At 38.5% G+C, this 143,764-nt stretch overlaps 13 protein-coding genes and 1 long non-coding RNA gene across 18 annotated transcripts; 6 read left to right on the top strand and 8 right to left on the bottom strand.

The window, feature by feature from the left end:
- Positions 1-5,564: 5,564 nt before the first annotated feature.
- LOC131324162 (pentatricopeptide repeat-containing protein At1g12620-like) lies at positions 5,565-11,074 on the top strand. Of its 2 annotated transcripts, none has more exons than XM_058356010.1 (3): positions 5,565-7,662; positions 7,839-8,350; positions 8,436-11,074. In XM_058356010.1, exon 1 carries the CDS (start codon positions 5,649-5,651, stop codon positions 7,257-7,259), a length of 1,611 nt encoding a protein of 536 aa, XP_058211993.1. In that variant the 5' UTR covers positions 5,565-5,648; the 3' UTR covers positions 7,260-7,662; positions 7,839-8,350; positions 8,436-11,074. The 2 variants fall into 2 exon arrangements, with proteins under 2 accessions (XP_058211993.1, XP_058211992.1); XM_058356009.1 differs by having other exon boundaries at positions 7,833-8,350.
- On the top strand, positions 9,832-15,437 carry LOC131323978 (pentatricopeptide repeat-containing protein At1g62910-like). Its single transcript, XM_058355811.1, has 5 exons — positions 9,832-9,938; positions 10,431-10,510; positions 10,567-10,655; positions 14,459-15,355; positions 15,420-15,437. Exons 1-5 carry the CDS (start codon positions 9,832-9,834, stop codon positions 15,435-15,437), a joined length of 1,191 nt encoding a protein of 396 aa, XP_058211794.1.
- LOC131324160 (disease resistance protein RPV1-like) lies at positions 14,135-20,030 on the top strand. Its single transcript, XM_058356008.1, has 5 exons — positions 14,135-15,983; positions 16,303-17,404; positions 17,508-17,942; positions 18,027-18,929; positions 18,995-20,030. Exons 1-5 carry the CDS (start codon positions 15,448-15,450, stop codon positions 19,673-19,675), a joined length of 3,657 nt encoding a protein of 1,218 aa, XP_058211991.1. The 5' UTR covers positions 14,135-15,447; the 3' UTR covers positions 19,676-20,030.
- A 326-nt stretch (positions 20,031-20,356) lies between these two features.
- LOC131323977 (pentatricopeptide repeat-containing protein At1g62720-like) lies at positions 20,357-21,829 on the top strand. The gene has a single exon (XM_058355810.1). It carries the CDS (start codon positions 20,357-20,359, stop codon positions 21,185-21,187), a length of 831 nt encoding a protein of 276 aa, XP_058211793.1. The 3' UTR covers positions 21,188-21,829.
- Positions 21,830-29,413: 7,584 nt separating this feature from the next.
- Positions 29,414-31,962, top strand: LOC131324163 (pentatricopeptide repeat-containing protein At1g12300, mitochondrial-like). The gene is made up of 2 exons (XM_058356011.1): positions 29,414-31,385; positions 31,523-31,962. The coding sequence occupies exon 1, from the start codon at positions 29,492-29,494 to the stop codon at positions 31,100-31,102; it is 1,611 nt and encodes a 536-aa protein (XP_058211994.1). The 5' UTR covers positions 29,414-29,491; the 3' UTR covers positions 31,103-31,385; positions 31,523-31,962.
- Positions 31,963-57,500: 25,538 nt separating this feature from the next.
- Positions 57,501-68,610, top strand: LOC131323976 (pentatricopeptide repeat-containing protein At4g31850, chloroplastic-like). The gene is made up of 6 exons (XM_058355809.1): positions 57,501-59,646; positions 59,916-60,007; positions 60,113-60,211; positions 64,998-65,081; positions 65,504-65,647; positions 66,643-68,610. Exons 1-6 carry the CDS (start codon positions 57,570-57,572, stop codon positions 68,587-68,589), a joined length of 4,443 nt encoding a protein of 1,480 aa, XP_058211792.1. The 5' UTR covers positions 57,501-57,569; the 3' UTR covers positions 68,590-68,610.
- Positions 68,611-71,319: 2,709 nt separating this feature from the next.
- Positions 71,320-76,927, bottom strand: LOC131323975 (pentatricopeptide repeat-containing protein At1g63330-like). The gene is made up of 3 exons (XM_058355808.1): positions 76,670-76,927; positions 74,327-74,452; positions 71,320-73,164 (listed from the first exon to the last, which is right to left on the bottom strand). Exons 1-3 carry the CDS (start codon positions 76,925-76,927, stop codon positions 71,320-71,322), a joined length of 2,229 nt encoding a protein of 742 aa, XP_058211791.1.
- A 2,024-nt stretch (positions 76,928-78,951) lies between these two features.
- On the bottom strand, positions 78,952-83,494 carry LOC131324159 (uncharacterized). Its single transcript, XR_009199245.1, has 3 exons — positions 82,725-83,494; positions 82,014-82,185; positions 78,952-79,177 (listed from the first exon to the last, which is right to left on the bottom strand). It is a non-coding gene; the product is annotated as an uncharacterized LOC131324159 (long non-coding RNA).
- Positions 83,495-85,775: 2,281 nt separating this feature from the next.
- LOC131323974 (pentatricopeptide repeat-containing protein At1g62930, chloroplastic-like) lies at positions 85,776-87,158 on the bottom strand. The gene has a single exon (XM_058355806.1). It carries the CDS (start codon positions 87,156-87,158, stop codon positions 85,776-85,778), a length of 1,383 nt encoding a protein of 460 aa, XP_058211789.1.
- A 6,527-nt stretch (positions 87,159-93,685) lies between these two features.
- On the bottom strand, positions 93,686-98,030 carry LOC131324157 (pentatricopeptide repeat-containing protein At1g62590-like). The gene is made up of 2 exons (XM_058356006.1): positions 94,660-98,030; positions 93,686-94,121 (listed from the first exon to the last, which is right to left on the bottom strand). The coding sequence occupies exon 1, from the start codon at positions 97,721-97,723 to the stop codon at positions 96,323-96,325; it is 1,401 nt and encodes a 466-aa protein (XP_058211989.1). The 5' UTR covers positions 97,724-98,030; the 3' UTR covers positions 93,686-94,121; positions 94,660-96,322.
- On the bottom strand, positions 97,761-98,441 carry LOC131324158 (uncharacterized). The gene is made up of 2 exons (XM_058356007.1): positions 98,041-98,441; positions 97,761-97,789 (listed from the first exon to the last, which is right to left on the bottom strand). The coding sequence occupies exons 1-2, from the start codon at positions 98,339-98,341 to the stop codon at positions 97,776-97,778; spliced, it is 315 nt and encodes a 104-aa protein (XP_058211990.1). The 5' UTR covers positions 98,342-98,441; the 3' UTR covers positions 97,761-97,775.
- A 1,972-nt stretch (positions 98,442-100,413) lies between these two features.
- On the bottom strand, positions 100,414-106,114 carry LOC131324156 (pentatricopeptide repeat-containing protein At1g62590-like). Its single transcript, XM_058356005.1, has 2 exons — positions 101,641-106,114; positions 100,414-101,065 (listed from the first exon to the last, which is right to left on the bottom strand). Exon 1 carries the CDS (start codon positions 106,010-106,012, stop codon positions 104,483-104,485), a length of 1,530 nt encoding a protein of 509 aa, XP_058211988.1. The 5' UTR covers positions 106,013-106,114; the 3' UTR covers positions 100,414-101,065; positions 101,641-104,482.
- A 3,268-nt stretch (positions 106,115-109,382) lies between these two features.
- Positions 109,383-114,166, bottom strand: LOC131324155 (pentatricopeptide repeat-containing protein At1g62914, mitochondrial-like). 2 transcript variants are annotated; one of them, XM_058356004.1, is made up of 3 exons: positions 113,859-114,166; positions 112,499-113,723; positions 109,383-110,136 (listed from the first exon to the last, which is right to left on the bottom strand). In XM_058356004.1, exons 1-2 carry the CDS (start codon positions 114,091-114,093, stop codon positions 112,510-112,512), a joined length of 1,449 nt encoding a protein of 482 aa, XP_058211987.1. In that variant the 5' UTR covers positions 114,094-114,166; the 3' UTR covers positions 109,383-110,136; positions 112,499-112,509. The 2 variants fall into 2 exon arrangements, with proteins under 2 accessions (XP_058211987.1, XP_058211986.1); XM_058356003.1 differs by having other exon boundaries at positions 112,499-114,166.
- Positions 114,167-120,395: 6,229 nt separating this feature from the next.
- On the bottom strand, positions 120,396-128,616 carry LOC131324154 (pentatricopeptide repeat-containing protein At1g63330-like). Of its 3 annotated transcripts, none has more exons than XR_009199243.1 (3): positions 127,968-128,616; positions 126,383-127,928; positions 120,396-121,290 (listed from the first exon to the last, which is right to left on the bottom strand). XR_009199243.1 is itself a non-coding variant. In XM_058356001.1 (2 exons), the coding sequence occupies exons 1-2, from the start codon at positions 128,550-128,552 to the stop codon at positions 126,525-126,527; spliced, it is 1,989 nt and encodes a 662-aa protein (XP_058211984.1). In that variant the 5' UTR covers positions 128,553-128,616; the 3' UTR covers positions 125,982-126,524. The 3 variants fall into 3 exon arrangements, 1 of the variants encoding a protein (XP_058211984.1); XR_009199244.1 differs by having other exon boundaries at positions 120,396-121,113; XM_058356001.1 differs by lacking the exon at positions 120,396-121,290 and having other exon boundaries at positions 125,982-127,928.
- Between the last annotated feature and the right edge of the window lie 15,148 nt (positions 128,617-143,764).

Below are 143,764 nucleotides of genomic sequence, written 5' to 3'. Positions count from 1 at the left end.
GCAAGATCAGCCCATTTTCTCCTCTCAAGAGCTTTCTGAAGTCTCTGAAGGGCTACCACATCCAGATTCAGCCCTGGGCGATGAACGAATCATTAATGTCGGTCAAGAACGATCCAGGCTTGTCGTCAGCCCCATAGGCAGGTCTGAGTTGCATGTAGCAGCCATTCTAGAACAAGATGGACGACATGAAGATGAGGAAAACGACGACACTCCAGGGCTTGATCATGATTCATTTGTGATTGGAGATCCCCCTCCTCCCCCGGTTAACAAAGGCCTTTTTGGCATTGTTCGACCTGCCAAAAGGCATTACAAGCGTAGGCCAACTATAGGCCTAAAAGTTGTGGAATCGTGCCCACATTGGATTTGTGGGGCACATCAAAAGCGAGTGTTATTCACTTGGCTTACGCAAAAATGTCGTGGTTGTAAAAAGGGCTAAGTGGAGGAAAGCCCTTCAAAGGGCGAACATGCATCTTTAAGATGTTCAGCCAAGGCCTACCAGTCATTGAGTAGGCCTTATTTTTAAGTTCATAACAGGCCTTTTTTGCAGGAGATGAGGCCCTTTAAGCTCTTTCTTTAGGCCTGAGCCACCTTTTTAGGCCTTTCAACGTATTTCTAGGCCTTGTTGCAAACCTTTCATAGGTTTGGAGCTGCTCTGCAACCGGGACTGAAAAGAGGCCTCGTATCGGTGTATGAAGGCCTTTTCCACAAAGATGAAGGCCCTTTGAGCTCTTTAAGTAGGCCTGAATCTTCATTATAAACACTCTAAGTGGAAGTTTAGGCCTTCCAAACATAGTTTCAGGCCTGAAAACATACCCTCTATTGGCGTAAACATGGCTAATAAGAGGCAATGAGCCTTGAGATTCAACTCTAGTATAGGCATGATCATCATCCAATTGTTCTAAACAACCCTAGAGGATGTAGATTGAGGCCTTTTATCTTTAAGAGAGGCCTTTCACAGGCCTGACCAACAAAAATATGGTTGGCAGACTCATTCCAAGGCCTGAATTTAGAGAATATTGTCAGAGAGGCCTGAAAGCATGTCTGGAAAATGTCTAATGCCTACTAAGTCCATAGGAAAGGCAATCAAAAGAATACATGCTAAAATAGGAATTGAGGCCTGTTTGAATGCCAAAAATGGTTTTACTTTTTATACATGCCTTGATCCTAAACGTAAAGAATCAAGGCATGGGGGGGCAATGTTTACACCCATTTTTGGCCAAAATTCAGAAAATCAATTTGTGGTTAGAAGAAGGCCTTGAATGAAGGTCTCAGGCGCTAAAAAGCCTCATGATCGGTCATCCACGAAATCGGGCCGATTTGAACACCACTGATCGAGTTGAGTTTTCAAAGGCCTGGGTCAATTTATGCCTAAGATTTCGTTATCTCAAGCCCAAGCCCAAGATTGGCCAAAGACTTGGGTTGACCCACTAGATCTGAGTATTTTATCTAGGCCTAGGCCAGTTCTTAGAGATAATAAGGCCTTCTAAGTGGGCCTAAATCAGTTAAAGCCCAAGTTTTCTTTCCAGACTTGGGCTCGCATGGCTTACAAAGAGAAGAGGCCTATGATGCTCTTCAAGTTCAGGCCCAAGTAATAGATGGGCCTATTTCTTAAAGAAAACGTCACCTATGGCCTTGAGTTCACAGGGAAAAGGTCTCAAGCTGCTCACAAGCAGCTCAAAGGCCTAGAATGTTCTTGCTGGGCAGATCTAGGTAAGCTACTTACAAGCAGCTTAAGGTTTGAGTATTTACTATCCTTTAGCATGAAGCAAGGCTTGGGACACGTGGCAACCATGCATGGAGACATTCCAAGCAGCTCACAAGCAGCTTAGTCCTGGACAAGCAGCTCAAAGGCCTCTATCTAACATCACATAAGCTGCTCACAAGCAGCTCAACCAGGCCTGCGTTTTTGGCCTTGGTGGGCCCAAATATCCCTTTTTTATAAACATCCATGCTCACAAGTAGCTTAAAGGCCTCAAGCTACTCACAAGCAGCTCAAAGGCCTAGAATGTTCTTGTTTGGTAGATCTAGGTAAGTTGCTTACCAGCAGCTCAAGGTCTGAACTGGTGGGACCCCATTCTTCAGCATGATGCAAGGCCAGGGACAGGTGGCATACATGCAGCCCTTGGAGCTGTTGGTGAATGACTCATGCAGACCTAAGCAAGCTGCACACAAGCAGCTCACTCAGGTCTGGTTAATCTTTTGTTTCTCGATTCTTCTTTCATAAGGAATCAAGATTAGAGTATTTAAGGGCCCACAAGAGATAGATGACCAATAAAATGGTAGGAAGGCCTGGAGAAGTATTGGTCTTCAGCAGTGGTGGGCCCAGAGGATGTCCAATCAAGTAGTCGCTTGAGTGTTGAAGCAGCTCAAAGTCCTGGATGCTAAAATTCCTTTTGCTCTTATACAAAGTTTTATGCAGAAAATTAGGATTTTTCAGGCTTTGGCCATTTTCTTAGAGTGAAGAGCACGTTTTGGTCAAAGAACAACCCGTCATTGGAGCATTTCGAAGCTGCTCAAGCCTAAGCCTCTGCTAGAAGGCCACATGGCAGCCATGCATGAAGGCTTGTGGAAGCAGCTCAAGGCCTGGAAGCATTGCTTATAAATACCAGAATTGAAGGCCTTGGCAATGGTCCCCGACCATCAAGCCCCCAGTTTATGCAAATTTATGTTTTAATTATCTTCTATCTTTCGGTCCCCCACCATCAAGCCCCCTGCTTATGCACCTACATTTTCATTTCTTTCATGCATTACTTCAATTATCTTTACTTTCCCGCAAAGCATTTTATCTTTCAGCCCAATCTAGCCCAGCCTAGATTTTATTTCCTCTCATTTCATTGTACCTAAACTTCGTTAAACCGTTAATGAAGTTTATTTACCTTATCGTTCAGTCCTGTTTTCTTTTTCTTTCCATTTTTCACACGGTTAGGAAATTCTAACTTCTTATCCCGACAAGGCAAACCACGAACCACATAAGGCCTCACCCCTTAGGTCGTACGCAATCGCTCAATACGAAGTCAGATCTGAGGCATTCAGGCCTTAGCTCGAATTTGGACTGCAATCCAGTCTTGGTATGAGGCATCCAGGCCTTGATACAAATTTGGACTGCAATTCAGTCCCGGCATGCCTGCATCAGGCCTAGAACTGCACTACTCGCTGTTCCTAGGCCAATTTTTACATTTTCGGAAGAAACAACATGTAGGGCTGATAAACGAACCAAGCTATTTGAATTTGAGCTCATGTTCGTTCGTTAAAAGCTGCTTCAAGATCAATTTGTTAAAAAAACAGGCTAAGCTTGAATAAATTTTTTTTTTTTAGCTCGTTAAACTTTCAAACTAAGCCCGAACAATCTGTTACACGGCTTGTTTGGCATATGATGCAGTATGAAAAATTCGAGCTACTCATAATCGACTCGTGTAAAACTTGTACGAGATCCGCTTGTCTCGTAATCATGCTAAGCTTGAATATGTTTTCGAGCTTGCATGTTAAATTTGCAAACCAAAACCAAGCTAGAACAATCAACTGCTCAGTTTTTCTGTAGTGCTAGCTACTTATTTGGATGCCTTCAATTACCCTTTTATGCATCAGGTTTATTGATTAAACGGCGGGGTTTTTTTTATTCAGTTGCTGAGGTATTGAGCTAGTCGGTAGAAGAGAGAGGAGAGACGCAAGGGACCATTTGAACAATTTGATCTTTGACAAGTTTACATGGTATTATTGGTGCACATAGCAATGAGTAAATAGAAGGAAAATATACATACATATACATAGGCTATTTCAGGTAAGGACCCCCCGCAACTTAAAGCAAAAATGCGAACATGGCTGCTGGCCATTGGATCGTATTTTGAATGGTCCAAATTCGCAGATGGTTTATGACCGATCATAAATGAGGATGATCATTTATGACCAGTCATAAACTATTTGCAAATCCGGATCATTCAAAACGCGATCCAACGGCCAACAGCCAGGTCTGTATTTTAAGATAATATGCGGGGTTCTTAGGGGAAACACTCTAATACATATACATATATTGGTAGGTTAAAGACATAAATAACAATGGTTAATAACTTAAATAGAAAGAAAATATACATACATATTGGTAGGTTAAAAATATATAGCCTTCAATTGGTAGTTCAAAGATGAGGGGTTGAGTTTTTCATTTGTGAATTGGACAGAAGTAAGGGATTGGATGGATGGAGTAATGGTTTGGTAGTTGGAGGGAAAAATGTGTTCAATTGATAATTAAAGGATGAAGTAAATAAAAATTGAATAGTTTAAGGGGTAAGTAGATGTTTAACCCATTACTTCATGCTTTGGTTACTGGTTACACCGTTACGTTTTCTTATCCCTTTTTGTTTCAAATATAAGTTGTTGATTAATTAGTTTAAGGCCTTATATTTGAGAAACTTTTGCTGTTCAAAATAGTTTGTTTACAATTCTTGTACAAAATCAACTTAATCTGATATACGTTATAAAACATTCAACTTTGTTTTAAAATTCAAGTCTAGATTCTCTAGCAAATGTGGATGTTTCGTAAACGTCTTTACTGATATCGAATTAAGTTAATTTTTTACATAGGCCGTAAACAAACTATTTTGAACAAAATGAGTGGCTCGGACTAATTTTGTAGGACCTAAGATAGGTCCAAACTATGTATGTACATAAATGTATATATACTCATAGACTTATTGTTTCCGAAATTATCTGTTCGTTGAGAAATTTTTCGGAGCCAACTGGTATATTCCACGTGGTACCCGCTCAGCACATCCAAATAGTCTAATATACTTTTGGATGGTTTGGATTGAAACTCTCTCTCAACACTTTCTCTCTTTTTTTTTTCTCCAAATCCGAACCGTCCAAAAACGCAATGGAAGGCTTAGATGCACCTAATAGGTACCACGTGGTACCCACCCGGCATTGAAATTTTTTACAAATTTCGTGATATTGCAATTACATTTTGTCCTTCTCCCTGAGATGATATTTTCCCAAATTTATTGATTGGGCATCCAATTCCTCCAAATAGTTTGTTTACAATCTCCGTAAAAAAATTAATTCAATCCGTTGTAAATGTATTTACTGATATTAAATTAAGTTACCATGTCAAATATTATATTAAGTTGATTTTTTACACATACTGTAATTAAATTCGTCGGACAGAATGAACGGTTCCAATCAATTTTGTAAAAGCTGAGATGGATCCAAAGTATGTGTGTACTCAGAGACAATAGTTTCCGAAATTATCCGCTCGTGATATTGCAATTACATTTTTGTCCTTTTCCCTGAGAGGATAATTTCCCAAAGGGCTGTGCTACGTGCACGGCAAGCTGTGCACAGCGGCTTTTTTCTCCCTCCTCGGGTCTCGCAAAGATGATCGGAGCCGCTCATTTTGTTCAAAATATGTCGTTTAAGGTCTCTGTAAAAAATGAGTTTCGCTCGATATCGTTAGAGGAGTTAACAAAACACCCAAAATCACTTCAGAATTTAGACGGCTCCGATCATCTTTGCGTGACCCGAGGCGAGAGAAAAAAGTCGCTGTGCACAGCTTGCTGTGCACTCCGAAACAACCGTTGGGCACCCAACTCCTCCAAATCCTGATCCTCTGAATTCACTCGCGGAGAGAGAGAGAGGGAGAGAGAGGGGACGGCGGAGATATGGCTCAGATTAGTGCTTCTTCTCTAATCAGTCCCATGGATTATTCTTCTTCTAATTACCGAAAATGTAATCTTCTCTTTCCACCCCACTATTCATCTTTTGCCCTTCGTTCTCATTCTAACACTATAAACCCTAGAAGTTCTACTCCTTCTGCGACCATCATCAGCCCCCAGCCCAGTTTTGGAAGAGAAAGGTTGTCAAAAAAAAAACCCAGGTCGGGGAATCTGCGCATTCCGGAAGATTTTCCAACCATTTTCAAAATCAATAATGCGTTATCGAAGATTACGAAATCGGGTAAGTACAGCACGGCTCTTTCTCATTTTAACGAGTTGCAGTTAAAGGACATTGAGCTAAATTTTTATACCTTCAACATTGCAATTAACTGCTACTGTTGCGCGAATCGAGTTGGCTTTGGGTTCTCTCTTTTAGGCAGCATCTTCAAACGCGGTTACACGCCTAACGTAGTTACCTTCACCACTCTGTTAAATGGACTTATTGCACAAGATAAAGCTGGTGAGGCTCTCTCTCTTTTCAACAAGTTGCAGTTACAAGACATTGAGATAAATTTGTATACCTTCAACATTGCAATTAACTGTTATTGTCGAGTGAATCGAGTCGGCTTTGGGTTCTCGCTTTTAGGCTGTATCTTGAAACGTGGCTATACGCCTGATGTAGCTACCTTCAACACCCTGTTGAATGGACTTATTATACTGGATAAAAATGTTGAGGCCGTGGAGTTTTTTGAGAAAATTGTCAAAAAAGGCATATTCAAACCCAATGTGTCGAGTTATGGATCGTTTATAAACAGGCTTTGCAAAATGGGAAACACGGGAGCGGCTATTAGTTTTCTGAGGATAGCGGAAGAGGGAGGTTTAAACCCTGACACGGTGGCATACAGCGTCATCATTAACTGTCTTTGTGAGGATGGGATGGTGGATCACGCTGTCAACTTCTTAGTAGAAATGGATAGCAAAGGTATTCCGGCAAATGTTGTCACCTATACATCCTTGATTGATGGCCTATGCAAACATGGTAAGTGGAAGGAGGCTACAGGAATGCTAATACAAATGGTGGATAGAAGTATTTCACCAAATGTCTGGACAGTAACTGTTTTGGTCGATGCACTTAGCAAGCAAGGGATGACAAAGGAAGCGGAGGTGCTACTTGAAGACATGATAGAAAGGGGTGTTTATCCTGTTGTAGTCACATACTCTACTCTTATGGATGGATATAGTTTGCAAGGCCAGATGGACGAAGCAATGAGATTGTTAAGTGCTATGGTGGGTAGGGACATTCATCCTAACACTCATTGCTATAACATTTTGATTAAGGGATATTGCAAGAACATGCAGTTAGATAAGGCCATGCATCTCTTCCGAGAAATGCCTTTATGGGGTTTGAAACGTGACATTGTTACTTTCGATTCTCTATTGCTGGGTCTCGTTCACATAGGTAGATATACTGCTGCTCAAGAAATTCTTAATGAGATGCAAGCTGCTCGCCGAATTCCTTATCCTGAAACTTTTGGTCTCCTGTTGGGCGGCCTTTGCCAAAGTGGGCATATTGATGAAGCAATGTTCTTAATTGACATGATGAAAAAAGGGGTTTAGGGCTCGATATTGTTGAGTACAATGTCCTTGTTGATGAGTATCGCAAGAATAAAACACTTGATAATGCAAGGGCTCTTTACACTATACTGCCTTCCAAAGGGTCATCCTGATGATAGAACCTCATTGATATGATTCAATGTCTTTTGAGGAAGGCCTCCTTGGTGAAGTTGCCTGCGGAATGATTCGGGGATTTATTAGACGTATGAAGTCCTTTGAGGCCATTTTACTCCCTGAGGAAATGATTGAGGCCTTTGATCCTTTGAAGTTCCAAATGCCGAATGCCCAAGTGTAGCCTGTTCAGCCCAATTGGTGTTGTAAGTCTGATTTGAGTGTCGGCACATGTCCGGAGAGTGTTGGTGTCCGCTAAGTGTCTGGTGATATAGAAAAAAGAAGAAGAAGCCAAGTGTCCTCGTGATTCAGCGTATACTCCATGTATGGAAGACCCCTTTTAGAGATGAATAAGTGATGACAACTTTTTTGACACTTAGTTTGTTCCTTTGTCAACCATGCATACCGTAGTTGCAGTTCTTGTATTTTTTTTAAATGTTCAAATAGCATTTGCTTAACTAGAAGATGCAGATTTAGTCAACGACTAAAAGGAATTCCGCACATATAATGGAAGTGATGCAGGAGCAAGAGAACCCATCGGCATTGGAACTTGACCGGAACAGAAAGTTCATGGTAACTTATACTAAGAAACAAAGAGAATGGAGGATGAGGAGGTTCTATTTGGCGCAGTTGACTCAGGTCAGAAGTAGAGCCTGGGTCAAAAACAGCGAGCTCAAGATCAGGAACATACTTTGGCCTAGAAATATGTAATCCTTCCACCGAGGAAACAATACTGCTATCTTAGGGACTCTGGAAGGTATGAAACTTTAGTCGAAAAGAGATCCAAAACTTCTATCCTGAAGCGGCAGGCTACAATGTTACTAAGTTTTGCCCTGGATATGATAGTTTTTGTTGGGAATTTCCTTTTTTAGAGCTCTTAAGGAACTAAGTAAGAGAAGTGGAGCTAGGTTATGAAATAATACCATCCAAGATGGAGCATAGCAGTTGATATGAAAGACATTTTTGCGGTATTTGTTTAAAGAGTATGTAACAATTATCAGTTACTTTTATTGTTTAACTTTTGATGTTTGATGCATTTTCTCAGCCTCTTTGTTTGATTTGAAACAGGCTTCTCATGAGATGAAGGCACGAACGTTGGGCCATGCCATGTAAATGCAAAAGATCTGTTCTTTTTGAGGTTCGACCAAGGTTCTGTAATAGTCTGGTGTGCTGGCAGTATAGCATCAGTGGTTTATCATAGCTCTAGGATGAATACCCTTGGTTTGCTCGTACTTGGTATACTTTGATGCTTCCTTTTTCAGTGATTGTAAGACCTTGCTGCTGTGGCAAGGAACCATGCCAGGTCACTTTTTTGAGCCAAAATGGCCTTGGTTATTCTCCTTAGTTTTTCCCCCTTGCAACTAGTTTGGCTTTTCTTTAGACTCTAGGAGAACAATATTGGGGTTCTGCTGTTGTTTAGAGAGAGGCTCAATTGATCATATTATGCTTAGTTGGATGTTCAACCCACTCATTGGTCTATCCCTTCTTATCTCCAGTATATTTTTGAGGAACTATCTCCAGTATATCGGATTATTTGGTACTTAAGGTCGGCTTATCCAGCTCTGTTGCGATAGTTCGTTTCTTTGCCCTCTGTAGGACCATTGTTGGCATCTGATTCCTTCTAGACTCGAGTTCAATTGACACGCAGATGTAAATCTTAATGGCATTTCGGGGGAAGTCCTTCTCATCCTGGCAGTCTAACTAGAACTCTGTCTCCCAGCAGAGGTGTGGCCGGTAAATAACCTCAAAGAGTACGAATCTCTTTCTGTATTCCATCCTGTTCCTAGTCGCTCGGACCTCGAATGCTGACTGCTCACTGCTCTCTGGGGGCGGGAAGGAAGAGGGAACGGGTAAGAACAGCAGAGGGAGTCCTTATTCTTTCCAGTCTCTTCTGAGTTCTCTCTCTTTTTCTTTCCTTCCTCTTCTTGCCTCAGCAATGGAATTGTACGGCCTTGACTTTGATCCCAATACTTGCTTCTCATTTCTAACGGGTGATGGCCTGGAAGGTTCGACATTTTTTCAATATTCTAGCTGTCCATCGAATATCAGAGGATGAAGACTTCAATTTCAAATCCAACGATTTTTCTGATCTTTAATCACTCCATAGATAGTGCCCTAAAGATCGTCAGCTGCCTTCCAAGAAGTCAGATCTTTTTCTCTATAAAGTCAGACTGGAAGGAGGCTACTAGATCTAAGGGAAAGCGGGCAACTCTTGGCTTAATGACAGATCCAACCGAGAGAGACCTTAGTAAAGGGTCAACTTATCGTCTAGCTTCCCGGCCGGCAATTAAAAGAAGGGGGTAGCGATTCATTGATGTGGGGCTTAGCCTTTGGTTCGAAGAGAACCCAATGTGTAGCCGGGGCACCGTTGTCCCCTTGTACGGGGGTAGTGGGGATGTATTCGATAGCGCATGTTGGCCTATACTCTATAACCTTCATTTCCAGATAAGTTGATCATTGGTAAATGAGCATCCTTGTCCAGTGCACAAGTGAATGGGGGATGACTGATCATGTGCATGTTTATATCTTTTGCTACTTTGTTACTTCCTTTTGTTCTTTCCAATCTTCTTGGTATCTTGTACTTGTTTAAGGAAAAAAGATTATCATATTTAGCAATGTTGAGGTTTATGTATCAATATCAACTATTTTCGCTTCCATGTGACCGTGTTATTGAGTAAAAAAATACCTTTGTCTCCTTATCTTTTTCTTGTCTAAAGCATCATTAGTACCACGTATAGGTAAGCTACTTACAGACTTACACTAATGGGAAAGGGTGGCAGGGATTGAAAAGCCCGCGATGAACTATGTGAACCACGTGACTGTTTTGACACATGATATTTATGAGTTGTTTTGTACATTGTGGGGTTGTCATTTTGTTCTGTTCAAGGGGCTGTAATGGCGCACAAACCAAACCAGGGGGCGGCTTGGGGTAATTATCTTTTTCTTGTTTAAAGTATCATCAGTACCACGTATAGATGATGGGAAAGGGTGGCAGGGATTGAAACACCTGCGTTGAACTATGTGAACCATGTGACTGTTTTGATACATGACATTCATGAACAGTTACGTGGTATCCTACTTTGAAGAGTTAGCTATGCATTTGCTTCCCGTTTCCGGTTTCGAAAGTCTGGATTTTGATTACAGTTAGTGCCACATTCTCCACTGGGAGATTGACACTCAAATGTCATAAAAAATGCAGGTTTAATCCAAACTCTTCAACTTGTTGCCTCTGTAAATAGCGATGTGGCTGCCAAGGGCCAATTATATGTCTCTTATGTTAATATGCAGGTAAGAGATGTGTGGAAATGAAGTTTCAGAGAGCATGTTGATGAAAGCTTTCAATCAGCTCTCGATGGCAAACGAACTTTTCTTGGTTTCTAAACCAAAAGGAGAGCAAGGTTCGCGTAGAAGTACGAGAGTTGAATGTTGCAAGTGATGTCTTATATGTAGGCACAGCATTAAAAGTGGAGATTCTTTTCCTCTGATTTCTACAAGCTGGTTTTCTCTTAATATAGTTGGAAAAAGTTTCTCTTTCTTAAGTTTACTTATATGAAATTAGTGATGCTAGGAATTCGAGGTCGAAGGTTTTGTATATTTCCAGCCAAGAATTAATGGCATTGTGGAGTTCTCAAATAACAATTGTGTTCTGTAGCAACAATTGAGTTGAGCAATGAGATTGGTCGTCGAGTGATGAGATTGGTCGTCGAGTCAAGTGTTATTAGCCTGGATAAGCCATAGGTTTAAAGTTTTGTTTAGTTTTAAGCTGTATTTGAAGTTGTGGAGGGAACTTTTGCTTCAATAGATTTTGTTTTGTTTTGTTTTTTTTCAATCATCTATTTGACTGTTGGCAAGAGCAAAGAAACTATATGTGTTTCCCCACCTACGAGACTCACCTTTGGCTTTCGTCTCAGTATGTGTATTATTCTACGTTGCACATTCATTTATTTATTTCTTCCCCGTAAACCAATTTTTTAACAAGAAAAATTCGAAGTTGAACTATTGAAGCATGGAAAAAAAGATGTAAACATTTGGTTTATCCCTTTGCCTAAGATTTAAGGAAAAAGGCAGGGAGGATGGAAGAAATAGGAAAGGACAATTTCAGAAGAAAAATGAAAGAAAGACGAAAGTTGAACAGGGAAATCCAAGTGTAGCTTCTTCTTCTTTTTTACATTCTATACGGGTCGCCCAATATCTATTCTTTGTTTTGTCCTAATTTAGTACTTTTTTGGTGTGGCAGGTCCATTCAGAAGAGTTTGCTCTGTGTCTATGCCTGATCACTCTATCATTGGCCACTCCAACCCCCCTTCACGAGTGTAATTGACGGGTTCGACTCCGGCGTCCTGGCTCCAGGCCATTTTTTTGTTCTGTTTTGTTTGTTTGTTTGTTGTTTGTTGTTTTTATTTATTGTTTCTGTATTCTCGGACCGGTAGTGCCCGCCTTATATTTGAGAAACTTTTGCTGTTCAAAATAGTTTGTTTACGGTTCCTATAAAAAATCAATTTAATCCGATATATGTTTACAAAACATTCAACTTTGTTTTAAAATTCAGGTCTGGATTCTCTAACAAATGTGAATGTTTCGTAAACGCCTTTACTGATATCGAATTGAGTTGATTTTTTACATAGGCCGTAAACAAACTATTTTGAACAAAGTGGCTCGGACTAATTTTTGTAAGACCTGAGATAGGTCCAAAGTATGTATGTACGTGGCGTATGTACTCATAGACTTATTGTTTCCGAAATTATCTATTCGTTGAGAAATTTTTTGGAGCCAGGTGGTATATCCCACGTGTTATCCGCTCGGCACATTCACGCCATCTAATATACTTTTGGATGGTTCAGATTGAAACCCTCTCTCAACACATTCTCTCTCTTTTTTCACTCCGAATTCGAGCCATCAAAAAACGTAATGGACGGCTCAAATGTACTGAGCAGACACCACTTGGTACCCACTCGGCACTGAAATTTTTTCCAAATTTCGTGATATTGCAATTACATTTTGTCTTTCTCCCAGAGATGATATTTTCCCAAATTTATTGATTGGACACCCAACTCCTCCAAATAGTTTGTTTACAATCTCTGTAAAAAAATTAACTCAATCTATTGTAAACATATTTACTGATATTCAATTAAGTTGATTTTTTGCATGGACCATAATTAAACTCGTTGAACAAAATGAGCGGCTCGGATCAACTTTGTAGGAGCTGAGATGGGTCCAAAGTATGTATGCACGGGGGGTATATGTGTGTACTCATAGACTTGTTTCCTAAATTATCCGTTCGAGATATTCCAATTCAGAAAGTCTACACACATACAATTTGTGCACATATTGTGCACAGATTTCATTGTGGGGTCCACCATGGGTTCCACATAAATCATCCAAGCCGTTTATTAAATGTAAAATATTTTTTCAAGATTTCCGTAAAAAAATAATCTCAATCCGATATCTATAAATGATCGATCCAATCATATAATTTTTTATTATCCTGAAATCTGAATGACAAGTTAGATGGTTGGATGAAGTACCTATAGGTATTGGATTGAGCTTATTTTTTACGGGGATCCTTAAAAAAATGCTTTTCATTTAATGAACGGCTCGGATGATTTGTGTGGGACCCGTGGTGGGCCCCATAACGAACTTTGTGCACAATCTGTACACAAATTGCTGTGTTTGTAGCAGGACACATTTTTGTCCTTTTCCCTGAGAGGATAATTTCCCAAACAACCGTTGGGCACCCAACTCCTCCAAATAGGACCGTTACTCGAAATCGGAAAATCGATCGAAACCAGAAAAATCGAATTGGACCGAATTTTTTAAACCGGTTGAATAATTTCAATCCGGTTCCGGTTTATAAAATTTTATAAACCGAAAATATAATTTCAATCCTATTTATGTGTTTTAAAAACCGATTGAAACTGGACTGGTTATATATATGTATAATATATATATATATATATATATATATATATATATATATATAGTTCTCTTTTCCTAAGGACCACCTCATTTTAATAAAATAATGACCTCCCTTTTCCGATCAAATTTTGATGATCCAAGCCGCTCAATGTGTTCAGAACGTGATTTTAAGGGTACCCACGAGAAATCAGCAAAAAAAAAAAAATCGGAAAGGGCTTCATCCAAGCAGTTTTTGTTATGTTTTTATCAAACGGTTCAAATAAAAACTGCTCAAATCAAGCCCTTTCCGGTCATTTTTTTGCCAATTTCTCGCGAATACCCATAAAATCACGCTCTAAACACATTGAGGGGCTCGGATCATCGAAATTCGATCGGAAAATGGGAGAAACAGGGAGGTCCTTATTTTAATATTTGAAAGTAATTGTTTGTATATATATATATATATATATATATATATATATATATATATATATATATATATATATATATATATATATATATAAACATAGGGGAGGGATTGAATTATGGGTTTTTAGTTGATATTTTATAGTGTATATTGGTCTAATAAATATATTTATTATATAAAAACTATTTTTATGGGCTTAATTATATTTTTATGGATTTTTTTTAATGTATTGGGCTCAAAATTGATCCTTTTTTGTTGGGCCCAAAAAAAAGATTGAATTATAAATTTTTGGTTGATATTTTATGAGTTGAATTGTGAATTTTTTAATGTGTTGGGCTAAAAATATGATCCATAAATGAAAATCGAATAAACCGGACCGAAACCGGTTGAGCCGGTCGAAACCGGACCGATATCACCCCTACCTCCAAATCCTGATCCCCTGAATTCACTCGCTCAGAGAGAGAGAGAGAGAGAGAGAGAGGACGGAGAAGATATGGCTCAGATTAGTGCTGCTTCTCTAATCAGTCCATGGATTATTCTTCTTCTAATTACCGAAAATATAATCTTCTCTTTCCGGCCCACTATTCATCTTTTGCCCTTCGTTCTCATTCCAACACTATAAACCCTAGAAGTTCTACTCCTTCTGCGACCATCATCAGCCCCCAATCCAGTTTTGGAAGAGAAAGGTTGTCCAAAAAAAACCCAGGTCGGGGAATCTGCGCATTCCGCAAGATGTTCCAACCATTTTCAAAATCAATCGTTTTCGAAGATTACGAAATCGGGTAAGTACAGCACGGCTCTTTCTCATTTCAACGAGTTGCAGTTAAAGGACATTGAGCTAGATTTGTATACCTTCAACATTGCAATTAACTGCTACTGTTGCGCGAATCGAGTTGGCTTTGGGTTCTCTCTTTTAGGCAGCATCTTCAAACGCTGTTACACGCCTAATGTAGTTACCTTCACCACTCTGTTAAATAGGCTTGTTGCACAAGATAAAGCTGGTGAGGCTCTCTCCCTTTTCAACAAGTTGCAGTTACAAGACATTGAGATAAATTTGTATTCCTTCAACATTGCAATTAACTGCTACTGTTGCACGAATCGAGTTGGCTTTGGGTTCTCTCTTTTAGGCAGCATCTTCAAACGCGGTTATACGCCTTGTGTAGTTACCTTCACCTCTCTGTTAAATGGACTTATTGTACATGATAAAACTGTTGAGGCCGTGGAGTTTTTTGAAATAATTGTCAAAAAAGGCGAATTCAAACCCGATGCGTCGAGGTATGGATCGTTTATAAACAGGCTATGCAAAATGGGAAACAAGGGAGCGGCTATTAGTTTTCTGAGGATAGCGGAAGATGGAGGTTTAAAACCTAACACAACGACATATAGCATGATCATTGACCGTCTTTGCAAGGATGGTATGGTGGATGACGGTGTCTACTTCTTAGTAGAAATGAAAAGCAAAGGTATTCGTGCAAATGTTGTCACTTATAACTCTTTGATTGATGGCCTATGCAAACATGGAAAGTGGAAGGAGGCTACAGGAATGCTAAGAGAAATGGTGGATAGTGGCATTTCTCCGGATGTTTGTACATCAACTGTGTTGGTCAGTGCACTTTGCAAGCAAGGGATGATAAAGAAAGCGGAGGAGCTACTTGAAGACATGATAGCAAGAGGAGTTGATCCTGATATAGTCACATATTCTACTCTCATGAACGGATATTGTTTGCAAGGCTTGGTGGATGTCTTGAGCTTTCTTCAATGATGACTACTGTGAAGTCCCAAGAAGCCGCCTCCTCTTCCACACCTCACTGCCATTACCATGTGTTCTTGAGCTTTAGAAGCAAAGACACTCGCAAGACTTTCACCGATCACCTCTACACGGCTTTGGTGCGTGCTGGATTTCGCACCTTCAGGGACGATGACGAGATAAGAAGAGGAGAAAATATGATGGCCGAGTTGCAAAAAGCGATTCAGGAGTCTAAGATTTCGATAGTTGTCTTGTCAAAGACGTATGCATCTTCGAGCTGGTGCCTTGACGAGCTTGTGATGATCCTCAGACGCAGGAAGACCTCAGTTGGAACCGTGGTTTTACCTGTCTTCTATGACGTGGATCCATCCCACGTGAGGAAGCAAATGGGAACTTTCAAAGAAGCGTTTAACATGCATGAAGACAGAATTGAAGCGGAAACTGGTGAAAGTAAAACAGAATGGAAGAGCAAGGTGGAAGAATGGAGGGGGGCACTCAGAGAAGTGGCAGATTTAGCAGGGATGAATTTACAAAGTCAAGCTGATGGGTAAATTCCTTCCCAAGTACTAGTTTGTCAACCTTTTTTCATTTGTGATGTCCCAAATGTTTGTCCATTCTTAAAAGTCAAAAGATCAAAATTCTGTAGAATTGCCCTTTCTCTTATGTAACGAAGTAACATTAAAAAAAATAAAAAATATCAGGGGTAAACTTATAGAATTTCTCAAAATGGACAAGTAAATTGGGATGGAGGGGGCAAACTTTCTACTTAATTGCTTTTCCTTTGAAATGCATAATTTGTTGATTGGTACTATTCAGTCCTGTAATATACTCATTGTTTTGGTTTTCATCTTGATTGCAATTTACAGACACGAGGCAAGGTTTATCGAGAAAATTATACAAGTGGTTGGAGAAAAATTACGTCGCAGTGTCTTGTACGTTGCCCCCCACCCAATTGGAATACATACTCGAGCCAAAAGCATTCAGCTTTGGTTAGAAGATGGGTCCACTGATGTTGGCATAGTTGCAATTTGCGGGACAGGCGGAATAGGCAAGACAACCATTGCCAAATTTCTATACAACCAGAACTTCTCAAAATTTGAAGGTAGTAGCTTTCTTGCAAATGTAAGGGAAATTGCGAAACAACAGGATGGTTTCCTTCGTCTACAGAAGCAGCTTCTTTCAGATGTTTTGCAAGGCAGAAAGGAAAAGATATACAATAGGGATGAAGGAATTGTTAGGATTAAAGACACCTTATGTTGCAAGAGAGTTCTTGTGGTTCTTGATGATGTCGATCGACAAGAACAAGTAGAAGCAGTACTTGGAATGCGAGATTGGCTTTTTCCAGGGAGCAAAATCATCATAACCACTAGGCACGAGCGGTTGCTATGGGCTCACGAAGTTTGCAAGGTACATCGGGTGGAAGAACTGGATTTTAACGAATCCTTGGAGCTCTTTAGTTGGCATGCCTTTGGAAAAAGCTATCCCGTGAGTGACTATGTAGAGGTCTCAGAAAGGGTGGTACAATACTGCGGAGGGATTCCATTAGCTATTAAAGTTTTGGGTTCTTCTCTGTCTGGGAAAAGTTTAAACATATGGAAAAGTCAATTAGAAAAATTGAAAGCAATTCCTGACAGAGAAATCCTTGAAAAACTCAGAATAAGCTATGACTCTTTACAAGATGACCACAACCAAAAATTATTTCTTCATCTTGCTTGTTTCTTCGTTGGGATGGATAAAGATCAGATTGTTACAATCCTTGACGTATGCGAGTTTTACACCGTGGTTGGAATTCAAAATCTCATTGATAGATGTCTATGTACAATTGATGAACGTAACACACTGGTGATCCATCAATTGCTTCAAGATATGGGAAGAGAAATTGTCCGCCAAGAATCACCCGATGAGCCAGGAGAACGTAGCATCCTCTGGAGTCATATGGATTCCTTCAATGTTTTGAGAGAAAATACTGTAAGAATCAACTTTTCTCTTTTGAATTTGCACAGGGATGCCATATATCTACTAATCTATGTTCTCACTCCGTCCTTTGTCCCTCTTTTTCATTCTTTGTCAGGGCACGAGCAAAATCGAAGGCCTTGTTCTCGATATGCATTTGGTGAACAGAGATAATTCTTCCAGGACAATCTCGAATGCCAATAGAAAGCGTCGCTTCGAAGAATTCCTCGAGCCATTATTGTCAAACTTGGGCAATGCAGTCAAAAGATGTCGTTCTAGCATCTTCCCCTCTCACATGGCAGCCACTGCTCCAGAAAATTCAAATCAAGTGGCTTTGGACGCTAATGCATTTGCAAGGATGCGCAAACTGAAACTTTTACAGCTCAATCATGTACGTATTAGTGGACCCTATAGAAATCTTCCCAAAGGATTAAGATGGCTGTATTGGCGTGGATTTCCTCTTAAATCGATACCTGGTGATTTTCCTATGGAGGACCTAGTTGCTCTTGACATGCACTATAGCAATTTGAAAAATGTATGGGATGGAACCAAGGTATGTCACTCATGTTTTCTATTCTTTCCAATCACTTTGTATAGTTATTTGAAGGCCTAATACCCAATTCTTCTTCTTTTCCAGATTCTCAAGTCATTAAAAATCCTCAATCTAAGTGATTCTCATAACCTCACCAAAACTCCCGACTTCTCAGCACTCCCCAATCTCGAGAGGCTGATGCTTAAAAATTGTTCAAGTTTGTATGAGGTTGATGAATCCATTGGATGCCTAGAGAGACTTGCTTTGTTAGATTTGGAAGGCTGCGAAAATCTGAGGAAGCTTCCGAGAGGCCTCGGTATGCTGAAATTTTTGGAAACTCTTGTAATCTCTAGATGCTCAAATCTTGAGGAATTGCCAACAGAGATCGGGAATATGGGGTCGCTAACAGTGCTCCATGCAGACGGGATTGACATAAATCGAGTACATTCTACCACTGGGGAAGCGAAAGCACCGCAATCTCTCATCCGGCATGGGCTGTTGAAGCCAAGAAAGAGCCTACAAGTTTGTTTACCACGGTCCTTGGTAAAATTGCGTCTTGCAAATTGTAATCTTTCCGACGATGCTTTCCCCAAAGATCTTAGCAACCTAATCTCGTTGAAGTTGTTAGATCTGAGCCAAAATCCGATTTGTAACCTCCCCGAAGGCATCAGAGGTCTTACCGGGCTCGAGATCCTTCACTTATCATCGTGCACAAGTCTCCGGACACTCATATTGATCCACAAGTTGCGAGAACTGTGGATCGGACGTAATCCGCTGTTGGAGAACATAACTGTTCCATCGGCTTCTCACCGTCCGACCACCACTTATTTCTCAAGCAGTCTGGACAATCTAGTTGGTTTCAAGGGCCCATTCAAGTTAGAACCCATAGGAGATGTCGACACGGAGATTCTTACCAATTTGGGCTTGTCGAACTTGGGATCCATGGAAAACACAAATGCAAAGCTGATTACAACCAATATCAACAAACCAGAGATGCTTCCCATCCAGGTGCTCTCTCTCTCTCTCTCTCTCAATACATGCATAATGCCTAAATTTTGCTCTCTGTGGAACAGGGATGTCCCGAAGATCATATATTCACCACTTTCCTTCCGGGAAGCAAGGTTCCGCTCTGGTACAATTTCAGGTGTCAAGGATCCTCGATAAGTTTTACCGCGCCTTCACATCGCAATTCCAGACTACAAGCCCTGAGTGTGTGTGCTGCTTATAGAATCTCCTACGACAAAAAGTATTCTCGGATTCAAAAGTACCCGCATACTACAGTCAGCAGCACGAACAAGGGCGTGATGTGGAGCTACTGCCCGCGTGTCTTTGGAATTCCAGAAGCCGGCGATGACATGATGTGGTTGAGTTACTGGAAGTTTGAGCAGCTGGAAGGCGGCGATGAGCTTACGGTTTCGGTGGATGGAGGTGAGTTCATGCAGGCAATGGAGGTCGGAGTCTACCTCGTGTACAAGGACGTCGAGCATGAAGAGAAGAGCACCCGATCGGTCCGTGGCGAAGAGATATATCAGCGTACCACCGTGTACGGTAACGTCGTTCCGGGAATCGTGTCTGCGCATTCGGTGGGCACAAAGCTCTACCAAGTCGGCCACCATTGGGATGGTTTCAAGTGCGAGTATTGTCCTCGCGGTGTGGCCCCTTTTCCTTGGACCCTCTCCGCTGCTTATGATGATGAGATCAAGGAGCCATTTTGTTTTGCTGATATGTGCAAGGTCAAATCTCTTGGCTGTTGATTTGGTTTGTGTTGTGTTGAAAAGTGAGCTTGATTAGGATCGAGCCAGATAAGTTTCACAGGGCAAGTGGATGATCGGGAGAAGAAGAACGTGGAACACTGTTCCTTTATCAAGCTTGAAGAATATGGAGCTTCCGTAATATATTTTGGAATTTGCAAAATAAATGAGACTATCTCATCTTTGTTTTTGTTATTGTTTTGCCTATATATATGGGTTATAATTTGTATTGCAAAAGTGTGGGAGTTGAGTAAGATAAATTAAGAAGAGAGACGTGAGTGAGCTTCGTAATTGTTTGAGTGCTTTATCCATAAAAATGTGCTTACTATTGTGCGTGAGAAGTCTACTCCTTCCATCAGTTTGGTGCTACAGTTTTTATTCTTTGACGATCTATGTTTACTAGTACTTGATCTAATTAGTACCTTTTGTTTTCATTTGATATTTCTCGTAGTACCTGTAGCATATGAGATAATTATAGTTTATCTATACGATATATGCAAAATATAATCAATTGAAAAGTTGCACGGATTTCCAAAAGGGACTAAAGAATGAAGATAAAGGGAGTACTAAATTTTGTGTTGGTAAATGTTCGACATCAAAAGTGGTGATCATGTCGCGTGCGTGACACTGTAATTTTGTTATAAAGGTGCACAGTACTGTAAGAGTTCGTGGTTTTGTTATGAAATGTTACACAAGATCATTGGGAAACATCGAAGGAGCCTCACAGCATCGTCGACCGTTATGAAATGTTACACAAGATCATTGGGAAACATCGAAGGAGCCTCACAGCATCGTCGACCATTCCGTCCTTGCAAAGACTGTCCCCATCGAAGGAGCCTCACAGCATCGTCGACCATTCCGTCCTTGCAAAGACTGTCAATGATCGTGGAATACACTACAGTGCCAGGTTTACAACTTCCCTCTTCTATTATCCTGAGCAATCTAATAGCCGTGATAGTGTTGGCTGTTTTGCAAATCCCATTGATAATCGTTCCATACATAGCCACGTCCAGCTCAATGTCTCTAGCAATGAGATTGTTAAATGCCATGTGGGACAGGGGCATTCATCCTGACGGTTACTGCTATAACCCTTTGATTAAGGGATATTGCAAGAACATGAAATTAGACGAGGCCATGCATCTCTTCCGCGAAATGCCTTTACGGGGTTTGAAACGTGACATTGTTACTTTCAATATTATAGTGCGGGGTCTGGTTCAGATAGGTAGATATATTGCTGCTCAAGAAATTCTTAATGAGATGCAAGCTGCTCGCCAAATTCCTGATCCTAAAACTTGTGGTCTCCTGTTGGACGGCCTTTGCCAAAGTGGGCATATTGATGAAGCAATGTTCTTATTTCACATGATGGAAAAAAGGTGTTTAAGGCTCGATATTGTTAAGTACAATGTCCTTGTTGCTGCGTATTGCAAGAATAAAACACTTGATGATGCAAGGGATCTTTTCACCGTACTGCCTTCAAAAGGTTCATGTCCTGATGATAGGACCTCATTGACATGATTCAATGTCATTTGAGGGAGGCCTCCTTGATAAAGTTGCCTGCGGAATGATGTTTCTTACACGTTAGCACTCAGTGATTTCTTAGGTGTATTAAGTCCTTTGAGGCCTTTTTACTCCCTGAGGAAATGATTGAGGCCTTTGAAGTCCCAAACGCCGGATGCCCAAGTGTAGCCCGTTCAGCCCAATTGGTGTTCTAAGTCTGATTTGAGTGCTGGACACATGTCTGGAAAGTGATGATGTCACTTAAGTGTTTGGTGATATAAAAAGAAGAAGAAGCCAAGTGTCCTCGCGATTCTGTATTTCTATGTATACTCCATGTATGGAAGACCCCTTTTTGAGATATAAAAAAAAAGAAGAAGTCACCAAGTGTCCTCACGATTTTGTGTATACTCCATGCATGGAAGACCCCCTTTTGAAATGAATAAGTGGTGATAGCTTTTTTGACACTTAATTTGTTCCTCTGTCAACCATGCATACCGTGGTTGCAGTTGTTTGTTTGTTTTTTTAATGTTCAAATAGTACTTCCTTAACTAGAAGGTCATCGACTAAAAGGAATTGCACGCATATAATGGAGCGATGCTGGAGCAAGAGAACCCATTGGCATTGGAACTTGACCGGAACAAAAAGTTCGTGGTAACTTATCAATACACTTGTAATAAAAGAACCGAGGATGGTAACCCAAAGTATGCATTGAAATTACATTAGTGCCCTTTGAAGTTTTTTCTTCCCTTTGGTCCTTGCATGTGTTGGCCTTGGGGTAGTTTTGTTATTTTGCGTTATACCTGCAAACGCTAGAGAGCAGGAGAGACAATGGTCAGTCCTCCGGCTTTCACTCTCTAAATTTGTACTCCGTTTCTGGATTTCAATGAAATTTTGTACTTTGAAGTTCTTCTTTAGCGATAGATAGAGAATTGCTTTTACAGCAATTTTCGCCGTTTTCCCTGGATGTGTACCCTGATTTCAGCCAGTGTTTTGTGTTGCTTGGTCGACAAGCTGGAAGTACAAATCTATTGTTGTAGCGGTGGTTGCCATCCTTCATAGGAGAAGCCCCATTACTTATTGCTTCAATTCTGTGTTCGTTAGGGCTCCAAGCAAGAAATCGCGTGCTTTGCTCTGATTTGGGGTTTCGATTTTGCAGAGGTAAATCTACATGTGGATGCTTTTGGATGTTCATAGGAGATGAAGATGAAGTTGTCCAATTTCGTAAGCCACTCCTCTCCTCTACACTCCTCTCCTATATGTTTTACTTTTAGGACTTGGGTTTTGTAAGATCTTGCCCGTTGCAGTGTGTGATCTGGTAGGTGACCAATACAAAAACAAATTGTTGTTGCTCTGTGACCACTTCATAGCAGATTAAGCCCCCCTCTATTGTTTCTAATTTGTTTAGCTCTTTTAGGTCTTAAGCATAGTTTCTATGTAACCCGAAGCGAGGGATTCATATATGAGGTAAGGAAAATTATGGGTTAGGTTTTTCGTTTCGGATTGTACTCATGTGGTAGAGTAAAAGAAAGTTATTTACTTGTAGATTGGAATTTCGAGATTGTTTTTTCGATAAATCAGGTGTCTAAGCCAGCTTATGCGCACCTCGACTACTTCTGGGAATTTGAATTGTTTTCTTATTTCAAATGAAATTTGCCTCTAAAAAAATTAGTGTTTGATTCCAGCGTGGTTCGTTTGGTAAGACGTCATCATTGAGCGGATTCAATACTGTTGCCAAATTATAGTTGTAAAACTCTTTTTTTTTTTCACCTGCAATTTCAATTTAATATCTCATGAACATATGCCTTAATAAGGAACTGTGTACATCCTCTTTCGATTGATTAATGATTGCTCAACATGTTATGAAGCATAAGTGGACTTGCTTGTGGAAACTTCGGTATATGTTATCAAGCCTTGTTTCTCTCTTGGTTGTATTATACTGAATAAGATTGTCTTGTCAAATATTGCCTTGTAAGGACAAAAGACACATATAATTCCATGGGTTGATGTATTGTCTATAGACTCATGGTTGTCACTCTTCGCAGGCATATCTACTTGCAAATCCTAATAGTACAAGATCATGTCTCTTTAGCATTTTTCTAACAGCTTCTTTATTGTGTCTACTTTTCTTAATAGGAAGGGCATTCTTAGCCCAAGATGACAAAGGGGTATCGATACTTCCTTGAATCCCTTCACTTGGCATGTTTTGGTAATTGCTGATATGAGTTTGTATAATCATGCTTAAAAAGTTCCCTTCTAACTTTGTAATTTTTATTCACGCGCCATTTTCTGTTACTTTGGTACTTTATTAGATTCCGCTAGAAATATATTTACACTTATTTTGGTTCATGCTTTTTCACCTTCATTTGCTGCACCATATTGGGTTTCATGTCTTCTATATTCATCAAATAACTTGAGTCCTATTACACAGAAATTATTCAGGTGGGTGTTGTGGGAAAAGAATGTGCAAGAGATGCAATACAACAACAAAAAAAGTGCAAGAGATGCAATACAACAAATGAAAGGTATGTTTTCATTAAAGGCTTTTTCTCGGATTGCTTTTTCTATCTGCTTGTGTTTCTTATTGTTCTCTGGCTTGAGTTTTGAAGTTTATTCGAGTTAGTTGCCCATACCTTCCAACTTGTATTGGCCCACGTTAATTGAAATTCCCTCTCCTGCTAACAACTACCGTTCTAGGACTTCGGTGTAAAATAGTGAGGAGATATTGTTGCCTTCGATCTGATAGCTAATTGCATCGTAATCTCACCACATGATGGATTTGTTTATATAATTGAGCTGTCCTCAAGTAATTTCAATTAAGATTGATTCTGGTTCTGATCTGTTTAGAGTCAGTGCAGGCATCCTGGAATTGAGTCATTACCTAAAGATAGTCTCTAACGCTTCTAACTTGCAAATGCGACCATTATGGGGCTTGCCAAAAGGTAATGTTTTTTGGAATCACTTTTAAAGAATTTAGTAACTGCTCACTAGATCATTTTTATTTTTGCACAATTGTTTTTACCATTTGTGCGCCCTTTTTTGTCCTTATTCATTTGAATTTACTCCATTATCCTTTCATTGATCACTTTTTTAAACATGAAGGGCTAATGTAGTAAATTTACATGACTGAGAACAAAAAGGAGTGCGGATGATAGAAAGGGGAGTGCAAAAATCACTTCCCTAGAGTTAATAAATGCATCCATATATTTTGTGAACCCCAACACAAACCATGTCACATTGTGGGTGCTAGATCATAGCTTAATGCTGTCAAGACTTGGTGCTAATTCATAGCTTAATTAATGCTGTCATGACTTGGAGTTTTCTGCTGCTGTGCGGTTGGTGTGCATCAATCTGTTGCTGCTGTTGATGTTGTCAAGACTTGGTTTTGATTATTTCTATGTGGTTTGGATTGGGATGCTGTCTGCTTTGCTGTCTACTTTGAAAGTTAACTTTGGAAAGGTAATTCATACCCTTACTTTAGTACAGTGACTTGTCTTCTACGAGGGGCATTGATGCTGATGATGGTGAGAGGCTGCTGAATTTTTGTTTGATGCTGTTGATGCTGGGAGGTTGCTGCTTATAGCTGTGATTGCTTTGAATGAATCAATCTTATTTGACATGGAATATCTGAAACTGATTGGTTATGCTGACCTTATGGTTGTAATCTATTTTTGTTCTTCTCAACTTCTTGTTGGAAGTTTCTTCTTCTCTATCCTTCACTCTTCTTTTTGCAGTGTGGTGGCTCCATGGCATGTCATGTGAACTCCATTCTTGCTATTCTCTTTCTCCACTTCTTCTTTCTCCATTGATGTACCCATTATCGGGTTTATTAATAATAACACGGTTTCAAAAAAATTTTTGAACAAAACATAGACTTTCACAGCAGCAGTAGATATGTCCATTTTCGTCTTGTTTTTTTACTACTTATCATCACTACGAGAACAGTCAACATATGTATATTAACTTCTTGACTACCAATACACCAATGAGCACGTGGAACGTGTGAAGCACGAGACATTACACTAGTGCTAAGAAACAAAGGATATAGAGGATGAGGAGGTTCTATTTGGCGCAGTTGACTCAGGTCAGAAGTCAAGCCTGGGGTCAAAAACAGCGAGCTTCAGATCAAGAACAGACTTTGGCCTAGAAATGTGTAATCCTTCCACCGAGGAACGATACTGCTATCTTAGGGACTCCGGAAGGTATGAAGCTTTAGTAGGGAAAGCGATCCAAAACTTCTATCCTGGGGGGCAGGCTACAACATTACTAAGTTTTACCCGACTGGATATGATAGTTTTTGTTGGGGAATTTCCTTTTTTAGAGCTCTTAAGGAACCAAGTAAGAGAAGTGGAGCTAGGTTATAAAATAATGCCGTCAAAGATGGAGCAAAGCAGTTGACATGAAAGACATTTTTGCGGTATTTGTTTAAAGAGTATGTAACAATTAACAGTTACTTTTGTTGTGTTCCAGAGGATGCGATTCCTCCAAATGGAGTACCCCTATATAGCAATTGGGGTCATACATTCATACATTCCAACAATCCAAGACTACTTGCGTAGCTTGAACTTGTACCTCCAACTACATACTAAGTATGGGGACAAATCGATATCTACAGGTAAATCGTACTTACCTGTTAATGTTGGATATGGAAAATTTGGGAAGATCAAAAGGAAGTCAAAACAACTGGTGTGTTTCGATCATGAATTTGTCAGTCTTCATGGACGAGAAGGAAGGCCGCAAAAAATTTTCTTTGGCGTCCTTGCCACGCTTCGAAGACTAGTAACTCCATCCTTACATCCATGGCCTGAACACAGTCTATGTGCTCAATGTAGACATTAGAGAGGCTCAAACCACTGGAGATCTTGAGAATTGACAATTTTTTATTGTGTAGATATAGTGTCGGAGTTTTCAAACATTGACGAATGTGCTGTATGCATAGACAGTGCCCATAATCAAACACAAACGCGTCTTCTTCCTATGTTTCAAACTTGGCTCATGTAGTGAAAAGCTTCTAGCACAACTTATGTGCTTTAGGTGCTATGCCACTCCTGGTCATTTTTTTTTTCTATCCCATTTTGGTTTGTTGCTTTTAAGTAGAGTTAGAATGAAATAAAATGCTTCAACCTTATAATTTGTCGAAACAGATTTGTTCACCCCATATGATTATTCATATATGTGGGTTATGTTATAGGTATATTTGTAAGCTTTTTCTTTTTTTTGATTGTCATATTTGTAAGCTTATTTATCCTGTGACTGCAAGCAATATCGGAGATATAGAGGAGTAAAAGGCAGCTGAATCTTGAAAGTAACTTAGTAGCTCAGTAATATGGACACCATTGATTACTTGGTCGATATATGTCTTAGTATGTATCTTTTGATGCTTGATGCATTTTCTAAGCCTCTTTGTTTGATTTGAAACAGGCTTCTCATGAAATGAGGGCATAAGCGAACGTTGGACCATGCCATGTAAATGCAAAAGATCCATTCTTTTAGAGGTTCAACCAAGGTTCTGTAATATTCTGTGGTGTGCTGGCTGTATAGCATGAATATCCTTGGTTTGCTCGTACTTGGTATACTTTGATGCCTCCTTTTTCAGTGATTATAAGGCCTTGCTGCTGTGGCTAGCGAACATACCAGGTCACTTTTTCGAACCAAAATGGCCTTGGTTATTCTCCTTAGTTTCCCCTCCTCCCCCCCCCCCCCCCCCCCCCCGTTGCAACTAGTATTGCTTTTCTTTAGACTCTAGAAGAACGGTATTGGGGTTCTGCTATTTTTTAGAGAGAGGCTCAATTGATTGTATGCTATTGATCATATTATGCTTAGTTGGATGTTATTATGCTTAGTTGGATGTTCAACCCACTCATTGGTCTATCCCTTCTTATCTCCAGTATATTTTTTAGGAACTTTCTCCAGTATATCGGATTATTTGGTGCTTAGCATGTTGGCCTATACTCTATAACCTTAATTTCGAGATAAGTTGATCCTTGGTGGTAAATGAGCATCCTTGTCCAGTTATCAGTGCGCAAGTGAATGGGGGATGACTGATCATGTGCATGTTCATATCGTTTGCTACTTTGTTATTCCTTTTGTTCTTTCCAACATTCTTGGTATCTTGTACTGGTTTGGGGAAAAAAGATTATCATATTTAGCGATGTTGAGGTTTATGTATCAATATCAACTATGTTTCCTTCCATGTGACCGTGTTACTAAGTAAAAAAATACCCTTGTCTCCATATCATTTTCTTGTTTAAAGCTTCATCAGTACCATGTATAGATAAGGTAAGTACAGTGATGGGAAAGGGTGGCAGGGATTGCAACGCCCGTGATGAACTTTGTGAACCGTGTGACTGTTTTGATACATGACATTCATGAGTTGTTTTGTACAAAATTGCGGGGTTGTCATTTTGTTCTGTACAATGGGTCGTAATGGCGCACAAACCAAACCAAGGGGTCGCTTGGGGTAATTGGGTTGGTGCCTCTTGTAGGAAGTGTTTTCCTATTTTCTGGTGTATTTTTGTTTCCTGTTCTATTGTACTGAATGAAAACCATCGTTTTTTGGAATTAAAAAAAAAATCTATTCAAGGAATATAGCAATATATTGATACTCTGGCAAGAAAATCTTCTCAGAACACTTAAGCTGAAGAATTCCATGTGCAAAGGAGGGGCACTTTTAATACTCTTTCCATTTCATAATGTTTGTTCGGTCTGCAAAACGAGAACTCAAAAATAATTCATTTCTTTCAAGAAAAAATTCAAACTTTTTTCATAACTTAAAAGAACTTATTGATAACTAGTCAATTATTGAATTTTTTTTTTGAACTTTTCTTGCAAAAAATGTGTATTATTTTTACGTCACCGTTTTGCTGACCGGACAAACATTATGGGGCAGAGAGAGTATTAAAATTCTAAGATTGTGAAACTCCATATGCCAATGATAATAAATTACGGAATAAACATGTACTAATACTTGAGTGGGAACTCGTCATGTACACTACTAGGGTAAACCTGGTCATGGTTGTTTGCAACGGAACTTCCAACTGTTGTGACACCAGATTGACGAGTTGTTGGGCTTGGTTGTCTCGTGAACTCTCACGATTGATATAGTGTCTTGAGTTTGTATTATGTATTTCGTATATTCGATGTAAAATGATCTCTTCTATTGATTGACAAAAAAACACACACACACCAGATTGACGAGTGTTAAAACTTCTGGTTAGAAATAAATGGAAAAGGTATTCGTCCGGATGTCTTCACTTATACTTCTTTGATTCATGGGCTCTACAATCGTGGAAAGCGGAAGGGTTGAAACCCCCTCCCCACACACACACTCACTAAATTCTTATATTTATATATCTGTAAAATGCGTTATTTAATAAAAATTCATAAAAAGCGAACAAATATATAACATGAACTTGAGCTCTTTTGGATTGTGAGAAAATGAAAGAAAAGAAAGGAGTAGTCTTTCTCACCGAAACTCACCAACCGTGAGAAATGGTGAGTTTTTATTCTAAATAGACCAATAAAAAAAACTCACAAGTCATCCTTCTTTCCCATCATTTCTTACAATTTCTCACATGTTTTGTCCATTTCATCAAGGCAGCGCCTTTTTTTCTTTCCTTTTCTCATCATTTCTCCCCATCCAAACTTCGAAGGGGCCAGACGGCCGATAGAATTTGAGTAAAAACTCCTTAAAACCAACTCCACTCTCGACTCATTCTTATTACCAAATTGAGTTTTCCTTCGATTTTCTGTTGAGACTCAAAATTTTACTAATGCTTTGTTTGGAATTTGGGGATGGAAGTGGGAAATGATAAAAAATAATTAAGAAAAAATGAGAGGAAAAGTAAAGGAAAAATTGAGTCTCTGTTTGAAATTTTCTCCTCTCTTTCCTTAACAACCTAATACTCCCTCCGTTCCTATTTTATAGTCCAGTATTTCATTTTAGATTGTCCCTTAATAAGTGTCCATTTTGTAAAGTTAGTGGGTAAAAGTTGGTGAATTTTTCATTTTGCCCCTAAAAGTAGATTCTATTTTAAAAAGTTAGTGAGTAAAAGTGTAATGATGATGGGTAAGTAGGAAAAATTGAGGAAAAAATTGATGTGAAAGGTATAATGATGATGTCTTTTTAATAAGTTGGAGTTACGAAGCAGAACACTTAAAAATGGAAGGAGGGAGTACTACTTTTTAACAAAGGAAGAGAAAATTTTTAAAATTTTCCGTCCTTTTCCCTTCCATCCCCAATTCCAAACAAACAAAGCCAAGTTTGTGTCGTTCTTGTCAGCCAAATCCTCATCCTGGATTCCCCCTAGAGAGAGAGAGAGAGAGATGGCTCAGATTAGTGCTTCTTCTCTAATCAGTCCGATGGATTCTTCTTCTAATTACCGAAAATGTAATCTTCTCTCTCCACCCCACCATTCATCTTTTGCCCTTCTTCAGTTTCATTCCCTTCCTACTGCAACTGCAAATCTATTTCCTTCTCATTCTCACACTAGAAACCCTAGTTTTCCTCTTTCTGCAACCATCATCAGTCCACCAAAACACCAACCCAAGTCGAGAAAACAGCTTTACGTGGGGCGGCTGGGGCCCATTGATAATCTCCGAGCAGCTGAATTGTTCCTCGATCGGATGCCCCAAATGCGACATCTGCCACCCATTGATGAAATAAATAAAGCGTTAACCACTATTACGAAAGCGAGTAAGTACAGCACGGCTCTTTATCATTTTAACAAGTTGCAGTTATTAGGCATTCAGCTAGATTTGTATACCTTCAACATTGCAATTAACTGTTACTGTCGCATGAATCAAGTTGGCTTTGGGTTCTCGCTTCTAGGCGGTATCGTCAAACGCCGCTATACGCCTAATGTAGTTACCTTCACCTCTCTGTTAAATGGACTTTGTATAGTGTATAAAACTGTTGAGGCCGTGGAGTTATTCGAGAAATTAATCAGAAAAGGAGAAATCGAACCCAATATGACTATGTGTGGGACGATTTTAAATGGCCTTTGCAAAAAGGGAAAAACGGGAGCGGCTATCAGGTTTCTTGGGATGTTGGAAAAGAGAGGTTTAAAACCTGACACCATGGAATATAACATGATCGTTGACCGTCTTTGCAAGGATGGCTTGGTCAATGACGCTTTCAACTTCTTAGTAGTAATGAATAGCAAAGGTATCCGTGCAAATGTTGTTACTTATACATCTCTGATTGATGGCCTATGCAAACATGACAAGAGGAAGGAAGCTATAGGAGTGCTACGAGAAATGTTGGATAGTGCTATTTCACCAAATGTTTTTACATTTAATGTTTTGGTCTCTGCTCTTTGCAAGCAAAGGATGACAAAGGAAGCGGAGGAGTTACTTGAAGTCATGGAAAAAAGAGGTGTGGATCCTGATGTTTTCACATACACTAGTCTCATGGAGGGATATTGTTTGCAAGGCCGGATGGACGAAGCAAAGAGATTGTTAAATGCCATGGCGGTTAGGGGCCTTCATCTTAACATTTATAGTTATGGCGTTTTGATTAGTGGATACTGCAAGAACATGAAATTAGACGAGGCCATGCATATCTTTCGAGAAATGCGTCGACGTGGTTGGAAACCAAACATTGTTATTTTCTCTACTATATCGCTGGGTATGGTTCGGACTGGTACATATAAAGCTGCTCGAGAAATTCTTAATGAAATGCAAGCTGCTGGCCTAATTCCTGGTATTAGAACTTGTGGTCTCTTGTTGGACGGCCTTTGCCAATCCGGGCAAATTGATGAAGCGTTGTTCTTATTTGACATGATGGAAAAAAAGGGTTTAGGTCTCGATATTGGTAAGTATAATATCCTTGCTGATGCATATTGCAAGAATAAAAAACTTGATAATGCAAGGGATCTTCTCACTACGCTTCCTTCGAAAGGGTCATGTCCTGATGATAGGACTTCATTGGTATGAGTCGGGGTCTTTTGAGGAATGCCTTCTTGAAGAAGTTGTCCTGCGGAATGATGTCTCTTATAAGTCATCATTCAGTGATTTCTTAGCCGTTTGAAGTCCTTTGAGGCATTTTTACTCCTTGAAGAAATGATTGGAAGCCAAATGTATCTACTGGTTCCTTGACTGTGGATTTAATTAACTAAAGGATTGGACCGCGCTCTCAAAGAAGTGATAAAGAAGTTTGCGTTGTGCCAAAGAATAGACAGTTAGCAAGACTTTGAATTAAGAAGATTACGCCATGAAGGTACACTTTCATTTAACTTAGCAGAAAAGATTGACAATGTTATGGGTGAGTTTAATATAAATTTTTCTTAGTGGTCTCTTACAGGGGTGTGTGTGTGTAAACGTAATAGTATAAGATAGGACTTTTTGATGGTACAGAACTACAGATTGCTTTTCACACATCCATCAAGGGTTTTGATTGAGATTCATTTCAACCAAGGATGAAGATTACACAACTCAAGTTTTATCACCCAACAGGACAATGTAAAATCCCCATGGTTGCTTTTCATACAACGACTCCCTCTACGTTACCACCCATCATTGGCGTTCGATTTAAGATTTGACTGAAAAATTGAGGTAGTTTCGAATGTATTTTCTTCTGTTCTCATTAGCGCTCTCTTTACCTATTTCCAAATTAAAGTTCAAATTATTGATTGGGTTGTTTCCTATTGGTTCAAGATTTCGAGTTGCATTATTAGTTTGTGCTTTTTAACGTTGTTGTGAGGGTTGTCGTGGTTATGTTTCAGATCCGGGCCTATGTCCCAATTGAAGGATTATTGATTTGGTAGTAATTAATCTAAGTGCAAACGCAAGTAAAATTTTAGAAAACCTGCAGTTTTGCAATTTACAGTACTATTGACATGTAGAGACAACACAAAGGCTGTGCAATCTGAGTGTGGGAAAAATTGTACTTGATTATTGGGAATTTGATATGAAAATGGGAAATTTGATGGTCATAGTCGAGCAGGACCTCAACAATGATCACAAAGACAGTTGTGTGTGCCACTGAAGACATCACCGAGTCAGTGTTAGTCTACTTATTGGTATTTATATGCCCGTTTATCCATCGATGTCAGATTCATTGCTCTGTTTAGGTATACGGTAAGTAATTTTGGTCTATCAACCTTTTTATTTTGAAGGTTTTGTGGTAGGTTTCTCTTTTTTGTTTATTAACTTTTCTGCATTTTACTCTTCTTTATTATGTTCATGTTTTCAAAATTCCAGGCTGACTTTAATGCCATGTTTATGGTCTCTTGTGACAATAATTTAAGTATACCATTATTGTTGGCACTATGAAGCACGGATACTCTATTTTGGCCTACGTATTACGTATCGTATCCGTATCAGATACCGTTACTCTCGGATACGCTCCGGATACGTATCCGATACGCTTTTTTAAAGTATCATGCTTTTAGAATTATTTTTTGGTATCCCAATGTGTTTCAGATACGCGCGGATACGTGTTGGATACACTCGGATATATTTTGGATACGCGCGAGGGTAAATAGGTTATTACTTAAAATATATTGGTTAAAATTGCAATTAGGACTATATTTTTCTTTTTCCCCCACCAATCGACACCAGAAACACACCGACGATATCCTCTCTCTCGACAACCTTGTGAGTCTCTCGTCTGTCTCTCTCTCTCTTCTCTCTCGTCTCTCATCTCTCTCTCGTTGTGTATCTCTCTCTCTCTCTCTCTCTCTCTCTCTCTCTCTCTCTCTCTCTATATATATATATATATATATATATATATATAACTATATGTAAATATCTCTCTCGGCATGTGAAATGGTGAACTTGTGTAATGGAAAACTTTAATCATTAATAGAATTTTAGGAATTAAAAATTAGTATATATATAATATGTTTTTTATTTACTTTTTATATTCAACGTATCCCCAACGTATCGTATTCTTCTTTTTGAAAAAATCACATATCCGCATATTCGTATCGTATCCGTATCCGTATCTGTGCTTTTCAACTTGGCAGCAATGGTAATATAGTTTAAGCATATTGCTGTCTTTTGGACATTGGCACTCTCACAATGGTCTTGGGCCTCCTCTCGCCATAACGCAAACCAAAGTCATTTAGGATTCTTTCTTCCATTATTTTGATTAATATGATCTTCTAGGATTTTTCTTCTATAACTTTGATCTATGTCTAACTTGAAGGGGTTGACCCTGTGGTCAATGCCTAAGACTTAGCGGTTCGCTCCCTCCTAAGTTCTCAGACACTCAATGGCATGGATCCGTACACGTGACACAACAAGTCTAAATTAAGTGGGACACACACATGGAGGAAGAACAGGACAAAAATTACAAAAATGTAAATTTTTAGGAATATGCATTCAAGGCAAGGGACTTAGAGGTTTGCTCCCTCCTAAAGTTTTAGGTTTGGAACCTCCCAGGTTCTATCAACTCCTTTGGGACCGGTCCATCTGGGGAATTTGCTCGGCGTTAATTGGGCCCCACACAACTTAACGGTGAGATTGGTCCCATAAGATTAGTCGAGGTGTGCATAAGCTGGCCCAGACACATGAGTTATTAGAAATACAAAAATGGGGCTCAATTTATTCTTTCAGATCAATGCCAATTTTGGATGCAATGGATATCCTATAGGTTTATATGGTTGTTCCTTGAAGACATTTGATTGGAGACATTAGGTGGGGTATGAGGTTCGTGTTTGGTTTTGTTGAATGCTTAAAAAAATTAGGTAGCAAGCATTTTAGAACATTTGCCATTTGTTGATGATATATGTGAAGGGTTTTGCTATATGCGGTCCAATAGTTGTTCGGAGAGAAAAAACCATTTGACAGCTGTTTTAATGGAAATAGTCCACGTGTAAAGTCAAGTGTTATCAGCTATTGATCTTATTATGCTTAGTTGGATGTTCAACCCACTCATTCGTCTATCCCTTCTTATCTCCAGTATATTTTTGAGGAACTTTCTCCAGTATATCGGATTATTTGGTACTTAGCATGTTGGCCTATACTCTATAACCTTAATTTCGAGATAAGTTGATCCTTGGTGGTAAATGAGCATGCTTGTCCAGTTATCAGTGCGCAAGTGAATGGGGGATGACTGATCATGTGCATGTTTACATCTTTTGCTACTTTGTTACTTCCTTTTGTTCTTTCCAATCTTCTTGGTTCTTGTACTGGTTTAGGGAAAAAGGATTATCATATTTATCAATGTTGAGGTTTATGTATCTCTTCAAAAAAAGGTTTATGTATCAATATCAACTATTTTCGCTTCCAGGTGAGTGTGTTACTGAGTAAAAAAATACCCTTGTCTCTTTATCTTTTTCTTGTTTAAAGCATCATCAGTAGCTACGTACACTAATGGGAAAGGGTGGCAGGGGTTGAAAAGCCTGCGATGAACTATGTGAACCACATGACTGTTTTGACACATGATATTCATGAGTTGTTTTGTACATTGCGGGGTTGTCATTTTGTTCTGTTCAAGGGGCCGTAATGGGTCACAAACGAAATCAGGAGGCGGATAGGGGTAATTATCTTTTTTCTTGTTTAAAGCATCATCAGTACCACGTATAGATACAAGCTAAGTATAGTGATGGGAAGGGTGGCAGGGATTGAAATGCCCGCGATGAACTATGTGAACCGTGTGACTGTTTTGATACATGACATTTGTGAGTTGTTTTGTACATTGCTGGGTTGTCATTTGGTTCTGTACAAGGGATCGTAATGGCGCACAAACCAAACCAGGGGATTGCTTGGGGTAATCGGGTTGATGCCTCTCATAGGAAGTGTTTTCCTATTTTCTGGTGTATCTTTGTTTCCTGCTCTATTGTCATGCATGAAAACCATCGTTTTTTGGAATAAAAAAAAAATCTATTCAAGGAATATAGCAATATATTGATACTCTGGCAAGAAAATCTTCTCATTACAAAGCCGAAGAATTCCATGTGCAAAGGACGTGCACTTTTACTGGCTGTCATTAAAATTCCAAGATTGTGAAACTCCATATGCCAATGATATTGAATTGTGGAATAAACTTGTATATTTGGCTTTAAAAGTCAAATAGTAACTTATTGTCTTTATTCAAAAAAAAATCGCATTTGTTAGTTTTGCATCAAAATTTTGTGATTTATTGATTTGTCTCGGCAAGAGAAATCAGAAAAGTATAAAATTTTGATCGAAATTCATAATTTTTTGAAAAAGACAAAAAAGTAAGAAAAAGTTATCTTTTTGACCTCTTTGTTTTTATTCAAAAAATTATGAGTTTCGATTTTATTTTTTTACTTTTTCGATTTCTCTTGACGAGACAAATTAATAAGTCACAAAAGTTTAAACAAAATAAACAAATGCAAAAGAATTGAATAAAAAAAAAGTCACCTGACTTTTTTATCCAAGCTCATAATACTCGAGTGGGAAGGTTGAATTGGTCATGTACACTACTAGTTGGGTAAACCTAGTCATGGTTGTGGTTGTTTGCCATGGGAACCCTCCAACTAAACTTTTACAATGCTCCCCAGTGGTATGGAGCATGATGCTCCTATAAAATATGAACCCTTAGATTAAAAATTAGATAAATTATCAAAACCATTCACAAAAAGAATAGTTGATTTTTGCCTAAAAATGAGATGGTTTTAAAAACTTTTTACCAAAAAAATGTGATATTACTTACCACATAAACGAGATGGTTTTTTAAAACATAGTAAGTTACATGGCTACATTTCCTTAAGAAAAACTTACTATATTTGTTAACAACACTTACCAATGACTGACAATACATACCATAGAATAAGGAAAGGATACTCTAGCCTTCGATCATTGACTTCCTTTTTTGTCAGGAAACAAAATCGTTACAATCACCCTGTCACCATGTGATTTGGATGTGGCATTTGAGGCTTTGTTGAAGCTTTAAGGCCTTGTTTGATTTGCGGATTAATTGTTTGGTATAAGAATAATTGTACCTAATTCTAAGCAATTTCACATTTGGTTCCCGAAATGACTGTTGAAACTATCAATCCCAGTATTAATTAAAGTAGGCTTTGTTGAAGCTTTAAGACCTCGTTTGATTCGTGGATTAATTATGTGGTATAGGACTAACTCTACCTAATCCCAAGTAATCCCACATTTAGTTCCCGAAATGACTGTCGGGATTATTAATTCCAGTATTAATTGAAGTATTTTGAAAATTATATTGCGTAAAAACTTATATCGAAAAAAAAGTTTTCCAAAAATAATTTTTAATAAAAAAAACTATTTTCATAATCTTTTTTTGGAAAATATTTTTCAAAACTTTTTTTTTCCAATACAAAAAATTCAAGTAGTTTTTTTTTCAATATATATGTTTCCAAATCCTTTTTTTTATAAACAAACCGAATTCAAACACTATTTTAAATACTTAAAAAACACTTACACAAACCCACTCACTTTCATATTAGGGCCCACATATACTACACTTTCAGTGTGTGTGAAACCTACCAAAATATGTGAGTATGTGTGTAAAGTGTTTTTGTGTGTCCCGTGTATTTATTGTTGTTAATAATTGTTGGGACAATTGGTTAAGAATGACGTGAGAGAGACGAAGGACTCAAGTAGGGACAACTCAATTAAAATAATTCGATTACGGGTACCAACAATGTGCACATATTAGTATTGGGGTCAAATCTTGATTCCCATAAAAATAATCCAAATCGTTCATTAATTTTAAAATAACTTTTCGAATGGGGCATTCAAAAAATCAACTTAATTGAATATTTGCAAGCGCTTGATCTAATGTTTCTCATTTTTCATTCAGAATTCAGAATCTTACCTTCTAAACAAAAATGAGAACACTAAATCAAGCACTTACATCCGATTGAGCTGATTTTGACATCGATCGAATAAAATTGTTTGAAAATTAATGAACAACTTAAATCATCAACATGAAATTCGGTTCCCCCAGAATTCGATAATGCAATTAAAGAGACAAAATTATCTGTTCACGACACTGCAATTACATTCTGTTTGTGAACCTTTCCTCTGTTATGATATTATTATCCCAACTTCGTATTGATAGGGCATCTACCTGAATCTGTGAATTCACTTCCAGAGAGAGAGAGAGAGAGAGAGAGACGAAGAAGAGATGGCTCAGATTGGGGTTTTTTCTGTAACCAGTCCCATGGAATCCGCTAATTACCGAAAATGTAATCTTCTCTCTCCTCCCCACCTTTCATATTTTGCCCTTCATTCTCATTCCAGTTTTGGAAGAAAAAGGTTGTCTAAACAAAAACCCAGGTCGGGGAATCTGCGCTTGGTGCAAGATGATGTTCCAACCATTAACAGAATCAGTAAGGCGTTGGCGAATATTACGGAGTCGGGTAGCACGGCACGACTCTTTATCAAACTTCTACCAAAACTTCTGTGACACTCCCAAGTGGTATGGGAGCATCATACTTCCAATGAATTACAGTCCTTAGATTGAATACAGATAAATCACAACCCTTGGATTGAAACCAAAAAACTAAAACTAGGGTGGTTTTGTTGAAAAAGAGGTGGTTTTGACCAAAAAAAAACGGAGGATTACTTACCACAGAACAAACAACTTATACCATTTACAAATGCAACTCTTACCATTGTATAAGGTAACACTTACCATACAAACAGGCAACACTTACTATAACCGGTTGGTCAGGTAACAAGTTGCCATTAAGTAAAACAAAAGAAAAAAAGAAAAAGAGTACCTGATTTTTTGGCGGAAAAATTTGCAGATTTTAGAGATTTATATATTAGAAGAATTATTAAAAAATAGTGTTCATTTATAAATCTAGTTTAAAATTTTAATTGGTTATGAAAACATAAAAATTTGAAAAATATTTTCCACAATTTTCAAATGACATTATAAATGTATTTAATTGATTAATTTTTCAATAATAATTTATTATAGATATATTTAAGTAACTTAGTTTTAAATATTATAAAAAAAAACAAGATATTTATTTAAGTAACTTAGTTTTAAATATTATAAAAAAAACAAGATATTTATTAATATTTTGATAGCTTACAAATTTAGTTAATTAATATATATATATATATATATATATATATATATATATATATATTATAAAATGACGCTATAAGTTGATTGTTACAACAACAACATTGTAAGATAAATATATTTTTGTTTAATAGCGATTGAATAATTTTGTAGAATTCTCTAGTATTTAATGAAATTAGGCTATTCAAATTCATTAATAGAGTTTATAGTGATCAATATGATATATTTTACAAATCTAACAACTAATAGTGTTGATACTAATATATTTGGCAGCGATCAATCAATGAGAATTGATTCATTTATAATAGATTGATCTGGTTATATGTTCAGCCAATTGATCAAACAATTTGAATCGATTAGGATCATATTTGGCAAATGTGATAGTTAACAATAATGTTGAATGACAGTGATTAGTGAAAATTAATATAATTGGCTAAAATAGGTTGACTAATTTGTTTAATTGCTTAATCATGGACTTATCTATTTCAATCCTTCAAGTTATACAATTAGCAAATTTCAAAAATGTTTATTTGATGGTTAACATTGATCATTTAACAAATGGAGGAGTATGAGGTTAACATTGATCACTTTGCTAATGTAAGAATAACTACTAGTGAACCAGTTAATTGAAATATCTCATTTATTTAATCCTTTTTTAAAAGTAATTTTATTAATATGACTGCTTTTTTTTAATTTATCATAAAAGTAATACAATATATCTAAATAAAATTTAATGTGGTAGGTAATAAGACATTAATGGTGATATAAAATAATGGTGATATACATTAATATATTCCTACTCGTCATTAATGTCATACTTACTATAGAATAAAGTTTATTTACCAAAGAATATGGCTAGAGATACCACAAAAACTAAATTTTTACGACGAACTAATATTCGTTGATAAACTTACCATGTGATTGACAATACTTACCATGAAATAAGGAAACAACGACTATATACTTACCATGAAATAAGGGACCAGTTTTACCGCACAAACTTATTAACGTTTTGTCGAAAATGACCCCTTGTTCTATTACAAATATGGCGTGGATGAGCAAAATCGGCTAAATAATCTGTTTTGGAGAGATATAACATGTAGGACAGATTATATGTGCTTTGGAGACGTGCTAATATTTGATTCGACTTATCGGACGAATGCGTATCGGAAGCTATTGGTGATACTAGCTGGAGTTAATAGTCACTTTCAAACAGCAATTTTTGGTTGTGCATTGTTGACTGCTGAGACTGTTGAGACTTATACATGTGTGTTGGAAAGATTTCTTGATTCCATGGACCACAAGAAGCCTGTGTCGGTAATGACCGATGGGGATAAGGCTATGCGGAGAGCAATAAAAACTGTGTTACCTAATGTTAATCATCGTTTATGCAAATGACATCTTAAAAAAAATGCTGTCAGTAATGTCCATGTTCTCGGATTCTTAGCTGACTTTGAGAAATGCATGTCAATGTCAATTGAAGAAGAGTTTGAAGTTGCATGGAAGAATCTTTTGGATGACTATAGCCTTCACCAAAATCAATGGACGGTAGATGTTTATAAAAAGAAGACCTTATGGGCAGAGGCATACCTGGAAAGTATTTTTTTTGCGGGTGCAAAAAGCACACAACGTGTTGAGGGAATGAATGCATACATGAATCGATTCTTATAACTACGTCTCAAGCTTTTTGAATTTGTACAAGCATTTGATTGGGCTCTTGCAAAATTTCGTCATAACGAGGCTAAGGTACAAGTTGAAAGTGTGAATAGTACTCCGGTTCTTTCTACATGCATGAAACGAATTGAAAATGATCATGCGGCTAATGCATATACTCGGGACATATTTAACAAGTTTCTCAAAGAAATTAAGAAAGAGCAATCATTGTTTAAGGTGGATAAAGTTGAGCTTGAAGATTTTCGGGTTTACTACTTATCTCGATACCAACAGTTGGACGCCATGTGGAGTGTCAACTATCAGCCGAATGATGGCATCATGAAATGCTCTTGCTTGAAATTTGAGTCAATTGGGTTTCCAAGTCAGCATATGATCTCAGTCATGAAAATGGAGCATATGAGAGAAATTTCCTCTTGTTTGATCTTACAAAGGTGGACAAAAACGGCGAAATCCTTCCCCCTACATGGCAGCACACCAATGCCAGAATGGGTCACGCAAACGACAAGGTTTGGGGCATTGTCAAACGCATGTGTCGAAATGTGTTATTATGCTTCACACATAACGAAGGGATACAATGAGACTAAAGAAGAAATCACCAAGTTAACATCCAGAATGAGGGAGCTCTATGTGTTACATGTTGAGGAAAAGCAAAGAAACATGAGACAAAACGACAATGTTGAGGGGACATCTATGCATTTTGGTGTTGGCGACCCAGTCATTATCAAAGGTAAAAGGACCCATAATTTGGTCAAAGACTTCATCCCGAAAACAAGAAAATGTGGCAATTGTAGAGAACCTGGTTACATAAGAACCAAATGCCCCAAATTAGTGCATGGAGATAATGTGGGAAACATGAATGAGGATGAAGACACATATGAATCAGATGTGAGCGTTATTCACCAACAATCATTTACTAGGCGAGACTCATTGATATATCACCCATCGTTTATGCACACTGATTACACAACCAATAGTTGTGAATCCAATGTCAACCCTAATTTGGTAAGCCTCTTACTATCTAGTTAGTTGATAGGCTATTATTTATTTGTCCATTCACTAATTTTCAAACTTGAACTTTGTAAACTGCTAACTGGTCAAGAAATTCCGAAAGTGTGCAAGCCCAGTGATGAGCCCATTCAGTAGTCGTTGAAATTTACCAAACGGCCGTCAAATTCAATTATTTATTAACCGGACTACAACTAAAGATTTGCATAGTATAGCGAGGAAGTCGGAGTCGATCCACAGGGAACTCGAATATAGCTTGTTCGGATTGTAGGTGTAAGGGTTTGTGGCGTTTAGACGGCCAACTTTTGGTTTTCCTTTGAAAGGTGGAGAAACACTCTTATGGAAAAGACTAGAAATGAGTTTTAACTAAGAATTAAAGGCGGCAAGGCAATGGAGTTACTAACGCCCATAACTTAAGTCATCTAACAATTCTCAACAAAAACACGGTTGAAACGCACGGCATAGGCTATCAACCGGAAGATTTAGCTATGAAAATAGTTAGACTTGATATAGAGTTTAAACAACAAGCTTAACACAAGGCGTGACATCGCTCCCAGAACCATGTGAGCGAGCACATGATCACCGGAGATTAACAACGCCAAGACTTGCATTCAAACTAAATATCAAGGTCAAGAACTAGAAGCATGGTTTGGAAAGCGAGCAAGTTTTTTGGTTCTTTTGACAAACACGAGGTGAGACATAGCTCACGGAACCATATGAGCAAGCATATGATCACCGGAGGTTAACATCGACAAGTTTTGTTACATAAAAGGTGAACCACGCACATTTACAAACCAAACCTCAAGTCTTAAGTTGAGAAGAGCAAAATTAACCTAAATCACAAGGTGTTATTCCCCCATGGCCAAGCCTTATCAACTACTCACACATAGCTAAAAGACTAGAAAGCATGCTAAAATTGGAAAACATGTTTAACCGATAGAAACGAAAATAAACTTGGTATTAAGGAGAATCTAGTCCGTAGCTACAACATTAATAAACGAGAAAACATCAAACTAGGAATTAAACTTACAAGTATTGAAGCTTGAAACTAAGAACAACAATGGCAAAAAGACTAGAAAGAAAACTAACCTAGAGCATAAAGTAGATTTTTAACTAAAGTGAGAGAGAAGGGTATTTATACAACTCAACTTCTCTCCCAACAAATATCCTATAAACATATCAAAAGTAGCAACTATTCCATAAATGGAAGGTCCAAAAAGCAGCAAATATCTGGCCGAAAGCTCGTGGTATTGATACTGATTAAGCAAAGTATCGATATCACGCTGCTAAGTTGAAAAGGGTATTTCCCTGTAGTGATCCCGTATCGATACAGGTTAAGGCCATATCGATACAACAAAACCTGCCTTCCCACGAAGCTAACGCGTATCGATACAGAATAAAGTTGTATCGATACGGGGAGGTGATCTCCAGTCTTCAGGCCAGCCTTCAAAACTTGGCACCCGACGGCTTCCAGCAGTTTCCACAGCTTCACAACACCTTATTTTCATTCTCTAAACTTAAGTAAAGACTACATTTTAAACCTTTCTTTTACCTTTTCTTTACTTTAATTTATTTAATGAAAATAAGAAAGTACCCCCCCCCCCAATTTGAAAACAATGGCATTACCAGAATTTCAAGATTCTAATTAAATCAAAATGTCAACCCCCCACTTTTAGTGTAAAATGAAAAACTGCACATTTTTCTCAAGAGAAAATGGATCAAAACATGACCTTGCTCTTCAAATAAAATCTTGTAACTTTGTAGTTACTCTTAGAAAAATTCAAGAATCAATTATCGCCATTTTTAATCTCCAAAATCGATACTTTTCCAGAAAGTCATTTTTCCATACTTAGATAGATTTTAAGGGGCCGACAGGGTCTTCGGGTACTTGAAAGCACTTGGGCCATCCATGGTGTTGAAATGCGCCTTATTTGCACGTTTTACCTGAAAACACTAAAAACACACCTTACGTGCAGTATCAAATAAAAGCTAGATAAATGCAAGTTAAAAACAACATAAAATTGGACTAGTCGCACCAAATATCTATAATATTGGGTGCTCATCACCCAGTTCCATGGCAGCAACGTTGGAGGATGGGAAGATGATTTCGGACAAGGATTGTGAAGGATAAATGTAACATTTATTTTGTATTAAGGCATTGAGTAGGGACAAGAACTTTATTGTAATCTTTTAATTCAATAAAATTAAGGCAATGATCTGGACAAGAACTTATTTGTAGTCATGGTAAGGCAGTGAGTACGATTATTGAAATGGTAACAATGCCCAGATTTTAGCAAGCATACCCTATTTATATGGTAAGTATTACTTTGGCAATGAGAAGTATGCCCAGATTTCTGTAAGTTATTGAGATGGTAAGAATCTCCAGATTTTAGTAAAGACACCCTGTATAAATTGTAAGTAATGCTATAGAAATGAGAAGTACGTCCAGATTTTTGTAAGTATGATTATTGAAATAGTAAGAATTTCCGAATTTTAGTGAGCACACCCTGTATAAATAGTAAGTAATGCTATGAAAATGAGAAGTAAGCCCAAATTTTAGTAAGCACACCCTGTATAAATGGTAAGTAATGCTATGAAAATGAGAAGTACGTCCAGATTTTTGTAAGTACGGTTATTGAAATGGTAAGAATTTTCAAATTTTAGTAAGTACACCCTGTATAAATGGTAAGTGATGCTATGGAAATGAGAAGTGCGCCCAAATTTTTGTAAGTACGATTATTGAGAGCATAACAATCTGTTCATGGCACACCAAACAATCTGGTACAAAAGTGACATGGGTAGCAGACATAACCGAATACATAACTTAAACCAAAGCTTATACATAGCTTGTACCAAAACTTAAACCATTTGGTGGACTAAATTCAAAACACCTGAACACCATTGTTGTACATCAGATTGCTGCTGTGGTTACCATCTTGGCTACCATCAAATAGAAACAATCCTAAATGCAGCAGCTATAGGAGCATAGCAGCCAACATCAGTTCAATAGCAAACAGCACTCATAACAGAACAGAAGGCAGCCGTAGGAGCATAGTAGCTAGCAGCACAACACCTAGACAACAGCAACAGTTCAATAGCAAAACAGTCATCCAACAGATTACCCAAAGGATTAGCAAAAGAAATAGCAGCAGAAACAGAAAACTGTCTAGAATAGTCCCATAACAGAATAGATCACCATAACAACTGGCCATTTGATAAGACAATAACAGCAAACAAGGAGCATAACAGTCAGCTGCTACCATTAGAGCGAGCTGTTACCATTACAATATCAACAGAACAATAGAATGATCTAAACTGAAAGCACCAACTGCTGCCATGAGATAACAGTCAGCTGCAGCAACAGCAAGGTAATATCACAGCCATAACTAACAGCAGGAAACTGAGAAGCAGTAAAATAAAAGAAGTCAAAGAAGGCAGTATTTGCCATATCAAGTTTACAACAAAAGCCACAAAGGCACATCACATTCATCAAGTTTACAACATGATTGAATTTTGCCATATCATCAAGTTTACAAAAAGGCAGCATTTGCCATATCATTGTTAGTCTCCATAACTGAATTTTAACTACATTGTCATAAAAAAGAACTACACTTGGTATCAAATTATCCTTCTAGTGTTGCGGTATTTTTCTTAAGCCTTTCGGATGACTTCATTCCTGATTACATTCTCGCCACAAAGGATCAAGTCCAAAATCAAGTTGTTCCTACCCTCTACAGAACTGAATCTCAACTACATTTAACAAAATAACCAAAGATTAGAAATAATTGTAACTGTATGATGAATAAAAGACTAATTTTATACCTTAGCTGCTTCTTCCTTCATTAAATTGCTCCAAATCAAAGTACTTGGCAGTGTGCACACCACAATCATCGCTACCTGGTTCTTGAACTGGAAGCCATTTCAGTCTTTTAATTGGTAGCTTATGGGCTTTCATGACACATCCATTATTCCCCAAGTGTTGAATTACATCATCCAAATATTCAAGCACATGCAGGACCTTCTCGTTCTGTACTTTGGGTTTGCTCAGAGAAGGTAATGAATCAAGTACATATACATTTGCATGTTTGAAGTTTACAACACTCATAAACCAATGAATGTTATCATTGATTGGGATGTACACCCGTTCCATGGATTCGAGTATCCCTGTGTATCGACTAGATCCACCATAATACTTTACCCAAGTGCAGAAATTAATACCACCATTGAGAGCATAACTCTACAAACAAACATAAAGGAGCACTTACACATTGCTTTAGCTACATACTATCGTTCAAACTTCTAATGCAGTACGAATACATATCCTTAAATAAGTGGGCAAGTACCATGATGGCCATAGTTAGTTCATGAAAAGCAAGATTGAATACATATGTACAATGCTTTCAATATTACCCTATGGTCCCCATCCCAATGGAGGGGCAATTAACGAAACCATGATGGCAAATTTACCATGATCATAAAAGCAAATTGATAGCAGAGACGATAACTTGCAGATCTTTAAAAGGAACCCTTCTAACAGGAAGGAAATTATGTAGCATCTTGCGTCCGCTCCATTATCGATAATCAATCAATCAACTTCAAAAGAGTTCCACAACATGATAACAGCCTATCAAAATAGAAACCACACACTTTGTTTTGTTTCCTAACACCGCAGATCTAGTTCTTTTTATTTCGACTTAATTGGAATTCAATTGCTTCAACTTCAAAGAGTAACATACATATTTTACTGTAGTAGACAGATTTTATGCATGGATGACGAAAGAAAGGGTGATTTTACAATAGCAGACAGATTATGACAGGATACAGTCGAATACACTACAAAGAGTAACATGAGTCGATGAACAATGCCCATTCTTTCTCCATGCTGGCTCCAAAAATTAGAGGCACAACAAACAAATCATTAGTGCCGCACATGGCTAACATTGAGCTCAAAGCACAATAGCTTTCATTCAAAATGAGCATCAAATTGTCCACACTACTGAAATATTTTCCAAAAGAAATAAATGCAAGTACATAACTTGACCATTGACTTCCAACATCTATAGCCAATTCTGTTTTGCAGAAACAGAACACATATATGTACATACTTGACAATATCAGTAAAGTGTGATTTCAAAACAGCATTTTGTTCTATCATTGGCCATGTCGATCATTAAACATACTCCCTCCATCCCATAATATTTGTCCGGTCCGCACAACGGAGGCGTAAAAATAATACAATTTTTGTAAGAAAAGTTAGAAAAAAATTCAACAATTTACTAGATCTTGACGACTTCTTTTAACTTATGAAAAAAATTTGAATTTTTTCTCGAAAGAAATACATTATTTTATAGTCCTTGTTTTGCGGATCGGACAAATATTATGGGACAGAGGGAGTATCAATTATCGAGAAATTAACTTGAAACTACCCAATATCTTCAACATTTTGTCCCATGGCCTTTGGTAGAGGAAATTTCCCAATCTAAATGATCTATGGTCTGCTCCATTAGTCATTGGTCTTCATAAAAGTTCCACAGCACGCAAAAAACCTAAAAAAAAAACCTCATTCTCTAAAAAACGGCCATTTTCTTTGACGTGTGTAAAAATGGGCTTTGATTAGTATGTCACATAGAGAGAAAAAAACATTTTTGTAATTCAAAATTGGCGTAACTATGCATTGACCATTTTTGTTATTCATGAATGATTTAATTAAAAATTTAGTCGATAATATCTACAACGTTTGGTCTTATTTTAAGGGCCGGCACACAGCTTTAAAATCCTAGGCGATATTTCAATGTGAGGTGGTTTAGTCCATAATATATACAACTGATGGGGCCATCGATTCTCAAACTTGTGCATTGACTAATTAACTATGATAAGATGCACAATCAAGATGACCTACAATCATATATTCTTATGATGATGATAGTGATTGGTGCATATTAGAATTTGGGCATTGCAGAAAGGAAAACACTCCTGTCAGCCAAATTAAAACACCAAAACATGTGATCAAACTTGGGGGACCCTCATGTCTGCCATTATCCCCACATTGTTCTCTTTACATTATTCAATCACTATCTAAAGAGCAAACCAAAAAACACTCCTGAGGTATAATGATTAAATAAAGCAAAATCCACAACCCCAGGTCAAACAAACTAAACAATTGAAATTTTCAATTACAGACTATAATGAAACGTGTCGAAACTTGAGCCAATCATGTACAGATCTAGTTTTTCAACTAAAATAATACAAATCAGTTCGTAGAAGAACCCACAAATCCACGTTAAAACAAAACAAGCCAACAAACCCACGTCAAAGCTTAGCAACAAAAAAAAAATATTGTCAAAAGAAGAAGGAGGCAGAGGTGTGGTTTTCTGTTCCATACTCCCGGATGTTCCAGAGAACCCACAAAACCCTATGTACAGGGGTGTTTGTGTATTGTAGTGGTAGCTGTGTGTTTGAGAGAGTGAGAGAGAGAAATACCTCGCACAATGGAGAGGGCTTTTCATTGTGACCGACTGTTGAGGACGAAAGAGGGTTCGTCGTTGTTTGTTTGTTTAGGGGCTATGGAGGTATAGAGGTGGAAGAGTGGTGAGGGTTTTCGTCGACTGTGCAGAGGGGAGAGAGATAGACGCATTTAGAGCTGTGGAGGTGGAGGCGTCCGGCTATGGAGGCATCGGAGAGGCAGATGATGATTAACGAGAGAAAGAGACGAGGAGAGAGCGGCGACAGTGAATTAGGGCTCAAAATTTTTACCTGTAATGCAACTTTTTTTTTTTTTTTACTCGGACATGATGCAACCGGAATAGGAGGTAGTGAGAGAAAGAGAGGAGAGAGATGAATTACATTCGGGGGATTTGATGAATGGCCAGGATTAAAAGAATCACATCCTACGGTTCAGGTTTGATGAAAGTATCATGCTCCCAAAACCAGCGGTTTTTAATGGGAGCATCATAGCCGGACGCCATTTCAATGAGTTGCAATTAAAAGACATTGAGCTAGATTTGTACACATTCAACATCCCAATTAACTGCTACTGTTGCGTGAATCAAGTTGGCTTTGGGTTCTCTCTTTTAGGCAGCATCTTCAAACGCGGTTATACACCTAATGAAGTTATCTTCGACAATCTGTTAAATGGACTTATTGTACATGATAAAACTATTGAGGCTGTGGAGTTTTTTTGAAAAAATAGTCAAAAAAGGCGAAATCAAACCCGATGTGTGGAGGTATGGATCGTTTATATACAGGCTTTGCAAAATGGGAAAGAAGGGAGCGGCTATTAGTTTTCTGAGGATAGTAGAAGATGGAGGTTTAAAACCTAACACAATGATATATAGCATGATCATTGACCGTCTTTGCAAGGATGGGATGGTGGATGATGGTGTCAACTTCTTAGTAGAAATGAATAGCGAAGGCATTCGTGCAAATGTTGTCACTTATAACTCTTTGATTGATGGCCTATGCAAACATGTAAAGTGGAAGGAGGCTACAGGAATGCTAAGAGAAATGGAGGATAGTGGCATTTCACCAGATGTTGTACGTTTAATGTTTTGGTCAGTGCACTTAGCAAGCAAGGGATGACCAAGGAAGTGGAGGAGCTACTTGAAGGCATGATAGCAAAGAGGTGTTGATCCTGATGTAGTCACATACAATATTCTCATGGCGGGATATGGTTTGCAAGGCTGGATGCACGAAGCAATGAGATTGTTAAGTGCCATGGTGGATAGGGGCATTCATCCTATTACTCATTTCTATAACATTTTGATTAAGGGATATTGCAAGAACATGAAATTAGACGAGGCCGTGCATCTCTTCCAAGAAATTCCTTTACGGGGTTTGAAACGTGACATTGTTACTCTCACTACTATATTGCAGGGTTTGGTTCAGATAGGTAGATATACTGCTGCTCAAGAAATTCTTAATGAGATGCAAGCTGCTCGTCGAATTCCTGATCCTAAAACTTGTGGTCTCCTGTTGGACGGCCTTTGCCAAAGTGGGCATATTGATGAAGCAATGTTCTTATTTCACATGATGGAAAAAGGGGTTTAGGGCTTGACATTTTTAAGTACAATGCCCTTGTTGATCCGTATTGCAAGAATAAAACACTTGATAATGCAAGGGGTCTTTTCACTATACTGCCTTCCAAAGGGTCCTGTCCTGATGATAGGACCTCATTGATATAATTCAATGTCTTTTGAGTTTTGAGGAAGCAAAACCACTCATACCCAGTAACGAAAGAGAAGCCATTGAAAAGCTAATGAGCATCATGAATATTTTTGGCATTGGGATGCTAACAAGCAGGATATAAAGAAGTGGAAACTAAACCACCCAGCTCTCAGTCCCGGCTACTCCCACCCCGTCACAGCCTCCTTGATGAAGTTGCCTGCGGAATGATGTCTCTTACACGTTAGCACTCAGGGATTTCTTAGACGTGTGAAGTCCTTTGAGGCCTTTTTACTCCCTGAGGAAATGATTGGAAGGTGGGGTTCTGCCAAAATGTATCTACTGTTTCCTTGACTGTGGATTTAATCAACTAAAGGACTAGATGGCCCTCAATAAGTGATGATGAAGTTTGTGCCAATGCTTAATTCCATACAGTGGACAAAGGTCTTGAGTCTTGACCCATCACTGATGGACATAATTTGATGGCAAAAGTAATTCTCTGCGTAAGATTTTGTGTTTTCAGGCTAGTCTATTGCTCTTCAACGGCGCACTAGGGATATATTGGCTTCTGCTGTTATGATGATTTAGATTTTGGAAGTTTAGGTATCACGTTGCTCCATTTGAAAGGCCTAAGCTAAGAAGCACGAACACGGACACGGATACATCATTTTATAAAAGAACTAGGACTCGGACATGTTGGCAACACATCTAATATGATGTACACTAATGTTGTAGTATGTATTGAATGAATTCATTCAAAAGTTGGAAAATATTATCTCTATTTAATTAAGATTAATACTACGAGGATACAAATTAACAATCCGTACATAGCTTTACATGAACTATACATCTACGGAACTTTGCACTTGGGCAGAGGTAGAAAAATTACATTGTAACCTCCTAATGTGTCCTTAGCATGCCCAAAGAGTATCCTCAACGTGTCCTAGAGAATCCACAATGTGTCCGAGTAAAAGAAATAGAATAAAAACATTAGACACATAGACAGGTGTTTCTAGAGTGTCGTGTCGTGTCCATGATTGACACGCGCCGGACAGAGATACGTGAAGCGGGTACATGAGTTCGTGCTTCTCAGTGAAATGCAGATAGCAGTAGCTGACTTGATCAACAATAGGAAGCACTAGGCATAACACTCGGAAAACATGTCATTTGCTTAGCTGTGAATCGACAAGCTGGATGTGACATGCCTCCTTTTTTTGGTTGATAGATAGATACACATTGTTGGCCCATTTCTTATGTTTGCATTACTGTTAGCTTAAGCTTTTAAGATAACAAGAAATTTTACATGTATATCTGATGTGTTTATTCTTGTGTTGCGAGTGTCGGAGCACCAAAATGTTATTCTTTTGATGCGCGGATCATTTTGCCAACTTGCAACAAAATGTTATACACGTGAAACACAAAATTGCCTAAAGTCATATGCAGTAATAATGTAGACAACAAACTTAAGATTAAAATTTCACAGAAACTCTTAACAAGATCTTTTGTAATCCTTCAAAACATGTTGGGTAGGGTATGGAAACGTGGGCGGATTTCTAATTTCTTCGTTTTTTGAAGGTCTGTTGTGGAGTTGAAAAATCTCTTATATATTGCAGGGAGAATGATGGAGCATAAGAAGGCACTTCTTTTCCCAAAATGAAAAGAAGAAGAGAAAAATATCATGTCTGAATAGATCTCCATGATAAAATTCATTAGCTGCTGCATCAAAATTACCTGCATTTGGAGTTTGGCTACTAATTTAATTTCTATTGAAAGCAAGGTTTTATATATTCACATTTCTCTTCCTGGGATGGATATGTAATGTGAAAAACTGACAGCACTACAAACAAACCTGCATCATGTATTTCATTAAACTGAGTACAGTTCTACAGTGGAACACATGCATAATGAAGTGATAATAGAAGAAGGAGAAAAGGGAGAAACCTGAAGTCTACTAGGGGCCCTTGTAACCGTGGGGAGAAGAGGCAGGAAGGGAGGTGAGAACCCTAGAACTACTAGGGGTATTGAACCCACAAGGAGGATAGGACAAGGGCGGTTAGAGTGAGGGCAGCAGTACATGGCGGTATCCTCCAAGCAACTTTGGGTTTCACCTTTTTTTTCGTCAAAACAATTAGAGTCAAACTTATCTCTATTCGAAACCCTAAGTGACAAAATTACGAGAAATGATCCTATTACCAACCATATTAATAAAGCAGCGACCGCTTATTTTTCAGACCATATTGCACCAGTGGAGCACTTAATAGTGGATACTCCAAGAGATCTTTCTAATGTTTTTCCTCCGAGGGTGACGTCCTGAGGTTATGTTTGCAGGTAAGTGACATGCAAAATTGAGGTTTCTGGGAGCATGTTGGTGAAAGCTTTGTGTCGGCTCTCACTTACAAGCAAACTTTGCTCGGTTTCTAAACCAAAAGGCGAGCATGGTTGGCGTGGAAGTATTCTTTTCAATTGAAGAGAAAGCAGGCCAAGTCAAAATGCTGAGATTGAAGGCTCATATGTCGGAATAGCCTGAGAAGTTTATTTAATACTTACATGTTCTTATACAAATATGGTGCTTGTATAGACGTTTGGAATCTGAGGTAGAAGGTTTTCATATACTCCTGCCCAAGCATGTATCATGTATGGGATTGTGGTTGTGGAGTTCTCAAACAGCAATCATCTTCTGTAACTACGATTGAATCAAACGATGAGTCGAGTCGAAGTGATTTTGGCCCAAACCGTACATTTAAAATTGAACTTACTTTTAAGCTGTATTTAGAGTTGCGGAGGGAGCTTTTGTTGGAATAATGGCAAGAGCAATGAAACTATATCATTTTCCATGTTATTGTGTAATGTCTTTGGCAAGAAATTTTGAAGGTGAACTATTGAAGCACGGGAAAATGATGTATACAAATCTAATTTATCTTTCTGCCTTTGGGTGGGAGGTTCCTCTACCAGTTCGAGTGGGAGGCGCGGAGCTACGAGCCAAGCCGGAAGCGACTCAGTTTTATTCTCAATGGAATTGGATATGGATGCAGAATCTATATATCCCAGTCTCTTATCATTGGGATTTTTTAACAATTAGATGTTCAGGAAAACTTAAGCGTATTTTGACTAATTTAGAGCTTTGAAGTTAATATCCGGATAAATTTTCTAGTGGCCAAATTGATATCCAAGTTGCAACTATACAACTTTTTACCTTGGGAACTGATTTTCGCGTTCCAAGATTTACTGCAGGCGCTCCACTTTTTGTGATGTTGCTGGCAACATCACAGTGTAAAAACAAAAAGGTGGAGCGTCTGCTGTAAATCTTGGAGCGCGAATATCAATTCCCTTTACCTTTTCAATTACTTTTAAAATCCTTTTTAAGTATTGTTTTCAATGGATCGATGATCGGAAAAACAAATTATTGCATGTAAATAGAGCCAATACTTGGAATGTTGGAATTATATGTAATTTTTTTTAAAAGGGTGTGGAGTTATAATGTAGACCTGAAAGAAAGAAAAAAAAGAGAGAGAGAGGAAGAAATATTACTAGTAAAATAAACGACATTTCAAACCATTAAAGAGGGGATTAGTTTGAGTGCAAGCCTGGGTCACATAATGCACAGAGGTACAGGAGCGAGAGTACGAGCCCGAAAACATGTTTCGAAAATCTTTCAAATCCTTAAAAATTGAAAGTGCGAAAACTGAGATCGCGAGCGTAAATGCAGAGCTAAGAGCCAAAGATATTTCAATTACTTGACAACCCCGTAATTTAATTGGATCAAGTAAGCGGGAAAAATCAATAAATCCCACACAAATTATCGTCAATTCTTTCCTTCAATTCGAGAACAAGAGAGAGAGAGAGAGAGAGAGAGAAAGAGAAGAAGAAGAAGAAGAAGCAGAAGAAGAAGATGGCTCAGATTGATTCTTTTTCTTTTAGCAGTCTCATGGAATCTGCTAAAAAACGAAAAGGCAATCTTCTTCCTCCATCGTGTTCCCTTCATAATCAATCCAACTCGAGAAACCCTAGTTCTATCAGTCAAAAACACCAGCCACGGTCAAGGAAACAGAGCCATGAGGGACCCGATAGCCTCCGAGAAGCTGAATTTTTCCTCGATGGGATAACCCAAATGCGACCTCTGCCATCCATTCATGAAATTGGTGGAGCGTTAGCGACCATTACGGCGGCAGGCAAGTACAGCACCACTATTTCGCATTTTAACAAGTTGTAGTCACTAGGTATTCACCTAAAATTTCGCACCTTGAACGGTGCGATGTACTGTTACTGTATTTACTTATTTATTAGGGTGCAGTTTTCAAATTAACATTTTGCAGCATAAGTGTTTATTTGCATACAATCCGAATCGATACCCAACTGGTACAACTTTACAATGATCAAACTGTAATGCATTTGGTTTTTACCTGAACCGTACGGTAGCCCCAACATTTAGTTCCATGATTGAACAGAGGAAGAAGACGACGAAAAACTGTTGAAACTCAAAAAAAATCAACCTGGCGTAAGGTCTTCCCATAAAACAGCATTACCGGCATCATCGTGCCGAAGCCAACATCACCACCACCTTTGGTTCTCTAGAAACTAGAAAAGGTAATAACAATGTGCCGTGCGTATACAGGTATAAGTTTGTTTTATATTGGGTAATTAAGTATCCCTAGGCTATTATGATGGATTAGTTTCGGGTTTGGTTATAGTTTAGCGTGGGTACTGGCAAACCCAAAGCGAAACCAAATGGGTATTTTGATTTCAAAGCTAAAAACGCCTGACAGTTGGGGAAAGTTTGAAACTCTGTAGGGGCTGATCATTTCGGGTACCCATCAGATTTGGGTGAAATTACGATCACAAGAATGTTAAGGGAAAATTTGAATAGTGGTACTTCTTCGAAAGTTGTGTACACGACTAGAGATGCTCTTATCCTCATCCAAATTCTCTCCTCTGGTTTTTTTTTTTTTGGACGATGAATTGTCTCATGTGGTGACTAGTGATGCTCTTAAGTCTTATCGTCATTCAAATTCTCTCATCTGGGTTTTTTTTGGAAGATGAATCGTCTCATGTGGTGACTAGTGATGCTCTTAAGTCTATCGTCATCCAAATTCTCTCGTCTGGATTTTTTTTGGAAGATAAATTGTCTCATGTGGTTCGAAAGAGGAAAACATGAGAGAGAGAGAGAGAGAGAGAGAGAGAGAGAGAGAGAGAGAGAGAGAGAGAGAGAGAGAGAGAGAGAGAGAGAGAGATTGTTACTTTTCCTCTGGAAGCTGCTAATTTACTGAAAAGGTAATCTTGTGTCTCCACCCCATCTTTTGCCCTTCATTCTCTTTCTGATTCTACAAACCCTAGTTCTACTCCTTGTGCAACCATCATCAGTCAACAAAGCACCAGCCCAAGTCGAGAAGATAATCTTAGTTGCTGAATGTTCCTCAATCTGATGCGCCAAATGCTACCTCTGCCACCCATTTTTCATGTCAATAAGGTTAGCAAATGTTAGATAGCGGGTAAGTACAACACGATTCTTTCTCATTTTAACAAGTTGCAGTTTCTAGGAATTCAGGTAGATTTTACCTTCTTTATCTGTTGATGTCAGATTCATCCCTCTTTTATGCATAGGGCGAGTAATTTTCGTCTATCACCCTTTTTTTTGAAGATTCTTGTAGGTTTCTCCTTTTTCTTTTTTGTTTACACTTCTTTTTTTTTTTTTTTTGCATTTTACTCTACTTTTTTACGTTTGTGCTTTTGAAATTCCAGGATAGCTTTAACGCTATGTTTATGGTCTGTGATGACAATTATTTAAGCATAACATTACTGTTGGCGGCTCTGGTAATATAGCTGAAGCATAACATTGCTGTCTTTTGGACTTTGCCCTCATGGTCCAGTCATAATGCAAACTGAAGTCATTTAGGATTCTTCCATAAATCTGATTAGTCTGAAGCTTTAGGATTGTTCTTCTATACCTTTGATCAGTTTCAACTTTGCCAAGTTATCAATGTGTGTCGTTTCTCGTAGTGGACCAGTGGTTAGTTTGAGTGGATCGGTTTCCCCTAGTTGTCCTATAGGTTCATACGGTTTTTCCTTGAAGACATTCCATGACGCGGGGTTTTGGGTTAGTGTTTGGTTTTATGCTTCAAAAATTTAGGTAGCGAGCAGTCTTGGACCATTTGCTGATGATATATGTGAATGTGTATTCCTGTAAAATTCAATTGCTTTTTAATCGTTGGATAAAGTATGCGAACTACCATAGCCTTATGGTTTCATCCATATTTTCGATTTATTTTTAAGCATCTTCAGAAGAATCTTTCCCATTTGAAGCTGCTTTCTCCACAATCTTGGAAATTTGAGGTGAATCCATTCTTTGACATGCCTGTGCGGCTGTGCCTTAATTGACTTCCATATTAATTCCTTTTTATTTATGATCAGCACTCGTGCTTGCTTTTAATCTTTAAGTTCCGTGTTTGATGCTGTGAATTCTGGGCGTTCACTGTTTGATCAGCACTCGTGCTTTCTCCACAATATTGGTTCTATCTCGGAATTACTTTGAGTTTTAATGTGTATTTTTGCCTGGTAAATAAATTGCGTTGCCATTCAAAGTGTTTGTCTGTATCAGCACATTTTCACCAACATATTGAATTTCCCATTTTGTCAATCTTTGCAGTTGTGTTCCCCGTTTCCGCCGCCAGAGTTTCACCCCAATTTCTCTTGCGCGCCGTGGGTGAGCCTCACGTCCTGATTTCGGCTTGTCATACTGGAGGATAAAATCCGGCGCTTCACAGTTCGGTCACAATTCGGCTCGGTCACAATTCGATTCATCCTTTCACAACAGAGAGAATAATGATCGTCGTTTATGATGGCCTGTTTTCCGCCGATAGACACCCTCTTTTCGCTTACGCAGAGATCTGATTTCTTGTTCTGAGGATTGAAGCTGGCCCTTCATCAGATTGTGTTGATGAACGGTGAAGTCGTCGTCGCCACGAAACTTTTGAGACATGCTTTTAGGCACGGGCATGTGCTAGTATGTAAAGCCCTAATTTAGTCACGGGCTCTATTTGAACTTTATTTGAGTTGCATAAAGTGAGAAGTATAGCAATCCGGTTACTGCTCTCCGTTTGGTTCTTGGTATGCTTTGAACTTGAGAGCTTTTGATTAGATTTGTTATTTTTAAATTGAAAGCCCCGAAAATAATTACTTATCAGATACGACAAAGATGCCATGGACATAAGGGCATCTCTAGTGGTGTATGTGTTTTAGTGTTTGTTGTAGGACAAAAAGTGTACAAAATGGTTGCCAATGTAATATGTTGGGAGTGTAAATTTAGGAAGTGAATGTGTGTTGTAGTAGTATTGTTAAGCTGTGCCGTAGTGTGAGTTAAAATACGATAAAAATATATATATGTGCGTGCATGTTGACCCACAAACCCACCCCCCCGCCCCGGCCTATTACGTAGAGGTTGTGGCGCAATAATCTTCTGACCCGCCTGTAGCAACACTTCAGGTGAAGCACTAGAGCTCCAAAACACACAAAATATTTGCCAATTATTTTTGTTCAGTAACTTCTGACCCTAATGATTTGCAAAAATCATCTAGAGATGCCTTAAGGTTTGATATTTTTTGTCAATACTTCTTCGGTTACCTCACCCTATGTACAAGTGTGTGAAAACTAGCGTGGCACATCTTGCATTACGGAAAAAGATGCCATGGACGCTTGCAACTGAACAGAGTGGATCTGACTGATCTATACGTTATTCGAATTCAAAGGAGGCTGGTGTATTTAGTTGAAAGGTTAGGGCCCAGTGTATTTGTAAGAAACCTCAAGGGAGGTTGGTGTAAATTTCCCAAAGAAAAACAGTCTTCTCACTTGTTTCGATAAAATGATGAAAAGTGTGTGTAAATTCAACGTTCATTTTAAATATCATTATTTCCCACAAAAATAATGAGATTTGGTAAAAAAATGATACTCCAACTCTTTCATCATTATGAAATCACTAAGACAGTTTGGACTAAATTAATTTTTGTTAAACAAAGAAGGTATTGTTTAGCTTTTAGTTACTCTTTTTTTGTTATAATTTTATATCACTTCGTTAGTCTCGACGAGAAAAATAAAAAATATATATTCTAAATTTGAAAAAAAGTTTATACAAGAGACACTAACACAAGAATGGTTCTTAAGAAATTTAATTTTGTTCGCCCTCCACAAGGGTTCCTAATTCCTACCCTCACTTCTTTGGCCATCCAAACAGGCAAATATGGAAGAGAATGCTCTTTTCCTTGATTTTTTTTTTTTTGTTTTGATAGAAAATCATCAAAGGGGCTGTTAGTCCAAACCTTACTCACAGAAAAAATGCTTATGTGCTTTCGCTTTTAATTTTTGTATTGCATTTAGGCTCTTAACTCCCTCCCGTTCTCACAGATTTTAATAGTGCAGGATACTTGTAAGATACTTTCATGTTCGCGCTCTTATTTTTGCACGTGCACGCGATTTTGTGACTTAGGTCCAAACCCATAAGTAATGCAAATGTCAGTAGTCATTACCGAGGGAAAATTGGTAGTACTAAAATCCTTATCCGAATTCTATCCTGAGAGAGAGAGAGAGAGAGATATGGCTCAGATTGGTGCCTTTTCTTTTAGCAGTCCCATGGATTCTGCTAACTACCGAAAAGGTAATCTACTCTCTCCATCTTGTTCCCTTCATTATCGATCTAACTCTGCAAAACCTAGTTCTATCAGTCAAGAAAAACGCCAGCCACAGTCAAGGAAACAGCTCCATTTGGGACCCGATAGTGTTCGAGCAGCTGAATTGTTCCTCGATGGTGTGTACCAAATGCGGCCTTTGCCACCCTTTGATGAAATTGGTGGAGCTTTGGCGACTCTTACGGTGGCGGGTAAGTACAGCACGATTATTTCCCATATCAACAGGTTGCAGTCACTAGGCATTCGCCTAAATTTTCGCACCTTGAACGGTGCGATAAACTGTTACTGTCGCATGAATCGAGTTGGCTTTGGGTTCTCTCTTTTGGGCAGAATCTTTAAACACGGTTACACGCCTAACATAGTTACCTTCACCAATCTGTTACATGGACTTATCTTACAAGATAAAACTGGTGAGGCCGTGGAGTTATTTAAGAAGTTGGAAAAGGGAGGTGTAAAGCCTGACACCATGGCATATAGCGTGATCATTGACTGTCTTTGCAAGGATGGGATGGTGGACGACGCCTTCCACTTCTTAGTAGAAATGAAGAGCAAAGGTATTCGTGCAGATGTTGTCACTTATACATCTTTGATTCGTGGCCTCTGCAATTGTGGCAAGTGGAATGAGGCTACAGGAATGATAACAGAAATGTTGGGTAGTGGTATTCTGCCAAATGTTCATACGTTTACTGTGTTGGTCAGTGCACTTTGCAAGCAAGGGATGACAAAGGAAGCAGAGGAGCTACTTGAAGACATGATAGCAAGAGGTATTGATCCTGATGTAGTCGCATACTCTGCTCTAATGGATGGGTATAGTTTGCAAGGCCAGATGGATGAAGCAATGAGATTGTTAAATGCCATGGTGGATAGGGACCTTCAGCCTGACACTTATTGCTATAACATTTTGATCAAGAGATACTGCGAGAACATGAAATTAGACGAGGCCATGCATCTGTTCGAAGAAATGCCTCTACGGGGTTTGAAACGTAACATCTTTACTTTCAGAACTATATTGCAGGGTCTGGTTCAAATAGGTAGACATACCGCTGCCCGAGAAATTCTTAATAAGATGCAAGCTTCCGGCCTAGTTCCCGATGCTAAATCTTGTGGACTCTTGTTGAAAGGCTTTCGCAAAATGGGGAACACTAGCATGGTTGTTAGGTTGTTTAGGATATTGGAAGAAGAAGGGTTTAAATCTAACACCATCATGTATAACATGATCATTGACAGTCTTTGCAAGGATGGGAAGGTGGATGACGCTATGGACTTCTTATTAGAAATGAATGGAAAAGGTATTCCTCCAGATGTCGTCACTTATAGTTCTTTGATTCATGGCCTCTCCAATTGTGGCAAGTGGAAGGAGGCTCAAGGAGTGCTAAGAAAAATGTTGGATAGTGGTATTTCACCAAATGTTCTTACAATTAATGTGTTGGTCAGTGGACTTAGCAAGCAAGGGATGACAAAGGAAGCGGAGGAGCTACTTGAAGACATGATAGCAAGAGGTGTGGATCCTGATGTAGTCACATACACTAGTCTCATGAATGGATATTGTTTGCAAGGTCGGATGGATGAATCAATGAGAGTGTTAAATGCCATGGTGGAAAGGGGCCGTCATCCTGACACTTTTTGCTATAACACTTTGATTGAGGGATTTTGCAAAAACATGAAATCAGACGAGGCCATGCATCTCTTCCGAGAAATTTCTCTACGGGGTTTGAAACGTGACATCATTACTTTCACAAGTATATTGCAGGGTCTGATTCAGATAGATAGATATACTGCTGCCCAAGAAATTCTTAAGGAGATGCAAGCTGCCGACCTAATTCCCGACATTAAAACTTGTACTCTCTTGTTGAAAGGGCTTTGCCAAAGTGGGCACTTTGATGAAGCATTGTTCTTATTTCACATGATGGAAAACAAAGGGTTATATCCCGATATTGTTGAGTACAATTTCTTTATTGATGCATTTCGCAAGAACAAAAACACTTGCTAATTCAATGGATCTTGTCACTACGCTTCCTTCCAAAGGGTCATGTCCTGACGTTAAGATCTCATTGCTATGATGCAAGATCCCGTGAGGACGGCCTGCTCGATAAATTGGTTGCCAGTGGAATGATGTCACTTACACCATTACATGTTACTGATGGGGAACTCTTTGACATTTGAAGTCCTTTCTACTGCTTGAGGAAATCATTGAAATGGGTTTTTTTTCGCCAAATGCATTGTTTCCTGATTTTTGTTTTAATTTCAACTAGAGGGCTAGACACCTTGCCCACTTTTGCCCAAGAAGTGATAAAGAAGTTTGTGCTGAAGAATAGACAATTAGTGAGAACCTTGGAATTAAAGAAGGTGAAGCTGTTAAGGTACACTTACATTTATACTTGGGTAAAAAAAGAATTGCCTGTTATTATGTTAAACTCTCGTATCTTTTCCTTAGTGGTCTCTTATTTGTAGATGTGTGTGTCGGGTTATATGTATGAATGTTGTGATATGATCTCTTGGCATGATCCTGTTAAATTGGAAGCCATAGCAGCATCTTCCTATTTGAAGCCTGTTATTACATAAAACTCTTATATATGTGGCCTTTTTTTTTGAGCTGTCGTTGAACTGTCGTGTAGTTGGGTTTCATTGCTGAAAAATATTCTTCTTCACGACGTTGCACATGGCTTTTTCTGATGAAATAATCGTATATATCAAAAGAATGGTTTAATGTGTTTGTGCATTTGACGGGACCAGTTAACTCATTAAGCGCAGTCTTATATATGCACCAATAGAGGAACTTAGTTTTCGGCGTAGATGTCTGTATGTGTACAACTATCTGTTTGTACATAAAAAATGTCGTCTCGCACTACTTAGACTGTAATATGTATTGTTGTTTATCAGAATATTCTTGCAAATAATATGGTACTGGATAGTGTATGAGCTGATTTCTATTGTTTGAATCGACAGCGATGACAGGTTTAAAGTATCTGGAAAACACTATCGTTTGAGTGGCTAAGAGTAAAGAAGCTGAGAGGTATAAGCCCAAAGTAAGAAATTCATTTATGAGAAGGCATTTTTTATTCTGGAATGGATGCAAGGTTTGTTCTAAGTAGATATCACTCTTTCCTCTTTTCCTATGTCTATGCAACTGGTTGAGAAACTTGAACTACAGCTTGTCCTTGGGAAGTTGAATACTTGTTATTAGGAACTTCGGTATTCTTTTTATTTTTTTCACCTGGGGAAAATGGTGGCCCAAACAAAATGTTGAAACTCATAAAAGTCAACCTATCATTGGTGTGCAAGTTTAGTGGTACCAATAGTGCGCATGAAGAAAGAGTGATGATCCAAGACCAAGAGATACCTAAGAGTGATCATTTTAGGTACTTAGGCTCAATTATTAGTAGAGATGGAGAGATTGCCGATGATGTGACCCATAGAATCCAAGTGGGGTGGCTTAAGTGGAGGAGCGCTACTGGTGTACTGTGTGACAAGAGGGTACCCATAAAATTAAAGGGAAAATTCTATGGAACTGCCATCAGACCAGCAATGCTTTACGGGACAGAATATTGGCCTATTAAGAAACAACAGGTGAACAAGATGAGTGTAGCGGAAATAAGAATGTTGAGGTGGATATGTGGTAAAACTAGAGGAGACATGATTAGAAATGAAACGGTTCGTGAGATGGTAGGTGTAGCACCCATAAAAGAGAAGTTGAGGGAAAATAGGCTAAGGTGGTTTGGGCATGTCTACTGTAGACCAGGAGATGCAGTAGTTAAGAGAGCGGATATGATAGCTTTGGGTAGCAATGCTACGGGGAGGAGTAGACCTAAATTGACATTAGATGCTGTAGTGCGCAAAGATATGAGTATAGTAAGTTTGTGTGAACATGTGGTCATTGACAGAGCTCAATGGAGGAAAAGAATTCATGTAGCCGACCTCAAGTGATTGGGACATAAGGCTCAGTTTGGTTTTTCGAAGAGCAACCATAAAATAGCATTACCAGCATCATCATGCCGAAACCAGCATGACCACTGTTGTTGGTTTGAACTCTAGAAACAAGAAAAACAAGATTACAGTGTGGCATATGCAACTACACATATATGTATCAGTTGGTTTTACGTTGGGTAATTGAGCATCCCTAGGCTATTATGATGGATTAGTTTTGGGTTTGGTTTAGTTTAGAACTTTAGTGTGGGTACTTTACACCAGGAAATTCTGTGTAACTAAATTGAATCTTGAAATCTCAAATGGTGAAGCCATTATTTGCTTAGATTGCATTAGGGGATTCATCTGTACTCCTGTACCTTACAAACTTTGTGTTGAATATGAGATTCCTCGTGCTGGCAATGAACACATCGATAACCAAATCGAACTGTTGCAAATCTGACGAAGCCAAAGTGCGTCCGTTTCCATGGTAGATTATCAATGAAGAATGTCGTGGTGTTACTGTCAAAATCATAGTTGTTAGAACCGCACGATTCGTGATTCACGCAAAAACGATACGAATCTGGAGGTGAATCAAGGTTTACATAAAATTGGTGGTGGATAGTACAAATCACGATTCTGGTGAAAACAATATGAATCTATAGGTGAATCAAGGTTTATCATGATTGCTGTATTCGACTAATATGAATCCACTTTTGCTAATTTCATAAATCTATCTTTTTAATTCTTGTATCCTTTTAATCATAGACAGGGGAAGGGCTTAGGCCTTAGAGCCTTGGACTAACCCACAAATGTTGCCATAGAAACTAGTTTCGAACCTATTAGAGTACAAACTTGTATTTTGTTAAGGCTAAGCTTCATTTCTATAGTGAATCTTTAATATCTATGCGAGCACATTCATTTGACTGTAGTACTTATTTTCGTATCATGTACAAGTCTTTCCTATTAGACCACTTGATCAACAATTAATGATGGAAAACAAACTTCAATATTGATATAAGCATAAATTTCTCAATTTTACCATGTATCTTTATTACTCACTCCATCCCTTTTTAAGTGTCCCGCTTCATAATTCCAACTTATTAAAAAGACATCATCATTACACCTTTCACATCAACTTTTACCTCCACTTTCCCTCTTTACCCTTTATGGAGACATTATCATTACATTTTTACTCACTAACTTTTCAAAATTGAATCTACTTTTAGGGGCAAAAAGGAAAATTCACAAACTTTTACCCACTAATTTTACAAAATAGACACTTATTGAGGGACGGCTCAAAATGGAATACTGGACTATAAAAAAGGGATGGAGGGAGTACTATATAGGTGCATAGATACATTTTCCAATATACTTTAGAAATTTGGACCGAATCATTACAATTCACGATTCGATTGGATTCTCGATTCGGAAAAGGCTTAATCTGATACTTGATTCGATTCGCGATTTGACAACCTTGGTCAAAATTAATTTGACCCAACTTCGCATTGTATCTTCGTCTAGAGACCAATCTCTGTTGTCGATATTGACCGCAGCTCCGCAGGATCCTTCATTGTGGACAGCCATATGCCTGCACAGTATCTTGTTACTAACTAGCATCACTTACTACCTGGTTTGCTGTTTTGCGGGAATCATAGTTGGTAGAGGAATTTGGTCAAACAGTTAGAAGGCGCTATCTCAGGAATTCAAATGTCGAACAGATTTATGAGGGAAGTAGAGAAAAGTGATTGTCGACTTCTTGGTGGCTAAATTGTGAGGGGATAAAATTGGTGAATAGCTTTGGTGGAGGTCAAGAGATGTTATAGAAGGCTTTGGTGGGAGTTAAGGCAGAGAGGGGGGGAGTGGGTTTCAGCGGTGGCTATGCGGGGTATTACCTATTAGCCTAGTAGCGAGCTCCTTCTCCGTGGAGGTAGCACTATAGTTAGGTAGATAAGGTCTTGAAATCGGAGTACATAACATGAGGCATTCTGTATATATACTAGTGAATCACCCCGTGCCTACGGCGCTCCTAACATAAACCCTTAGGCCCAACTAATTCTATCAATGATCGTACATAACTAGCTCCGTTTGACACATGCTCTCAGCGTTATGTACTTGTCTGTAAGATTTTAGTACTATGTTGTCTAGTGGAACCATCATCTGGAAGATTTACATGGTATTTCAGCTTATCTTCGCAATATTCTTCATCTGTAAGTTACTCGAGTCCATTGGACTCACACACTCACCACTTAGGGTTCCAATCCCGGCATGCCCCTTCCCTGTGTTCTTATCCTAAAATAGAAAAAGGAGAGAGCATGTTATGCAGTGGGAGGGTTTTGCAATTTGCAGTGCTTCCAAGAGGTAATAGCTACACTTGTTTACCTGTTGAACCCTTCTTAACGAGGCAAGACGAACCATTTCGATTTGATTAGCGGAGGGGATACTCTGTTGATTCTCAGCACTGGCCTGAAAGTATGAGAGAAATACTCACTTATTTTTTCTGGATGGAGGATAAAAAAGTGACCTAACAGGCTAACATATTGAAAACTGTCTCAGCGATGGCGGATCTTGTTCGGGCAGCCAAAGGGGAGGAGTTTTGCCATAGGAGAAATTGAAATCGTCGGAGTCAGGTTTGCGCTTGAGAATGTAGTTTCAGGGGTTCTTATGGCCATTTATCACGTCCATTTTTTTTCCCAAATTAGGAGCCATCTCTCCATTTTCCCTAAGCAATTTGGCAGATGTTGACATGCCTAACTTATAAATGTTTGGCAACTTCACGTGTCTAATTGAAACACTATGAAGTTTAGGTGTTTATGAGACATTTGGATGATAGTTTAGAGGTAGTTTTGAAATCTTCCCTTTCTTCAAAATGGAGACAGATCTCTCAATTTTTAGAGTCTCCATTAGTAGTTTCGAGTCTCTAAAATAGGAAACTAATATAGAGCTAGTTTGAATTGAATTGGATCTTTATTTTAGCAATATAGAGCATGGTTGGAGATTCTCTAATAGCTCCTTCACTTGATTTTTGAATACCTTCTGAAAATACTTGAAAATAACATTTATGCATTTGCTCTGTTTCGTTACTTATTTCTTCTTCTGTAACATTACCTTCTTTTTCCTTGCAGAATTCTCTTTTTCTTGTGTTTCCTTGTGAAACATTGGGGATGACGTGGCCTCTGCCGATTCCAGTTTCTTGGTCCTGGATGCAAAGAAAGTGAAAACTAGAGAGAGATTTGAGACCAGCCTTCAAATAAGGAAAATTCGGGAAAATATAGTTAAAGAAGAGGAGGAAGTCCATCTCCGATTAAACTAACTACGAGTTTCTATGGTGGAAGTGTCAATGGGGAAGAGTCCTTTTTTTGTCTCTTTTGTATGATCTTTCTATTGTGGTGTAGGATACTTACCATTTTTGTTTGTTGTTTTCAAATCTCAGGCTTGTACGCTATGTTTGCGCTTGGGTTCACTAGAATCAGTGAAGTTTTCCCTAATGAAACCTGATTTTAAAACTTCGGCTGCTGTATTGTGGGGTTTGTTTGCGATGAAATGCAAGTTGCGGACATAATCCCAGATACTAAAACCTAGGCGTACAAAGAAGACCTGTTGTTATGATTGAATGAGTTAGGGAATTCGCTAGACTATATATACCAAAAAGAGCACCATTGATAAGCTGTGATATACCCCCATAGGACAGGAGTTTGCTTGTCAATGACTGAACCCTTTTCAAAATCCTTTCAACCAAAATTCTGCAATCCTGTGCTTTGAGTCAGGCAGTGATTTAGAGTATAACTCCTAGTTACTTCCCATGTAAGGTGTCATTAGGGATTTTCTAAGTACTTTGAAGCACGATCTTACTTTGCAAGTAAGGTGTCCGGTAGTGATTAGTTTGTTGATTGACACCAACAAAGATAATACTCTCTCCGTCATTTTTTAAATGTCTAGCTTTGTAATTTCATTACACCTTTCACACTGATGAGTAAACCCCATGTGACCAAATCTGTAATTGAACCTTGCAGTAAAAGCTTCCATTACTGGAAGAAACTTGTACGGGACAATGGATCCCTTGACTTAGGCCCCACTTCCCAGGTATGAGGACAACCCTGTAATTGCACTTCTTTGGTTGGTTTTTGGCTCTGATATTGAAGTATGTTGGAGGTTTATTTGGAACTTGGGAAAACGAGAAGGAAAGGAAGGATTTTATTTTTAAAAAAAATTCCCTTCCCAGATTTGGTTAAAATTAAACAGAGTAAATTTTCCTGATATCAAAGTCCTTCCGCCGGCTTCCACCACCGTCATTATGCCTACCATGCATTAATTAATGATCTAAATTGTTCATTTTGTAGGACCCGAGAAATAATATATTTATTCAACAAATTATCATGATCGGATAGATGTATCAAAATTTAAATTTTGGTTTAATAATTCGTGGGCTTTAACGACCTTAATAAAAATGGATGATCATAGACAGTTTTAACTTTAAAATTATCGACAAAATCAGAATGTCCCTTTTATAATCTAAAATTCAATTTTTGATACATCTATCCATGTTCAATCAAGCTAATTTGTTGCGTGAATATACTCACAATGTTCGTTTTAGGATTTTGGTTTTAGGATTTTAGATAATGAGTAGAGAGAGATAGATAAACAAATAAGAATAATAATTGAGAGAAAATTTAACGGAGACCATCAGCAGAGAGAAAATCCAAAATTCCAAAATGAACATGGCCGAATATTCGTTTCGGGATTTTGGTTTTGGAATTTTAAATAATTAATAGAGAAAGATAAATAGAGAAATGAGAATAATATCTATAAGAAAATTTATTGGAGACCGTCTATAGAAAATTTAAAATCTAAAAACAAACATGGCTACTATTTTGCATGTATGTACGGTTAGAATTTATAACAATAAATTTACGCTGAAGCTGAAGCCCACGAGGGCGGTGGTGGAAAACAGACGGTTTCCGCCCGTGTAAAAGAAAATTATTCTCAATTTTCCTCCCTCAAAGTTTCCTTCTTAATGTTTTTTTTCCCATTCATTTCCTTCCCTTCCATTTTCAGCCTTTATACAACTGTGATGTTGAAAAAGGTCGAGATTGTTTTCCTTGCTCAAGCATATGCAGCTCAGAAATGCAAGTCCTTCCACTGTTTTATCCTCCAAATTTACAAACCCATCTCAGATTTCTATCTCAAAACCCAAATTTCCGACAAAAATCATCTCGTCTCATCAGAACAGGTTTGAATACTACGTTAAAGAGCAATGTAAATCAAATAGAATTAAGGTCGCTGATGCCTTTAACTACTTTCATAAGTTGATTCAAATGCGACCCACGCCATCCATCGACACATTCAATCACTTATTCGGGTCCATGGCGAAACTTGATCGCTATTTGGATGTGCTTTCTTTAAACAGAAAGATGCATTTTGCGGGAATTGGACCTGATTTGTACACACTCAATATTTTGATCAACTGTTGTTTTCAGTTGGGTTATGTGGACTGTGGATTAGGTGTGTTTGGGCAGATTCTAAAGAATGGTTTTGTGCCGGATTCGGTGACAGTTCGTACTTTGATTCACGGGATGTGCAGGGCGGGCGACGTTATGAATGCTGTTAAGGTGTTCGATAAAATGTCTGAGGGGGGTCTTGGAGGGAATACGTACACGTGCGGGATACTTGTTAATGGATTGTGTAAGATTCGCGAGACGGGTCTTGCTGTTGAGCTACATAGGAAGATGTTGATGAGGAATGGCAAGGCAAATGTGCTTACTTATAATGCGATCATTGATTCCCTATGCAAAGATGGGTTGATTACCGAAGCACTGGAAATGTTTTCGGAAATGAAGGAGGTAAACGTCACCCCTGATCTTATAGCCTATAGTTCTTTGATTAATGGGTTGTGTAAATTAGGTAGGCTAGCGGAAGCTATGAACTTTTTCAATGAATTGGTGAGTCGAGGATTCGCAGCAGACACAGTCACATATAATTCCTTAATTCATGGTTTTTGCCAGTTGGATTTCTGGAAAGAAGCTACAAGAATTTTCAACCATATGGTTGAACATGGTATTTCACCTGATGTTGTAACATTTACTATACTAATTGATTGTCTATCCAAGAAGGGAAAGGTCGGAGAAGCTCACAAATTATTTGAAATGATGATTCAGCTTGGCAAGGAGCCCAACATTTATACGTACAATTCTCTGATCTACGGGTTTTGTGTGATAGGCCAGTTGGATGATGCAGCGAAAATTTTCAAATTGATAGCCGAAAAAGGTGTAGAGCACAACGTCACGACTTTCAATATGCTGATTAATGGGTATTGCAAACATCAGATGGTAGATAATGCTATATGTCTCTTTCGGGAAATGCATGAAAAGAGCTTGAAACCTACAACTGTGACTTATAACACACTTGTTGGAGCACTATGCGATATGGGGAGAGTTAAAACCACTAAACGACTATTTAAGGAGATGCAAGTTTGTGGCCTATCTCCAAATTTACGTGCATATTCTGTTATTTTAGCTGGGTTATGCAAGAATGGGTATCTTGGGGAAGCAATAGATCTGTTTGAGTCTGTTAGAAATAAAGAAATGGAATCCAGTATTGAAATTTTCAGCATTCTCATTGACGGGATGTGCAGAGCTGGTAAACTACAGGAGGCGAGGAAAAAGTTTGATGAGTTAGCACAGAGGAGCTTGGTCCCTGATATAGTGGCCTATAACATAATGATCAATGGCCTTTGCAAGAATGGGATGTTATCAGAGGCCTACGAATTGCTCTTGCAAATGGAAGATAAGGGTTGCTCTCCTGACTCCATTTCGTTTAATATCATCATTCAGGGTTTTCTTGGAGAAAATGAAATTGATAGAGCAATGGAGGCTTTGGGAGAGATGCGTGGTAGAAACTTGTTGCCAAATGAACGGGTAACTTCAATGTTGCTACGCCTTGTCTTGGTGGATGAACGATGTCGTGCAAGCCTTGAGTCATTTCCTGAGGGTCCCCAAAAGGAATTGTTTCCTATTAAATCTGTATAGTGCGGACAAGTAAAAAAAAAAGCCTACTAGTCAAGTATTTTGAATTGTAAACACTGTTTATTCGAGTTTGTTCCTTTCCTATTTACATCATTAACCTGCATTGAATGTACACTAAAATCTCCATGAAATCAGTTATCTGGGACGTAATTTTTTTTTCCTTAGTTGCGTATTTGAGACGCAATTCCAAGCTGTCATTGTGTTATTTTAGTCCGTATATAGTCGGTATACTATTTACTAGGCCAATTTTTCTTGAATTTTTTTTTGCACATACACGCAAAAAAAAAAATCATCTTGTAAATTTGTTCTCTTTCTTGTTATGTTCATGAAATTGTAAAACTGATTTTGGCTGATTGATATCACTAGTTCTGGCATTTGATGCTGAATCCCCAGCCAGTTCTGGCAAAAGTCCTAAAGCCTATTTCCTTCCCTGATAAAGGATTTCGTTAGATATTGTTAAGTTATGGGTTGATTATGGAGGGAAAGCAAATAACACAACATAGATTCCAAAGGCCTTGACGCTGAAGGAGTTCTAGACAAAATAATTAGAGACGCGAGGGTCTGTAATCTGTATGGCAGCATGGAAACGTATCCCAACGAGTGCAGAAAACATCGGTTATGAAGGACTTGGGTATGAATGGCAGATTGGAGGACAGTGGTTAGGTTGATTTCTGCATTATCGTTTTTGGGTGTCCGTTGCTGCTCTTTGATGGGTAGTCAGGTTGAGTGTATCCTCGTTAAGGGTTCGTTGGTTCAGTTTAGTACTTTAGTATAGTTTGGCTGGCTCTCTTTTATGCCCTTGGCCTATGTTTTTGGTGCTATCCAACCAGCTATTCTTATGGGATGGAGTGTTGGCCCATCAAGAAACAACAAGTGAGTAAGATGAGTGTAGCGGAAATAAGGATGTTGAGATGGATGTGTGATAAGATTAGAAGTAATAAAATTAGAAACAAAATTACTCATGAGACGGTAGGACTTTTAGTTGAGAGAAAATAGATTAAGCTGGTTTGGACATATTTACTGGAGACCAGTAGATGCAAAGTCAAGAAGCTTGACATGATAGTAATGGATAGTCTGGTTGGGGGAAAAGGAAAACCTAAACTGACTTTGGATACCACGATATGAAAGGACTTGGGCTTACTAAATCTAAGTGAAGAGGTAGCTCTAGATAGAGCTCAATGGAAAAACATAATTCATGTAGCCGACCTTAATTAATTGAGACACAAGGCTCGGTTTAGTTTGATTTTCTTCAATAAAAAGATCAACCCACCTGAAAAGTAACTTTCCGAATCAATCATTTAAATGCCAAATTAATTCCATATCAATAAACTGATACCCACCAAAAAAAATTGATGGCATAAATAATATTGTATATTCAATCCAGCAAAAGGTGGGCAAAACAGGAAACCTCACAAAACATTTTTTCATTACCTGGCTATCTCAGTGATGATATTCCCTTCACAGATTGTAAGACTACTGGAAACTTTTACATTTTTACACAATGATACAAGAGGCAATGCTATCTTAAACTTGAACACAATAGACAAAATGGAACAGCATAGTACAGCATTTGCACACATTTCCCTTCAGAGACATAAACCACCTTCTGCAATAATAATAAAAGAAGCTGTTTCTGACTCATCTGTCGATAGCACCGAGGCTGGTGTCTCTGGCGTCACTGTCCTGATTAGCATCTTCCTCTTCCCAGTCTTTGCTATGCTCTCTTGCGTCTTCTCCCAGTTGGAAACGTTAAATTCTGCTTCTCCAACTTGGCAAGCCATATCAGCTCATGCTTTGTGCAGTTAACGTGACGTAGGACAAGAATTTAGGAATCTGGTTCTTATGGCCATGGAAAAAATGCTTTACCTAAGATTAAGTTTAGACTTACGTTGTGGACCGTTCAATTAGGATGATAAATGAAACGCTTAGATCTCTTTCAATCTCACAGGAATCACAGGAACAAATGCTCTGAACCATATCAAAATGAAACCAAAGTGGGAGCCCTTCCCGATCATATACTAGTTTTGGAGGTTATAATTAACCAATGTGGGACAAGCTCTACCAACAGATATTGTTATTTTATTCATTTTCCCCTTCCTTTTTCCTTATAATGTTCATTCCCCTTCAAAATGCGTAAAGAAATGACTCTCATTATTTTTAACTGATAAACGCTATGATAAATCTTTTCCATGCAATCACAGCTTACAACATTTGTTGAGAGAGAAATGCAGATATGTTACAACCAAACATTGAAACAAATAATGGGATTGCAGAAGCACCACAAGAGGATGTTAGAACTCATACTAGTAGATTGGAGAAAAGATCAAATAATTTTGCAAAGGGAGGAAGATAAGAGTACATAAGAATCTACATAAGAATCTACAACATGTGGTAATGCTAAGAAAAAAAGAATTGGTGCCACCAAAAATCGTAGTACATGAAGCAATTTAGAGGGCATTCAGAGAGTAATTGACGAGTTAAGGGGACATATGATGGAACAGGGTATTCCACCTTTCCAAAGGTTCCAAAGGAAAAATGAGAGGCTATGACTGCAAATTACTATTCAGTATACCACTTATATAGGCACAGAGACGAGAGTTTCACTCAAGGATAGCCCACAAACTTTTGTGTAAAACTAGATTTACCTTCACAGCTCCATGTCTATCGTTGGCATGAACTTCGTTATCACTTCTTGGAGAGCAAGATCGATTGTATCCCTGAGTTGAGATTAAATCAATCGTATCCCTGAGTTGAGATTAAATCCTTAATCATGAGAAAAGTAGATGCATTGGGTGAATTACCCCTTCCAACCATTTCCTCAAAAAGTACCAGAGCCTCATTGAACTTCTGTTGTTCAACAAAACCTTGGATGATAGCGTCGTAAGGGCCACTATCAGGCAATACACCATTCTGGTCCATTTTCACTAACAACTCTTTAGCTTCATCCAAAAACCCTTCTTTACAAAGACCGCGTATCATGATATCATATGTAACGAAATCAGGTTGTAACCCCTTGGAAGAAAGTTTAATAAAAAGATCCCTTGCACTTTCAAGGTTATTATTCTTGCAAAATGCATCAATCATGATATTGTAAATGACAATATTGAGACCTAAACCTTTATTTTCAATCATGTGAAATAATGACAATGCTTCATCTATATGCCCAGTCTTGCAAAGCCCACTCAACAACATGCCATAAGTTTTAATGTCGGGAGTTAGGCCAGCGAGTTCCATCGCATTGAGAAGTTCTCGACCAACTGTAAATCTACCAACCCGAGAGATACCTGTGAAGATAGTGGTAAAAGTTGCAAGGTCAGGCTTCAAACCCCTTTGAGGGATTTCTCGAAAGAGATTGATAGCCCTGTCTATTTTCATATTCTTGCAATACCCCCTGATTAAAATGTTATAACTGATGATGTCAAATTCAAGGCCCCTATCCACCATGGTATCAAAAATTCTCATTGCTTCATCCATTTGGCCTTGCAAACAATACCTCTGCATTAGACTAGTGTATATGACGACATTAGGATCCATGCCTCTTTCTCTCATGACATCAAGTAGCCCCTCGGCTTCCTTTTCCATCCCTTGATTGGTAAGTGCACACACCAACACACCAAATGTACGAACATCTGGCGAAACACCACTATCAAACATTTCTCTTACCATTCCTTGAGCCTCCTTTAACTTTCCACAATTGTAGAGGCCACGAATCAAGGACATATAAGTGACAACATCCGGACGCATAGCTTTTCCATTCATTTCTAATAACAAGTTCATAGCGTCATCTACCATCCCATCCTTGCACAGACCGTCAATGATCATGGTATATGCTTTGGTGTCGGACTTAAACCCTTCCTCTTCCGCTCTCCTAAAAAATCTAACAGCTGCTCCGGTGTTTCCCTTTTTGCAAAGCCCATTAATAATCATTCCATGCATAACCTCATTGGGCTCAATATCTCCCTTTCTCATTAATCTCTCGAATAAATCAACCGCTTCAGTAGTTTTATTTTGCATAATAAGTCCCTTTATCAGGGTGGCGAAGGTAGCTACATCAGGTGTATAACCGCGTTTGAAGATGCCACCTAACAGAGAGAACCCAAAACCTACTTGATTCACGTGACAGTAACAGTTAATTGCAATATTTGAGGTGTACAAATCTACCCGAATGCCTAGTAACTGCAACTTTTCAAAACGAGAAAGAGCCTCAACGAAATGACCCGCTTTCGCAAGATTCCCTAACGCTGTATTGATATCAAAAATGGGTGGGGAAGGTCGGATTTGGGAAATCCGATTGAGAAACTCTCGAGCTTCTTGGAGCTCGTTGGGTTTAACAGAGCTCTTTTTCCTCGACAGCGGAGGGTGTTTTTTTGGACCAACAGTTGGAGAACTACTAGGGTTTCTAGAGTGAGAATGAATACGAGAGGAAACAATCTGAGAAGGGTGTGGGGGTAGAGAGAGAAGAATACCTTTTGGGAAAAAAGAAGAATCCACGGGACTGATTACACCAATCGTCTCCATCCTCTTTCTTATCTGTTGTTGCAGTACTGATCTCTCAACTATATCTCCATTTTTAGCATACTGGTTTCCACAAAATTCATTATGAAGGAATCTAAAACCAGGCGAGGGAGGCAGAAGTTTTAGGGAACCCCAATCTTATTGAACAGTGGAGTATATATAGGGTGAACGACATTGGCTTTTCTCATAGAAGAAGCCCTGAATAAACCATTTGCGGGGTTGAACGATCTCACCCGTCCGTTCATGAATTTTATTTCGAGATTTATTGTTGTAATTTAACCTCCCCATTTAACAGAGTGGTGACAAATTTGATTTCCAAAAGTTGAGGGAGTGGTTGATTAGTTTTTTAGTTTGGGATGATTAATTTAACCTCCATATCGAATATATGGTCCCACTAATTATATGCAATTACGTAAAAAAAATTATTATTTACGCTCCACTTTGTACTGATGGCGCTACACTTTATTCATAAAGTTACTAGTAATTTCACGTTTAAATTGGAGCGCCATCAATAAAAAGTGAAGCGCGAAAATCAATTCCCATGCAAATATGAGAGAGTGCCGAGAGATCCTATGTTCTTATAACTATTTTACTTCAGACATGAGTTTCTTAATATGGTGCATAGAAATTCTACAAATTATGTACAAAAGTAATTTATTATTTTATCTTAAAATTACACGACTTTTTTCGTGAGAGCCCCCAAATTTGGGACAAAGGGAGAATGTATTAAGTACCCTTCCCAGGGAGGAAGAAGGTTTACCACACACCGCACCTAGCATCCCAAATCATAGGCTTTGGCTTGTTTAGTTGATTTTATGTTTCCTTAATCTTGTATTGTTTCTTAATATATATAAATAGAGCTTCTCCACTTCTCTCAAGGGAAAAAACCAATACATATGACGCATTAAGACCCTCAAAGAAGTAGTAAGTCATATAGGGCTAACAATTTATCAGCTCCAACAATGTCACCAAAAATGGCATGGCTACGCCGCTCACACTTTAGAATTGAATTAGTATCACCAGCTTGGTTCGGAAATTAGTGATCTGGTGAATAAGGATAACACCCTCTCTCTTTTAATCTTAGAATAACACCCTCGAGAATAGCAAACGCTTTGACAAATATTTTTTTACAAAAATATCGCATCCGCGATTATCTCAAAGGTGGCCTGAGGAGATGGATACCATTTTGTGTTTGGGTGAGCACCCAAAAAAAAAGGGTAAGTACCTTCATGTAAAAAGGTGTATACCATGTTTCTACCACCCTCCTTTGCTCTCTATTAGTGTTGGCATCTGGTGTCCTATTCATTGGGATAATGAAGTAATGGAAAACTTGTCTTGCTGCAGCTTCTAGCTAGGCTTTAACAAATGCCCTGCACCATTAAAGAATGAGAGTGCAAATTAGAACTTGATGTATATATGAGTTAAAAGTTTAGGGTTATCTAGCTTGAATATCTATTTATTGAGCAACATGTTGCACTAAGCAATACGGACACGACACGTACACTCCAACAAGCAAATTTAAAATGTGGAGGACACGACATGTCAGAGACGCTATAAACTATTTGCGGGCACTATGGCAACACTTCTTGAACTTTCCAAATACACCACCTGAAAAATGTTTTATAATAAGATGTTTTGCAATCTTTCTTGCACAATGCCTTCATAATAAGATGTTTCGCATTCTTTGGAAACACAACTGGTACAATTGGCTTTGAAGTTACAGATATGACAGTGAGCCGTGCTATCCACACAGATTTCTATGCACAAATTTCAATGTGGGGCCTACTACGAGTCCCGCACAAATAATCCGAGCCATTCATTAAATGTAAAACATTTTTTCGAGTGTCCACGCGAAAAATCAACTCAATCCGATACATATAGAGGCTCGATCTAATCATCTAACTTTTCATTCAGATTTCAGAATAATGAAAGGTTAAATGATTGGATCAAGAGCCTATAGGTATCGGATTGAGCTGATTTTTGGCAGGGACCTTGAAAAAATATTTTACATTTAATAAGCGGCTCAAATCATTCAAGTGGGACCCAGAAGGGGCCCTACATAATGATCTGTGCTTGATATATATATGTATGAAAAGTCTGCGTCAATGGACTTTCTGTATGACAGTTAAACCCATAGTTTGTGTTACCACTGGATATATTATTATTCCCTCTGTCCCTTTTTAAGTGTCTTACTTCATCATTCTAATTTATTAAAAAGACATCATCAATATACATTTCACATTAACTTTTTCCTCTATTTTCTCTACTTATCCATCATCATTACAGTTTTACTCACTAACTTTTCAAAATGAAATTTACTTTTATAGACAAAATAGACAATGCACCAACTTCTACCCACTAACTTTACAAAATTGACACTTATTAAAGGACAACCCAAAATGAAATACTGGATTCTAAATAAGGGACGGATGGAGTAATTCGCATAGATGACATATTCCATAAATGTACACAAAAACAAATTGCAGTGTGTCGTTGACTGTTGTATCCTGAGGTTTGTTACTAAAACTCGTCGTGTAATCTACAAGTCTTGGGGATTCAATAAAATCAGGAGCTAATTGAAAAATATGGATTTCTGATCATTAGTTGTTTATAATTGAGACCAACAATTTCTTTGATATTTTAGAAAGAACAGTGACTTACATCAGTAAACAGACTGGGAATCCAGAGTGCGTGGAAATCGATTTACAAAGTTTTAAGGAATCAATAGGTTTAATTGATACATTAAAGACAAATTACACAAAATTGAATAGTTAAGGGTACGAAACTGAAATTTTCTCACACAAGGCATGGAAATCTCTTCTCCCCGTGTCTCTGACTTTGTGCGTTTCTGCCAGTTAAAAGAGATACAGTAAAGGATGCAAGGGAGCACCTTTCTAGTTGTGGCTTCAAAACAATCCATCTCGCAATTATGCAATGGCTTAGGTCTCCAAATAGGCACATGCCCCCTTTCCTTCGTCTTGAACTCCGATGTAAAAAAAATACATCAGTCTCTAGCTGTCAAGTTCACCTCTTGCGTGTTATCAAACAGAGAAATGCTAGGTGCAAAGAAAATGGACAAAGAAAATACCCTTAGAGTGTACATGAACAGCTCAGATGCACTGCACAGTGAATATGAGCCGTCCATGTACAGTTTAAGAGTATTTTATTTATCAAATTTCTTTGTCTCTAGCACTCCTCTATCAAACAACATTGCAAGCTGTGGGGGTTCGATTTGACGGAACCTTGACCATGAAAAAGGCTGGGATCCTCCCTCCGCTGCTCCGCACTCCCGCCGCTGGACTTGCAACAAGTCACTAGGGCTAGGACAGCCCAGTGACCCTCTGATGATCAAGTTAGATCTCAAGGGAAGAATGTAGATCTAGAGTTAGAGAAGAATGACCTACCTCTCCAGATGTGTCTCCCTTTGTATTTATAGACTTAAGTTTACTTAACCTCCAAGCCAGCGCGTGGAGCATACGCTCGGGTAACCGGCTCGAATGACTTCATATATGATGAGTGGAGCAAAACAGTTACGGAGCACATGACCAGATCTGATCCCAATGATTACATTTGCTATATTATCCTCATGGCCCCATCTGGCGTAACTGCTTCTTTTGGTGGCTTCGGGAACATCGAAACAAATACATTGCAAACTGCAGATGGCTACCGAAGCAGATACAGAAGCCTTGTAACCGAGCGATAAACTGAACAGTATGTCGGGATCATTAGCTTTTACAAAGTTGCTGGACAGAACCTCACAAGGCATCGGTTCAAACCACTTGACCAGGTTACCAAAGACGGTAACCGAGGCCACCCCACAAGCCATAACCTAGCAACAGTTTTATACTCTTCATCATGTCGAGCCTTGCCCATTTCTAGAATTGACCTGGGGTGTAACAAGGCAGAGTGGAAATTTTGAAGATATGAAGTAATTGCACGAACACAACAAAAGAAAGAAAACTAGGGTTACACTTTCCGATTGAAATGCAAGATAAAAGGCAAGTCATATTAACCCAGCATGAAACAAAGCATTACTCTTAGCTCCACATTTGAATTCAAAGACCCAGCCAAAGGTATACGATTACAAAAGTAAATTGCTATTGCTATTGCTATATTAACTTACGACACAAAATAAGCAATACAACGACATGGACATTTGTACCATATCAAGAAGCACAAACACTTCTATGAAGGAGGCATGTCGTGAAAAAAAAAAAAAGGAGCTTGTCCGCACTTCTTCAACACGTCTTACATAAAATTAAATTCAAATACTTTTACGACACTTTGCAGTTATGTAGCACAGACACAGACACAAACATGGACACGGACGTAGCAAGAGACATTGCAAAAATGAATAAATAGTATTTATTGTCAACAAGTGGAAGCATAATTTTATGTAGAAGTATGAAGCATCATATATACATCATTTACACTTTTAACCCATAATTTTGAAGTATTACACATTCCCCCCCCCCCCCCCCCAAAAAAAATTAAAATTAAAATTAAAATTAAAAAGTACAAATTAAAAATTGCATATTTAACCCCTACCGTGTCCCTATACATGTCCCCGCCGTGACCCCCGTATCCCCACTGTGTCCCCATGAATAATAAATTAAATATAATATAATGGACACACCACGTGGTGTATCTCACACGTTTTTTGTCGTGTCCCCAGCGTGTTGGACATAGATACAACGACCTGTAGGAGTGTCGGTGGCTTGGTGCTTCATAGCTTTGCTGGCACTTTGGCACACTTGAACTCTCCAAATACACCATGTGAAGAAGATACGTTGGATAGCTTTGCTGGCACTTTGGCACACTTCTTGAACTCTGCAAATACACCACGTGAAGAAGATGCTTTTGATTCTTTGGAACACAGCGTCTTTATAATAAGATGTTTTGCATTCTTTGGACCACAACTGGTGCACTCCATGCAGTTTCAAACGTTAATCACATGAATACATAAATTTGCATAACAAAATTCGGCAATTGTTTTGCATTCTTCAGAATGCAATTGGCTTTTGAGATACGAAAATGACGGCTGAAGTATAGTTTGTCTTATATCATAAGTCATTAAACAGCTTTCTCTTGAATATACTCACTATGAGAACTGAGAGAAAATCCAAATAGGCTGAATTCTCAAGGAGGGCCTGCATTGGTATTTTAAGCAGACCAAGAAACTATCAGCCACAGGTACTTTTTTTGAAACAGCAATCACAAGGAGGGCCCGCATTGGCAGGAAAAGCAGAGCAAGAAACTATAGTTCATAAAGTGCTGCTGAAAATGTGGGGCAAATATATCTATACTCCAGCACAGACATACTCAAAACTACGGTCAACTAGACATTAGAGGCATCGACATAGTAATTGAAAAGTGGACAAGGAACCATATGCTTGATCATTACCTTTTCTAGTTCCCTTTAAAAAGAAGAAGAAAAGAATCTCCATCAAGCGCTACAGAAAAAGATCATAACCTGGTATAGTTTTCCAATTTGATGGTTAGAACCTGCATTTTTTATACTAACGGCAGCTGAATCCGTTGACAGATACCATACTTTCTGGGTCATGGAGCATCAACAAATCCCTAGATGCATCTTTATATTGTCGCCCAGGAAAGGGTTTGGGTAGGGAGAACTCTTGGATTCTCAAGTTTTAGAAAGTACTTATCATAATCTATGTCCCCTATGTTATGCTTCCTCCCAAAGCATTCCAGCATCTGCCATTCCGGGTGCACCCTATGAAGCGAAGTCAGAGAAGGGGAAAGACATGGAATTGATAGGGAACCGCAACAAAGTGGCCAAGGCAGGGGTCCGCAAAAACTCAATTCGTCAGTTTGAGTCTGACCAATTCGTACACCGCCATTCACCCTTCATTTTTGTACTTGCTTCCCCCCGAATAAAACTGAGATACGTGGATGAGATGGTCAGTAACAATGGTCGCATATACATAATCGAAGCAGTAGGATGTCGTACAACTATAACCAAAAAAGTAGAAGCAGTCATTTGAATATCAGATCAATATGTTGAACATTCCACAACAAGTCGTCCGACAGCATTGCCCATAGGGGAATTTCAAACCTTCATTGACAGAATAAAATTGTTTCAGGCCTAGAATTCTTGCAACTGAAAAATAAACACATACGAGACTTACTAGCTCAGAAACATAATGGTGGCTAATGGATATCACCCCTGAGCCAATAGCCAAATTATTGCACCATAAAACGTCTACCATGTACACAAGGCAAGCCTAAAGATGGAACACAAATTGACGGTACATTCAAAAAAATCAGGTAGGTTTCTTACAATTTCAAAGTATCATGGCAAGACCTATAATTAGTATGCTTCTGATTCTCTTAGAATATCTTGTATCCACTAACCTATGAAACACCGACACGCCTAACTCCTTACCATATCTGCTTGATACACAACGGGGACACGGTTGGGACATGCTAGATGGCGCGTCCACTTACATTAACAAACTTTAAGCAGGCGACACACAAGGGAAAGTTCGTGGACACCCCTGTCTTAACTTGAACATGGGTGGAAACATGACAGTGATCACTTATAATAGTAAAAGCATATTCCCAGGTCTCAATTTATAATCCGGAATTAAAATCTACAATTTAACAATTAAAAAGTAAGAACCGTACTGATCTTATAAGTTTGATGGTATCAGGATAGAATGTTCACATGAATAACAATGTGGAATGAGACAGTCAGTAACAATGTTCTCGAATACATAATCAAAGCAGTAGGATGTCACACCACCATAATGAAGAAGTAGAAGCAGTCATTTGAACATCAATCAATATGCTGAATATTCCACCACAAGGCATTTGACAATTGAGTCATTGACACCATGTTTTCATAGGGTAACAAAGACCTTGATTGACAGAATAAAATTGTTTCACGCCTAGACATTTCACCATTGAAAAATAAACACATATGAGACTAGCAAATAGTCCAACAGCTTAGGGTAATAATGGTGGCTAACGGATATCACCTCTGAGCCAATACCGACATTATTGCACCACAAAACCTCTACCATGAACATAAGGTAAGCCTAAAAATGGACACAAATTTACTGTACATTCAAATAAATCAGTTGGGTTTCTTCCATTTCTAAACTATATTGGCATGACCTATCATCACTATTCTTATGATTCTCTTGCAATATCTGGTATCTACAACCCTATAAAGCGCTGACACACCTAACAGCATACTGTATCTGTATTAGACATGCCGGGGACACATATAGCAGTATGGGACATTCTAGATGGCGTCTCCACGTAATTTTACTAATTTTAAACAGGCAAGACACCAGGTACATATCAAGGATTCAACTTCAGCACGGGTGGAAACATTACATTGATCGATTTATAATAGTAAAAGCTTATTCTCGGAAATAAAAATATGACAGTGATCAATTACACCATTTAAAAAGCAAAAAGTAAGAATCATAAAGAAGCCATAAGTAATTGTTGTATCTAGATAGAATGTTCACAAGCCTAATGTCAATACAAATGCATATATATTCTTAGCCGTGTCCCCCGGCATGTCTGTGTCCCCATTCATTTAGAGTTGTCGCGAGTTGTGTCTGTGTCTGACACGTTTGCAATACGGTTAAGAAAATCCCAGAGATGTGTTTTGTTCCCAATTCAGGACATGGTAACTTGTGCTATGTTACGAGGTGCTCAAATGAAAAATAATACGAAGATTCCAATGTAAAGAAAAACAATAAAAAAAAAATAGCTACAGATTTCAATAGGGACTGTTCTAGAAGAAAAAACTCAAGTGGCCACCACCTCCAATTCATACAAATTAGAGTTTTTTTGCTAATCGTTAATCCCAATCTACTTTATCCTATGGGACTTGAGGAGGATGATGGGTTCTTACAAAATCGAACCCTACCCAAGGGAGGCACCAACTACACCCCACTACACTTGCACACAAATTAGGGTTCAAGAGGGCACATCACCCGTTTCATACTACGTTGCTGAAATAGATAAAGTTCAAGTGGGAACATTACCCACCAGCACAAAAGAAATCAAAAGGCTCGAACTATAGCTTGATTACAGAGTTAAATCTTGAACTATCCTACTTGAGCCATATCTATATCAGCCCGATGGCCACAAGAACATACTAACTAGCAACAAAAAGTAAAGTCTTGTGCTCGCACCAACAAAGAAACAAAAGGTGAGCATCTCCATGTACACCCTATACATCATAGACAAGCCAGTAGAAGTCTAACACATTTCACAAAAGCACTGGCATACTTCAAAAGACAAACTTGCCAAATAGTAGATGGCTTCAAGTTTTCAACTGAACCAACCATCTGCAATCAATGTACATAAGGTGTTAAGACTTACATTAGTCTTTAATTGAGTTAAATTTCCCCGTTTTATAAGCCGTAAGGTACCTTATAGTGCGAAACTGTATTTTAGTAAGCGAAAATGATTGAGGTACCGATGGGGGTGTAGGGATTTCGTACTGACCGGCCGCGCCGGGCAGTCTTCGGCCACCGGACGGCCGATCCGAGCCGTCCAAAAATTCTAAAAAAGAAAACCGAGGGGGCCGGCGCGGGAATTAACGGCATCCAAGGTGTGTAGGGTGCTAGATCCGAGCACCCTTTTTTCGTGTATATATGTATATACGTGTATATACACGAAAAATGGGTGCTCGGATCAAGCACCCTACACACCTTGGAAGCCGTTAATTCCCGCGAGAGCCCCCTCGGTTTTTTTTTTTAAAATTTTTGGATGGCTCGGATCGGCCGTCCAGTGGCCGGAGACGGCCCGGCGGGCCGATCGGTACGAAATCCCTACACTCCCATCGGTACTTATAGCATTACTCTTTAGTAAGGGTAACCAAGTCTGGAACTCTGTCCTATATGAGACAGGTTCTTAAAATGTACCAGAACAACAAAGATCAGTGGAATGCAACATAAATCAAGCCTATGCCACTTGACACTCCCCTTCCATTTGAAATCCCCTTCCATTTGTCCTTTCTCTTCCACTTGACCGTCCTATGCCACTTGACATTCCCCTTCCACTTGACCTCCCCCTTCCATTTAACCTCCCCCTGCCCTGCACCATTATATTATCATTATAAGAGTGCTAATTAGAACTTGATATAGAAGTCAAAATCAGAGGGTTAAGAGCTTTAACGTCAATCCTCAATCTCTAGCTTGATTATGTATTTACTGTGCACCATGTTGCAGTAAGGCGTACAGACACGGACAGGATACCACTACACCAACTACCAGATTTTGGAAAAATGGTGGACTTGACACATTAGGGATACGAGATACAAATCTGTATGTTCATCTTTCGCATACATGGCAGTGGAAAAAAAAAGACAATAACAAGAATAAGGCAACTAAACTAAAATTCTTATTTGTCAACTGTCATTGCATTATTCCTAATAATTGTCCAACATAAGGTGCTTCATCATGCACTTGTCATTATAATGTATCAACCATAATCTAAGACACAAAATGAAGAATTTCAGATGCTTTTACTACAGTAAAGACTTGTCCTGCAAGCCTCTAAAGAGTGTTCTAAGGTATTCAAAGCATGCCCCAGATTGTCCACGAGAACAGAATTTTAAACTTTTGGACACTTACACTTTGAACGTGGAATAGTTGTCCGGAGAGTGTCTGGGGAGTGCTGGCGCGTGAGAAGCTTCCGACACTGGTAGCTGACCTCTGGCAAGGTGTCTATACTCCATAGATACTGCATAATACTCTAGCCTGAATTAAGGAGATACAAATGAAACCAGATTTCCTCTAAAAGCAATATAATTGTGCAGACTTTAAGGTCGAATGCTTCAAACTCACTGAGCAATATAATTGTGCAGACTTAAATTCCTAAAGCTACAAACTAACTGCTCTACCTGATCCTTCCCTTTCCATCTCAGTAATACAGAGTAGCGTGCATAACAGTACAGCATAGAATGACATGGAAATACCATAGTTCATCAAAATTAAAAGCAAAAAGAACAGTTGTAAATTCATTAGGAATTTTTGCAGCGTCAGCACCGAGGACTATGATGGAGGTTGCTGGACACAGCGGTGATGAATAAAAAATTTAACTGGGTAACTTCAGACTTTAGAAATGATTGAAACAAACTAAAGGAAAACATGACTAATGTCACTGTAGCCAACCATGACGAGTCAACATGACCAAACGTGACAGAATCAATATAGCTAGCATTATTAAGCCTGTTTGTTGCTACTTGTGACAGTCAGCACCTTTGATGCCACAGTAAAATCTTTGGTTTCCAAATGGGTGAACTGGACTCACACTTATGATGCAGGCCCCACGTTAGGGGGGAAACCACTCAATGGAAATTGTTCATGGAGTGTAAAGATCGTCAAACTAAGAAAGAAATGTCACCAATGTCACCCCTAATTAGGGGTGGCAAACGGGCGGGTTTGGGTCAAATTGGGTAAGTTGTTATTGGGTTGGGTCTTTAATGGATTATTGACCCATTTAGACCCATTAACTATGAGTCTAATTACCCATACCCATACCCAACCCGACCCATTTATTTTAAAGCAAACCCGACCCGCTCATTAACCCAATTACATATATACTAAAAATTATGATCGAAAAATTAGAAAAGTAAAAAAAATTTATGATCGAAACTCATAAATTTTTTCAAAAAGACGAGAATAAGTAATTTTTTTTGTCTTATTGATTTTTTTTGTCTTTATTCAAAAAATTATAAGTTTCAATCAAATTTTTTTACTTTTCCGATTCCTCTCATCAAAACAAATTAATAAGTCACAAAAATTTGACACAAAACAAAAAAAATGCAAAAAAAATTTGAATAAGGACAAAAAAATAAGTCAATTTTTTAATCCAAACCCTTTGCGGGACTACCATGAGAGAAATTTATTCACGGCGGAGCACAATTTCACAGGTCCATTCGCGCAATTAATGGATGAGATGTGTTTTCAATTTTGACTGATCAAAATAATTGTTACCGGTCACAATTGATTTTTAATTCGGACCATTCAAAATATTTTTGGACGCGTGTGATTTAGCACAAAACAATTGAATAAAAAAGAGAGAGAAGGCCATGCTCCTGGGTGGGGTGGGGTGGGGTGGGGGGAGAGAGAGAGAGAGAGAGGAGAGAGAGAGAGAGAGAGAGGGAGGGGGCCGTACTAGATTTGAGCGGGGTGGTTTGGATTTATTGGGCTTCCCAATTGCAAAAGAGACAGAATTTGGTGGGTTACTTTCACTGCCCATTGGGTCATTTAAGTTGACCCAATTGATGCCCAATTATGACCCAACTAATAATGGGTTAGCTGGGTTTGAACCCATTCTTACCCAACTAATAAATGGGTTGGGTTGGGTCTATTTTTTAGTTGATGGATCTGGGTTTGTTAATGGGTCTGGGTTCAATTTGACACCCCTACCCCTAATAAATAAGGAAACTGTAAAGATACATTTTTTTCCTTCATTTCCCCGTTCTCCTTCTGTTTCATTCCCCTTCAAAATGCAGAGAGAACTGACTATCAAGAATCAAGTCCAGAAGATGCCTCCAGTGTGAAGATCAGACTCTTTGGAGAGAAAGAACGCTGATATTTTACAACCACAGATTGAAAGGAACAGTGGGATTATTGAAGCACCAGAAGAGGATGTTGGAACTCATTCTGGTAGATTGAAAGGAGATCAAATAATTATCCCAAGGGATAAAGACAAGAGTCCATAAGAATCTCCAACATGTGATAATGGTAAGAATATAAGAATTGAAGGCCATACTATTTGGAATATAGATATCCCTGTTGATGCCCCTTGGCCTCGAATGACTTCAAACCTCGATGAAATCCCAGAATGATATTGTGAAATAGACATCATTCTGCAGGCAACAACTTCCTCAACCACAGGTTCCTCAAAAGACCTTGAATCATATCAAGTGTTTTCTTTTTGCAGTATGCATCAACAAGGACATTGTACTTAACAATATCGAGACCTAAACCCTTTTTTCCATCATGTGAAATAAGAATATTGCTTCATCAATAAGCCCACTTTGGCAAAGGCCGTCGAACAAGAGACCACAAGTTTTAGTATCGCGATGTAGGTCGGCAGGTTGCATCTCATTAAGAATTTCTTGGGCAAGAGCATATCTATCTATCTGAACCAGACCTAGCCATATAGTTCTAAAAGTAATGATGTCGCATTTTAGACCCAGTAGACGCATTTCTTGAAGGAGATGCAGGGCCTCGCCAAATTTCATGTTCTTGCAATATCCATTGATCCAAATGTTATAGCAACATGTGTCTGGATGAATGCCCCTATCCACCATGGCTTTTAACAATCTCATTGCTTCGTCCATCCGGCCTTGTAACAATATCCCTCCATGAGCCTAGTTTATGTGACTGCATCAGGACCCACACCTCTTTCTTCCATGACTTCAAGTGACATTATTTGCACGAATATCTTTGCTATTCATTTCTACTAAGAAATTGAGAGCGTCATTCGCCAACCCATCCTTGCAAAGACGGTCAATGATCATGATCTATGTCACGGTGTCATGTTTTAAACCTCCTTTCGCTATCCTCAGAAAACTAATCGCCGCTCACGTGTTTCCCATTTTGCAAAGCCTATTTAGAAACGATCCATACATCGTCACATTGGGTTTGATTTCACCCTTTTTGACTACTTTCTCAAAATAACTCCAAGGCCTCATCAGCTTTATCTTGTCCAATAAGTCCATCTAACAGAGTGTTGACGGTAACTACATCAAGCGTATAACCGTGTTTGAAGATACCGCCTAAAAGAGAGAACCCAAAGCCAACCCGATTCACGTGACAGTAGCAGTAAATTGCATTGTTGAAGGTGTACAAATCTAGCTCAATGTCTTGTAACTGCAACTTGTTGAAAAGAGAAAGAGCCTCATCAGCTTTATCTTGTGTAACAAGTCCTTTTAACATGGTGTTGAAGATAACTATATTAGGTGTATATCCGTGTTTGAAAATGCTGCCTAAAAGAGAGAACCCAAAGCCAACTTGATTCACGCAAGAGTAGCAGTTAATTGCAATGCTAAAGGTGTGCAAATCTAGATCAATGTCATGCAACTGTATCTTGTTGAAAAGAGAAAGAGCCTCATCGGCTTTATCTTGTGCGATAAGTCCATTTAGCAGAGTGGTGAAGGTAACTACATTAGGCGTATAACTGCGTTTGAAGATACCGCCTAAAAGCGATAACCCAAAGCCAACCATATTCACGCGACAATAGCAGTTAATTGCAATGCTGAAGGTATACAAATTGAGCTCAATGTCTTGTAACAGCAACTTGTTGAAAAGAGAAAGAGCCTCAACAATTTTATCTTGTGCAATAAGTCCATTTAACAAAGTGGTGAAGGTAACTACATCAGGCGTATAACCGCATTTGAAGATACCGCCTAAAAGCGATAACCCAAAGCCAACCATATTCACACGACAATTGCAGTTAATTGCAATGCTTAAGGTGTACAAATCTAGCTCAATGTCTTGTAACTGCAACTTGTAAAAAAGAGAAAGAGCCTCATCAGCTTTATCTTGTGTGATAAGTCCATTTAACAGAGTGGTGAAGGTAACTACATCAGGCGTATAACCGCGTTTGAAGATACCGCCTAAAAGCAATAACCCGAAGCCAACTCGATTCAGGTGACAATAGCACTTAATAGCAATGGCGAAGGTATACAAATCTAGCTCAATCTCCGTTAACTGCAACTCGATGAAATGAGAAAGAGCTTTGCCGTACTTACCCGACTTCGCAATAATCGCCAACGCCTTATTGATTTTGAAAATGGTTGGAACATCATCTTGCGCAAGGCGCAGATTCCCCGACCTGGGTTTTCTTTTCAACAACCTTTCTCTTCCAAAACTGGGTTGGGGTTTTGCTTGGCTGATGATGGTCGCAGAAGGAGTAGATCTTCTAGGGTTTATAGTGTTGGAATGAGAATGAAGGGCAAAATATGAAAGGTGGGGAGGAGAGAGAAGATTACCTTTTCGGTAATTAGCGGATTCCATGGGACTGGTTACAGAAAAAACCCCAATCTGAGTCATCTCTTCTCCGTCCGCTCTCTCTCTCTCTCTCTCTCTCTCTCTCTCTGCGTAAGTGAATTCGAAGGATGAGGATATTCCAAGCTCACCTGGTATCCCAAATTTTTCGAAGTCACACAGTACTTGCATTCTAATTTTTTAAATGACTATTTGCCCTTAAAAATGTCTGTACGTTTTGTGGCGCAAAAGAACAAGTTAAATTCTCGTGTGAGTCGTGTCTAATTTCTGGTGGAAAGGAGACCCGGAGAAGAGATGAATTCATTGGAAAGATTGGGATACAATGACTTGTGTCAAGTCTGAAGGAGGGTTGGGATTTAGGAATTTTAGAGCCATGAACGAAGCTTTACTTGCGAAGCAGGGTTGGAGGCTGACGAAGAACCCTCAGTCCTATAGGGCAATGATTCTAAAAGGGTTGTACTTTCCAAATAGTTCATTTATGGAAGCAGCGAGAGGGAGTAGAGCTTCATGGGTATGATTAAGCTTGTTATATGGAAGGGGGATTCTAGAAAAAGGAGTGAGGTGGCAAGTTCAAAATGGGGAGAAGATCAAGTTCTGGGAAGACAAATGGATTCCGTCACTTCCTGGTTTCAAGATGGTGTCTCTTAAACCTAGCAATTGCGAAATTGAGTGGGTGTCAGATGTAATCAACAAGAATAGAGGGGTCTGGGAGGAAGATAAGCTGAGGCAAGTGGTGAGTGCAAGAATGGCAAGTGATCACCTCAATTCCAATTCCATGGCCGGAGAGAGAGGATTCTTTGGTCTGGCATTTTTCTAAGAATGGTGACTATTCGGTGAAGTCAAGGTATCGCTTTGCTTTTCAGGAAAGAGTTTGCAAAAGAGATAGCCAACCCTCATCCTCGTTCACGCCCAACAAAAATCTCTGGGATGTAATTTGGAAGCTGGAAGTCCCTCATAAAGTAAGGCATTTTTGGTGGAGAGTGTGTAGTAATAGCCTGGCAAGGAAAGAAAATCTGATGCGAAGGAAGTGTAGTAATTCCAAAGTGTGCCCCATCTGTGGATCATTCGATGAAACTATTGAACATGTGTTGTTTGATTGTTGCTCGACTCGTGTTGTGTGGTTTGGGAGTCATATAAAGCTGAATGTAGGTCATGGCTCTCCCAATTCAGCCAAGGTATGGACATCTCAAGTGGTGGATACTTTGAAAGGCAAGGAGCTCAATCAGTTTTTGAGCAGAGTGGTTACAATAGCGTGGTATATATGTAAATCAAGGAATGAATTTGTTTTCTCATCTAACCCAGTTGATCCAGAGAAGACAATGAGAAGAGCTGGAGAAGCCCTTCGAGAATTCATGGAGATTAGGGTCCCAGGTTTGGTTCGCATGGATAACCCTCCCACTGTGGACAGTCCTTCCCGGTGGAGGGCTCCGAACCAAGGATGCTTTAAATTGAATTGTGATGTGGCTATTAAAAAGAATGGGAAGGATGCAGTTTGTGCAGTGGTGCAGAGAGATTGGAAGGGAAAGATTCTGAATGGAAGTGCAAATCATGTTAAAGTATCCAGTCCTCTTCAGGGAGAGTTGCTAGCGATTCGGTTTGCTTGTGGCATGGTCAAATCTATGGGCTGCAGAAGGGCGTGTATAGAATCAAATAATCAGCAAACCATCAAATTGAGTGTGTCCGAATTAGCTCCCCCATGGGATGTGGCCTCCATTGTGATGGATATCAGAGAATTGAGGAAGGAGTGTGAGATAGCTCTCACTTGGGTTAGCAGGGTTGCCAATGGAGTAGCACATGTTGTGGCTTCCAAGGCGCTCAGAGATTTACTTCCTTGTAACTGGGTGGCTAGTCCACCTCCTCTTGTTTTTTCTGTTCTAGCTTCTGAATTCTCTAATTTTGTGTAGCCCTGTGGGCAAGTTTTTGACTATCAAAAAATATATATATATTAGCATTCCAAAAATTGATGGAAGCATCCAAAAAACAAAAGAAAATGGCTTTGAAATTACACTGATTTTGAAGTGCCTGCATTAATTTTTGGAGTGTTAGTATCATTTACCAAATAATTTCTCTTCCACTTTCGTGTAACTTTTGCCTTGTTAATGGAGTAACAAAATCAAGACCCTTTTTTCTTTTTTGGTACAAACAATTAATACTTGTTAATGGAGTAACAAAATCAAGAGGCCACAGAAATATAAAATAATAATAATAATAATAAAAATAAAAAAACATATTTCATTGTTTTCAGGCCTAGTTTTGCTAAATAAGTCGAGTGGCTTTTTTTTTTTTCTTTTGTCGGTTTCGTGTCAAATTTGTGGATTATTTGTTTGTCTCGACCAAAGAAATCAAAAAATTATTTGTGATTGAAACTCAAAAGTTTTAGAACAAAGACAAAAATAAGCCATAAAGACAAATTTATTGGATTATTTTCGTTTGTATTTCAAAAAATTCGAGGGGGGGATTTTTATCTAAAGTAGTCCCTAAAGTGATCAAATGGAGCAAAAAAAATTGCAAATTGTTATTATCTCTATAAAATCTGACACTAAAGTGCACAACAAGAGCCCGATGCTCTTACCCTGCTTGCCTTGCTCTCTTTTATTTTTTCAAAATAAATGTGCTCCGATTAGATATTTTTGGAGTCTAACTAACTTGATTTTCTGCATGCTGGTTCTACTTGATGAGTGCTACAATGGGAACAAGTCCGACCATGAAAGAAAAATACAAAATTAGATGCTAAACGTTAAAGAAGTCATCTCCTTTTTCGGCACATCAGAGTCCACATTTTCTAGTGGGCCTAAAGTTTATTTTGAAGATGAAATTCAATTAATGCAAGAATCTAGAACTGACCATCACCAGAAATTTCAAGCGGCGCGACTCCTCCATATCTGTCGTGAAGCCAACAAGACTGCTTTTAGATGCAATTCCTACGGTTTTAGATGCTGATATCTAGGCAAGATCAGCCCTTGCACTACCCTTTGATTTCCATGTTTTAAATGCAATTCCTACGGTAGTCGAGTTTCAATTTGAACGAGACTATGTAGGTGTGAAATACCCCGGGTAATCTTCTGCCTAATCGAAATTTCGATCTTGGGGATACTGAAATTTACCAAGGTTTTTGGCTTTTCACTTGAAACCTGTAATTTTTTTTCATACAGTACACATCAGTAGAGTTAGTAGTTAGCTGTTAGTGATTACCACAAGGGGTGACCTCCTCTCCTTAGGCATCAAACGCACAACCTCTCATTCTCAAAGGGAAGCTACATGACCGCTTGAGCAAGGCCCAAGAGTCACTTTGTGTCCTGTATTGTCCTCCCCTTTGATGTCTATACCTGTACACTGATGGGAACTTTTTGGAATAAACATGATCCATTTTCCCCCGCTTGTTTCTGTTTATGTCCCCTCTCATCTCATGTTCTTTATACGATTGCATCCTTACAACTACGTGCAGCAAATGCAATCGAGTGTTACATCACTGTTCATAGATGCTGTAATTTGAATTTGGGTTTAAGAGTTTCCCAATGCGATTTGATCAGTTATCTCGTTGTTGTATGGAGTACATAATATGATATTTCAAATTGTGTGCATGGAATTGGCTCTCACATTAGTTCTAGAATGAGAGCAACTAATGGTTAAGATTCATAATGGCCTTTGCCGGACAAAAACTCGTTGACAGATACTGCCTCCGACAAAAAATGGATAACAATTGTTGAAACTCGTGTCATTTTTCATCGCTTATATCTTTCAATCTATAATATTTTTTATTAGTCTGAAAACTTTGTATAATACAACTAATTGAGAACTATCAAACAAGATCTATATTATATATTTTTTTTAGATCTATATTGAAAGATAAAAAGAATTGAAATTGACACAGATATCAAAAATTGACATCCAATTTGGGACGGAGGTAGTACCATACTTTCTCTGGGTCGTGGACCATCACCAAATCCCTAGATGCATCTTTATACTGTCGGCCCGGAAAGGGTTTGCGTAGGGAGAACTCTTGGATTCTCAAGTTTTAGAAAGTATATTTATCATAATCTATGTCCCCTATGTTATGCTTCCTCCCAAAGCATTCCAGCATCGTTTATTCCGGGTTGCACCCTACGAAGCGAAGTCAGAGAAGGGGAAAGACATGGAATTGATAGGGAACCGCAACAAAGTGGCAAAGGCAGGGGTCCGCAAAAACTCAACTCGTCAGTTCGAATCTGACCAATTCGTACGCCGCCATTCACCCTTCATTTTTGTACTTGCTTCCCCCCAAATAAAACTGAGATACGTGGATGAGATGGTCAGTAACAATGGTTGCTTAGACGTAATCGAAGCAGTACGATGTCGTATAACTATAACCAAAAAAGTAGAAGCAGCCATTTGAACATCAGATCAATATGTTGAACATTCCACAAGAAGTCGTTCGACAGCATTGTTTCAGGCCTAGAATTCTTGCAATTGAAAAATAAACACATACGAGTCTTACTAGCTCAGAAACATAATGGTGGCTAATGGATATCACCTCTGAGCCAATAGCCAAATTATTGCACCATAAAACGTCTACCATGAACACAAGGTAAGCCTAAAGATGAAACACAAATTGACAGTACATTCAAAAAAATCAGGTGGGTTTCTTACAATTTCAAAGTATCATGGCAAGACCTATAATAAGTATGCTTCTGATTCTCTTAGAATATCTTGTATCTACTAACCTATGAAACACCGACACGCCTAACTACTTACCATATCTGCGTGATACACACTGGGGACATGGATGGGACACGCTAGATGGCGGGTCAACTTACATTAACAAACTTAAAGTAGGCGACACACAAGGGAAAGTTCGTGGACACCCCTGTCTTAACTTGAACACGGGTGGAAACATGACAGTGATCACTTATAATAGTAAAAGCATATTCCCAGGTATCAATTTATAATCCTGAATTAAAATCTACAATTTAACAAGTAAAAAGTAAGAACCGTACTGATCTTAGAAGTTTGATGGTATCAGGATAGAATGTTCACAAGAATAACAATGTGGAATGAGACGGTCGGTAACAATGTTCTCGAATAGTAGGATGTCAAACCACCATAATCAAGAAGTAGAAGCAGTCATTTGAACATCAATCAATATGCTGAATATTCCACCACAACGCATTTGACAGTTGAGTTGTTGACACCATATTTTCATGGGGAAATAAAGACCTTGATTGTCAGAATAAAATTGTTTCAGGCCCAGACATTTCACCATTGAAAAATAAACACATATGAGACTAGCAAATAGACCAACAGCTTAGGGTAATAATGGTGGCTAATGGATATCACCTCTGAGCCAATAGCAACATTATTGCACCACAAAACCTCTACCATGAACATAAGGTAAGCCTAAAAATGGAACACAAATTTACTGTACATTCAAATAAATCAGTTGGGTTTCTTCCATTTCTAAACTATATTGGCATGACCTATCATTACTATTCTTATGATTCTCTTGCAATATCTGGTATCTACAACCCGATAAAGCGCTGACATGCCTAACTGCATACTTTATCAGTATTAGACACACCGGGGACACATATGGCAGTATGGGACACGCTAGACGGCGTCTCCACGTAATTTTACTAATTTTAAGAAGGCAAGACACCAGGGACATATCAAGGATTCAACTTCAGCACATGTGGAAACATTACATTGATCAATTTATAATAGTAAAAGCTTATTCCCAGAAATCAAAATATGATAGTGATCAATTATACCATTTGAAAAGCAAAAAGTAAGAATCACAAAGAAGCCATAAGTACTTGTTGTATCTAGATAGAATGTTCACAAGCCTAATGTCAATACAAATGCATATATATTCTTAGCCATGTCCCCCGGCATGTCTATGTCCCCATTCATTTATTTAGAGTTATCGCGAGTTGTGTCCGTGTCCGACACGTTTGTGATACAGTTAAGAAAATCCCAGATATGTGTTTTGCTCCAAGTTCAGGACATGGTAACTTGTGCTATGTAACGAGGTGCTCAAATGAAAACTAATACGAAGAATGTAAAGATTCCATTGTATACCAGAGATTCCATTGTAAAGAAAAACAATAAAACAAAATACCTACAGATTTTAGTAGGTACTGTCCTAGAAGAAAAAACTCAAGTGGCCACCACCTCCAATTCACACAAATTATAGTTTTTTTGCTAATCAGTAATCCTAATCTACTCTTCCTAGGGGACTTGAGGAGGACAATGGGTTCTTACGGAATCAAACCCTGCCCAAGGGAGGCACCAACTGCACCCACTCCACTTGAACACAAATTAGGGTACAAGAGGGCACATCACCCATTTCTTACTACGTTACTGAAATAGAAAAAGTTCCAAGTGGGAACATTCCCCACCAGCACAAAAGAAATCAAAAGGCTCGAACTATAGCTTGGTTACAGAGTTAACCTACTTGAGCCATATCTATATCAGCCCGATGGCCAAAAGAACATACTAACTAGCAACAAAAAGTAAAGTCTTGTGCGCGCACCAACAAAGGAACAAAAGGTGAGCCTCTCCATGTACACCCTATAAATCATAGACAAGCCAGTAGAAGTCTAACACATTTCAAGAAAGCACTGTTATACTTCAAAAGACATGCAAACTTGCCAAATAGTAGATGGCTTCAAGTTTTCAACTGAACCAATCATCTACGATCAATGTACATAAGTTGTTAAGATTTACATTAGTCTTTAATTGAGTTAAATTTCCCCGTTTTATAAACCGTAAGGTACCATATCGTGCGAAACTGTATTTTAGTAAGGGTAACCCAAGTCTGGAACTCTGTGCTATATGAGACAGGTTCTTAAAATGTACACAAACAACAAAGATCAGTGGAATGCAACATACATCAAGCCTATGCCACTTGACATATTTCCCTTCCACTTGAACTCCCCTTCCATTTGACCTTCCTCTTCCACTTGACCGTCCTATGCCACTTGACATTCCCCTTCCACTTGACCTCCCCCTTCCATTTGAACTCCCCCTGCCCTGCACCATTATATTATCAGTATAAGAGTGCTAATTAGAACTTGATATAGAAGTCAAAATCAGAGGGTTAAGAGCTTTAACATCAATCCTCAATATCTAACTTGATTATGTATTTACTGTGCACCATGTTGCAGTATGGCATACAGACACAGACAGGATACCACCACACCAACTACCAGATTTTGAAAAATGGTGGACTTGACACATTAGGTATACGACATACAAATCTGTATGTTAATCTTTCGAATACGTGGCAGTGAAAAAAAAAAGACCATAACAAGAATAAGGCAACTAAACTAAAATTCTTATTTGCCAACTGTCATTGCATTATTCCTAATAATTGTCCAACATAAGGTGTTTCATCATGCACTTGTCATTATAATGTATCAACCATAATCTAAGACACAAAATGAAGAATATCAGATGCTTTCACTACAGTAAAGACTTGTCCTGCAAGCCTCTAAAGAGTGTTCTAAGGTATTCAAAGCATGCCCCAGATTGTCCAAGAGAACAGAATTTTAAACTTTTGGACACTTACACTTTGAACGTGGAACAGTTGTCCGGAGAGTGTCCAGGGAGTGCTGGTGTGTGAGAAGCTTCCAACACTGGTAGCTGACCTCTGGCAAGGTGTCTATTCTCCATAGATACTGCATAATACTCTAGCCTGGATTAAGGACATACAAATGAAACCAGATTTCCTCTAAAAGCAATATAATTGTGCAGACTTTAAGTTCGAATGCTTCAAACTCACTGAGCGATATAATTGTGCAGACTTAAGTTCCTAAAGCTAGAAACTAACTGCTCTACCTGATCCTTCCCTTTCCATCTCGGTAATACAGAGTAGCATGCATAAACAGTACAGCATAGAATGACATGGAAATACCATAGTTCATCAAAATTAAAAGCAAAAAGAACAGTCGTAAATTCATTAGGAATTTTTGCAGTGTCAGCACAAAGGACTATCATGGAGGTCGCTGGACACCATGGTGATGAATAAAAAATTTAACTGGGTAACTTCAGACTTTAGAAATGATTGAAACAAACTAAAGGAAAACATGACTAACGTCACTGCAGCAAAACATGACGAAACAACATGATTAAACGTGACAGAATCAATATAGCTAGCATTATTAAACCCGTAAGTTGCTACTTATGACAGTTAGCACCTTTGATGCCCCAGTAAAATCTTTGGTTTCCAAATGGGTGAAAGGAGATCAAATAATTATCCCAAGGGATAAAGACAAGAGTCCATAAGAATCTCCAACATGTGATAATGGTAAGAATATAAGAATTGAATGCCATACTATTTGGAATATGGATATCCCTGTTGATGCCCCTTGGCCGCGAATGACTTCAAACCTCGATGAAATCCCAGAATGATATTGTGTAAGAGACATCATTCTGCAGGCAACAACTTCCTAAACCGCAGGTTCCTCAAAAGACCTTGAATCATATCAAGTGTTTTCTTTTTGCAGTATGCATCAACAAGGACATTGTACTTAACAATATCGAGACCTAAACCCTTTTTTCCATCATGTGAAATAAGAATATTGCTTCATCAATAAGCCCACTTTGGCAAAGGCCGTCGAACAAGAGACCACAAGTTTTAGTATCGCAATGTAGGTCGGCAGGTTGCATCTCATTAAGAATTTCTTGGGCAAGAGCATATCTATCTATCTGAACCAGACCTAGCCATATAGTTCTAAAAGTGATGATGTCACATTTTAGACCCAGTAGACGCATTTCTTGAAGGAGATGCAGGGCCTCGCCAAATTTCATGTTCTTGCAATATCCAATGATCCAAATGTTATAGCAACATGTGTCTGGATGAATGCCCCTATCCACCATGGCCTTTAACAATCTCATTGCTTCGTCCATCCGGCCTTGTAACAATATCCCTCCATGAGCCTAGTGTATGTGACTGCATGAGGACCCACACCTCTTTCTTCCATGACTTCAAGTGACATTATTTGCACGAATATCTTTGTTATTCATTTCTACTAAGAAGTTGAGAGCGTCATTCGCCAACCCATCCTTGCAAAGACGGTCAATGATCATGGCCTATGTCATGGTGCCATGTTTTAAACCTCCTTCCGCTATCCTCAGAAAACTAATAGCCACTCCCATGTTTTTCATTTTGCAAAGCCTATTTATTAACGATCCATACATCGTCTTATCGGGTTTGATTTCACCCTTTTTGACTACTTTCTCAAATAACTCCACGGCCTCATCAGCTTATCTTGTCCAATAAGTCCATCTAACAGAGTGTTGAAGGTAACTACATCAGGCGTATAACCGTGTTTGAAGATACTGCCTAAAAGAGAGAACCCAAAGCCAACCCGATTCACATGACAGTAGCAATTAATAGCAATGCTGAAGGTATACAAAGTTGGCACAATGTCTTGTAACAACAACTTGTTGAAAAGAGAAAGAGCCTCATCAGCTTTATCTTGTGCAAAAAGTCCATTTAACAGAGTGGTGAAGGTAACTACATCAGGCGTATAACCACGTTTGAAGATACCGCCTAAAAGCGATAACCCAAAGGCAACTCGATTCACGCAACAGTAGCAGTTAATTGCAATGCTTAAGGTGTACAAATCTAGCTCAATGTCTTGTAACTGCAACTTGTCAAAAAGAGAAAGAGCCTCAGCAGCTTTATCTTGTGCAATAAGTCCATTTAACAGAGCGGTGAAGGTAAATACATCAGGCATATAACCGCATTTGAAGATGCTGCCTAAAAGAGAGAACCCAAAGCCAACTCGATTCACGTGACAGTAGCATTTAATTGCAATGTTGAAGGTGTACAAATTTTGCTCAATGTCTTGCAATTGCAACTTATTGAAAAGAGAAAGAGCATCATCAGCTTTATCTTGTGTAAGAAGTCCGTTTAACAGGTTGTTGAAGATAACTACATTAGGTGTATATCCGTGTTTGAAAATGCTGCCTAAAAGAGAGAACCCAAAGCCAACTCGATTCACGCAAGAGTAGCAGTTAATTGCAATGCTAAAGGTGTGCAAATCTAGATCAATGTCTCGTAACTGTATCTTGTTGAAAAAAGAAAGAGCCTCATCAGCTTTATCTTGTGCGATAAGTCCATTTAGCAGAGTGTTGAAGGTAACTACATCAGGCGTATAACCGTGTTTGAAGATACCGCCTAAAAGCGATAACCCAAAGCCAACCATATTCACGCGACAATAGCAGTTAATTGCAATGCCGAAGGTATACAAATTTAACTCAATGTCTTGTAACAGCAACTTGTTGAAAAGAGAAAGAGCCTCAACAATTTTATCTTCTGCAATAAGTCCATTTAACAGAGTGGTGAAGGTAACTACATCAGGCGTATAATTGCGTTTGAAGATACTGCCTAAAAGCGATAACCCAAAGCCAACCATATCCATGCGACAATAGCATTTAATTGCAGTGCCGAAGGTATACAAATTTAGTTCAATGTCTTGTAACAGCAACTTGTTGAAAAGAGAAAGAGCCTCAACAATTTTATCTAGTGCAATAAGTCCATTTAACAGAGTTGTGATGGTAACTACATCAGGCGTATAACCGCGTTTGAAGATACCGCCTAAAAGCGATAACCCAAAGCCAACCATATTCACGCGACAATAGCAGTTAATTGCAATGCTTAAGGTGTACAAATCTAGCTCAATGTCTTGTAACTGCAACTTGTAAAAAAGAGAAAGAGCCTCATCAGCTTTATCTTGTGCGATAAGTCCATTTAACAGAGTGGTGAAGGTAACTCTATTAGGCGAATAACCGCTTTTGAAGATACCTCCTAAAAGCGATAACCCAAAGCCAACTTGATTCACGCAACAGTAGCAGTTAATTGCGATGTTGAATGTGTATAAATCAAGTTCAATGTCTTTTAATTGCAACTCGATGAAATGAGAAAGAGCTTTGCCGTACTTACCCGACTTCGCAATAATCGCCAACGCCTTATTGATTTTGAAAATGGTTGGAACATCATCTTGCGCAAGGCGCACATTCCCCGACCTGGGTTTTCTTTTCAACAACCTTTCTCTTCCAAAACTGGGTTGGGGTTTTGCTTGGCTGATGATGGTCGCAGAAGGAGTAGATCTTCTAGGGTTTATAGTGTTGGAATGAGAATGAAGGGCAAAATATGAAAGGTGGGGAGGAGAGAGAAGATTACCTTTTCGGTAATTAGCGGATTCCATGGGACTGGTTACAGAAAAAACCCCAATCTGAGTCATCTCTTCTCCGTCCGTTCTCTCTCTCTCTCTCTCTCTCTCTCTCTCTCGCTCGCTCTCTGCGCAAGTGAATTCGAAGGATGAGGATATTCCAAGCTCACCTGGTATCCCAAATTTTTCGAAGTACTTGCATTCTAATTTTTTTATTTTTTTATTCTTTCAAAAAAAAATTTTAATTTTTTAAATGCCTATTTTGCGCTTAAAAATGTCTGTACGTTTTGCGGGGCGAAATAATTTGGAAAATTATATTAACATTCCAAAAATTGATAGAAGTACCCAAAAAATAAAAAAAAATGACTATGAAATTACATTAATTTTGGAGTACCTGCATTAATTTTTGGAGTGCTAGTACTCCATTTACCAAATAATTCCTCTTCCACTTTCTTGCAACTTTTGCCTTGTTAATGGAGTAACAAAATCAAGACCTTTTTTTTTTTTGGTACAAAAAATCAATACTTGTTAATGGAGTAACAAAATCAAGATGCAACAGAAATATAAAAAAATAAAAAATAAAAAAAACCAACATATTTCATTGTTTTCAGGCCTAGTTTTGCTAAATAAGTCGAGTGGCTTATTTTTTTTCTTTTATCGGTTTCGTGTCAAATTTGTAGATTATTTGTTCGTCTCGACCAGAGAAATCAAAAAATTATTTGTGATTGAAACTCAAAAGTTTTAGAATAAAGACAAATTTATTGGATTATTTTCGTTTGTATTCCAAAAAATTCGAGGAGGGGATTTTTATCTAAAGTAGTCCCTAAAGTGATCAAATGGAGCAAAAAAAATTGCAAATTGTTATTATCTCTATAAAATCTGACACCAAAGTGCACAACAAGAGCCCGATGCTCTTACCCTGCTTGCCTTGCTCTCTTTTATTTTTTCAAAATAAATGTGCTCCGATTAGATATTTTTGGAGTCTAATTAACTTGATTTTCTGCATGCTGGTTCTACTTGATGAGTGCTACAATATGAACAAGTCCGACCATGAAAGAAAAATACAAAATTTGATGCTAAACGTTAAAAAAGTCATCTCCTTTTTCGGCACATCAGACTCTACATTTTCTAGTGGGCCTAAAGTTTATTTTGAAGATGAAATTCAATTAATGCAAGAATCTAGAACTGACCATCACCAAAAATTTCAAGCTGCGCGACTCCTCCATATCTGTCGTGAAGCCAACAAGACTGCTTTTAGATGCAATTCCTACGGTTTTAGATGTTGATATCTATGCAAGGTCAGCCCTTGCACTACCCTTTGATTTCCATGTTTTAAATGCAATTCCTATGGTTGTCGAGTTTCATTTTGAACGAGAATATGTGGGGTGAAATACCCCTGGTAATCTTCCGCCTAATCTAAATTTCGATCTTGGGGATATTGAAATTTACCAAGGTTTTTGGCTTTTCACTTGAAACCTTTATTTTTTTTTTCATACAATATACATCAATAGAGTTAATAGTTAGTGATTACCACAAGGGGTGACCTCCTCTCCTTAGGCATCGAACGCACAACCTCCCTCTCCCAAAGGGGAGCTACATGACCGCTTGAGCTAGGCCCAAGAGTCACTTTGTGACTTATATTGTCCTCCCCTTTGATGTCTGCCTATGGGAACTTTTTGGAATAAACATGATCCATTTCCCCCGCTTGTTTTTGTTTATGTCCCCGCTCATCTCATGTTCTTTATACGATTGTATCCTTACAACTACGTGCAGCAAACGCAATCGAGTGTTACTTCACTGTTCGTAGACGATGTAATTTGAATTTGGGTTTAAGAGTTTCGCAATGCGATTTGATCAGTTATCTCGTTGTATGGAGTACATAATATCATATTTCAAATTGTCTACATGGAATGGGTTTTCTCACTTGTATACATGTGATGACTGCCCTTAAATCTGATAGTTCTAGAATGAGAGCAACTAGTGGTTAAGATTCATAATGGGCTTTGTTGGGCAAAACTCATACTCCCTCCGTCCCAAAATGGATGACAATTTTTGAAACTCGTATCAATTCTCATCGCTTATATCTTTCAATCTATAATGTTTTTTTATGAGTCTAAAAACTTTGTATAATAGAACTAATCGAGAACTATCAAACAAAATTCATATTGCATATTTTTTTAGATCTATATTGAAAGATATAAGTAATTAAAATTGACACGAATATCAAAAAATGACATCCAATTTGGGACGGAGGTAGTACCATACTTTCTGGGTCGTGGACCATCAACAAATCCCTAGATGCATCTTCATATTGTCGCCCCGGAAAGGGTTTGGGTAGGGAGAAGTCTTGGATTCTCAAGTTTTACAAAGTATTTATCATAATAATCAATGTCCCCTATGTTATGCTTCCTCCCAAAGCATTCCAGCATCGTTTATTCCGGGTTGTAGTACCCTACGAAGCGAAGTCAGAGAATGGGAAAGACATGGAATTGATAGGGAACCGCAACCAAGTGGCCAAGGTAGGGGTCCGCAAAAACTCAATTCGTCGGTTCGAATCTGACCAATTCGTACGCCGCCATTCACCCTTCATTTTTGTACTTGCTTCCCCCCCGAATAAAACTGAGATACGTGGCTGAGACGGTCAGTAACAATGGTCGCTTATACATAATCGAAGCAGTACAATGTCGTATAACTATAACCAAAAAAGTAGAAGCAGCCATTTGAACATCAGATCAATATGTTGAACATTCCACATCAAGTCGTCTGACAGCATTGCTCCATAGGGGAATTTCAAACCTTCATTGACAGAATAAAATTGTTTCAGGCCTAGAATTCTTGCAATTGAAAAATAAACACATACGGGTCTTACTAGCTCGGAAAACATAATGGTGCTAATGGATATCACCTCTGAACCAATAGCCAAATTATTGCACCATAAGACGTCTACCATGAACAAGGTAAGCCGAGATGGAACACAAATTGACGGTACATTCAAAACAATCAGGTGGGTTTCTTACAATTTCAAAGTATCATGGCAAGACCTATAATTAGTATGCTTCTGATTCTCTTTGAATATCTTGTATCTACTAACCTATGAAACACCGACACGCGACACGCCTAACTGCTTACCATATCTGCGTGATACACACTGGGGACACAGTTGGGACACACTAGATGGCGTGTCCACTTACATTAACAAACTTTAAGTAGGCGACACGCGAGGGAAAGTTCGTGGACACCCCTGTCTTAACTTGAACACGGGTGGAAACATGACAGTGATCACTTATAATAGTAAAAGCATATTCCAGGGTATCAATTTATAATCCTGAATTAAAATCTACAATTTAACAAGTAAAAAGTAAGAACCGTACTGATCTTATAAGTTTGATGGTATCTGGATAGAATGTTCACATGAATAACAATGTGGAATGAGACGGTCAGTAACAATGTTCTCAAATAGTAGGATGTCACACCACCATAATCAAGAAGTAGAAGCAGTCATTTGAACATCAATCAATATGCTGAATATTCCACCACAAGGCATTTGACAGTTGAGTCGTTGACACCATATTTTCATGGGGAAATAAAGACCTTGATTGTCAGAATAAAATTGTTTCAAGCCTAGACATTTCACCATTGAAAAATAAACACATATGAGACTAGCAAATAGTCCAACAGCTTAGGGTAATAATGGTGGCTAATGGATATCAACTCTGAGCCAATAGCAACATTATTGCACCACAAAACCTCTACCATGAACATAAGGTAAGCCTAAAAATGGAACACAAATTTACTGTACATACAAATAAATCAGTTGGCTTTCTTCCATTTCTAAACTCTATTGGCATGACCTATCATTACTATTCTTATGATTCTCTTGCAGTATCTGGTATCTACAACCCGATAAAGCGCTGACACGCCTAACTGCATACTGTATCAGTATTAGACACGCCGGGGACACATATGGCAGTATGGGACATGCTGGACGGCGTCTCCACGTAATTTTACTAATTTTAAGCAGGCAAGACACCAGGGACATATCAAGGATTCAACTTCAGCACAGGTGGAAACATTACATTGATCAATTTATAATAGTAAAAGCTTATTCCCGGAAATCAAAATATGATAGTGATCAATTATACCATTTGAAAAGCAAAAAGTAAGAATCGTAAAGAAGCCATAAGTAATTGTTGTATCTAGATAGAATGTTCACAAGCCTAATGTCAATACAATAGCATATATATTCTTAGCCGTGTCCCCCGGCATGTCTATGTCCCCATTCAATCATTTAGAGTTATCGCGAGTTGTGTCCGTGTCTGACACGTTTGTGATACGGTTAAGAAAATCCCAGAGATGTGTTTTGCTCCCAGTTCAGGACATGGTAACTTGTGCTATGTTACGAGGTGCTCAAATGAAAAATAATACGAAGAATGTAAAGATTCCATTGCATACCAGTGATTCCATTGTAAAGAAAAACAATAAAACAAAACAGCTACAGATTTTAATAGGTACTGTTCTAGAAGAAAAAACTAAAGTGGCCACCACCTCCAATTCATACAAATTATAGTTTTTTTGCTAATCGTTAATCCTAATCTACTATATCCTAGGGGACTTGAGGAGGACGATGGGTTCTTACGGAATCCAACCTTGCCCAAGGGAGGCACCAACTGCACCCACTCCACTTGCACACAAATTAGGGTTCAAGAGGGCACATCACCCATTTCATACTACATTACTGAAATAGATAAAGTTCAAGTGGGAACATTCCCCACTAGTACAAAAGAAATCAAAAGGCTCGAACTATAGCTTGGTTATAGAGTTAAATCTTGAACTATCCTACTTGAGCCATATCTATATCAGCCCAATGGCCAAAAGAACATACTAACTAGCAACAAAAAGTAAAGTCTTGTGCTCGCACCAACAAAGAAACAAAAGGTGAGCCTCTCCATGTACACTCTATACATCATAGACAAGCCAGTAGAACTCTTAACACATTTCACAAAAGCACTGTTATACTTCAAAAGACATGTGCTGTGTTTGGTTTGGTATTTGAAAAGTTTTTTGAAAAATAGTAGGGGTAATAAGTGGAGAGAGATAGAGAGAGAAATGTTGGAAGTAGAGAGAACTGACTATCAAGAATCAAGTCCAGAAGATGCCTCCAATGTGAAAATGAGACTCTTTGGAGAGAAAGAAAGCTGATATTTTACAACCACAGATTGAAAGGAACAGTGGGATTATTGAAGCACCAGAAGAGGATGTTGGAACTCATTCTGGTAGATTGAAAGGAGATCAAATAATTATCCCAAGGGATAAAGACAAGAGTCCATAAGAATCTCCAACATGTGATAATGGTAAGAATATAAGAATTGAATGCCATACTATTTGGAATATGGATATCCCTGTTGATGCCCCTTGGCCTCGAATGATTTCAAACCTCGATGAAATCCCAGAATGATATCGTGTAACTGTGTAAGAGACATCATTCCGCAGGCAACAACTTCCTCAACCACGGGTTCCTCAAAAGACCTTGAATCATACCAAGTGTTTTCTTCTTGCAGTATGCATCAACAAGGACATTGTATTTAACAATATCGAGACCTAAACCCTTTTTTCCATCATGTGAAATAAGAATATTGCTTCATCAATATGCCCACTTTGGCAAAGGCCGTCGAACAAGAGACCACAAGTTTTAGTATCGAGATGTGGGTCGGCAGGTTGCATCTCATTAAGAATTTCTTGGGCAGGAGCATATATATCTATCTGAACCAGACCTAGCAATATAGTTCTAAAACTAATGATGTCACGTTTTAGACCCAGTAGAGGCATTTCTCGAAGAAGATGCACAGCCTCGACTAATTTCATGTTCTTGCAATATCCATTGATCCAAATGTTATAGCAACATGTGTCTAGATGAATGCCCCTATCCCCCATGGCCTTTAACAATCTTATTGCTTTGTCCATCTGGCCTTGTAACAATATCCCTCCATGAGCCAAGTGTATGTGACTGCATCAGGACCCACAACTCTTTCTTCCATGACTTCAAGTAACTCCTCCACTTCCATTGTCATCCCTCGCTTGCAAAGAGCAGAGACCATAAATCAAGGATGTATAAGTGACATTATTTGCAGAAATATCTTTGCTATTCATTTCTACTAAGAAGTTGAGAGCGTCATTCGCCAACCCATCCTTGCAAAGATGGTCAATGATCATGGCCTATGTCATGGTGTCATGTTTTAAACCTCCTTCTGCTATCCTCAGAAAACTAATAGCCGCTCCCGTGTTTCCCATTTTGCAAAGCCTATTTATTAACGATCCATATATCGTCTCATCGGGTTTGATTTCACCCTTTTTGACTACTTTCTCAAATAACTCCACGGCCTCATCAGCTTTATCTTGTCCGATAAGTCCATCTAACAAAGTGTTGAAGGTAACTACATCAGGCGTATAACCGTGTTTGAAGATACCGCCTAAAAGAGAGAACCCAAAGCCAACTCGATTCACATGACAGTAGCAGTTAATAGCAACGCTGAAGGTATACAAAGTTGGCTCAATGTCTTGTAACAAGAACTTGTTGAAAAGAGAAAGAGCCTCATCAGCTTTATCTTGTGCAAGAAGTCCATTTAACAGAGTGGTGAAGGTAACTACATCAGGCGTATAACCACGTTTGAAGATACCGCCTAAAAGCGATAACCCAAAGGCAACTCGATTCACGCAACAGTAGCAGTTAATTGCAATGCTTAAGGTGTACAAATCTAGCTCAATGTTTTGTAACTGCAACTTGTCAAAAAGAGAAAGAGCCTCAGCAGCTTTATCTTGTGCAATAAGTCCATTTAACAGAGTGGTGAAGGTAAAAACATCAGGCATATAACCGCATTTGAAGATGCTGCCTAAAAGAGAGAACCCAAAGCCAACTCGATTCACGTGACAGTAGCAGTTAATTGCAATGTTGAAGGTGTACAAATTTTGCTCGGTGTCTTGCAATAGCAACTTATTGAAAAGAGAAAGAGCATCATCAGCTTTATCTTGTGCGATAAGTCCATTTAACAGAGTGGTGAAGGTAACTACATCAGGCATATAACCGCATTTGAAGATGCTGCCTAAAAGAGAGAACCCAAAGCCAACTTGATTCATGCAACAGTAGCAGTTAATTGCAATGTTGAAGGTGTACAAATCTAGCTCAATGTCTCGTAACTGTATCTTGTTGAAAAGAGAAAGAGCCTCATCAGCTTTATCTTGTGCGATAAGTCCATTTAACAGAGTGGTGAAGGTAACTACATCAGGCGTATAACCCCGTTTGAAGATACCGCCTAAAAGCGATAACCCAAAGCCAACTCGATTCAGGTGACAATAGCACTTAATGGCAATGGCGAAGGTATACAAATCTAGCTCAATCTCCTTTAACTGCAACTCGTTGAAATGAGAAAGAGCTTTGCCGTACTTACCTGACTTCGCAATAATTGCCAACGCCTTATTGAATTTTAAAATGGTTGGAACATCATCTTGCGCAGGGCGCAGATTCTCCAACCTGGGGTTTTCTTTCGACAAGCTTTCTCTTCCAAAACTGGGCTGGGGTTTTGCTTGGCTGATGATGGTCGCAGAAGGAGTAGAACTTCTTGGGTTTCTAGTGTTGGAATGAGAATGAAGGGCAAAATATGAAAGGTGGGGAGGAGAGAGAAGATTACCTTTTCGGTAATTAGCGGATTCCATGGGACTGGTTACAGAAAAAACCCCAATCTGAGTCATCTCTTCTCCGTCCGCTCTCTCTCTCTCTCTCTCTCTCTCTCTCTCTGCGCAAGTGAATTCGAAGGATGAGGATATTCCAAGCTCAGCAGGTATCCCAAATTTTTCGAAGTCATACAGTACTTGCCCTCTAATTTTTTAAATGCCTATTTTGCCCTAAAAAATGTCTCTACGTTTTGTGGAGCAAAAGAATTTGATAAATGATATTTGCATTTTAAAAATTGATGAAAGCAATTTAAAAAAAAAAAGAAAGTAACTTTGAAATTACTTTGGAGTACCTGTATCAATTTTTGAAGTGTCAATCTCATTTACCAAAGAATTTCTCTTCCATTCTCTTGTAACTTTTGCCTTGTTAATGGAGTAACAAAATCAAGACGCGACAGAAATATTATAAAAAAAACCCCCAACATATTTCATTGTTTTTCTGGTCTAGTTTTGTTAAATAAGTCGAATGGCTTTTTTTTTCTTTTATCCGTTTCGTGTCAAATTTATGGATTATTTGTTCGTCTCGACCAGAAAAATCAAAAAATTATTTGAGATTGAAACTCAAAATTTTTAAATTAAGACAAAAATAAGCCATAAAGGCAAATTTATTGGCTTATTTTCGTTTGTATTCCAAAAAATTGGAGGAGGGGATTTTAATCTAAAGTAGGGTTGTAAATGAGCTAGCAGCTCGCGAGTTCGGCTCGGTAAGGGCTTGGTTCGGCTCGGTTCGAAGGATAAATGAGCGAACTTGAGCTTGATTTTGTAGCTTGTTAGATAAACGAGCCGAGCTCGAACCTAGCAGGGCTCGGCTCAAACAGGTTTGTCTCGGCTCGAAATATAAAGGTTCGGCTCGGCTTGGCTTGAACATACCAATATTCGGTTCGACTCGGCTCATTTATCCAATTTTTCAATATTAAGGCTGAAAAGTTGACGAATTCGAGCCGAGCCGGCTCGTTTATTCCTAACCGAATACTAATGAGCCGAGCTTGAACTTTGTACATGCTTGGCAAGCCGAGATTTTCCGCTCGATTCGAACTCGAGTCAGACGAATTCTGATCGAGTCGAGCTCGAACATGCCAATATTCAGTTTGACTTGGCTAGTTTACACCCCTTATCTAAAGTAGTCCTTAAAGTGATCAAATGGAGCAAACAAATTTGCAAATTGTTATTATCTCTATAAAATTTGACACTAAAGTGCACAACAAGAGCCAAATGTCGATGCTCTTGCCCAGCTTGCCCTGCTCTCTTTTATTTTTTCAAAATAAATGTGCTCCGATTAGATATTTTCAGAGTCTAATTGACTTGATTTTCTGCATCCAGGTTCTACTTGATGAGTGCTACAATGTGAACAAGTCCGACCATGAAAGAAAAATACAAAATTAGATGCAAAATGTTAAAGAATTCATCTCTTTTTTCGGCATATCAGACTCCACATCTTCTAGTGGGTAGGGATGGCAATCCCAGCCGCCCCGCCCAACCCAGCCCAATTCCTCGTCCCAAATGGGTTGAAGATTCGGGGATTTTTCACGAATCGAGTAGGGGATGGGGATAGTTTTTAAAAAAAAATGGGGAACGGGTTGGGGATAGGTATGAATCTGCCCCTGCCCCGTTATATATCGGTTCCGGGGACCCTTAAAAAAATCTCTAAAAAAACTCCCCAAATCTTAATCTCGTAGGCTTTGTTTGGTTCGTAATTTAGATTAATTTAGTTTTGGTAGTGAGTGGAGAGAGAAATAGGGTAATGATTAGAGAAATGGGTAATGATTGGAGAAAGATAGAGAGAGAAATGAAATTAATAATTGGAGATATAGGGTAATAATTAGAGAAAGATATAGGGTAATGATTGGAAACAAAACTAAAACTAAAACTAAACTAGCAACCGAATCTTGATCAAATTTTGATGATCCGAGCCGCTCAATGTGTTCAGAACGTGATTTTTAAGGGTGCCCACAAGAAATTGACAAAAAAAATAACCTGGAAGGGCTTGATTTGAGCAGTTTTTTATTGAACCGTTCAATAAAGTTCAATAAAAAACTGTTCAGATGAAGCCCTTCCCGGTCATTTTTTTTGCTGATTTCTCACGAGTACCCTTAAAATCACGTTTTGATTACATTGAGCAGCTTGGATCATCAAAATTTGATCGGGAACTTGGGAGGGTTTTTTTAGAGGGTCCTTGGAACCGCCCCGTGTGTGTGTCTATATATATAAGTTATATACATAAGTGAGAAAGAAAGAAAGAAACTAAAGCTCACTGTCAATTAATATAGAAGTAATTGAATTCACTTACCACGGATAGAAAATTAGTAGAAAGAAGAGCTCAAATTGATAATTCTAGTCAGATAAATATTGTTCACGTCTGATAAATATTGTTTATGTCGAAAACTCATGAAATAGCGTAGTGTTAAGAGACTGAGAAATCGAAGCTTTATAGAGCTCTTCTTTAAATATCGTATTTTTGTTCATACGGTATGCATCAGTAAAGTTAGTAGTTAGCTGTTAGTATTACCATAAGAGGTGACCACCTCTCCTTAGGTATCGAACGCACAACCTGCATCAGTAAAGTTAGTAGTTAGCTGTTAGTATTACCATAAGAGGTGACCACCTCTCCTTAGGTATCGAACGCACAACCTCCCGCTCCCAAAGGGGAGCTACATGATGGCTTGAGCTAGACCCAAGAGTCACTTGTGTCCTGTATTGTCCTCCCCTTCGATGTCTATACCTGTACTGATGGGAACTTCTTGGAATAAACAAGATCCATTTTCCCCCACTTGTTTCTGTTTACGTCCCCTCTCATCTCATCTTCTTTATACGATTGTATGCTTACAACTATGTGCAGCAAACACAATTGAGAGTTTCGCAATGCAATTTGATCAGTTATCTCATCGTATGGAGTACATAATATCATATTTCAAATTGTGTACATGGGATTGATTTTCTCATTTGTATACATGTGATGACTGCCCTTAAACCTGATAGTTCTAGAATAAGAGTCTCAGCTCTTCATTTTTTGTTGTATGTTTGTTTGAACTTTTGTTCAACACTTTGTCTGAACTACATTTGTTCATACACTCATCTTAGAATGAATGAAAGCCAATAATTACCAAAGTTATTTTATTAAAAAACAAACACCATTGAACTACCTGGAAACCACCAACACAAACAAAATAAAGAAAATAAAAATAAAGCACAAAAGCACGAGCACAAGATCCGCACGTGCACGGAGTAATCTATTTTTCCGGTAAATGTACACAATCATTAAAAGCTCCAAACAAATACGGCAAAGTCCAAACAGGACACACAACCAACAAAGCTATCTCAGCAAACTCCCCACGGCATAAAGTCAGGAGCCACCAAAGCAAAAGAAACAAGACACAGCCAAGAACTATGCAACAAAATGAAAACAACCAATTTATGCCACCCTAGTAAACAGTTCATCTACTACAGAAGATCCTGACCAAAAATTTCAGAGATTCCAGCAATTCTCCCTTTAAAAAGAAGAAGAAAAGAATCTCCATCAAGCACTACAGAATAAGATCATAACCTGGCATAGTTTTCCAATTTGATGGTTAGAACCTGCATTTTTTATACCAACGGCAGCTGAATCTGTTGACAGATACCATACTTTCTGGGTCGTGGAGCATCAACAAATCTCTGGATGCATCTTTATATTGTCACCCCGGAAAGGGTTTGGGTAGGGAGAACTCTTGGATTCTCAAGTTTTACAAAGTATTTATCATAATCTATGTCCCCTATGTTATGCTTCCTCCCAAAGCATTCCAGCATCGTTTATTCCGGGTTGCACCCTATGAAGCGAAGTCAGAGAAGGGGAAAGACAAGGAATTGATAGGGAACCGCAACCAAGTGGCCAAGGCAGGGGTTCGCAAAAACTCAATTCGTCGGTTCGAATCTGACAAATTTGTACGCCACCATTCACCCTTCATTTTTGTACTTGCTTCCCCCCGAATAAAACTGAGATACATGGCTGAGACGGTCCGTAACAATGGTCGCTTATACATAATCAAAGCAGTAGGATGTCGTATCACGAAAAAAAAGTAGAAGCAGCCATTTGAACAATAGATCAGTATGTTGAACAATCCACAACAAGTCGTCCGACAGCATCGTTCCATAGGGGAATCTCAAACCTTCATTGACAGAATAAAATTGTTTCAGGCCTAGAATTCTTGCAATTGAAAAATAAACACATACGAGTCTTACTAGCTCAGAAATGTAATGGTGGCTAATGGATATCACCTCTGAGCCAATAGCCAAATTATTGCACTTCTACCATGAACACAAGGTAAGCCTAAAGATGGAACACAAATTGACGGTACATTCAAAAGACTCAGGTGGGTTTCTTACAATTTCAAAGTATCATGGCAAGACCTATAATTAGTATGCTTCTGATTCTCTTAGAATATCTTGTATCTACTAACCTATGAAACACCGACACGTCTAACTGCTTACCGTATCTGCATGATACACACCGGGGACACAGTTGGGACATGCTAGATAGCGTGTCCACTTACATTAAAAAACTTTAAGCAGGCGACATACAAGGGAAAGTTCGTGGACACCCATGTCTTAACTTGAACACGGGTGGAAACATGACAGTGATCACTTATAATAGTAAAAGCATATTCCCGGGTATCAATTTATAATCCTGAATTAAAATCTACAATTTAACAAGTAAAAAGTAAGAACCATACTGATCTTATAAGTTTGATAGTATCTAGATAGAATGTTCACATGAATAACAATGAGGAATGAGAAGGTCAGTAACAATGTTCTCGAATACATAATCAAAGCAGTAGGATGTCACACCACCATAATCAAGAAGTAGAAGCAGTCATTTGAACATCAATCAATATGCTGAATATTCCACCACAAGGCTTTTGACAGTTGAGTCGTTGACACCATATTTTCATGGGGAAATAAAGACCTTGATTAACAGAATAAAATTGTTTCAGGCCTAGACATTTCACCATTGAAAAATAAACACATATGAGACTAGCAAATAGTACAACAGCTTAGGGTAATAATGGTGGCTAATGGATATCACCTCTGAGCCAATAGCAACATTATTGCACCACAAAACCTCTACCATGAACATAAGGTAAGCCTAAAAATGGAACACAAATTTACTGTACATTAAAATAAATCAGTTGGGTTTCTTCCATTTCCAAACTATATTGGCATGACCTATCATTACTATTCTTACGATTCTCTTGCAGTATCTGGTATCTACAACCCGATAAAGCGCTGACACGCCTAACTGCATATTGTATCTGTATTAGACACGCCAGGGACACATATGGCGGTATGGGACATGCTAGACAGCGTCTCCACGTAATTTTACTAATTTTAAGCAGGCAAGACACCAGGGACATATCAAAGATTCAACTTCAGCACAGGTGGAAACATTACATTGATCAATTTATAATAGTAAAAGCTTATTCCTGGAAATCAAAATATGACAGTGATCAATTATACCACTTAAAAAGCAAAAAGTAAGAATCAGAAAGAAGCCATAAGTAATTGTTGTATCTAGATAGAATGTTCACAAGCCTAATGTCAATACAAATGCATGTATATTCTTAGCCGTGTCTGCTGACATGTCTGTGTACCCATTCATTTAGAGTTGTCGCGAGTTGTGTCCGTGTCCAACACGTTTGCGATACGGTAAGAAAATCCCAGTGATGTATTTTGTTCCCAGTTCAGGACATGGTAACGTGTGCCATATTACAAGGTGCTCAAATGAAAATTAATACCGAGAATGTAAAGATTCCATTGCATACCAGAGATTCCATTGTAAAGAAAAACAATAAAACAAAATAGCTACAGATTTCAATAGGTACTGTTCTATAAGAAAAAACTAAAGTGGCCACCACCTCCGATTCATACAAATTAGAGTTTTTTTTTGCTAATAGTTAATCCTAATCTACTCTATCCTAGGGGACTTGAGGAGGAGGATGGGTTCTTACGGAATCGAACCCATCAGCACAAAAGAAATCAAAAGGCTCGAACTATAGCTTCGTTAAAGAGTTAAATCTTGAACTATCCTACTTAAGCCATATCTATATCAGCCCGACGGCCAAAAGAACATACTAACTAGCAACAAAATGTAAAGTCTTGTGCTCGCACAAACAAAGAAACAAAAGGTGAGCATCTCCATGTACACCCTATACATCATAGACAAGCCAGTAGAAGTCTAACACATTTCACAAAAGCACTGACATACTTCAAAAGACAAACTTGAAAGGGGACCAAATAGTAGATGCCTTCAAGTTTTCAACTGAACCAACCATCTGCAATCAATGTACATAAGGCGTTAAGACTTACATTATTCTTTAATTGAGTTAAATTTCCCCGTTTTATAAACCGTAAGGTACCTTATAGTGAGAAACTGTATTTTAGTAAGGGTAACCCAAGTCTGGAACTCTGTCCTATAAGAGACGGGTTCTTAAAATGTACCCAAACAACAAAGATCAGTGGAATGCAACATACATTAATAGCAGTTAATTGCAATGTTGAAGGTGTACAAAATTTAGCTCAATGTCTTGTAACTGCAACTTCTCAAAATGAGAAAGAGCCTCAGCAGCTTTATCTTGTGCAATAAATCCATTTAACAGAGTGCTGAAGGTAACTACATTAGGCGTATAACCGCTTTTGAAGATGCTGCCCAAAAGGGATAACCCAAAGCCAACTCGATTCACGCGAGAGTAGCAGTTAATAGCAATGCTGAAGGTATACAAATCTAGCTCAATGTCTTGTAACAACAACTTGTTGAAAAGAGAAAGAGCCTCATCAGCTTTATCTTGTGGGATAAGTGCATTCAACAGAGTGTTGAAGGTAACTACATCAGGCGTATAACCGCGTTTGAAGATGCTGCCTAAAAGAGAGAACCCAAAGCCAACTTGATTCACGTGACAGTAGCAGTTAATAGCAATGTTGAAGGTATACAAATCGATCTCAATGTCTTGTAACAACAACTTGTTGAAAAGAGAAAGAGCCTCATCAGCTTTATCCTGTACAATAAGTCCATCTAACAGGGTGTTGAAGATAACTACATTAGGTGTATACCCGCATTTGAAGATGCTGCCTAAAAGAGAGAACACAAAGCCAACTCGATTCACACGAGAGTAGCAGTTAATAGCAATGCTGAAGGTATACAAATCTAGCTCAATGTCTTGTAACAACAACTTATTGAAAAGAGAAAGAGCCTCATCAGCTTTATCCTGTGCGATAAGTCCATCTAACAGGGTGTTGAAGATAATTACATTAGGTGTATACCCGCGTTTGAAGATGCTGCCTAAAAGAGAGAACCCAAAGCCAACTCGATTCACGCAAGAGTAGCAGTTAATAGCAATGCTGAAGGTATACAAATCTAGCTCAATGTCTTGTAACAACAACTTGTTGAAAAGAGAAAGAGCCTCTTCAGCTTTATCTTGTGGGATAAGTGCATGCAACAGAGTGTTGAAGGTAACTACATCAGGCGTATAACCGCGTTTGAAGACACTGCCTAAAAGAGAGAACCCAAAGCCAACTCGATTCACGCGACAGTAGCAGTTAATAGCAATGTTGAAGGTATACAAATTTAGCTCAATGTCTTGTAACAACAACTTGTTGAAAAGAGAAAGAGCCTCATCAGCATTATCTTGTGGGATAAGCCCATTCAACAGAGTGTTGAAGGTAACTACATCTGGCGTATAACCGCGTTTCAAGATGCTGCCTAAAAGAGAGAACCCAAATCCAACTCGATTAACGCAACAATAGCAGTTAATTGCAATGTTGAAGGTGTACAAATTTAGCTCAATGTCGTGTAACTGCAACTCGTTGAAATGAGAAAGAGCCGTGCTGTACTTACCCGACTTCGTAGTATTGGCTAACGCCTTATTGATTTCTAAAATGGTTGGAACATCATCTTGCTTTCGTGCTGGGCTGATGAGGGTCGCAGAAGGAGTAGAACTTCTAGTGTTTATAGTGTTGGAATGAGAACGAAGGGCAAAATATGAACGGTGGGGAGGAGAGAGAAGATTACCTTTTCGGTATTTAGCAGATTCTATGGGACTGATTACTGAAAAAACCCCAATCTGAGCCATCTCTTCTCCGTCCTCTCTCTCTCTCTCTCTCCCTCTCCACAAGCGAATTCAAAGGATGAGGATATTCCAAGCTCACCTGGTATCCCAAATTTTTCGAAGTCATACAGTACTTGCTCTCAAATTTTTTAAATTCCAATTTTGCCCTTAAAAATGTCTCTACGTTTTGTTGAGCAAAATACTTTTCTCTTCCACTTTGGTAACTTTTGCGGTTTTGCCTGGTTAATGGAGTAACAAATCAAGAAGCAAAATAAATAAGTATAAAAAGAAACCCAACATATTTCTTTGTTTTTAGGCCTAGTTTTGCTAAATATGTCGAGTGGCTTATTTTTTTTTTTTTTGTAGATTTCGTGTCAAATTTGTGGATTAGTTGTTTGTCTCGATTAGAAAAATCAAAAAATTATGTGTGATTGAAACTCAAAATTTTTAGAACAAAGACAAAAATAAGCCATAAAGGAAAATTTATTGGTTTATTTTCATTTGTATTAAAAAAAAATCGAGATTTTTTACAAAAAAGTTAGTTTCCATGTTAAAAATTCTTCAACATGCATTTTTTCCTTCCCAGTAAAGGAGAAACAAAAAACCTTACTTGATAATAAAAGCTAAGTAAATACATCGTTTTTGCGAGAATAGATTTGTCTGTGCCTCTCGATCTTGTTTGGGACAAAAATAGCCAAGTACAACCCTTTGTTTGGTGCCGGAAATTGTGATTCCAGCCAAATTTCAACGATCAAATTCTGAATTGGTCCCACAGAATTCCAACGGCCCAATCGTTGGCAACTGATTTTGCCATAAAGAACTCACCAAGGTTTACTTTCACTCCTCTCTTCCCATTTGGTTACCCAAGAAAGACTTGGTTTGGAATTTTGTGAAAAAGGTCAAAAGAGAAAAGAGTAAAGTAGGAAAGTGGAAGAGAAGAGGAGTCGGAGGGAAAATGCCCGCCAGTACTAACAATTTGTGTCACTTTTTTGATTTAAAAGAGGGAAAAGGGGTATTATTGTCTTCTTTGCCCACAAACTTTACATCATTTCTTCTATGCTTTTCTTTTTTTGCCAAAATGGCAAATTTTATTGGAGCAGTGCTACAGTCACCGACCTTGGGGTCGGTGACCGGCCACCGACTGCGTGTGGGGTCCACTCCGGGCCCTGCACGAATGATCCGAGCTGCTCAATAATTTTAAAAAAAAAAACCCAGTGGGCTTCATGAGAAATAAGCTCAATCCGATGTGTGTACGTGCTCGTTCCAAACTTTCATTTTTGAACGGGTCGGATCATCTGATTTTGGAACAGCTCGGATCGAGCACATACACATATCGGATTGAGCTTATTTCTCACATAGCCCACTCGGTTTTTTTTTTAAAATTATTGAACGGCTCGGATCATTCGTGCGGGACCCGGAATGGATCCCACACAGGGTCGGTGGCCGGTCACCGACCCTCCCGGTCGGTGACTGAAGTGTTTTCGATTTTATTGGAAACACCAACTAAACAAACTAAGGAAGGATGATTATCACATTCTAACGAACCCAATGACCATTGACCAATCAGAAAGTTTAGCTTGCGAAGTCTTCACGCCATGACCTTGGACCTAGCATCCTGAACCTTGCGAGTTTGTCCGCAACCACATTTGTCGATCCCCGAACAAACTGAAAGATGCAGCTATCAAACCCTTGCTCTGTTGTTCATACCGTCTGATGTCTTCCACAATCACCTCCACCCCTGCCGGGCACTGGATTTCCTTGTTTAGAACCTTCACAAGCTGTTGAGAATCTCCCTCTACCGTGATACTACTAAACCCCAACAATTTTAGCAAACCCCAATGCCGCTCTCCATGCCGCTGCTTCAGCACAAAGCGCATAACCCGAAGAGCCCAGGTTGATCGATCGCGCCGCCACAAAACAACCCATAGAGTCCCTCAAAACCACACCCGCATCTGATGTCCCCCCAGCCGTCGCTCTCGGAATCCATGCTCCATCCACATTGATTTTTATTCACCCGCTAACTGGTGGCCGGTGTCCAGCTCTGTGCATCCCCAGATTGAATATGTGCTCCCTGAGGTCTTACGCCCTCCCCATCGCGAACCACACCAACAAACTCTGTCGCATCCTTCACCGCCATTAGAACCGCTAGCTAAGGATCTGCATTGTGGCTGCCCTCCTCAGTGCCTTTCCACCTTTCTTCTAATAAAACTGTCAAACCAAGCTAAAATAGATGTGCGTTCATTCATGCTTGGTACAAACCCAATCAATGGAGTGTCCACACTACTAGTGCAAACTGACAGTCGAGGAACAAGTGAGGGAGAATTTCACAGTCCGAACTTTACATCATTTCACCTGCTCTTTTAAAGTACACTTAAGTAACACATGTCAAGCCCAGATTACTTTAGACCCCACACGATGAACGTGGATTGGGCCGATTCTAGATAGAGGCTTGATAGGGGCCATCAAAACAAAACATGAAAGTGTACATGAAAGAAAAATGAACATGCAAGTGTACATGAATCATCTCTCTCTCCCTGCAAGTGAATTTAAAGGATGAGGAGGATATTCCAAACTCACCTGGTGTAAGTCGCCGGACAGCATTCGCGATCTTAATCTCGTGGACCTCGTCGAGTTTCTTTGCGACCGACGCCATATCAACGCCTACGGCGATGACGTTGGGGTTAGAGAAGAAGGAGAGGAAGGCCTTGGGGTGTGGTAGTGTTAGGGGTTGAGGAGGTGGTAGACGAGGCAGTTGGAGCCGACGCAAAAGGTTGAGGAGATCGTAGGGGATTTTTTTTGGGTCAGTGGTGGTGTTGCCGACTTGCCGTGGGAGTAGTAGTGGGGTTCTCTGTGGAAGAGTGAATGACGACGTGAGAGAAGGGGAAGGGAGGCCCAAGGAGATTGAGAGAGAAAGGAGGGATTTGATTGTGTGCATCTTTTGAAATCCTATCATGGGCAACTGACGCATTTAACGGCAAAAAGATGCCACGTCAGTACATTTTTTTGACAAAATGAACCGAGTATAAAGGTGGGGTTTATTTTTTTTTGTAAGTACATGTGTTCAATTGAATTAAATTGAAGTTTAAGTGTTTATGGGACATTGAGTCCAAAGTTTAGGTGCCTTTTCAAAATTTTCCCTATATACGTAGGATGTAGTCTTTCCCAAATTACTTCTTTTCAGTTTTGCCCGAATTTTGGAAAAATCCTTTTTGATATCAAATTGAGGTGATTTTTTTATAGGACTCCATAAAAAATATTTTAGAAATAATGAATAATTTGAATCGGCTGTATAGGACCCAAGGTGGGCCCCACAAAATCCATATATACATGGTATGTACATTTCAATATGTACCCATAGCTTTTCTTTGTTTCTAGGCCTAGTTTTGCAAAATAAGTCGAGTGGTTTATTTATTTATTTTTGTCTTTATTTTTTTTTGCATTTGTCGATTTTGTGTCAAATTTGTTGATTATTAGTTGTCTCAAGTAGAAATTTTTAAAAATTACGCATGATCGAAACTCAAAATTGTTAGAATAAAGACAAAAATAAGGCATAAAGGCAATTTTTTTTTTGCTTTTTTCGTCTTTATTCCAAAAAATTCGAGTTTCAATCATAATTTTTTAGATTTCTGATTCTTCTCGTCAAGACCAAGCAATAACTCACAAAAATTTGATGTGAAACTAATAAATGCCAAAAAAATTGAATAAAAAAAGCCACAATGCCATTAAAGAAAAAAAGAACAAAATGATTTGTATACTTTAATTGCAGTAGGTTACAATCATTTTAATGTACAAATATATTGTATTCGAAAGCAAAAACTTTAAGATAAAATAAGTATACGTTCCGATAAAAAATATATGTCTATTAAGCCTGAGCCCCCTAGGGTCAAAATCCCGACTTCGCCACTATTAATCAAAAAACTATATAAACGTAAGTGAGAGTTGCATAATAAAAAAATGTCTCTAGAGTCAATAGAGATGGGTCATAGATCATAGCCCTTAATAGGGGTTGTAAGTTTCGAATTACTTCCAAAATGAGATTGGGAGAAGAGAATTTGGAACAATTTTGCAGAGGCCAGTTGAAAAGATGGCAATCAAGCTGCTGCGAGGACCTTGGCCTATTTTGGCTCATTAATATCCAAAATTATCAAGAGATGGAGGAGAATTAAAAACTTGTGGGGCACGTAATGCAGAAAGATACGACTTTCAAGAATCTAAGAAGACAAGACTTAATGGTACTCAGAGACGCATTATTTCTAACTAATAAACACAATGGTAGGGAAAATGAAGCACCAGAAGGGAATGTTAGAACTCGTAGTAGTAGAAGGAGAATTTTATGATATCGAACATCGCAGTACGCTATGCAATTCAGAGGCATCCGGGGAGTACAAAGAGTGGAAGATCGAGGGAAAACATGTTAGAACAGGAGGCTATGACTGCACATTATCATCAAGAATTAATACCACTAATATATATGCTGAGGGACGAGAATTCTGTAAAATGGTAGCCTACATATGTCAGTGTAAAACTAGATTTACCTTCACAGCACCACATGAATCCTTGTCATAAACTTCGTTATCGCTTCTTGGACAGCAAGATCCTATCCTTTAGTTGAGACTAAATCCTTAATCATGCAAAAAGTAGATGCATTGAGTGAAACATCCATTGTCTCCATTGTCTGTGGAATCTCTCTGCTCTGTTTCCATCTTAGTTGCATGCTGTTTTCCGCCAAAATTAGTGGTGAGTACGTGAGAGCAGCTGACGATAGATGGTGACCGCGACTTTGTCAAAGGTTTCAACTTGATGAAGGAAGGAGAGGGAGGGAATGATGCAGGACAAGGATAGCCGACATGTGATTTTTTTCCACCAAAGGGGCACGACTCCCTGTCCAACACGTTTGCGATACAGATAAGAAAATCCCAGATATGTGTCCATGCTTCTTAGTTTATGGGACATGGTCTTAGTATGTTTTGGGTAAGATATAATGGTTGGATACTAAGTTGTAGCACGTAATGTGTTAAAATTGTTCCCAGTTCAGGACATGGTAACTTGTGCTATGTAAAAATAATACCAAGAACGTAAAGATTCCATCGCATACCAGAGATTTTGTTGGGGGCAAAGAGTTCACCACATTACTTGGGTCCAATATATATTGATTGACCCATATCCACTTAAAAGGCTAACCCTTGTAAGTGGTGAGTCATCCAATTGTATATTAAGATCCAACTCTTTTTTGGTTTATCCGATGTGAGACTCAACGTTCACACATGTTCTAACAAATCTCCCCCTCATGCGTGAACCGAACATTGGGCTTTAACCTCTCCTTGCATCCAAGCTCCCCCTTGATTCTGATCTAATACTCTCAACCCTATCTCCCGCACTGGGCTTATTCTGCACCCACTCAATCGATTCAGAGTCATCTCAATTGAGAGCCAACATGCCTAGTCACCAGCACCATGCTCCCCGACGAGAACTCCATTGAGAGCCAACGTGCTCATTCACTAGCACCATGCTCCCAGACGAGTCAACTCCATCGACAATGAGCCATCCAATACAGCACTCCAATATCAAGCCACCTTGCTTCATCAGGAGTCACCTTTGGACTTTATACCGCTCCATGAGTGTCTTCTGTGCAAATCCATTCAATGGTGCGCTGAGAGTCTTCCCATAGATCGTCAGCCATTGGCTCTGATACCAGTTGTTGGGAGTTTGTTAGATACATCGATCCGCCACTGCGTGCTCAAGGCCCAATTTGAATGGGAGTAACGGCAAAGAGTCCGTCACATCACTTGGGCCTAATATACATTGAATGACCCATATCTACTTAAAAGGCTAAGTCTTGTAAGCGATGAACCATCCAATTATATATTACGGTCCAACTTTTTTGTGGTTTATCCGATATGAGACTCAACGTTCACATATGTTCTAACAGATTCCATTGTAAAGAGAATTAATAAGACAAAATACTAGCTAAAGATTTCAAGAGGTACATTTCTAGAAGAAAAAACTTGAGTGGCCGCACCCCTACTTCATATGAATTAGAGTTGAAGAGGCACATCACCCTCATACTACGTTACCGAAATACATAAAGTTCAAGTGGGAATATTCCCAAGAGCACAAAAGAAAGAGTTCAAAAGCTCGAACTAGCTTGGTTACAGAGTTTAAATACTGAACTACCCTACTTGAGCCATATCTATATTAGCCCGACGGCCAAAATAACATAACTAGCAACAAAAAGTAAAGTCTTGAGCCATATCTATATTAGCCCGACGGCCAAAAGAACATAACTAGCAACAAGAAGTAAAGTCTTACGTGCAGGGAGTAATCTCTTTTCCGGTAAATGTACTCTTATCATTAAAAGCTCCAAACAAATACAGCAAAGTCCAAACAGCACAGCCAACAAAGCTATCTCAGCAAACTCCCCACGGCATAAAGCCAGGAGTCACCAAAGCAAAAGAAACGAAAAAAAAATCTACACAGCCAAGAACTAATCAACAAGATGAAAACAACCAATTTATGCCACCCTAGAAAACAGTTCATCTACTACAGAAGATCCTGACAAAAAATTCAGAGATTCCAAGAAAAGAATCTCCATCAAGCACTACAGAATAAGATCATAACCTGGCATAGTTTTCCAATTTGATGGCTAGAACCTGCATTTTTCATACTAATGGCCGCTGAATCCGTTGACAGATGCTACTTTCTGGGTCGTGGAGCATCAACAAATCCCTAGACGCATCTTTATATTGTCACCCCGGAAAGGGTTTAGGTAGGGAGAACTCTTAGATTCTCAAGTTTTAGAAAGTATTTATCAAAATCTATGTCCCCTATGTTGTGCTTCCTCCCAAAGCATTCCAGCATCTGTTATTCCGGGTTGCACCCTAAAAAGTGAAGTCAGAGAAGGGGAAAGACATGGAATTGATAGGTAACCGCAACCAAGTAGCCAAGGCAGGGGTCCGCAAAACCTCAATTCGTTGGTTCGAATCTGACCAATTTGTACGCCGCCATTCACCCTTCATTTTTGTACTTGCTTCCCCCCGAATAAAACTGAGATACGTGGATGAGACGGTCAGTAACAATGGTCTCTTACACAAAATCGAAGCAGTGGGATGTCGTATCACTCTAACCAAAAAAGTAGAAGCAGCCATTTGAACATCAGATCAATATGTTGAACATTCCATGACAAGTTGTCCGACAGCATTGTTCCATGGGGGAATTTCAAACCTTAATTGACAGAATAAAATTGTTTCAGGCCTAGAATTTCGCAATTGAAACATAAACACATACGAGTCTTGCATACAGTCCACTAGCTCAGAAACATAATGGTGGCTAATGGATATCACCTCTGAGCCAATAGCCAAATTATTGCACCATAAAACGTCTCACGTGCACATAACCTAAGCCTAAAGATGGAACACAAATTGACGGTACATTTAAAAAAATCAGGTGGGTTTCTTTCAATTCCAAATTATCTTGTCAAGATCTATAATTAGTATTAATCTGATTCCCTTATAAGTTATAATATCTTGTATTTACTAACCTACAAAACACCGATGCGCCTAACTGCTTACCGTATCTACGTGAATAATGTGACACACACAAGGGATATGGTTGGGACATGCTAGATGGCGTGTCCACTTAAATTAACAAATTTTAAGCAGGCGACACACTAGGGAAACATTGTGGACACCGGTCTTAACTTGAACACGGGTGGAAACATGACAGTGATCACTTATAATAGTAAAAGCTTATTCCCGGGTATCAGATTATGACAGTGATCAATTTATAATCCTCAATTAAAATCTACAATTTAACATGTAAAAAGTAAGAATCGTACTGATGTTATAAATTTGATGGAATCTAGATAGAATGTTCACATGAATAACAATGTGGAATGAGACGGTCAGTAACAATGTTCTCGAATAACATAATCAAAGCAGTAGGATGTCACACCACCATAATCAAGAAGTAGAAGCAGTCATTTGAACATCAATCAATAGGCTGAATATTCCACCACAAGGCATTTGACAGTTGAGTCGTTGACACTACATTTTCATGGGGGAATAAAGACCTTGATTGACAGAATAAAATTGTTTCAGGCCTAGACATTTCACAATTAAAAAATAAACACATATGAGACTAGCAAAAAGTCCAAAGGGTAATAATGGTGGCTAATGGATATCACCTCTGAGCCAATAGCAACATTATTGCACCATAAAAGCTCTACCACGAACTGATGAACATAAGGTAAGCCTAAAAATGGAACACAAATTGAGAAGACATTCAAATAAATCAGTTGGGTTTCTTCCATTTCTTAACTATGGCAGGACCTATCATTACTATTCTTATGATTCTCTTGAAATATCTGGTATTTAAATCCTTATAAAGCCCTGACACGCCTAACTGCATAGTGTATCTGCATTAGACGCGCCGGGGACACATATGGCGTACAAGACACACTAGACGGCATGTCCACGTAATTTTACTAATTTTAAGCAGGTGACACACCGGGGACATATCAGCAACTCAACTTCAGCACGGTGGAAACATTAATTTGATCAATTTATAATAAAAGCTTATACCCGGAAATCAAAATATGACACTAAACAATTATACCATTTAAAAAGTAAAAAGAATCATAAAGAAGCCATGAGTATTTGAGGTATCTAGATAGAATGTTCACAAGCCTAATGTCAATACAAATGCATATATATTTTTAGCCGTGTCCCCTAGCATGTCTGTGTCCCCATTCATTTAGAGTTGTCGGGAGTTGTGTCTGTATCAGTGTCTGTATGTGTATCCGTGCTTCTTAGTACTACCTATTACTAATATTGTAGTTCCAACCAAGAGCAGCAATACAGAATCGGAATCACAAAAAGAATGAGGGTTAGATTCATCTAAGAATTGCAATAATGGGTCATGAAACTGACCTCAATACATGAGGATAAGATGATAACTTATATTAGCGTGTTTACTGAACTACGTGGGTTAAAGGTTCAGGTAGGGAGAACTTGATTCTCAAGTTCTAGAAAGTACTTATGAAAATCCATCTCCACCTACGTTCCCAAAGCATTCCAGCGCCTGTAATTCCTGGTCTCACCCTCTGAATTAAGCAGAGTGGGAGAAGGGGGGAAGACATCGAATTGATAGGAAACCATAATCAAGTGGCTAAGGCATGGGTAACTTCTATCTTGTATGCTCAAATCTGACCGGCCCCTACAACGCCATTTCACCCATCATTTTTGTAAATGCTTAGTGGATAGAACAGGCCACATGTATCAAAGGCTGAGAATTTGTGGAATGAGATGGTCAGTAACAATGTTCTCTTATACACATAATCAAAGGAGTAGGATGTCACACAACCATAATCAAGATGTGGAAACAGCCATTTGAACATCACGTCACATCAATTTGTTGAAATTACCACCACAAGTTTCCAGCCTAGAAGTTTTGCAATTTAAAAATAAACACACGAGACTAGCAAACAGTCTACTAGCTTAGAGTCATAATGGTGGCTAATGGATATCACCTCTGAGCCAATATAGCAACATTATTGCACCACAAAACCTCTACCATGAACGTAAGAAAAGCCTAAAGATGGAACAAATATAGATTGTACATTGAAATAAATCAGTTGGGTTTCTTCCATTTCTGAAGCAAATTGGCAAGACCTATCATTACTATTCTTCTAATTCTCTAGGAATATCTAGTATCGGCTACCCTATGAAGCATCGATGCTTCATAGGACATGATGCTCACCGTATCTGTGTTAGACACGCCGAGGACACGTATGGGACACACTAGACGGCGTATCCAAGTATTTTAAGCAAGCGACATGCCAGTGACATTTCGGGGACACTGTGTCTCAATTTGAACACAGGTAGGAAACATTACTTTGATCGGTATATTATCTATTCTAATATATAAAGGGAGAGCACCCTTTGGTGTCTCCTCCCTTTGTCATGTATTTTTCTTTCCTAAAATACCCTCTAAAGAGAAAAATCACACAAAACAAAATAGTTAGTTTTGGGGATATATTAGACATTTTACCACACAAAAAAAAACTCCCAAAAACAGTTACCACCCTTTTCCCTTCAACTGCTCCGTCTCCAGCAGTTCCCTCTCATTTATTTCACCACTCTTTCGGCTGTTCCAATGCAAAACCTGCTCTGTTCCAATTAAGGTATTCTCTCTCTCTCTCTCTCTCTCTCTCTCTCTCTCTCTCTCACACACACACACACACACACAAAAGCAGTAGTCAAATGCTATGTGGCAACTAACATGGTTCAGCAAAAAGTCTTCTATTATATGGGTTTTGTTTCTTTAGAAAGTGAATCAGTGGGTTTTGTTTGATAGTGCAGAGAGAGAGAGAGAGAGAGAGAGAGCATGTGTGGCGTGTGCATGTGCGTGCGCATGCGCTGTGAGAAGTGGTGGTGCTGTGTGTGCGTGTGATGGGCTTGGTAGGGTCATGACTTATTGGGAGGTAGACTTATAAAGTACATAATTGTTACTATTAGACATATTAGTAGTAGCTGTACAGTAGCATTTTATCTGATAGTCTTTAATGTAAGTACTTATATACTTGCGCATTTTACCTTCATTGTGATTCAAATTAGTAGAGTACGTGAGCATTGCATTTTGGTGATCTATTCGTTTCAATCGAGGTGAATGGTTAAACTGTGTGTTTGGTTTGGAACTGAGTTAGTGAAGTTGGGTCAAAATTTTGGGCAACATGGTGAAATTTTGAATTGAAAAATAAAAGAGACTAAAGGCTGGGGCACACACGATGCGTGTGCAAGTCAGATTTTCACAACGTTTTATAAAAATGCTTTTCACTTATTATTTGATCAAATTTTCACAAATATTATAAAAATTCGACTTGCACACGCATCGCGTATGCCCCAGCCTCTAGTAATAATAATAAAAGCTTATTCCCGGGAATCAAAAGAAGACAGTGATCAATTTATAATCCTAATTTTCAGATGCCTAACAACTAATGCTTTGTTTGGTTTGCTTTTTGAAAAAAAAAATTCCAAATCAAAAAACACTCATTACCCCTGCTTCCAATCATTACTCTCATCTCTATCCACTCTCCGATCATTATTCTCATTTCTCTCTCTATCTGTCTCCACTCATTACCCTAATTTCTATCTCCACTCATTACCCAAAAACCAAACTAAAAAATTCTCAAAAACCCATTCAAACACAACATAAATGTCAATACAAACGCACATATATTTTTAGCTGTGTCCCCAGGCATGTCTGTGTCTCCGTTCATTTAGAGTTGTCGAGAGTTGGGTTTGTGTCTATATTTGTGCCCGTATCCGTATCCATGCTTCTTAGTAACTAACTATTACAAGTATAGTAGTTCAAACCAACAGCATCACTACAAAATTGGAATGACAAAAAGAACGAGAGTTATGATCCATCTAAGAATTGTAATAATGCGTTCATTAAACAGACCCCAATACACGAGGCCAGGAATTTGCTTGTTAGAAACTTCGAGTTATAAGATGATGAATATATCAGCGGGTTTGCTGAACTAGGTGGATTAAGTGAGGTGTCAACAAGAGCACAAACACAAGAAAGTAACAAGGACTTTCCCATATTAAGATTGGTTTTGTGGAGTGCACACTGCACACCTATGTAGCACAAACATGGATACAGACACGGGCACGGGAATTCTAGAAAAATGGAAATACGGACATGGTAGGAGACACACCACTTGTGCGTGTGTCTGTATGTGTGTGTCCCAAGTTTAAATGGCAAAATGTAAACAAAACAAAATGGATGAGTGCCAAATACCAATACCATTCAAATGGAAGATGGGGACTCACACATATGATGGAGGCCACACGTTATGGGGGAATCCACTCAATGGGAATTGTTCATGGACTGTAAAGATCGTCAGACTAACAAAGAAATGTCACCCCTAATGAATAATGAAATTGTAAAGATACACTTTTTCCTTTCATTTTCCCATTCTCCTTCTGTTTATAATGTTCATTCTCCTTCAAAATGCGGAAAGAACTGACTATCAAGAATCAAGTCAATAAGATGTCTCAAAGTGTGAAGGCGAGACTCTTTGGAGAGAAAGAATGCTTCTTCTTTTTTTTTACAACCACTTATTGAAAGGAACAATGGGATTATTGAAGCACCAGAAGAGGATGTTAGAACTCATTCTGGTAGATTGAAAGGAGATCAAATAAATTATCCCAAAGGAGATCAAATAAATTATCCCAAGGGATAAAGACAAGAGTCCATAAGAATCTCCAACATGGGGTAACGCTAAGAATATAAGAATTAAAGGCCATACTATTTGGAATATGGATATCCCTGTTGATGCCTCTTGGCCTCAAATGACTTCAAACCTCAATGAAATCCCAGAACGATATCGTGTAAGAGACATCATTCTGCAGGCAGCTTCCTGAAGCTTGGGTTCCTCAAAAGACCTTGATTCATTCTAGTGTTTTCTTCTTGCAATAGGCATCAACAAGGACATTGTACTTAACAATATCGAGACCTAAACCCTTTTTCTCCATCATGTGAAATAAGAACATTGCTTCATCAATATGCCCACTTTGGCAAAGGCTGTCGAACAGGAGACCACAAGTTTTAGTATCGGGATGTAGGTCGGCAGCTTGCATCTCATTAAGAATTTCTTGGGCGGCAGCATATGTATCTATTTGAACCAGACCAAGAAATATAGTTGTAAAAGTAATGAAGTCACGTTTTAGACCGAGTAGAGGCATTTCTCGGAAGAGATGCAAGGCTTTGCCTAATTTCCTGTTCTTGCAATATCCCTTGATTAAAATGTTATAGCAACAAGTGTTGGGATGAATGCCCCTTTCCACCATGGCATTTAACAATCTCATTGCTTCGTCCATCCGGCCTTGCAAACAATATCTCTCCATGAGACTAGTGTATGTGAAAACATCAGGATCCACACCTCTTTTTTCCATTAATTCAAGTAACTCCTCCGCTTCCTTTGTCATCCCTTGCTTGCAAAGAGCAGAGACCAAAACATTAAACGTACGAACATTTGGTGAAATAGCATTATCCAACATTTCTCGTAGTATTCCTATTGCTTCCTTCGTCTTGCCATGTTTGCATAGGCCATCAATCATAGATGTATAAGTGACTACATCTGCACAAAAACATTTGCTATTCATTTCTACAAACAAGTTGACAGCGTCATCCACCATCCCATCCTTGCAAAGACGGTCAATGATCATGCTATAAGTCTTGGTGTCAGGTTTTAAACCTCCTTCTTCCGCTATCCTCAAAAAACTAATAGCCGCTCCTCTGTTTCCCATTTTGCAAAGCCTGTTTATTAGCGATCCATACATCGTCACGTTGGGTTTGATTTCACCTTTTTTGACAATTTTCTCAAATAACTCCACAGCCTCAGCAATTTTACCTTGGGCAATAAGTCCATTTAACAGACTGTTGAAGGTAACTACATCAGGTGTATAACCGTGTTTGAGGATGCTGCCAAAAAGAGAGAACCCAAAGCCAACTCGATTCACACAGCAGTAGCACTTAATTGCAATGTTCAAGGTATACAAACTTAACTGAATGCCCAGCAATTGCAACCTGTCAAAATGGGAAAGAGCCTCAGCAGGTTTATCATGTACAATAAGTCCATCTAACAGGGTGGTGAAGGTAACTACATTGGGCTTATAACCGCATTTAAAGATACAGCCTAAAAGAGAGAACCCAAAGCCAACTCGATTCACGCGACAATAACAGTTAATTGCAATGTTGAAGGTATACACATTTGGCAGAATGCCTAGCAACCGCAACTTGTCAAAATGAGAAAGAGCCTCAGCAGTTTTATCTTGTGCGATAAGTCCGTTAGCCTCAGCAGCAGTTTTATCTTGTGCGATAAGTCCGTTAGCCTCAGCAGTTTTATCTTGTGCAATAAGTCCATTTAACAGCGGGGGGAAGATAACTTCATCAGGCTCATAACCGTGTTTGAAGATGCTGCCTAAAAGCGAGAACCCATAGCCAACTCGATTGACGTGACAGTAGCAGTTAATAGCAATGCCGAAGGTATTCAAATCTAGCACAATGTCTTGTGACTGCAACTTGTTGAAATGAGAAAGAGCCGTGCTGTACTTACCCGATTTCGTAATAATCCCCAACGCCTTGTTGATTTCAAGAATGCTTGGCAGAGGTCGCGTTCGGGGCATCAGAGTGAGGAACAATTCAGCTGCTCGGAGATTATCAAGCTGTTTTCTCGACTTGGGTAGCTGTTTTCTCGACTTGGGTTGGTGTTTTGGTGGACTGGTGATGGTTGAAGAAGGATAAGAACTAGGGTTTCTTCTAGTGTGAGAGTGAGAACGAAACAGATTTGCAGTTTCAGTAGGAAAGGAACACGATGAAGGGTGGGGTGGAGGGAGAAGATTACATCTTCGGTAACTAGAAGAAGAAGAAGAAGAATCCATGGGACTGATCGGAGTAAAAGCACCAATCTGAACCATCTTCTTCTGCGTCCTCAGCCCTTTCTCTCTCTAGTGATCTATGGCATAGACGGACAGAGCTTAGTCCTATTTTGGGTTGACATTATTTTTCTGTTTTTGTGGAATTTTTTTCGCATGGATTAATTTTGCGTAATTTTTTGAGTACTAAAAAGATATTAAAAATAATGTGTTTTCAATCGTGGGAGGTGTTTGGGAGGTTCATTAACGATTCTAGATTATGCAATAGTAGATTCCGACGGTTTGGAGCTTAGGTGCAATGTGTGTGTGTGTGTGTATATATAAATTCTGAAAAAATTAAGTTTGAAAATCGAATGCTATGGACACAATTTGAGAATGAGGTCAAGAGCATCTTTCACATTCTAATTTCTAAGGCTCCGTTCAGTGGATCCGGATCCTCTACGAGGATACTATTTTATAAGAATGGGTGATGATTTGTATTCAGATTGTCTATCTCGACAATCAATGATTCGAATTGAAAACGAACTTTTCTGGAGAAGAGTTAGGAAAGAGTTGACTTTTCCCCGGAAGAGTTTGTTTTTAATCCGAACTATTAATTGCAGAGATGAACGGTCCGGATCCCATGGAAATCCTCACACGATCCTCACAAGGAGGACTCACGGAAAGAATGGGAAAGGACGAGAAAATCAACTTTCATGTAATTTTATGAGTGCTCAATTACCAAGAAAGTTGTAAGACCCACAGCCTCAACTTTTCCATTGAGAAACACCTTCCAGCAAAATAGGTTTTGCCAAAATGAAGGATTTCTTGTTTTCCTGTAAGATTCTTTGTTAACAGAACACGTACAGAAAAATGATTTTCATTTTTTCTTCACTTCATCTCCTTTCACTTTTCTTGTGAATCAATTTCCAACACAACATTCCTGACAATCATAAGGGGAAAAATACGGGATTTTATGGAATTTCCACATTTGTCCTCGTGTTATTTGCAGCACGCCTGCATTCTTTGTGACCTTTTCTTATTTTTGTGATCTTTTCTTACTTTTGTGGCATTTTATATTTGAATTACAGTATGTAAGAATTCGATTGTCGTCCTGTTTTGTAATCTCGACGATCACGAAATTATTTTGTCCTTTTCGACGAAATAGTAATAGCATTTTTACCAAGATTACATTTGAGACTTTCGAAAATAGAATACAAAGTATTTGCAAAGTGGAAAAACCAAACGATGTTAGAAATATCTAAAATATTTATGTCTAAAAGGGTTATTTATGCACTTTATAAGACCATGGTTATGAATAACCAAGGACAAGATGGTAAAAGACTAACTCATAATTTTTTTTGATGATTATACTTTTAAACACTACTCTATTGTATAATCTATAAATCATCCAAACACTCTACAGATTAAAGTTTATTTTTATTTGTAATAACAAAAAAAAAACTACAATTCACAATCTAAAATTGAAAATGCAGAAAAATCTTGGTCGAGCCGAACATATACAACTGATCGGATCCGAATGGGTACGATTAAAGCAAACATTTCAGAAACAAATCTTTTTAAAGTAAAAAATTATGACTGCGATAATTCGGTCCGCAACCTGCTGCCCTCTTTTTTTCCTCTTTTATCCTCAAAAACGCCTCAAAGGCCACTGCTGCCATTCCTGATCATGGTCATTCCACCAAGTGAGGTTACTGGGCAGGACTCGCAAAAAACACTTGTCCTTGCATTTTGTCACATCCAAGGCGTCCCAATAAGGCCCTATTTTCATCGGGACCCCCCTGGAAGCGATGCCGCAATGCAAACAACTTATCCCCCACCTTCCGCTACCCGGCTCCATCGGTGGCAGATCCATGGTGGCCGTTTCCCCGTCGGCGAATTCAATGCTATACCCAGTTTCTGAGGCCCATATTGACCCCCATCCACTACACCCCAAGGAATCGTTTCTCCCGCTTTTGTTTTCGATGACCAAAGGGATGGCTAAAACTGTACTAGAAGGAATGAACGATAGTAGTAGTAGTGATCCAAACAAGAGGAGGAATCTTGAGGCGGACATATTGGGGCCTTGGGCCGGCGAAGCCGGGCCTAGCTGTTCATCCACCGATGAGCCCAATAAGCGTTGGTTGACTTTCGTTATATATGTCAATAGTTGGAGACGGCCATGATTTCAATGATCGTACAATCTATGCCCTTTTTATCTTTTGTTGCGTATAACCTATGTTGGATCGATATTCCTGATCCTGAGATACTCTAATTCGTAACTCATGAATGAAGTGAATGATCACGACATTAATGTTTGAGTAATTATAGATTGATTAAATGCTCTTTTAAGCTAACGTAACCTTTTAAATTTAAGAGATTTGTTTGTGTTACATACATTGCACAAACTTTGGTTTTTAGTTTTTACGTTTACGGCCTACATATATATTGAGATTAGGGTTTGTTTGGAAGTTTGTGGAAAGATGTGAAAATTTTTAAAATTTTCTCCACCCTTGTTTGATTCTTAAAAAAGAAGGGAAAATTTTAAATTCTAACTCAACTTTCCTCTCAATTTCTCACTAATTTTCCATCTCATTTTCCTCTTCATTATTTTCTTTCCTTTTCACTTTCTTTCCTTCACTTCCAAACAGAGCCTAAGGGAGTTAAGACCTTTGGGATAATAATATCACCTCCGATATCTACGATGTGGGTCCAGGAAGAGGTCCTGGTAGTCTAGTCTTGAGCAACATGTTTGTCCGTTTTAATAGGTTGTTAGGCCAACAAGGGACGAGTTTAGTTCGCTAAATATCAATATGGTCGATTTCGTTTTTACAAGTATCTGAATTACATCAAATGAGACATACACTCATAATAACCAATTTGCAATTGAATTAGGAGAACATACCACCCCTATATATTCAGAAGAAGAAATAATCAATTTTGCTTTCGGCAAAGATTGACCGCCTAATCTTTTCTCATAGAAGTGTACAAAGGTATCCAACTGAGCTACTCTCAACTGGTTAACACGGCCGAAGTTCTTATGCAAAAGTAAACGACATTTTAAACTTTGGGACACTAGCATGGGTTTTTAAGGGAATCAAATATAAGATAAATTCATTTGTGTTTAATAGTCATAATACAAAATTCATGGGGCAAGGGACCCTGTCCCACATTAGATCCGCCATTGGCCGCATCCCTAACCAATGCTTCTTCTTCCTAAACACAAATATGAAACTAGTTAACTAGATGTCATTGTCCTTACTTAAAATTCGCGAATTCAAGGTTACATCATCATCTGTTATTTTCCTTTACTTTTCACAAACTGAAACTAAACATGGTACAATTTGGAGATTTGAATTCAACCCATCTAACAGGATGCACTACTAAAAAAACATGGTTGATTTTGTAGTTTGACCGCAGTGGTTCAAACTGCAAGCCATGGTTGGTAAAGTCAACACGAAACAACCAAATAGGCAAACTCAAAATAAAACGCATTCAAACGTTTTTGTTTCCCATAACATTGGCGTGCGGGTCAGCTTACGTACATTTCAACTAATCATGGGAGACTAATCTCAACGTTCATTAGAGGGGGCATTAATTAAAGTCAGAGCAAAATTCCGTATAGATTGGCTCCCAAAAGAGGTGGTAGGACTTGAGGAGACATCAACCCTCTAATTTTGACCGCCGGGCCAACACCTAGGGTTAACCCATTAACGTTTAAACTTTCCACTGGAATACGATTTGAGGTTAAGAAACAAGATTCAAGCACTTTACTCTTGCCTGACAATGTTATCGTTGCACTTTTTCATAGTTCTGTAACCGATCCCACCGTTGCTAGGCGAATTAAAGCAAGTACAAAACTCATAGGTTCTCTTAATCTCCCATATGGAGGAAAAGAAACCCATAATCCCTTGGCCAAGAGACAGGGGATGCTGCTAAGCATCTCCCTGCAAAGCTGTGCCGAGCGGTTAATCCGGCCATTCATTTCAGCACGAACAGCTCGAATTGAATTTGCATGTATACAAACATGAATTGTCCATTGCTCAGTTAAGATTCGAGCCGTCGATTGCCGAGATGAACGGCCGGATCGGCCATTCTACACCTGCTTTTGCTGAGGTGCTTGGCAGCAAACTTCAAAATATAGGGTCGCATGTTCCCTAATTCCATTACAATCCAGATTGAAATCCGACCAAAAACGCGTGCCAATCATGTCAAGGTGAACATAAATAAACCAACGACCATGAAAGCTACTAAAACTTAGGATGTCATTTAAACCCTGAACTTTTCAACCAAGACTTCTTTAAAACAAATGTAATTTGAAGTTTGAACCCTGGGGTTTGGCCACTTGTCCACAAAAGCAAATAATTGTTTGTTCTTCATGAGATCGCATGTTCGACTTCTACGGGGGCCAAACATTGCAACCTTGGAGTCATTGGAGAATTTGTCCAATCGTTAACTTTAGGGTCTCAAAAATTGTTCGAAGTGCATGCAAGATAGCCCGAACATCCGGTTATCGGGAACAAAAAAAATGATGTTTGGGCCTCAATCTACCATGTGTTTGAATTCGGCGCGGAATATAGACCAAAAATTGCGATTCAAACTTTTAACCATGGCAGAGTCAACAAAATCTCCCTCCACCCCTAAGTCATGAATACCCAATCGCATTACTTGACCTACAAATCAAAATCCATGCCCATAAAATCAGTGTTGTTCCATGAGGTCACAGATTTCATTTACACGGAGGCTAAAAATTTCAAACCTTAGACTCTGTTTGATCGTTTAGGGATTTTGAATTTGTAGGTAATGAGTGTAGAGAGAAATAAAGTAATAAATGGAAATAGATGTAATGATTGTAAAGAGAGAGCGAGAAAAAATGAGAGTAATGATTAAAGAGAAATAAAATAATGATTAGAATTCAAAATCCTTAACCGAACAAGGTCTTAGGGTCATTGGAGGTTATGCCCGGTCATTACCTACAAGGCCCAGAAATTAGTCGATGTACGTGTAAACTGATCTGAATATTCGATTATAAAAAAAGAAGAAGAAGAGAACTCACCCTATTTTACAAAAGATAATACTGTGCATGCGGCACGTTGTGAATGGTAGGGGAGCAACGTCCATAACCAAATAGTACTGTAGTAAAATAGTATACATTTATGATTTAACTTTTGTACTTTTCAACTCGACCCCTTGAAACAAAATACTTGTATTAATTGGGATTCAAAGCCACTGTAGTAAAATAGTATACATTTATGATTTAACTTTTGTACTTTTCAACTCGACCCCTTGAAACAAAATACTTGTATTAATTGGGATTCAAAGCCACCATGTTTGATTTCATATCATAGGAGTAATTAATATAGACCAAAGGACCCCCCGGCCAAGTCAACACAAGCTATCTCAACGCCCAGGTCAAGAAAACCCAATTGCATTTGAACCCACAAACCGAAATCCATGCCTATATATACCCTCATATAGATATAGCCCCTCAAACAAGTATATCAATCTCAGAAAGAAAAAAACTGAAGTACCAATATCTCCCTCTATTCCTCATATTTTGTGAGTTCCATATTGTTGCAAACCAAAGGGTACTCATTAGATTTCTTAACAAGATGGCTTTCCCTAAGAGTCTCTTGACAAAGTTATTCATTGTGTTGGTGTTGTTATTCAGCTCTTCAACAAGTTTACAGCTTGCTAAAGCAATGAGGCCGGTCCGTGGAGAAACCTGGAGAATTGTAGGGAGGAAAGTTCCGGTGATCCAATCTCTGCAGAGAGGACCTGTGACCCCATCTGGCAGTAATCCCAGCACTTACATTCCCGGTGGGAAGTGAGCTAAGTTGACATGGACGATTTAAGGCTCTTGATGATGTGGTCGATAGAGCTATAAAGTTGATGTCGCGTATCATCAACCCAATCAAGATTGGTTGAGCATCCATAAGTAAATTTTTTATTTTTTCTCTCTAACCCACTACGAGAGTTTAGTTATTTGTATGATTTCATGAATTTTTGGGTATATATAAGATGTATTACGATTTGTACATTTAAAAGGTTGTTAGACAAAATTGCAACTTTACCATAAAATTATCAAGTAGCAAGTGAGATTTGAACATATTACTTACGATGAAAAACCCATCTGGGCCCATAAATAATCGATGTCCCAAACGTGGCCCAAGGGCCAAGGCGTAATCGATTGACACTCAAATTGGCTACAAAACGGACCGTATTTGCACCTAGCACACCCTGCTGTCCTTTGCTCATGGCAGGGTCTCCAATTCCCATGCAACTAGATGGTCGAGAAACCAACTACAATGCAAAAATTGGTAGAGACAATGCAGAAAAAATATTCGCAACCGTGTGATATTATAATTATTTGCCCCCTAATTCAATAGGGCAAACATATCATGTGCTTGTCAAACATTTTTTTACAAGATTTTTTATTTTATAATAAACTTGAGTAATTAACTATGACAAGAAGTTAATATGAAAAACAGGAAAAACATATCATTGTCGAAGAAATAGATCTCAACAAGAATGACACAAACAACCCGAACAATTCATGGACTCACCAATTCCTAAAATGGATTGGTAAGGAACATGCAGTTGGGTGTCCTTTTGGTCATTTTTGATAGTTCTTGACATCTTGTGAAACATTTCTGGTTCTCTAAAGTCTATTTACTTTCAAAAATAAAAATAAAAATAGAGGCCTATACTATTTAAAGTGTACGATATGTGTCGATATGCACTCGTTAATTAAGCTGAGTAGTGAGTAGAAATGCATGATAATGGACGAATATTTATGATATATATGTATATAACGTTGTACCAAAATCCATAATATAAAGCTTAATTTCGGCTTTTAATTGTGCGTATAAATTTTTGTCTTAATGTTATGAATTTTTTTCGAAAGGCAAAAGAAATTTATTAATCAAAGTGAGTACAGATACGATGATCAAAAGGAGAAAAGAGGCAAGACAACACAACTTAAACCATACATCTCAATTATGTTGACACCTAAATAAAGGGCATGTATTGCCGTACTTCCCGTAAATCAAACCATCAAGATATGGACCGATCGAGGATATGGTATTAACCATTTTGGTTGTGAAATTTTTTTAACAGTGAGTTAAAAGTACTTTGAGACTTTGGCCCACGACTCACGTGGAAGCAGCGTGCCTCGGTTTAATTATCCAAGTATAGAAATTTCAACTAACCAAAATATACTAAGAACCTCATATTGTTGATAAAAGATTTGATGTATGAGGAAAAGAAAAACACGGGCCTTTACCCATCTACTGTAAACTCGGAGACAATCTTAGCCTTCTCTCTTGATAGTCCGCTTGTGATTTAGACTATCCCTCCGAGTCCGATAATTTTGGTACCTATCCCTAGCTATGAAATTCAAACCTTTGAGTTCTCAAAAAATGAAAATTGAGATAAAATTATGCTACAAGCTTAGATGAATGAAAAGTTTCAATGCTTGTTTAAGACTCACACGGCTTCATTCAAGGTTTGATTTGATCTAGTCACTTGTAGATACCGTTGACTGAAATCTTTTACAGTATTTTTATTTTTGGTTCAGTCACTCGTCCGGACTGGTCCTTTGGGGAACACACACACATATCGGGGCGATCCAGAGGCACTTAAAAAAACCCTTAAACCCCCCCCCCCCCCCCCCCCCCCCCCCCCCTCCCAAGTTCCCGATCGAATTTTGATGATCCGAGCCGCTCAATGTAATCAGAACGTGATTTTAAGGGCGCCCGCGAGAAATCAACAAAAAAAATGACCGGGAAGGGCTTCATCCAAACAGTTTTTTATTGAACTTTATTGAACAGTTCAATAAAAAACTGCTCAAATCAAGCCCTTCCCGGTTAGTTTTTTTGCCAGTTTCTCATGAGGACCCTTAAAATCACGTTCTGAACACATTGAGCGGCTCGGATCATTAAAATTTGATCGGGAACTATGAGATTAAGATTTGGAGGATTTTTTAAGGGTTTTTTTAAGTGTCCCCGGAACCGTCCAGTATATATATTCCATTTCACGCATTTGCGATAGAACATATTAAACACCAAATTCGTCTATGCAGCGTAACGGCGGAAGGGTACCCATTGTGTACAGATCGACATGTGGAGTTCACTCCGGGATCATGATCTCACACAAAATGATCCGAGGCATTAATTAACTTTTAAGTGGCCTTGAAAAAAAAAAGCTCAATCGGATAACATTAAGCCCTATTTTTCCAAAGGTATTAATTAGAAGTACTAAAGAGGCTTTTTTTCCCTTTGTATTTTGTGAAAAAAAATAATTTTAGTACTTCAGCACTTTTGGGAAAGTGCTTAAACCAATCTTTGAATTTTTTTATTCAGAATTGAGGATCCTAACTTCTAAATGAAAAATCAAAAGATTGGATCAAGCACTTGCATTTATCCGATTGAGATGATTTTTTTGCACATTCCCTTGAAATTTTGTAAATAATAATTCCTTGCCTGAATCATTTGTATGGGACCCCCCAAGTGGACCATATATATGATAATCTATTTGACGGTATTATTGCAATTAAAATCGCCTTTGATAACTTAGTGTTCGAGTTCAGTTCGTTTATTAAATAAACCTATAATTCGAGATCAAGCGCTCTGCTCGTTTAAAAAAATGAGTCTCTATGAAGGAATCAAGACTATCCAAATGAAGCGAGCTGAGCTTTAGAGCGTTAAGCTCGGCTCATTTATTATACTACTTGAGCCTTGAGATATTCTCGTACAGCTTTGTTCGTTTGCAACGCTACGTAAGAATGTCATGCATAATCACATTGAGTAAATCAACGCCAATATTAATTTGTGCAGAGCATGTTTTTCTGCATTTTTTTTTTCTATACACCACTCGTATATAGCTAAATAATTGTTTAATTTCTTGCTCAGCATTGCTAAACAGCTATATTTTCATCTTATCTTATAGTATAACAAGAGAAATGATTTTCACACTTCCTTTTTTTATATTCTTTTTTTTTGTTTTGTCTTTTAGCTCCTAAAAAATACACGCTTTCAATACTAAAAAACCAAAAAAAAAGGAAGAATAGATATCCAAAAGACGGGTGTGAAAATCACTCCCCTACAAGAATTTAAAATTGACAATCTGATTCCTTTAAACAAATGCTGCTTTTGGGATTCAACGGCCGTGTGTTTGATTTCAGAACATGGACCAACGTGATTCAAACCTTAAACCATGGCCAAGTCAAACACAAACCAAAAGCCTATGCCTATATATAGACAAATGCTCTCAACAAATACATCACATCCTAAAAAAGTTCTCATTTTTCCATCTCTAGTCCCCAATCTGTGTTCCATATTATTACAAACAAAGGGTCATCCATTTTGTAAAAAAGATTTTGTTTTTGAACAAATATTTTGTTAATTAACAAGATGGTTTTCCCTAAGAGTCTCTTCGCCAAGTTATTTATCGTGTTGGTACTGTTGTTCGCTTCTTCGGCTATTTTACCGCTTGCTGAAGCAGGGAGACCTCTCAATGGAGAGAATTGGCTAGCTATGGAGTGGAAAGCTCTGGTGTTCCAAACCCTGCCGAGAGGAACTGTGCCCCCGTCTGGAAGTGATGGTAGCACTTACATTCCCTGAACAAAATGAAAGCTAGTAATTAACAAGGAGGATTGAAGCTCTTGATCTTGCAATAGGAACGAAGCTAGCAAGTCTTTGTTGTGCGTAGCCTTGGAAATTGTTTATTTGTAACTCAGTACAACTGTACAAGAATTTGATTAATTTTTTGAGTGTGTGTGTGTCTATATATATATATGGAAATAAAAAAAATCCCCAAATTGTCCTTTTCAATGCACACAAAGTATATATATACTAGCAAATGAATTTTTTTTTTAGAAAGCTCAACTATGAAAGATTCATTGCTTATGAAACGGTAGTGGAGGGCGCTCCCCGTTTCGCTTTCTCTCAAAACCATCTTTTTTAAAAAGAATGTAATTTTAAATTCAAATATAACGAAAATGAAAAATAATTTTTTAATTGTTTTTGCACCGTTTAAAAGATCTCAACGAGATCTATCAAACAAGATCCATATTGGTAGGAAAATTATTTACGTCAACACATGATTTTTTACCTTGAAATTACCTTCTTTTTCTCAAAATCTTCCTTTTTCAAAAGTGGAACGCCACCTACTCCTTTGGCGAAGGCTTATTTTTCAGCGCCATGGGTTGAGAGTTGTTGCTTGGCAACCCATTTTATGAAATTAATTATCTCAGTTCACAAATGGGCACGAGAATATAAATCCGCAATAATACTTTGTTGATCATCTAAGAGTACGGTATTTTTGGTACCATGTAACGTGTCACCAATGTATTGATATATAGACAAACGAATCCGTTGGTAGAATCTCACCAATCCATTGAACGAAGTTTTGATCTTTCCATTGGACAAATGAATCCACCCCAAAACTTCGTTCTCGCATTCTCAAGGTCAAAACCTCCTAAGAACCTCGCTCCCTAAAAAGGAGGTCGTTCCCAACTAGGAATCCCAAAAGAAACATGAGAAGAGTGATCAAGTAAGAGAAAATACAAAGTAAAAATAAGATTTAAAAACCTATTTACTTTATATCGACAAGTTACTTAGAAAATAGCTGCTCAAATTTACTCAAGCACGTACTTAGTGTAAATATATATGACTCCAAATCTTAGTTGTAGGGGTATCGATCGCCAAAACAAGGAGCTTTATTTAGCAGGTTAGATATTGGAGTTTTCCGTTGCTTCATCTGTGTCCATTGATTTTGTTTGGTAATGTATGAGACGAGCGTCAAATTAGTTGGGATGTGTCTCCGCTTCAACAATGTGATATTTTTCTAGCCCTGTGATCTTTTACTTTTATTTTCTCAATTCATTTGATAAAATCCATTTTCTTCAGTGGAATGGTGTCTCTAATTTCCTAAGATTGATGAGAAAAGATACTTAAATTCCCTACAAGAGCTAATGGCCTGGTGTACAGAGTCAAACTACACAGTAGATCATCCAGTACGGAGAAGAAAACAAACATTCATATACTAATTTATTTTTTGATCGGCAAAATTTTTAATTAGAAACATTCATATACTATTAATAAATAATATGGAGTATGATGCTAACATTGCCTATATTGATTTTTAGTTGAATAAAATAACTATTTGTAAGTTTTTTTTATTTATTTATAAAATTACAAAAATTAAAAGGATATGGGCAATTGAAAATTAAAGTTAATCTTCAAAGCTACCCAAGACCCAAGTGTAGGTCAAGGACTTGACCAACAAAACCCTAATGACCCCCAAACCCGAAACTCCTCCCTATTTCTTTTTTATCTTTTAAGTTATAAAAGATAAAAAAGAGAGAGAAATATATGGTATAATTCCACAAAAATAGGAATTTTGGTAGCATATGTTTTTAAAAAGAGGGTCTCAACTAGAACCCATTGGCATCGAACGGCTCGGTACCCAATTGTGTCTGGAGTTGTGGTTGAATGGTGCGTATGTAGTCTTTCTCCTTGAGAGTCCTACGCGAAAAACCTGCCATGAACAAGCCAAGGCCCAAAGCCAGAACAGAAAAAAGAAAGAAATTACGGGCCTATAGAGCGAAACCGAATGGGAAACTCTCAAGGGAGATTGCCCCATAATGAGCTCAATAAGCAGCCATTGTATAGCTTTCTGGAATGTGAGTGAGTTGGTACTAGGTTGAGAGTTAATGTTGGAAATCTAATTAAAATTTTTCAAGCCGAGTTTCAATACCGGCCAGGGAATATGGGATGGAAGGAATAGCACACCGGGGGCTGGCTTTCTTGGCTTCAACCCAGGCCCGGCCCTGATGTTCATTCCTGTATTTGGTTGAGTTGTAAATACCGTAGATTTTCTGCGCCTGTCCCTATATGTAGGAATAGGGGTGCAAATGAACCAAGCTGAGCTTATTAGTGTTCGAGCTCGTCTCCCGGTTACTGAATGAACCTATAATTCGAGATCGAGCTCTGCTCGTTTACAAACGAGTCGAGCCTGGTTCATTTACTAAACAAGTCCCTATGAAGAAGTCAAGACTATTCAAATGAGGCGACTTGAGTTTTAAAGTGTTGAGCTCGGCTAATTTATTACACGAGCTGAGCCTTGAGATACTCCCGAGCGGTTTTTCTTTTGTTTAGCTAAATAATTGTTTTCTTGCTCAGCGTAGCTAAACAAGGTGATTTTCACACTCCCAATTTTTACATTCACTCTTCTTTTTTTTAGAAAAAAAAAATACACTTTTAACATTAAAAAAAGAAGAAGAAGGAGAGAGAGAGAGAGAGAGAGAGAGAGAGAGAGAGAGAGAGAGAGAGAGAGAGAGAGAGAGAGAGAGAGAGAGAGAGAGAGAGAGAGAGAGAGAGAGGGTAAATATAAAAAAGGAGAATGAAAATCACACCCCTAGAAGAATTTGAAATTGCCAATCTGACTCCTTAAAACAAATGCTGCTTGGGATTCAAGTATTCAACGCCCGCGCTCTATATGTTTGATTTCAGAACATGGACCAACGTGATTCAAAGTTTCAAACCTTAAACCATGGCCAAGTCAAACACAAACCAAAGCCTATGCCTATATATAGAGACAATGCCCTCGACAAATACATATCACACCCTAAAAATTTTGTCATTCGTCATCTCTAAGAGCATGTACACCAGCATTGACAAAATACATTTTTAGCTATTTTGAAGTGGAGAAATTCAAAAAATACCCCTGCACTAGATTAGGTAAAATACATTTATGAACAAGGCTTAGCCACTTTTACCTAAGTACTATTCACACTCCTTTCTTTTTTTATTATTTCTTTCTCTCTCTCCTCCCTCCATGCGGAAAAAAATAATAGTAAAAGAGTGAAAAATATATATTTTTTAATTGGTGTTAGGTAAAATAGATAATATTGATGTAGTTGCGAAAAAAAAAATTAAGAGCTAAAATAGAATTGTGAACTGTTGATAAGGTATTATACATATGCACTGATGAACTTGCTCTAATCCCCACTCCGTTTTCCATATTCTTACAAACAAAGGGTCATCTACAGTATATATTTTGTAAACAAGATGGTTTTCCCTAGGAGTCTCTTCACCAAGCTATTCATCGTGTTGGTGTTAGTGTTCGCTTCTTCGGCTATTTTACCGCTTGCTGAAGTAGCGAGACCTCTCAATGGAGAGAATTGGCTAGCCATGGAGTGGAAAGCTCTGGTGATGCAATCTCTGCCGAGTGGAACTGTGCCCTCGTCTGGAAGTGAGGGCAGCACTTACATTCCCTGAACAAAATGAAAGCTAGTAATTAACAAGGAGGATTGAAGCTCTTGATCTTGCAATAGGAACGAAGCTAGCAAGTCTTGTTGTGCGTAGCCTTGGAAATTGTTTATTTGTAACTCAGTACAACTGTACAAGAATTTGATTAATTTTTTTGAATGTTTCACAGCCCTTGTATTTAATGGATATGACAATCCCAAAATTGTCCTTTTCAATGCACAAAAAGTATATATACTAGCAAATGAAATTTGTTTTTAGAAATTAAAGCTCAGCTATATGAAAGATTCATTGCTTATGAAACGAATCAATATATCCACCCCAAAACTTAGTTGCATGATCTTTTATCTTTACATGGGACAAACGAATCCACCTAAAAACTTCGTTCTCGCATTCTCAAGGTCAAATCCTCTTAAGAATTGAGAAAGGAGCGCGATCCCAACTAGGAATCCCAAAAATGAGAAGAGTGATCAAGTAAGAGAAAATATAAAGTAGAAATAAGATTTAAAAACCTATTTACTTTATGTTGACAAGATACCTAGAAAATAGCTGCTCAAATTTACCTAAGTACGTACCTAGTGTAAATATATGATTTACTGATTATATATATTAAAAAACATTTATAGTTGGACTCCAAATCTTAGTTGTAGGGGTATCGCCAAAACAAGGAGCTTTATTTGGCAGGTCAGATCGATATTGGAGTTTTACGTTGCTTCTGTGTCCATTGATTTGTTTGGTAACGCATGAGATGAGCGCCCACTTAGTTGGGATGATCTCTTCAACTTCCCTTTTACTTACCCAAAAAAAACTTAGTTGGGATGTGTCTCTGCCACGATAATGCGATATTTCTCTAGCCCTTTGATCTTGTACTTTTATTTCTTAATTCGTTTGATAAAATCCATTTTATTCAGTGGAATGGGGTCTCTCTAATTTTCTAAGATCGTTGGGGAAAAAAATACTTAAACTCTCTATAAGAGCTAATGGGCCTGGTGAATCCATTATTTGACAAATGCTTCGAATGCAGAAGCGATTATTAAAATAAAGCGATGGGACACACTAAGGAGGCCAAACAAAAGAGATCCCCGAGATGCCACCAAAGTCTTTGCTTAACTTCCCAACATGCCTGAAAAAAGAAGTTAGAATAAATCCGTTAGCGGATGAGCTCGGTGAATAGAAAAGCATGTATATTAAATACAGTTCTAAAATAGGGATCAAAATAATTTACCATGTCAACATAAATTTGACATACAGGTGAACAATAAAATAATCAATTAATCCAATAAATGATTCATCCGATAAATCTTACTGGTGATCTCAATATAATCTCCAACAACAATGGGAAACCACAACCAATACCAAATAGTATCAAGTGCCAGTGAACAAATATCTCAAGATTGGATCAAATATCGAAACTTAGAGTCACCACGAGTAGGTAGCCCGTAGAACTTTTCCCTAAGAATGATCTGGTCAATGACAACCGTTGAACATTAGAGTCACCGGCCTAATCTAGTCTCTTCCCTAATAGCCAAAGTCACCCGCACACAGATGATTAATTTCTCGGGACTTCCAAAATATGTTTCCAACATTATCCACAAAGTTCTCACCAAAAAGATTATCCGAACAATAAATAGTTCACCAAACCGCATGCCAATTTCATAAACCAAATAAAACAAATACATGTTTCCAATTTCAATCATTAATTTCTAAAATAATAATTTAAGGGATATGAAAAAATTCACAAGTACGTAACATGTTTAACCACTCACTTAGGTCCAAAACTAATGCAATCGTACAACGCGAAACAAGCCTAACCACAGAGAATCATATAACAATATTATCACTAACTGTATCATGCATGATATTGTCTATAACAACAAAGGACTGCCTGGAAGAATATTTAACTAACCTAAACTAATTACCCAAGTTACCAGACAACAAGCAAACCCAAAACTCTAATTTCCACGTCCAAGTTCCACGTACACATGAACCCAATGCACCCTCCAA

This window comes from Rhododendron vialii, chromosome 4a, assembly GCF_030253575.1.
Source record: "Rhododendron vialii isolate Sample 1 chromosome 4a, ASM3025357v1".
Classification (NCBI taxonomy): Eukaryota; Viridiplantae; Streptophyta; class Magnoliopsida; order Ericales; family Ericaceae; genus Rhododendron; species Rhododendron vialii.
This window is presented reverse-complemented; position numbering and strand designations above follow the sequence as displayed.

Bases quoted from the DNA above. Each gene is read 5' to 3' on its own strand.
- LOC131324162 (XM_058356010.1), top strand. From the start codon at position 5,649: ATGGCTCAGATTAGTGCTTCTTCTCTAATCAGTCCCATGGATTATTCT.
- LOC131323978 (XM_058355811.1), top strand. From the start codon at position 9,832: ATGAGCATCCTTGTCCAGTGCACAAGTGAATGGGGGATGACTGATCAT. The intron at 9,939-10,430 runs GTATCTTGTACT...ATTCATGAACAG, and splicing joins TGTTCTTTCCAATCTTCTTG to TTACGTGGTATCCTACTTTG. The intron at 10,656-14,458 runs GTAAGAGATGTG...TCGTTTTCGAAG, and splicing joins TCTCTTATGTTAATATGCAG to ATTACGAAATCGGGTAAGTA.
- LOC131324160 (XM_058356008.1), top strand. From the start codon at position 15,448: ATGATGACTACTGTGAAGTCCCAAGAAGCCGCCTCCTCTTCCACACCT. The intron at 15,984-16,302 runs GTAAATTCCTTC...TGCAATTTACAG, and splicing joins TTACAAAGTCAAGCTGATGG to ACACGAGGCAAGGTTTATCG. The intron at 17,405-17,507 runs GTAAGAATCAAC...ATTCTTTGTCAG, and splicing joins ATGTTTTGAGAGAAAATACT to GGCACGAGCAAAATCGAAGG.
- LOC131323977 (XM_058355810.1), top strand. From the start codon at position 20,357: ATGTTACACAAGATCATTGGGAAACATCGAAGGAGCCTCACAGCATCG.
- LOC131324163 (XM_058356011.1), top strand. From the start codon at position 29,492: ATGGCTCAGATTAGTGCTTCTTCTCTAATCAGTCCGATGGATTCTTCT.
- LOC131323976 (XM_058355809.1), top strand. From the start codon at position 57,570: ATGGCTCAGATTGGTGCCTTTTCTTTTAGCAGTCCCATGGATTCTGCT. The intron at 60,008-60,112 runs GTGAAGCTGTTA...TCTTATTTGTAG, and splicing joins GAACCTTGGAATTAAAGAAG to ATGTGTGTGTCGGGTTATAT. The intron at 65,648-66,642 runs GTATGAGGACAA...CTGTGATGTTGA, and splicing joins ACTTAGGCCCCACTTCCCAG to AAAAGGTCGAGATTGTTTTC.
- LOC131323975 (XM_058355808.1), bottom strand. From the start codon at position 76,927: ATGGCTTGTGGGGTGGCCTCGGTTACCGTCTTTGGTAACCTGGTCAAG. The intron at 74,453-76,669 runs GTAATCATTGGG...GTTAAAGCCTAG, and splicing joins ATGAGGATAATATAGCAAAT to CTAGAAGCTGCAGCAAGACA. The intron at 73,165-74,326 runs GTACTTACCCTT...TGTGGAAACCAG, and splicing joins ATACACCTTTTTACATGAAG to TATGCTAAAAATGGAGATAT.
- LOC131323974 (XM_058355806.1), bottom strand. From the start codon at position 87,158: ATGACTCAGATTGGGGTTTTTTCTGTAACCAGTCCCATGGAATCCGCT.
- LOC131324157 (XM_058356006.1), bottom strand. From the start codon at position 97,723: ATGGTTGGCTTTGGGTTATCGCTTTTAGGCGGTATCTTCAAACGCGGT.
- LOC131324158 (XM_058356007.1), bottom strand. From the start codon at position 98,341: ATGACTCAGATTGGGGTTTTTTCTGTAACCAGTCCCATGGAATCCGCT.
- LOC131324156 (XM_058356005.1), bottom strand. From the start codon at position 106,012: ATGACTCAGATTGGGGTTTTTTCTGTAACCAGTCCCATGGAATCCGCT.
- LOC131324155 (XM_058356003.1), bottom strand. From the start codon at position 114,093: ATGGCTCAGATTGGGGTTTTTTCAGTAATCAGTCCCATAGAATCTGCT.
- LOC131324154 (XM_058356001.1), bottom strand. From the start codon at position 128,552: ATGGTTCAGATTGGTGCTTTTACTCCGATCAGTCCCATGGATTCTTCT. The intron at 127,929-127,967 runs GCTAACGGACTT...ACTGCTGCTGAG, and splicing joins CACAAGATAAAACTGCTGAG to GCTAACGGACTTATCGCACA.